Source organism: Plecotus auritus (genome assembly GCF_963455305.1).
Source record: "Plecotus auritus genome assembly, chromosome: X".
In the NCBI taxonomy this organism is placed as follows: Eukaryota; Metazoa; Chordata; class Mammalia; order Chiroptera; family Vespertilionidae; genus Plecotus; species Plecotus auritus.
In genome coordinates this window covers 83,038,963-83,183,141 of record NC_137784.1, presented here as the reverse complement: position 1 = coordinate 83,183,141, position 144,179 = coordinate 83,038,963, and the positions used below count along the sequence as shown (strand labels likewise).

At 40.5% G+C, this 144,179-nt stretch overlaps 1 protein-coding gene across 1 annotated transcript; it reads left to right on the top strand.

The window, feature by feature from the left end:
• Window positions 1-57,361: 57,361 nt before the first annotated feature.
• MORC4 (MORC family CW-type zinc finger 4) lies at window positions 57,362-135,217 on the top strand (the record flags this gene model as incomplete). Its single annotated transcript, XM_080652348.1, has 16 exons — window positions 57,362-57,728; window positions 57,847-57,919; window positions 64,431-64,563; window positions 71,004-71,221; window positions 71,925-72,072; window positions 77,111-77,243; window positions 77,563-77,691; window positions 87,758-87,877; window positions 89,257-89,357; window positions 105,446-105,544; window positions 122,307-122,435; window positions 124,494-124,562; window positions 124,972-125,023; window positions 126,397-126,572; window positions 133,927-134,617; window positions 134,915-135,217. The coding sequence occupies exons 1-16, from the start codon at window positions 57,627-57,629 to the stop codon at window positions 135,215-135,217; spliced, it is 2,676 nt and encodes an 891-aa protein (XP_080508474.1). The 5' UTR covers window positions 57,362-57,626.
• Between the last annotated feature and the right edge of the window lie 8,962 nt (window positions 135,218-144,179).

The window sequence follows — 144,179 nt, the reverse complement described above, 5'->3', positions numbered from 1 at the left end:
GGGGAAATGGTTTTAGTTTTTGTCCATTGAGTGTGATGCTGGCTGTGGGTTTATCATATATGGCTTTTATGATGTTGAGGTATGATCCTTCTATTCCCACCTTGCTGAGAGTTTTTATCAAGAAAGGGTATTGAATTTTGTCAAATGCTTTTTCTGCGTCAATTGATATGACTATGTGATTTTTCTCCCTCAATTTGTTTATGTGATGTATCACGTTTATTGATTTGCAGATATTGTACCATCCTTGCATCCTTGGTGTAAATCCTGCTTGGTCATGGTGTATGATCTTTCTGATGTACTGCTGGATCCGATTTCCTAGAATTTTGTTGAGGATTTTGGCATCTATGTTCATGAGGGATATTGGCCTGTAATTCTCTTTCATTGTGTTGTCTTTATCAGGTTTTGGTATTAGGGTGATGCTGGCTTCATAGAAGGAGCTTGGAAGTGTTCCTTCCTCTTGTATTTTTTGGAATAGTCTGAGGAGGATAGGTTTGTGTTCTTCCTTGAATCTTTGGTATAACTCTCCTGTGAAGCCATCTGGGCCTGGGCTTTTGTTTGCTGGAAGCTTTTTGATGACTGCTTCAATTTCTTCCATAGTTATTGGTCTATTGATATTTTTAGAATCTTCCTGATTGAGTTTTGTAAGGTTGTATTTTTCTAGGTAGGAATATGTCCATTTCCTCTAGGTTGTCTAGTTTGTTGGAATAGAGTTGTTCATAATATTTTTTAACAATCCTTTGTATTTCTGTGGGGTCTGTTGTTATTTCGCCTCTATCATTTATGATTTTATTTATTTGAGTCCTCTCTCTTTGCTTCTTGGTGAGCCTGGCTAGTGGTTCATCAATCTTGTTTATCCTTTCAAAGAACCAGCTCTTGGTTTCATTGATCTGTTGTATTTTTTTTTCTCTATGTCATTTATTTCTGCTCTAATCTTTATTATCTCCTTCCTTCTGCTCACTCTAAGCTTTTCTTGTTGCTCTCTTTCTAATTCTTTGAGTTGTAGCATTAGATGATTTACTACCATTTTTTCTTGTTTTTTGAGGTAGGCCTGTAGAGCTATAAACTTCCCTCTCGGGACTGCTTTCACTGTGTCCTATAGATTTGGATTGTTGTGTTTTCATTGTCATTCATGCTCAGTGTGTTTTTAATTTCTTCTTTGATCTCATTGGTAACCCAATCAATATTTAACAACATCCATTCAGCTTCCAAGTGTTTGAGTGTTTTGGATTGTTTTTATTGAAGTTTATTTCTAATATTATGCCATTGTGGTCTGAAAAGATGCTTGGTATGATTTCAATCTTCTTGAATTTGGGGAGACTTTGCTTGTGACCCAGTATGTGGTCTATTTTTGAAAATGTCCAATGTGCACTTGAGAAGAATGTATATTCTACAGCTTTGGGGTGAAATGTTCTGAAGATGTCAATTAAGTCCATCTGATCTAGTGAGTCATTTAGGATTGCTGTTTCTTTGCTGATTTTTTTGTCTAGAGGATTTATCCAGTGATTTCAGTGGTCTATTAAAGTCCCCTACTATGATTGTATTGTTGTATATATCTCTCTCTTGATATCATCCAGGAGATATTTTATGTATTTGGGTGCTCCTGTGTTGGGTGCATATATGTTTACCAGGGTTATATCTTCTTGTTGTATCTATCCCTTTAGTATTATGAAGTGGCCTTCCATATCTCCTGTTATGGCCTTCACCTTGAGGTCTATTTTGTCAGATATAAGTATTGGTACCCCAGCTTTTTTTTCATTTCCATTTGCCTGAAAGATATTTTTCCATCCCTTCACTTTCAGTCTTTGTGAGTCCCTTGTTCTGAGGTGGGTCTCTTATAGACAGCATATATATGGGTCATGTTTTCTTATCCATTCAGCCACTTGATGTCTTTTGATTGGAGCATTTAGTCTTTTTACATTTAAAGTTATTATTGAAAGGTACTTGTTTGTAGCCATTTTTATTTTTTGAGGCTGTGTTCCTTCTTACCTTTTTGTTTCTTCTTTTTACAGCATTCCCTTTAGCATTTCTTGCATTGCTGGTTTGGTAGTGATAAACTCCCTTAGCCTTTTTTGTCTGTGTAGCTCCTGATTTCCCCTTCAATTTTGATTGATAGTCTTGCTGGATAGGGTATTCTTGGATTGAGTCCCGTGCTTTGCATCACTTTGTATATCTCCTTCCATTCCCTTCTAGCTTGATGTGTTTCTGTTAAGAAATCATTTGATAATCTGATGGGGGATCCTTTGTAGGTAACTGTCTATCTCTTGCAGCCTTTAAGATTCTCTCTTTTCGATAACATTTGCCATTGTAATTATGGCGTGCCTTGGTGTGGGTCTTTTGGGATTCATCTTCGTTGGGACTCTTTGTACTTAAGTAACTTTTTTCTTCCCCATATCAGGGAAGTTTTCTGTCATTATTTCTTCAAATAAATTTTCTAATCCTTGCTGCTCTTCTTGTCCTTCTGGCAGCCTATTATACGTATGTTATTTCGTTTTGCATTGTCCCAAAGCTCCCTTAGGCTCTCCTCCTGCTTTTTAATATTTTTCTCTAGTTGCTGTTCAGATTGGGCTTGTTTCTTTACCTGATCTTCTAACTCACTGATTCAATCCTCAGCTTCTTCTAGTCTACTGTTGAAACCTTCCATGGTGTTTTTGATTGTAGCTATATCATTTTTCATTTCTTCCTGATTTTTGCATAGGTTGTTGATTTTCTTGTCCATCCGGTGTATGAACTGTATGACCATTACTCTGAATTCTTTTTCTGTCATGTTGCATGCTTCCGTTTCACTTATTTCCTTACTTGGTAATTCCTCCTTTTCTTTCCTCTGGGGATTGCTTCGTTGTCTCCCCATTCTGACTATCACCAGAAGGTTCAGATGTCGAGTTGTGGGGGCCTGGACTGTGTGCAGTGGGAGTTTTGCACCCTCCAAATGTCACTGAAGAGCTCTAATACCAAGACGTGCGGTTGCTGTGGGTTGGTGGGAGCCACGCTTGCCCTGGGTCAGAGTCACAGGCACTTAGTGTGGCCTCGTGTGTGCACCTAGAATCTGGGATCCTGCCTGCACCACACTGAAACAGAGAACCCACTGGCGTGTGCCAAAAATTAAAGTCCCCTATTGTGTGTCAGGAGTCAGAGGCTCCCTGTGTCCATGCCGAGAATCGAGTATCAGAGTCTCTGTTTCTTGGTGCTACCTCACACTGAGAATCAGGTCCCTGTGTGCACATGCACCAAGAATTGGAGTCCCTGGCTCTTAGTGTGAATGTACTGGGAATCAGGGATCTCAGGTGCACGTAATGAGGAACGGAGTGTAGTCACTGGTGGTCAATGCTGCCTCTTGTGGGGAGATTCAGGGTCCCTGGTCTGCCCGGGAGACCGGGTTGCTCAGTTGCACTGTGTTGGCAGGAGGTCCACTTCTGCCCTGCAGTAAATAGCCTTCTCTGTGTGTGCTTGCCCTGAATCAAAGTCAGGTGGCACTGCCACTTAGTGTGGGTGTGGGGTCTGGTCATGTGGGTGTGCACTGTGGAAAACAAACTCCCTGTGTGCATGTACCCGGCTCAAATTCAGCGCTGACTTCTTGTGTGGGCACAGGGTCTGGTCGTGGGGAACAAACTCCCCAAGACCGCACATCCAGGTTCAAATTCACTGCAGCTTCTCTGCTAAGGTGCAGGGTCTGGTCATGGGAAACAAACTCCCTGGGTTTGCACCCCCAGGCTCAAATTAAGTGCTGTCTCCCTGCGTGGGCATAGGATCTGGTCACAGAAAACAATCTCCCCAATGTCGTGCACCTATGCTCAAATTCAGGACTGCCTCCCTGCCTGGGCATGGAGACGAGTCATGGGAAACAAATTCCCCGAGTTCGCATGTCCAGGCTCCAGTTCAGCGCTGTCTCCCTGCCCTGCGTGGGCACAGGATCTGGTCGCAGAAGACCACCTCCCTTGGGGTGAGCAGCTAGGCTCGAATTCTGCTCAGTCTCCCTGCCTGGGCGCAGAGATGAGTCGCGGGAAACAAATTCCCCGAGTTCACAAGTCCGGGCTCAAGTTCAGCGCTGTCTCCCTGCCCTGCGTGAGCGTGGGATCTGGTCGCAGAAAACCACCTTCCTAAGGATGAGCAGCTAAGCTCGAATTCAGCTCAGTCTCCCTGCCTGGGCGTGGAGACTAGTCACAGGAAACAAACTTCCCATGTCCGACACCAAGGTTCAAAGTCAGGCAGAGTCGCCACTGCTTTGTGTGTGCAGAAAGCCTTGTGCGGCTGGGGTCTGGTAGTTTCTATGTCACTGCCACGGGGGCGGCAGGGGAGGGGGATTGGCTTTGTGACTCACAGAAATCTGCGGCCGGGTGCCTGGAGTCTTGGTGTCCCTGGGTCTGCAGCTGTGGTGGCAGGTCTTCTACCAGAGCAGCTGTAGGGTCCTGGTTTGCTTCTGAGACCAGACTGGGTGGTGGTGAGGCTAGGATCCTAGTCTCAAGCAGTTCTGTTCTTCAAGATGGCGTGGTCTCTGTGCCACCAGTGTCCTCCCCGGAGCATTTGCGGTGGCCACGGGGTTTTGCCGTCTAAGACTGCCCCGATTGGCAACCCCCTGGAAGAACTGCAGAGTCTAACTGTCCCTATTTCACTCATACACACACACACACATGTCCACACACACCTCTATCGCTCTCTCACTCTCTCACACACTCTCCCTCTCTACCTTCCTGCCGGTCGCCATCTTGCCTCCCCAGCCTTATTGGATTGTTTTATCTTCCTTTTGTTAAGTTGTATGAGTTCCCTGTAAATGTTGGAGATTAAACCTTTATCAGAGATAACATTGGCAAATATCTTTTAGTTTTTGTCTGCACCTTTTCAGGCTGGGTTGAGGCATATCCTACCCGCATAGAGAAGGAGTGATAAGTCACTAAGGCGTTACTGAAGGACATAATTCTGTGGTATGGAAGGCCATTAACCATAGGGTCAGATAATGAATGGCCCAGCCTTTATAGCTGAAGTAGTATAGCAGGTAGCTAAGGCCTTAGGAATTAAGGGGAACTTACATAAAGCCTACAGGCCCCAGAGTTCAGGGAAAGTAGAACGCAAGAACTGGACTCTCAAGCAGGCTATGGCTAAGCTATGCCAGGAGACAAACTTACCCTGGACAGATATCTTACCACTTGTGCTCCTGCAGATGTGCTGTGCCCCGAGAGCCAGGGTAGGGTTCTCTCCATTTGAAGTTCTATATGGCAGACCCCCTCCCTTAATTCGGCCAAAGGGAGATGTGAGGGAAATAGGTAACTTAGAAATTCAGAAACAGCTACAAGGACTTGGGAAAACTATCTTTGAAGTCCACAGATGGGTTACTGATTGATTGCCCATATCTCTAGGAACAGCTGTGCACCCTCACAAGCCTGGGGACCAGGTTTGAGTAAAAGATTGGAAAAAGGAATCCCTTCAGCCAACCTGGAAGGGACCTTATCCATTCGTACTAACCACCCCCTCAGCTCTCAAAGTTGCAGGACTGAATACCTGGATCCACCACTCCTGGGTAAAAGCAGCCCACCAGCTGGACAATCAGCATCCAGAGTGGAAGGTGACCTCTGACCTGAACAACCCCCTGCGGATCATCTTCAAGAAGATGGCGGATCCGGCTGACTGACCTGAATCTCCTTATCCCCTCCTATCTGGATAATTATTGTTTTTGTTTTTTTCTAAGTTTTATTCTGTCTTCATACAAGTGTCGCCGGATCCCCAGACTGGTAGCAGGAGGAGAACTTCTGCCCTTGCTACTTTGACGACCCCTTTGGGGAAAACGGTGAAGACTCGGGATACTGAACCCCCTTTTCGTCGCCCCCCCTACCCCCTTCATCAGGAAGTAGCTGGAGCTGTCGTCGACCTTATCCCCAATTCCTGAGTCTTTTGTAATCCCCAAGGCTAAGAATAGCTTGTGGAACAAGAGCGGGGAATGAAACGGAAAAGGGGGGATGGCTTGCAACCTAATTCAGTATCTGGTTAAAACTGTAGTCTTACTTCCCCACTCTGAATGACTTGGGCGGAGCTGCGGAGCATGCCCCCAAGGCCCTGCCAAGATTGGCTTGGGCGGGTGGAGCTGTGGGGACCCTCAGGGGCCCGCCACAGGAGGAGATATATAGGTCAGAGCTTTTCCAGGAGTTCAGTTCAGGCTTTGGATCCGGAATTCCCCTGGACTAGCAGATCTGCGAAATAAAGGTTAAACTTTCCTCCCTCAGAGTGGTGGCTGATTGTTCTCCCGTGAATTCTGCCACAACAAAATGACTTAATATGTATATCAAGCTTAGATAACTGACAAGGAACAAGCACTCAGTAATTGTTGGTTCTTACTATTGCTTAATTATGCTTTTGTATATAATTGTGTTATAATGGAGAGTGGTGAAAATTTAAATTCACTTTCTCTTTGATGACTGAACTTCTTTGTGTTTAAACTCTTTTTATGTTTATTTAATTTTTATTTATGTTATATACCATTTTCTCAGTAAGTGGGATTTAACTTATTCCCAGAATAACACTTTTTGAGGCAGAAAACTGCCCTTCTTGAAAATGACAGGTTATCTCTGTGAAAAATATGAAAATCACCTTTATTTCTTGGCTAGATGATCTGATATATGAAATTGTGACAACTTAAAATATTTTCTTGTCCTTTCTGCAAATGAGGGAATATAGAAGTAAAGGAGTTGGCTATGTGGATGAAAGGGGCCACATACTAACCTGACAAGCTCAGGGAAGGCCTGCATGGCAGTCTTGTAAACTCAAAGACCTAAAGTAACCACAAAGAATGGTCTGAAATTAAACTAACTAAAAGCAGTTATGGTGGGTAGTTACCTCCCAGCCGTGGGCAAACTACGGCCCGCGGGCCAGATCCGGCCAGTTCGGCTGTTCTATCTGGCCCGCGGAGCCGAAAGAGCGGAGGATTCTCTTGCTCTCCCCTCTGCTCCTTTACTTTGAATTTATATTAGTTCACACAAACACTCCATCCATGCTTTTGTTCCGGCCCTCCGGTCCAGTTTAAGAACCCATTGTGGCCCTCGAGTCAAAAAGTTTGCCCACCCCTGTGATATCTTCCCAGACAAGGTCAACCTTTACCTTAACTGAGCCTATCTGTCTTTTTGCATATATAATATATCCTTGAAATGTCAGGGTAACTTGTAACTTCCCTTTTTACTAGACCACTTGGGGTACAACCAAATGCGCCTGGGCACCAGGACAGAGACCATAAATTCCTTCATTGTTATTGTTATCATGTTAATTGTTGACTGTTAACTATCCTGCACCCACCTAAGTAAAAGAAGTATGTGTCTACCATTTTACTTTTTATCCAATCCCAGAGGTTTCCCCCGCTTTGCTTTCTCCTGCCTCTCTAATCTTTCATCAGTGGATTTCATGTAACCCACCTATGTCTCCTGTTTTGATTGCAATATATAAAAATAGATGAAAAAAACCCATTCTCCAGAGCATTATCCCAATCTGTTGAGATTCTGCTTCCTGGCAATTGTCAACAGTTTGGCTCAAATAAACTCACAAAAATTCTTTGCAGGTTTGAATATTTTTGTGTTAACAGCTAATAGCAAAGGAAAAATAATGCGTATTACTAGTAATTTTAATGGTTCTTATTTTCCTTGCTACTCATTTCTGTTTGAAAAATCTTTAAAGTAATTTTTCAATAAGAAAAACATCCCTTTATTGTGCTTTTCTCCCATTATTGAGCTGTAAAATGTATTGTGTATACAAACTTGTATAAAGAACATAATTTGCTGATTAAAAAGGAGAATGAAATGAGAAATAAAAAGAAACCTAAAGGCTGGAAAATATACTATGCAAAGACTAATAACGAAAGTCTCAGGGTTATATTAATGTCAGAAAAGTACTCTTTAAGTAAAGAAGCATTAATGGAGATAAGGAGACACATTTCATAATGATAAAAGGGTCAATTCAAAAAGAAGATAATATTCCTCATTCTGTAAAGTAGGTACTATATTTTTTATTCTAATTTTTACAGATGAGGAATCAAAGTTACAGAAACATTATGGGACCTATGCATATAGTAAATACTGTATCCAGAACAAGCTTATGCTTTTAAATAGTATACAGTATTTGGGGGAAATGGAACACAGATCATTTCTCTTTGGGATTGAGATTAAAGGATTATAGTACTCAAAAAACAATGCCACTCTTCTATATTCCTTTAGCAAAGCATGACAATTTTCCTACAAAGGCATTATTTAAATTTAAACTTCAACCAGAATGAGGCCTCGTTATGTCATTTCAGTTGTGAAGGTAACAGAAAAACATTCTATGATAGCATACCATAAGTGTAAAGGTGCATTTAGCACAGCTGTGGTCTACGATCCAAGAATCAAGTTAAAATCATCCCTTTTAAGATTGCTATAAAACAAAATAGAAACTTTCTTTTTCCATTACTCCTCAAACTGCTTCAACAAAGCAAGTACTATATTCCTGAGGGGAAGTATAGGAACAATATGAGTGAAATTTAATTTTGTCAGAAAAGTAAATAAAAAAGAAATTTCCAGTAAGTCATATTGCTTCGTTTTCTGGGAAATAATATTTCAGTGTCTGACACTCTTGGAAAAGGCTCTGGACAGGTTGGGAAACCACAAATCTGCAGGGATCCATTTGGTCCTTGGAATCATTTTCTCTACTTTGAAAAATATGTTATTAGTTATTTTATTATAAAACGAATACATACTGGAAAGGGGAAAAATAGTAAACTGACACACCATTTAACCAAGTGATCAAGTTTAACATCAGCATTGATATCATGTACTCCTGATATGATATGATGCAAAGAGGACACATCATTTCCATGGTATTTTCTTACAAAAACTCATAATTGTCATCCAATCACAATAAAAATATCAGATAAACACAAACTAAGGGACATTCTACAAAGTATCTGCTAAGTACTTCTCAAAACCGTCAAGGTCATTAAAAATGAGGAAAGAAACGGTCACAGAGCAGAGAAGACTAAGGAGCTATGATAACTAAATGTAACATGGTACCCTGGATTGGATTCTGGAAATGAAAAATGGAATTAATGGAAAAACTGGTAAAATATGATTAAAGTATGGAGCTGGTTGGTTTCTTAATTTTGACAAATATGCCACGTTAATGTAAGATGATAACATTAATATCAACTGAAACGATATAGTATTTTGACAACTTTTTTTGTAAATCTAAAATTATTCCAAAATAAAAAAGCTTATTTAAAAATGTAATATGTGATTGTGATAGAAAAAAATAAATAAAAGAAATAATCAAGAAAGGAAAGAAAGAAATGGAAGGAAGAGGAAGGAAGGAAGGAAGTAAATGTAAAAAATTGATAATTTTTAAAACTTCTTCAGAGGTAAAGTATTATTAAAACTTTTTTTTGTGGCCTAGCCAGTTTGGCTCAGTGAATAGAGCATAGGCCTGCAGCCTGAAGGGTCCTGGGTTTGATTCCAGTCAAGGGCACATGCCCGGTTGCCTGCTTAATCCCCAGTAGGGGGCGTGTAGGAGGCAGCTGATCAATGATTTGCTCTCATCATTGATGCTTCTATCTCTCCCTCTCCCTTCCTATCTGAAATCAATAAAAATATTTTTAAATTGTTTTTTTTGTATAATTCTAGACTTTTCTTCTATGCATCTGGGCATATTCAAATATATATGATATTTTTTTACAGAGAAAAGATACTATTATGCATGTCTTATAACTTGATTTTTCACTTAATATAAAACAGTTATATTTTCACTAATTCACACATTCATTTAGTCAGCAAATATATAGAAACTGATTTTTTCAGGAAGGAAGAGTATGTAAATGTGGACTTACTAACATTTCCTGAAGGTATTATTCTGCAAGTTATGGGAGGTATTAGAAAAGGAGTGGCGGGGGAGAGAAGGAAAGGGGAGAGAGGACTACGTGGCAAGAATATTTTAAGACTACTCTCTAATACTCTACATTTAAAAAAAGACTGAATCTTTGCCTAGAGAGGGAGAGACAGGTGTTATTTGATATGCCCAGATTCCTTGGGTATGAAGACACTTCTATAACCCAAAGTCTAGTCATTTCACATGAAACAAATTAGACCTGTTACTGGGACAGATAGTGTGGAAAACAATTTAGCCTCTTGTGGATCATGAGGGATAAAGAACTGAGGATGTTCTCAGAGAGTCCTGTACCAGAACCAAGGGTAGAAGCATATAAACTCTGACTGGGACATCCTACTGAGACATAGCAAGAGTGGCATGCACCGGATATAGAAATGAGGAGGAAAAAAAAGATAAAAAAACCTAGAGTAATTAATATTATCCAGGGAAAGTAAAGCTGCAGAAAGACTAAATATTTGAAAACTCATGAGTGTTGAGATTCACCGAGATGTGCAAAATATGCATCTTATCTGCAGTTTCCCTTTCCACGGTTTCAGTTAGTCATGGTTAACCATGGTCTGAAAATATTAAACAGAAATTTCAAAAAATGAGCAATTCATAAGTTTTAAATTGTGTGCTATTCTGAGTAGCATGATGAAAGCTTGTGCCATTCCGATGCGTCCCACCTGAGATGTGAATCATCCCTTTGTTCATCTCCACGCTGTATATGCTACCCGCCCGTTAATCACTTAGTAGACTTCTCTGTTATCAGATCGATTGTTGTGGTATCACAGTGCTTGAGTTCAAGTAACCATTATTTTACTTAATAATGACCCCAAAGCACAAGGGGAGTGATGCTGGCAATTCAGATGTGCCAAAGAGAAGCCATAAAGTGCTTCCTTTAAATGAAAAGGTAGGTGTGTGCAGTTTCAGGCATCCACTTGGGGTTGTATTGGCCTCGTATAAGTAGAGGATTACTGTACACTTCTTCCTAATTAGAGTGATGGTAAAAGGGTATATCTGCATAGGGCTTAAGGCTGGAGATACTGTTTAAAGACAGTCTAAAATTACAGGAGTTTTAGATTTTTTATAAAATAAAATTTATCATGTTTTCTTTATATTTATGGCTTTTGACTCATGATAAGAAAGACTACTGCTTTGCCTGGATAATAAAAATCTTCATCCCCCCCATTCCTTTTATAGTTCTAGTTTTTACATTTAAATTGTTGATCTCTCTGGAATTATCTCAGTATAAAGAATGAGGCTGGGATCCAGCTCTATTTATTCTTTCCAAATGGCTAGCTAGTTCTTTCAAGATCATTTATTTAATAATTTATCTTATTCCCATTGATATAAAATGCTACTTATATTATGTACTAGATGTCCACATATACTTTCTACCATGGTCATTGGATCACTCTACATTTCTGTGCCAGGACCACACATTTTAATATTTTATTACTGTTCATTTTTTAGAAAGTTCCTGGCTGCTCTTGAATATTTATTCTTCCAGATGGACTTCAGAATCATTTTTTTAAAGTTTCAAAGAAGATCTGAATCTAAAACCTCTGTAATTTTTAAAAAGGCAAATGACAAAAAATATTGGCAACAAATATGATTTTTAAAGAGTTTAACATCACCAATCTAAATGGAGTATATAAAATACTTTCTTCTTTATATCCTCCAACATTGTTTAATTTTTTACACTGTGAAAATACCATTTTTTCTACTGAGAAAAATAATAAAGATGTTTTTTTAAAAATAAAGACAATAAAAAAAGGGATCAATTGAAAAGGAAGATTGCACTCACTTCGAACTGATGAAGGCAGGGCTATCCTGAGAGGAACACAGCTAAAGCTCTAGTTTTTATATAGGGACAGATTTCTTGTTCCTTCTCATGGTGGATGAAGAAGCCAGCCTCCAGAAGTCATTTTGTTACTACATGGATAGCCAGTCACAAATGAAGTAGGCATCAGTGAAGGCAGAAAATAAAGATTAAAAGACAACGGTGATATCATTGAGCTGTTAAGTTAAACCTCACTTGAAACCTGACTTTTGGTTGCAAGAGACAATACGTTCTCTTTATTATTTAAGTTAATTTGTTTCAGTTTACATGCATTTGAAATAGTCTGAACTAGGTGCTTCACAGTTGGAGAACATCCAGTAAAGGTTGGAAAATGACAGTTTTTCTCCAATATCCAATTAACTAGACTGGGGACTATGTATTTTGTGCACAGAAGACTACACAAAAGGGGGTATAAATGGTGATGGCCGGAAACTTGACTTGGGGTGTACACATGATGTGTTGTAAAATTGTGCATCTGAAACCTGTATAATTTTTTTAACCAGTATCACCCCCAATAAATTCAATAGAAAGGAAAAAAATTAAAAAGAAGACTGCACAAATCTGTATTATATGAAGTGCAATTTCCTAAAAGATTAGTAGAAGCATTATCAGTCATATGCCTGACCCACATAACATGCAAAGGGTGGCTTGGCCAGTAATGTAGGCAACAAGCTAGCACCCAAATAGGTAGAATGCCTGGATTATATGATAAGGATATGTTTAACTTTATACTGAAAGAGTCCCAATTTCTTTTTTATTTCTTTTTATTTTATTTAATCCTCACTGGAGGATATTTTTCCATTGATTTTTAGAGAGAGTGGAAGAGAGGGAAATACAGAGAGAAATATCGATTGGTTGCCCCCTACACGACCACACCACCCCCTCGCCCCCACCAGGGCCTAGCAGGAGAGGAGCCTGCAACCAAGGTATGTGCCCTTGACCAGAATCAAACCGGGGAGGTCCCAATTTCTTTAGTCTATTTACAGTTGCATTTCAAACAACCCCCTTCTATTATCCTAGTTTTTGTGTATTTGTATCTACAACCCCACATAACTCTCATACCATTCTAAGAAAGATCAATTAAATTAAGAGACATCAAAAAGTTTACTATTATGAAATTACAATGGAAAATTTACATTGGTTCCAGCCAGTTTAATGAGCTCCCTGTATATCCTTCACCCTCCACAAAAAAGTATACATTTTCCTCCAACATACACTACAGTAAATGTTGTTTTTTAATTCTGCAGAGAGGAACCAAAAGAGATGAAGAAGAAAGATAAAGGTGATGATATAGGATGTGGCCCCAACCTTGTGGACTGAGTGACATCTTGTGGTTAGAGATGGGTGAGCAAGCTAGAAACTACAGGGAACATTCAAGAAAATCTCTGAAACAGTAGGCACAGAAAAATCAGGTTTAGAACCCAGGCAACACAATGTTACACAGAGTAGGGAGGCCCTTTTCTTTGTCTCTTCATGGGACCCAGTACAGGTCCAATACCCCAAAGATTGGGTATTTAATTTAGTTTATTTTTAATTGAAACAATTTTTAAAAAAAATGTTTTTATTGATTTGAGAGAGAGGAAGAGAGGGATAGAGAGATAGAAACATCCATGAGAGAGAAACATCATTTGGCTGCCTCTTGCATGCCCCCTGCTGGGGATTGAGCCTGTAACCCGGGCATGTGCCCTTACCAGGAATGGAATCGCTACCATCCTGGTTCATGGGTCGATGCTCAACCACTGAGCCACACCAGCCAGGAAAAGATTGGGCATTTTAGAAGTATCTAGAGACAGACCTACTTAATACTATAGGTGGTGTCAATGGTGATACTTTTCTGAGGAGCTTTACAGGCAGAAGATGTAGACATGTGAAATCCAGAAAAAGAGGAAAGATCAGAGTAGATATTGAGTGGACACCACAATTGCTAGATTAATTTGTAGTAACATATGAGGTATCCTATTGCTGCAATCGCCTAGCAAACTTTTGTATTACATACAGATACGCACACACACATATTCATGAAAAAATGTATTGCCTGTATGAATATGTATGTAAAAACACAAAATAATCTACAGATTAGTATTATAACTAATAAATTTTGCAAATTCATTGGGCAAAAAGTTAATGTGCAAAAATCAACTTAATTTCATTATACTATCAACAAACAATTTTAAATTAAGTTTAAATAAATAGCATTTACAATAACATAAAGCACTTAAGAATTAATCTAGGGCGGAAACCAAGATGGCGGCATAGGTAAACACCTAAACTGCTGCCTCGCACAACAATTTCAAAACTACAACTAAAAGACAGAACGGACACCATCCAGAACCACAGGAAAGCTGGCTGAGTGAAAATTCTACAACTAGAAGGAAAGAGAAAAGCTCACAGAGAATTGGAGGTACGGCAAAAGGGGCTTTGTGCGCGCAGAGAGGAAGGGTGGCTGAGAGCCTGGCTGACTTTCTCTGGCGGAAGGGGGAAGGAAGCCTCCGACCGCACTGAACCCCAGTTCTGACTGCACTGAACCCCAGTTCCGGGCGAACCCCTGGGGACACACGCTCTTACGGGGGGAGTCTGGACTCTCGGGCGGAGACTCGAGCTGGGAAAGGCAGAAGTCTGAAGGCGCACGCGGGCCAGTGCGCACAAAGGCTGCGGAGGTTGCCACAGGCTTTCCCTAGTGGAAGGGAGTCAGAGGATCCTGACGGCACTGAGCCCCAGTTCTGACTGCAGTGAACCCCAGTTTCAGGCAAGCCCCTGGGGACCCACGCTCTTGTGGGGGGAGTCTGGACTCTCAGGCGGAGACTCGAGCTGGGGAAGGCGGAGGACTGAAAGCGCACATGCGCGCAAGGGCGAGGCTGACAGGAAGCCAAAACTGAGACTCCACCCCATCCAAGCTGAGCACAGAGGCTATTGCAATTTGGCAAGTCTAATCCTATAAGGCTGTCTCCAGCACCGAACTTCTCCCAGCATAGACACAGCTGATCCTTACAGCCAACTGGCCCGGAGGTCAATTCTTCCCAGTGATACCAACAACAATAAAGACTTAATTACAACAAGGCTGTACACACAGTCCACAAAGGGGTGCACCAAGAGTGTCCACCTCAGGTTAACTGGGGAAGCAGACCCACTGGGCCATATTGGAAACCTAGCACAAATATCTACCTTACCAACTCAGGGAATCAGTGAAAATGCGGGGTCAAAGAATCAGATCACAAACGAAAGAAATGGAGGAAAACAAACGACTGGATATAGAATTCAAAACCACGGTTATAAGACTTTTTAAGAATATCCTAGAAAAGGCCGATAAATATAACGAGACCCTCGAAGATATGAAAAAGGACCAACTAGAAATTAAACATACACTGATTAAAATAAAAAATATTATACAGAGACCCAAAAACAGAATAGAGGAACACAAGAATCAAGTCAAAGAATTGAAATACAAAGAAGCAAAAAACACTCAACCGAAAAAGCAAAAAGCAAAAAAAAAAAAATCAAAAAAGTTGAAGATAATGTAAGAAGACTCTGGGACAACTTCAAGCGTACCAACATCAGAATTATGGGGGTGCCAGAAGAAGAGAGAGAGCAAGATACTGAAAACCTATTTGAAGAAATAATGACCGAAAACTTCCCCCACCTGGTGAAAGAAATAGACTTACAAGTCCAGGAAGCCCACAGAACCCCAAACAAAAGGAATCCAAAGAGGACCACACCAAGACACATCATAATTAAAATGCCAAGAGCAAAAGACAAAGAGAGAATATTAAAAGCAGCAAGAGAAAAACAGTTAATTACCTACAAGGGAGCACCCATACGACTGTCAGCTGACTTCTCAACAGAAACTATGCAGGCCAGATGGGAGTGGCAAGAAATTTTCAATGTGATGAATAGCAAGAACCTACAACCAAGATTACTCTACCCAGCAAAGCTATCATTCAGAATTGAAGGTCAGATAAAGAGCTTCACAGATAAGAAAAAGCTGAAGGAGTTCATCACCACCAAACCAGTATTATATGAAATGCTGAAAGGTATTCTTAAAGAAGAGGAAGAAGAAAAAAGTAAAGAGAAAAATTATGAACAACAAATACATATCTATCAACAAGCGAACCTAAAAATCAAGTGAATTAAAAACCTGAGGAACAGAATAATCTGGTGAATATAATAGAATCAGGGGCATAGAAAGGGAGTGGACTGATAATTCTCAGGGGGAAAGGGGTATGGGGGGTTCATGAAGAGAATGGACAAAAATCATACACCTATGGATGAGGACAGTGGGGGGGAGGTAAGGGCAGAAGGTGGGGTGGGAAATGGGTGGAGGGGAGCTATGGGGGGAAAAAGGAGAAATAATTGTAATAATCTGAATAAAGATTTATTTTTTTTTAAAAAAAGAATTAATCTAACAAGACCTCTATAGGAAACTACCTAATATTATTTTTTAAAGTTGAAGCAGATATAAACAAATAGTGGCATTTGCTAAGTTTATGAACTGGAAGACTCAATATTGTAAAAATATCAGTTCTCTCCAAATTGGTTTCTAGATGCAATCTAACCAATCAAAATATCCACACATTCTTCGTCTTTTTGTGTGTGTGTGGAAAATTACAAGCTGACTCTAAATTTTGTAAAGCAGCACAATGAGCTAACAGCCAAGACAATCCTAAAAAAGAGTTGGAGGATTGCCAGTATAATATAGCAAGACTTAAAACTACATGGATGAAGATGATTTGGTCTTTTCAAAAGGGTAGACAAACAGAGCTTTAGAATAGAGTCTAGAAATAAGACCACACATATATGGACATTTCATTTATGACAAAAGTGACATTACAGAGCAATGGGAAAAGGATTTTTTAAAGTTAATCATTATGGGTCAATGAAATATCTCTAAAGGAAGAAATTAATCTTTTTTAATTAATAAATCTTTATTGTTCAGATTATTACAATTGTTCCTCTTTCCCCCCCCATAGCTCCCCTCCACCCTGTTCCCACCCCACCCTCTGCCCTTACCTCCCCCCCGTCCTCATCCATAGGTGTACGATTTTTGTCCAGTCTCTTCCTGCACCCCCCACACCTCTTTCTCCCCGAGAATTGTCAGTCCACTCCCTTTCTACACCCCTGATTCTATTATATTCACCAGTTTATTCTGTTCATCAGATTTTTTATTCACTTGATTTTTAGATTCACTTGTTGATAGACATGTATTTGTTGTTCATAATTTTTATCTTTACTTTTTTCTTCTTCTTCTTCTTAAAGAATACATTTCAGCATTTCATATAATGCTGGTTTGGTGGTGATGAACTCCTTTAGAATTTTCTTATCTGTGAAGCTCTTTATCTGACCTTCAATTCTGAATGATAGCTTTGCTGGGTAGAGTAATCTTGGTTGTAGGTTCTTGCTATTCATCACTTTGAATATTTCTTGCCACTCCCCTCTGGCCTGCAAAGTTTCTGTTGAGAAATCAGCTGACAATCGTATGGGTGCTCCCTTGTAGGTTATTAACTGTTTTTCTCTTGCTGCTTTTAATATTTTCTGTCTTTTGCTCTTGGCATTTCAATTATGATGTGTCCTGGTGTGGTCCTCTTTGGATTCCTTTTGTTTGGGGTTCTCTGTGCTTCCTGGACTTGTAAGTCTATTTTTTTCACCAGGTGGGGAAAGTTTTCTGTCATTATTTCTTCAAATAGGTTTTCAGTATCTTGCTCTCTCTCTTCTTCTGGCACCCCCATAATTCGGATGTTGGTACACTTGAGGTTGTCCCAGAGACTCCTTACACTATCTTCATATTTTTGGATTCTTTTTTCTTTTTGCTTTTCTGGTTGAGTGTTTTTTGCTTCTTTGTATTTTAAATCTTTGACTTGATTCTTGCGGTCCTCTAGTCTGTGGTTAGGTCTCTGTATAATATTTTTTATTTTAATCAGTGTATGTTTAATTTCTATTTGGTCCTTTTTCATATCCTCGAGGGTCTCGCTAAATTTATCTGCCTTTTCTAGGAAATCCTTGAAAAACCTTATAACTGCGGTTTTGAACTCTATATCCAGTCATTTGCTTTCCTCTATTTCTTTCATTTATGATCTGTTTCTTTGTCTCTGCATTTTCACTGCTTCCCTGAGCTGGTAGAGTAGCTTTGTGTGGTAGGTGTCCTATAGGGCCCAGTGGCTCAGCCTCCCCAGTTACCTGAGGTGGACACTTTTGGTGCACCCCTTTGTTCACTATGTGCATAGCCTTGTTGTAGTTAAATCTTGATTGTTGTTGGTATCGCTGGGAGGAATTGACCTCCAGGCCAATTGACTGTGAGGATCAGCTGTGTCTACACTGGGAGAACTTCTGTGCTGGAGACACCCTTATGAGACAAGACTTGCAAAATTGCAAAAGCCTCTGTGCTCAGCTTGGATGGGGCGGAATCTCATGGCGGAGCAGTCAGCCTTGGCTTCCTGTCAGCCCTGCCCTATGAGGCCCCTGGGTCTCAGTGGCCCATGGTAATCGCTGCAAGCACCTCTGAGAGAAAGCCGTCCTCGAGTTTCGCCCGCTGCCAGACAGTCCAGTTTCTCCCCAAATGAGTCTGGGTTCCCAGGAACTCACCTGGAACTGGAATTAAGTGCAGTCAGGAGCTTCCATCTCCCTCCCACTTTAGAAAGCCAGCTGCGCACTCAGCCTCCCGTGCACTCAGCCGCCCATCCTCTCCGTGCGCGCGTGCGTCTCCGTGCCTCAGCCTTTTGCAGCTCCTCTGAGTCTCAATGTGCTTTCCTCTTTCCTTCTAGTTGTAGAATTTCCACTCAGCCAGCTTTCCTGTGGTTCTGGATGGTGTCCATTTTGTCTTTTAGTTGTAGTTTTGATATTGTTGTGCGAGGCAGCAGTTTAGGTGTTTACCTATGCCGCCATCTTGGTTTCTCTCTCGAAGAAATTAATCTTGACCTCAACCTTACACTTACATAAAAATAATTTCAAGGTGGATTGTAGATCTAAATGTGAAGGGTAAAACAATAAAGCTTCTAGAACATAACTTAGTAGAATATAGTCATGACTTTGGAGTAACAAAGATTCCATAAATAGTATACAAACATAACACCATTAAATGAAAAGATTGATAAATTGGAAATACATTAAAATTTAGAACTTATTATCACCATCAAATTATACCATCAAGAGAGTGAAAAAGCAAGCAGAAGAGTAGATATATGCAAAATACATAACTGACCAGGGACTCATATACAAAATACATAAAGAACTACTAATAGTCAGAAAGAGAGCAAATCCTATAGAAAAATGGACAAAGACCAGAATAGGCACTTAATTTAAGAAGATATACAAATGATGAATAAATATATTAATGGGTGTGCAAAAGCATTAGCATCAGGGAAGTTTAAAAATATTTTTATTGATTTCAGAGAAGTAGGGAGAGGAAGAAGAAGATAGAAATATTAATGATGAGCCGAAACCGGTTTGGCTCAGTGGATAGAGCGTCGGCCTGCGGACTGGAGGGTCCCAGGTTCGATTCCGGTCAAGGGCATGTACCTTGGTTGCGGGCACATCCCCAGTGGGAGGTGTGCAGGAGGCAGCTGATCGATGTTTCTCTCTCATCGATGTTTCTAGCTCTCTATCCCTCTCCCTTCCTCTCTGTAAAAAATCAATAAAATATATTAAAAAAAAAAGAAATATTAATGATGAGAATCATTGATCAGCTGCCTCCTGCATGCCCCTTACTGGGGATCGAGCCCTCAACCCGGGTATGTGCCCTGACCAGAAATTGAACCCTGATCTCCTGGTTCATAGGTTGGTGCTCAACCACTGAGCCACACTGAGCAGGCTGGCATCAGGGAAGTTTAAATAAAAACCACAGTGATGTTGAATAGTATATTCTCTCCACACAGGTTGGATAATTAAACTTTAACACATACAAAATTGTTAAATATTGTTGTTTCTAGACTTCCTAGTCTGCTCTACTGATCTGTTATATTTTGTTGCCAATATCACAATATTTTAATTATTGAAATTTATAATACATATTAATCTCAGATGGAGAGAATTACTTTACCTTTATTTTTTATTTATAGTTACTCTTATTTTTCAATTTTCCTAAATGTTTACTCTTCCAGATGAAGTTTAGAATTATTGGACAGATATTAAAAAAAATGCTATTTGCAAGACATGGGGTGGGGGGGATGAGGGCATGCGACAAGGGGTAGGGGAGGCTGGGGGAAGGTCAATGGGGAACAAAAGGAGATATGTGTAATACTTTAAACAATAAAAATAAATTTTGAAAAAAATGCTACTTGCTTTGTATTAGGACTACATTAAATTAATAGATTAATATGTAGAGAACTAGAATCTTTACAATATTGAGTATTTCTATCATGGAATGCAGTATATCTTCCTATTTAGTCAAATCTTTTTACTTTACTTTCCATCAATTATGTTTTGTCTATTAGATCCTTGGAATTGTCTATTAGATCCTTAGGGGACTCTTAGATTTAAAACAGAATCAGGAGAAAATCACTTGGGAGTCAAAACAATGTGTAGATGAAAGGTCTGTTTTTCTACATTACTTCAAGGGGGGATATTTTTCTGTTCTACACAGAAGGAAGGGGGAAATAGGCCTGCCTGGAACTTTTACAGTAATGAGGGACCATTCAAAACACTGCTGCTATACTAAAATAAATAGTTCTTCTGTTGCTATGGCTTTATAAATTATCCAACAAACATCTAGAAAGACAGCAGCATGTTCCCCAAAAGTTTAGAGATGTTAAGAAAAAAAATCAATTTATTTATAAGAAGATTTTGTTGCATTGCTTAGGCTATTGTTTGAAATTATATTTATGCCTTCAGAGACTATGCTTGGAGTTAGTAAGACCTTCCATTCACATTCTAATATGTCTTTTCCCTTTCTCTGTGATCATGACTAAAGCCACTGGAGAATGATGAATGAATACACACACATACACACACACACACAGTGTAAGGAATCAGGGAAACATGATTTGCCACCTTGATAGTATCTAGGAGTTCTGCCAATTTGAGATTTTCTATTTTGGCTCTTAAGGAAGTTTTCCAACCACCAGGGTATTCTTTTAAAGGCTCAGACATTAACATATATGTAAATAGGAGGGGCCTATTAAATAAGGTAGTTTGACAGCTCCTTCCAAGTGTAATTTCAGAAGGCATGTCAATCATTCATTAATTCATTCAAAGAAACCAAAGTATGTAAAACCCTATTAGGTGATGGAGACATAATGACCAATAAAATAGAGTTCCTGGCCTCAAAAGTCACTCAGACTAGGTGGAGAGATGAAGTAAACACTCAATTTTTTAAAAAAAAATGTATTTTTTTTATTTATTTCAGAGAGGAAGGGAGATGGAGAGAGATGGAAACATCAATGAGGGAGAATCATTGATCAGCTGCCTCCTGCACGCCCCCTACTGGGGACTGAGCTCACAACCTGGGCATGTGCCCCTGACAGGAATGGAACCTGGGACCATTCAAACTGCAGGCTGACGCTTTATCCACTGAGCCAATCGGCTAGGACATAAACACCTAATTTTAATTCAGTATGATAATTACTAAAATAGCACTGAAATGAATGACATCAGGAATCCACTCAGGATTGCCTGGAGATGAGCTAGATGAGATCCCTCTCCTCTCACTGAAAGTGGATGCACATGGCCTCAACTTTCCCCAAGGCTTTTAGCTACTGAGAAGCTGGCATTACCAGCAACTCAGGATAATTGATACCAAAGCTCAGGTGATTTGGTGAGAAAACTCGAGCTCTTTTTGTTCTTCGGACAAAGCTGCTATCTCACTTGTGCTATAAAAAGGAAGAGTAAAGGGGCATGGTTTCCTCTCCTGGAGCACAGACCAAATATGTCCAATTGCATCTGGCCCTTGCACAGTTCTCCCGGGATGTCAGTAGAACATGGAACTGTGCATCTATCTATTCCTGAGCATTGTGCATGACATTTGAGGATTCTATGGGAGTATATAGGAAAGGTTTCTACCCTGTATGGATCATGGATGCTTCTCAGAGGCAATGATGTCTAAAATAAAGCCATCAGGCTGAGAAGTTAATTAGGTGAGTAGGAAGAAAAGCAATGCGAGAGCATCCTAAATAGAAAGAACACCAGGCTCACACTTGAAGATGAGCAAGACTTAGTGTGTTAGGGAAAGTAAAACTATTTCAGCATGGCTGAGATATCCTGGAAGAAGAAAAATAAAGAAAGATGAAGCTTCATGAATTTGTAAAGAATAGACACGAGGGAAGCCATAGTAAAGACTTGGCATTATACCTTTAAGGCAATGGGGGAGCACTTTTGAGATTTTAAGGAGGGGATGATCTTGATCAAAATTGTGCTGTAATTTTTTATTTTGTTTTCCATTTTTTATTTTTAATAAAAATTGTGCTTTAGACAGACCACTCCGGCTCCAATGTGGAGAATGTATTAAGAGGAGCTATATAGATCTGATTGATCATAGAGTCATTCATTCAGTAAATGTTTATTGAGCATCTACTAGGTTCCAGGCTCTGAAATACAGAAGTGGGAAAGAGATAAGATCTTTGAATTCATAAGAGCTTCTTACATTCTAGTGGGGCTTGGCAGCAAACTATCAACAAATAAATGAAAAGAAAAACTTTGAAGTTATGATAAGTTATAAAAATTAAAATAGAGCAGTGTGGTTGAGACTTGGCTTAGAGCTGAGTGAGTGGCAGAAAGGAGCTAGCCATGTGAAGATGAGGTCAGAAGCATGCCAGGTAAAGAGAATGGTAAGAGAAAAGGATGGGTGCCAATGGGTATGTCTAGAAAGACTTGCATGAATTAATGAATATAGAATCACTTAGAACAGTGCCTGGTACATAGTAAGCACAATTTAAGTATTTGTTTTTATTCTTTTTATTATTATTATTAAGCTTTTATTGAAGTATAACATAAATACAAAACAATCATAATTATTGTGTGCCTAATCAACAATGTATCTGGTAACTTGACAATTAAATTATGAAACAGAACTTTCCATATATAGAATCCTTGTGCTCTCTTCCATCCCTACCTGCCCCCAAGGGTAACCACTATTCTGACTTCTAACAGTATAGATGGGTGTTGTTTGTTTTGGTATTTTATATAAGTGAAATAATACAAGTTGTGCTTTTTTGTCTCTGACTGCTTCTACTCAATATTGTTTCTGAGAGTCATCCATGTTTTGTATGTAGTTTTATATTATTCATTTTTTCAGAGAAGTGGGAGGGTTAAGCACACTTCCCAGAGGGAGTTTCCCAGGGAATTGGGGAAATTGACCATGGAAAAACTATAGACGGCTTAAATAAAAAAGCTTTGCTAGATTTAGCAATAAAACTCCATTCTGTTCTGAGACTCAGTAGCAATATTTGACCAGGTGAGCCATAGTCCTCGACCATAAAATCTAGCTGAAAACATGCTCAAAGTCACTAATCATCTGAGAGATGCAAATCAAAACGACAATGAAGTACCACCTCACACCTGCCAGAATGGATGTCATCAACAAATCAACAAACCACAAGTGCTGGTGAGGATGTGGAGATCAAGGAACCCTTGTGCACTGCTGGTGGGAATGCAGACTGGTGCAGCCACCGTGGAAAAAGTATGGAGTTTTCTCAAAAAATTAAAAATGGAACTCCCATTTGACCCAGTAATCCCACTTCTAGGAATATATCCCAAGAAACTAGAAACACCAATCAGAAAGGATAGATGCACCCCTATGTTCATAGCAGCGCAATTTACAATAGCTAAGATTTGGAAACACCTTAAGTGCCCATCAGCAGATGAGTGGATTAAAAAACTGTGGTACATCTACACAATGGAATACTTTGCTGCTTAAAAAAAGAAGGAATTCTTACCATTTGCAGCAGCATGGATGGAATTGGAGAGCATTAAGCTAAGTGAAATAAACCAGTCAGTGAAAGAAAAATAACACATGATCTCACTCATCTACCTAATAAAAGAGTAACATGCTAATTGACCATACCTTCGAAACACCCACCAGCCCATCAGGAGTGAGTATGCAAATTAACCCAACAAAGATGGTGGGTTAATTTGCATACCCAGGTGCTGAGCAGCCGGGGGTGGGGTGGACTCTTGCGTCATTGCCATGGCAACGACTCAGGCATTCTGCACCACCCCAGCCACTCAGGGCCTCTGGGCAGTGTGGAAAGGCAGAAAGGCAGCTCCAGCCAGAGTGAAGGTGGTGCCAGCAGCCAGGGAAAGGAAGGCCCATTCCTGCACGAATCTTCATGCATCAGGCTTCTAGTTTATGGATAATAAAAACATTATAACCTGATGAACAAAAAGGTAGAACCAGAGGCAGAGAAGCATTGAACAAACTGTCAAATTACAGCGGGAAGGTTGGGGGGAGGGGGAGATAAGTGATCAACCGAAGGACCTGTATGCATGCATATAAGCATAACCAATGGACGCAAGACTGGGGGGTGAGAATATGTATGGGAGTGGGGTGGAGGGGGCAATGGGAAGATATGGACACATGTAATACCTTAATCAATAAAAAAAATTGAAAAAAAATTTCTGAATGAAAAAATAAATATAAAAAATAAATCTCCTGAGTGAAGTTTAAGAATGTAATTATTCTTTAGTACTTTAAATAATATTTTGTGTTGTGATGTCAATGTGAATATATTTTCTCACATTTAAATAGTGACTTCTAGACAGGTAAAACAGAGTGGTAATAATATCTATAACTATTTAAATAAAAGAAAGCAATCTACATGATAAAAAATTTTGCCAGCCCATGCCTGAGTAGCTCAATTGGTCAGAGTGTTGTCCCATACACCAAAAGGTCACGGGTTTTATTATCAGTCAGGGCATATACCCAAGTGGCAGTGTGATCCCCAGTCAGGCCACATGTGGGAGGCAACTGAAAGATATTTCTCTCGCACATCAATGTTTCTCTCTCTCTGTCCTGATCCTTTCCTGTCTCTCTAAAATCATTGAAAGTGAGAGAAACCAAGATGGCGGCATAGGTAAACACTTAAACTGCTGTCTTGCACAACAATTTCAAAACTACAACTAAAAGACAAAACGGACATCATCCAGAACAACAGGAAGGCTGGCTGAGTGGAAATTCTACAACTAGAAGGAAAGAGAAAAGCACACTGAGACTCAGAGGAGCTGCAGGAGGCAGAGGTACAGAGACGCGCACGTGGAGAGGACTAGTAGCTGAGTACTCGGCTGGCTTTCTCAAGCGAGAGGGAGAAAAAAGCTCCCGAATGCTCTGAACTCCAGTTCCGGGCGAGACTCTGGGGACCCAGACTCATACAGGGAGAAAATGGACTGTTAGGAAAGAGAAAAGCACACTGAGACTCAGAGGAACTGCTGAAGGCAGAGGTACCAAGGCGCGCGTGCAGAGAAGGCAGGCAACTGAGTGTGCGGCTGGCTTTCTCAAGCAAGAGGGAGACAAAAGCTCCTGAATGCTCTGAACTCCACTTCCAGGTGGGACTCTGGGGACCCAGACTCATTCGGGGAGAAACAAGACTGTCTGGCAGTGGGTGGAACTTGAGGGCAGCTTTCTCTCAGAGGTGCTTGCAGTGATTACCATGGGCCACTGAGACCCAGGGGCCTCATAGGGCAGGGCTGACAGGAAACCAATGCTGTCTGCTCCGCCCTGAGACTCCACCCCATCCAAGCTGAGCACAGAGGCTTTTGAAAGTCTTGTCTCATAAGGGTGTCTCCAGCACAGAAGTTCTCCCAGTGTAGACACAGCTGATCCTCACAGCCAATTGGCCTGGAGGTCAATTCCTCCCAGTGATACCAACAGCAATCAAGGCTTAACTACAACAAGACTGTGCACACAGCCCACAAAGGGGTGCACCAAGTGTGTCCACCTCAGGTAACTGGGGAGGCTGAGCCACTGGGCCCTATAGGACACCTAGCACACAAAGCCACTCTATCAACTCAGGGAAGCAGCCAAAATGTGGAGACAAAGAAACAGGTCACAAATGAAAGAAATGGAGGAAAGCAAATGACTGGATATAGAGTTCAAAACCACAGTTATAAGGTTACTCAAGAATCTTCTAGAAAAGGCTGATAAATTTAGTGAGACCCTCAAGGATATGAAAAAGGACCAACTAGAAATTAAGCATACACTGACTGAAATAAAAAATAATAAACAGAGATCCAACAGCAGACAAGAGGATTGCAAGAATCAAGTCAAAGATTTGAAATACAAAGAAGCAAAAAACACTCAACCAGAAAAGCAAAAAGAAAAAAGAATCCAAAAATATGAAGATAGTGTAAGGAGCCTCTGGGACAACTTCAAGTGTACCAACATCAGAATTATGGGGGTGCCAGAAGAAGAGAGAGAGTGCAAGATACTGAAAACCTATTTGAAGAAGTAATGACAGAAAACTTCCCCCACCTGGTGAAAGAAATAGACTTACAAGTCCAGGAAGCACAGAGAACCCCAAACAAAAGGAATCCAAAGAGGACCACACCAGGACACATCATAATTAAAATGCCAAGAGCAAAAGACAAAGAGAGAATATTAAAAGCAGTAAGAGAAAAACAGTTAGTTACCTACAAGGGAACACCCATATGATTGTCAGCTGATTTCTCAACATAAACTATGCAGGCCAGAGGGGATTGGCAAGAAATATTCAAAGTGATGAATAGCAAGAATCTACAACCAAGATTACTCTACCCAGCAAAGCTATCATTCAGAATTGAAGGTCAGATAAAGAGCTTCACAGATAAGAAAAAGCTAAAGGAGTTCATCACCACCAAACCAGTATTATATGAAATGCTGAAAGGTATTCTTTAAGAAGAGGAAGAAGAAGAAAAAGGTAAAGATTGCCAGAAACCGATCATTGTCTCACTAATCAGAAAGGTGTGGACAAGGAACCTTGGAAGGCTGGTCAACCTTGAAGCTCTGAAAGGTCAGAGCCAACCACTCCCTATCTAATTGAGACAATGGTAATTGAGGCAACTTCCCCATCTTGTAATCATGTAAATCCTTACTGATATGATAATCCACTTATTACCTGCTTAAGGGCTATGGGTGTTTCCCAAAGCTGCTTAAGGGTAATGGGTGTATCCCATAGCCTCAATAAAAGGGATAGCAAGGCCAGAGCCTAGGGGTAGTCCTCCCACTAGAGGTGGGCTCCCTCCTGGCCCCCCATTTTCCCAAATTAATACTTTTCCAAGTCTCTTTTCATTTGTGTGCGGCCTTCTCCAGAACCCGAACCCTGAACCGGAACCCTGAACCACGCGGGACGTGAAAGGGGTTCCCACAAAAGATAAAATTATGAACAACAAATACATATCTATCAATAGGTGAATCTAAAAATCAAGTGAATTAAAAACCTGAGGAACAGAATAATCTGGTGAATATAATAGAATCAGGGGCATAGAAAGGGAGTGGACTGATAATTCTCAGGGGGAAAGGGAAGGGGGGCGTGCGGGAAGAGACTGGACAAAAATCGTACACCTATGGATGAGGACAGTGGGGGGGCGGGTAAGGGCAGAAGGTGGGGTGGGAACCGGGTGGAGGGGAGCTATGGGGAGAAAAAAGAGGAACAATTGTAATAATCTGAACAATAAAGATTTATTAAAAAAATAAAATAAAATCATTGAAAGCATATCCTGGGGTGAGGATTAAAAAAAAAACGAAAAAAAACCCAAAACTTGCCATTCTCTGCATGCCACAAAGAGATGCTCTGGCCTAAAAATAATTATTTCTTTTCTTTTGTTATAGCTCCCATGGCCCTCTCATCTCCCTATAAGAACCTTCCATTTTGTACAACCCCTCGGGGTGCCCTTCTAGTTGGTACATGGAATGCTGCCAGATTCATGAATGGCTTAATAAAGTTAATTAGATCTTCAAATTTACTCAGTTGAATTTTTTCTTTGACAGTATAAAATTTTGAAAGAAAAAGAATACAAGTCACCATACAACCCTTTATGAGCTCTATGTACTTTTATCTAAATATAAACATCAGTTTTTCTAAAGCTCAAAGTAAAATAATAAATAACTAATATATTATGACAATTATTTTAATTATATGTTTTAACAAGACTATGATGTTTGTAAAATTCATTTTTAGTCCAGCTGGTGTTGCTCAGTGGTTGATCATTGACCTATGAACCAGGAGGTCGGGGTTCGATTCCCAGTTAGGGCACATGCCTGGATTTCGGCTCAATCCCCAGTGTGGAGACTGCAGGAGGCAGTCAATCAATTATTCTCTCTCATCATTGATGTTTCTATCTCTCTCTCCCTCTCCCTTCCTCTCTGAAAGCAATAAAAAATATATTTAAAAAATTAACTTTTATACATTAGATAGCATTACAATTTAAGTGTTTGGTGATAACTACATATATGTAGTATACTAAAGTTCATAATACAACATATATATGTAGAGGTAAGAAACATCCAAACTTGTAGAGAATTTTTATGAACTTACTTGAGCCAAACTGACAACAGTTGCTGGAAAGCAAAATTGCAATATATTGAGACAATGCTCCAGAATGGCAGTTTTACAACTTATTTTATACATTAGTATCAAAAGAGGAGAATAAGGATGGTTACCTGAAATGCATTGGTGATAGATTAGGGAGGCAGTAGAAAGCAGAGTAGAGGCAACTCTGGGATTGGATAAAAAGTAAAATGGAAAGACTCGTTTTTTTTAGTTTGGTGGGTACAGTATAGTTAATAATTAACATTTACAGCACATAGAAATAGTATGCAAGAAAAAGGTAATAATGAGAGGTACAATGGTCTCTGCTTTGATGTGGAAATTGTGCCCTGAGGGGTCTTGCAAAGGAGATTACTCTGACATTTCGAAGGTATGTTATCTTAGATGCAAACTGACAATAATCAGGCTCACTTAAGGTAAAAACTGCCTTTGTTAAGGAAGCTACATCTGCTACCCTCCATAGTACCAGATATTAGTTAGGAATGTTTATGTTCAGACCATTCTCCATGGTTATTTTTGGTCTCTGAGTTTGTGAGGCTCACCATGCAGGCCTCCCCTGAGCTTGTCAGGGTTAGTATGTGGGCTCTTTTTCAATTACTTAGAGAAAAATCATAATACATCAGGAAAAATAGAAAAGCTTTATGTTATCACATAACCAGCTCAAAATATTCCTAAGCTGTTTAACAAGATATGATAGGGGCAGAAATAGAATATTGGGGACTAGCTATAGTTATAAGAAATATTTTGCCTTGATAAACCTGATTGTTTTGTTCTGATTAAAGAAAACACATTCCAACCTGGCTGGGGGTTTCACATCCCTAGGACCTGGGAGTTAACCTTGGACCTGGGAGTCAACTTTCGAATTTGGACCATTCTCATCGAGAGCTGCATATTACCATGGAAAGATTAACAACCTTGTTGCCCAAACAATGGAATCCCACCCCGGCCCCCATTGCCTGTAACCTGTAACCCTTATACCCATTCTTTATTTTTCTTTTAAATCTTTATTGTTGAAAATATTACATATGTCCCCCCCCTTTGACCCCTTCTAGCCCACTCCCACCCCCTGCCCTAGGCCTTCACAACCCTATTGTCTATGTCCATGGGTTATGCACACAAGTTCTTTGGTTGATCTCTTCCTACCCTCCCACCCAGTTTATTTTGTTCATTAAATTCCATATATGAATGAGATCATGTGATACTTGTCTTTCTCTGACTAGCTTATTTTGCTTAGCATAATACTCTCCAGGTCCATTCATGCTGTAGCAAAAGGTAAGATTTCCTTATTTTTTAAAGTCAAGTAGTATTCCATTGTGTAAATGTACCACAGCTTTTTTATCTATTCATCTACTGATGGGCACATAGGCTATTTCCAGATCTTAGCTATTATAAATAATACTGCAATGGACTTAATTTTGTCTACTTTTTTTTTTTCATTCAGCCACACTTTTTTTTGGAGTATTTTTAAAGGAACTAGGGTCCTATTTTTTGAGAAAGGTTTGAGGATGTGTGAAATTAGAATAAAAAATATGTCTTTTGAAATCTCACAGGCCTTTAGCCCTAATTAAATTGCCAGCATGATTTTGTAAAAATGATTCCAGTTTTACTACAATCTCTTTTATGGCATTAGCTCAAATAGCATATGCACAGTTCAAATGGACAAGGTGTCTTTTAGCCTTTCCCTCTTTGAAAGAGTTCTGCCAAAACAAACAGAATGGAAAAGTTTTTGACCTAACACTTCAGATAAAAACAAAGGACAATGAAGAAATAGATACATAGGAGCTTGGGCTGAATATAAAGGATACCAGTGTTGTTGCTTTTCTGCAAGTTTTGTATATTTAGGTTTTAGGTTAACCCACTGGTCCTTTCTATCATTGGAAGTACGATTTCATTTATTTCCTTGACCCTATTTTCAGGAGAGTGGTCTCTTAGTTGATAGGCTTAAGGTATTCTGGAATTTACTGTGATGAATACAAGTGAAAATTTCTAAGTACCTTACTAGAGTACAGAAATTAAGCAACACCATCATCAGTATTGGAAATGGGCAATGGTTTCAAATTCAGATGGTTTTATTCCTAAAGAAACATGATTCAATGTTATCTAAAATGGCAAAACAATCGAAACACCTTAAATGTTGAATAAAAGGGGAATAATAAAGTAAATCAGAGTGCATGGATATAAATTAAATCTTATAAAAAGCATGGTTTGTTGGAAATTGCTTATTTTATAATATTATACTAGAGGCCTGGTGCACGAAATTCATGCATGTGGGGGGGGCTGTCCCTCAGCCCAGCCTGCACCCTCTCCAATCTGGAACCCCTCAAGGCCTGGTCAGTTGGGAGGGACAAGGCCTGCAGGGGAGGGCAGTTGGGGGCAACCAGGCTGGCAGGGGAGGGCAGTTAGGGGCAATCGGGCCAGCAGGGGAGCAGTTAGGCGTTGATCAGGCTGGCAGGGGAGTGGTTAGGGGGCAATCAGGCAGGTAGGCAGGCAAGCGGTTGGGAGCCAGCAGTCCTGGATTATGAGAGGGATGTCCGACTTTCAAAATCATCCATTTGACTTTTCCCTCATAATGCCAAGATGTACAATATCCATTATTGTTGAACTAGAGGCCCGGTGCATGAAATTCATGCATGGGGGGGGTGTCCCTCAGCCCAGCCTGCACCCTCTCCAATCTGGGACCCCTTGAGGGATGTCCGACTGCCCGTTTAGGCCCGATCCTGGTGGGCAGTCAGACGTCCCTCTCACAATTCAGGAGTGCTGGCTCCCAAACACTCGCCTGCCTGCCTGCCTGCCTGCCTGATTGCCCCTAACCACTTCTGCCTGACAGCCCGATCACCCCCTAACCACTCCCGTGCCAGCCTGATTGATGCCTAACTGCTCCCCTGTTGGCCCGATTGCCCTTAACTGCCCTCCCCTGCAGGCCTGGTCCCCCCCCAACTGCCCTCCCCTGCAGGCCTGATAGGCCCCAACTGCCCTCCCTTGCAGGCCTGGTCCCTCCCAACTGCCCTCCCCTGCTGGCCATCTTTTGTCAGCCATCTTGTGTCCACATGGGGACAGCCATCTTTGACCACATGGGGTGGCCATCTTGTGTGTTGGAGTGATGGTCAATTTGCATATTACCTCTTTATTATATAGGATGATAAAAGTAGCATATAAAATTATATGCCCAGGATGAGCTCTACTATGTAAAAGGTACATGGAAACAGATTTGGAAGTTAATAATGCCAAAAGGTTAACAGTGGTTATTGTCTCTGAGTGGTAGAGTTATGAGTGATTCTCCTGTTTCTTTTTATACTTTTTCAAATTTCCTACAGTGAACATGTAATTACTTGTATAATCAGAGAAACGTTTTTTCTAAATAAAAGGGACAAGTAAGTCTCAAAATCCCAGTGCCTGAAGAAGCAGATCAGAAATGTGTTTTGAATGTTTCCAAGGCAGTGAACCAGGCAAAGTAAGAAGGATGATTTCAGAGTCCCCAGGGGAGACTTGTATAGTTAGTTCCTAGGAAACCAGACGTTTTAGCTACTCAAAACACATGTAAGTGTTTTGGTGTGAATCAAAACTTTCTATTAGACATAATTGCAATAGCAGCTGTTACACAACCTGTATAAACTATTTTTGGTGTGAACCAAAATTTAAAAAACATAGAAACTCTGTTAACTATTTCATGGTCACCTAGGTGTAAACCACATCTGCCACTGGCCAGGTTTAGATGCCCTGATAGAGGGGAAATTCCTGATGCTGTGGTGGAGCTTGCAGGGAAGGGTTAGCCAAGAATTACGACAACTCTTCTGAATGCTTCTCTTTCTTCTTCATCTTATTCCTTTAAAAGAAAAAAAAGTCAATTTGAAAATGCCTTTAAAATTTACGGGATTTCTTAAAATGTCAAAAGTGATTCATGCCCATTGTAATAAGAATAACAGAAGTATATAAAGAAATACATAATCTCCTAATTTCTTCTGGTTCCATTCACTTGGAAAAACCAATATTAATTTAATGTATCCTTACACACTTTTCTTTATGTTCATATAGTATGTACAGGCACATGCCCCCGCCCCCCCCCCCACACACACACAGACCTTTTTCCTTCCCTTATTTTCTTTTTAAAAATGGAGTGATATTCTATACCCAAAAGAATATGATCATAAAATCACCTTGAGTATTTGTTTTTAAAATACAGATTCTTTGTCCCCACACTAAGCTTATTGAATCTGCACTTCAAAAGTCCTAAATCTGAGTCCTAAATCAGAAAAGTTTGATAAGTGCTGCTCTATATATTATTCTGCAACTTGCTTATATCTCTTAACAATATACCATAATTACCCTTTCAGGTTAATACCTATACACCAAAGTCATTATCTTTTGGTAAATGTAGGGAAAGATGAGCAGATTCAATTACAAAAAAAAAAAAAAAACACAACAAATTATTTGTTTTGCAAACGACACTATAAGCAAAGTTAAGGCAAAGGACAGACTAGGACAAAATATCTGCAGCACATATAACAGAGGCTTAATATTACTAATATACAAAGATGTCTTACAAATGGAGAAATTAGAAAATAAAAAAGGTAAAGAAGTAAAGAAAGGAGGGACACTTTTCTGGTAAGATGCATTCTTGAGATGGTGTTAGTAAGCAGCATGTTAATTAATTAACCTTTGGATCACCACCTAGGGAAGGGAGAGGAAAGGAACAGCAGTGAGCAGAGGGAGAAGTAAAGCTGTGATGCAGGCTCAAAGATAGTCTCAATTAGAATGTCCCTTCAGAGTTATCCCTCATCAATTTCTTTCAAGGTCATCATGAGTAGGACTGTAATGCAGCTGCCATTCATTTTCAGCTTACAACCATGCACCATGGCAATCCACCCATGAAACAAGTTCAGACTTTTTCCTCCCTTGTCAGCTGGATGTTCCCATCCTATATAATAAAAGTGTAGTATACAAATTGTCCCCTCGACAGGGAGTTCATCTGGGAGTTCGACCAGGGGCCGGGGCTGGCCAGGGGAAGGGAGTGAGGCCCCAGCCAGTGGCGGTGGTGGCAGCAGGCAGCTGGGGGAAGGGAGGGAGTACCCAGCTGGCAGCTGGCAGTCGCTAGGGACCCTACCAGTGCACAAATTTCGTGCACTGGGCCTCTAGTATACCATAAGTGTAAGCATAGGAGGAGATGCTTGTGAAATAGTGGTGGATGACATGGGAGTCTGGGCAACCCACTTATATAGCTACTTATGTCCTCTGGTCCTACTTGTGCTGAAGTATCACTTCCTTCTGGAAGCTTATTACTATGCCAATGTGCCCTTAAGATTTGGTGGGCCTGACAGAACCCAGCTCATGATGAGCTGTTGTGGCCACATGCTCACCTGGTGTCCCACAAGCAGCTTGCTCCATTTATACCAGGACCAAGTAGCATGCTCAGAGTTATTTTTCAAAGACATGTAATTCTCCGCTGAAGATGGCATGGCCTGGCTCCAAACCTCCAGGGGTCTTCATTGTGTTTATCCCATGGAATTTGTAAAAAACTCCACAGAGCATCTTTTTCCATCATTACTACCATTAATACCATAGGGTAATCTGTTCATATAGCCCAAACAGCAGGGCTGCTTGCACTGTAGTAAAGATCTGCTGCAGAGTGCTCCCTGCTTTGACTTCCACTCAAAGTATTAGTCTTCACATCATCCAGCATATGGGTCAGAGCGGTATTCCAAGGTGAGGAATATACTGCTTATAGAACCAGCAGAAGCTTACCAGAAGTTGCATTTTCCTTCTTCGTGATGAGAGGTGCCAAGTGCAATAGTTTGTCTTTTATGTTTGAGGGGATTACTCAGTGTGCCCCTAACCAATAGACACTTAAGAAATGTATTGATGTGCCAAGCCCCTGAATGATTATAGAGCTCATCTCCCATGTTGTGAGTGATTGTATATCAACAAGGCCACCAATGTGCAAGCCATTTTTTTTTTTTCAAATTTTTATTAAGGTATTATATGTGTACATATCTTACCATTGCCCCCCACCCCCACCCCACTCCCATACATGCCCTCACCCCCCAATGTTTTGCATCCGTTGGTTACTCTTATATACATGCATATAAGTCCTTCAGTTGATCTCTTATTTCCCCCACCTCTCCCTAACCTTACCACTGTAATTTGACAGTCTGTTTGATGCTTTACTGCCTCTGTAACTATCTTTTTGTTCATCAGTTTATAATGTTTTTCATTATCCCCAAATGAGTGGGATCATGTGGTATTTTTCTTTCATTGACTGGCTTATTTCACTTAGCATAATGTTCTCTAATTCCATCCAAGTGCCTACAAATGGTAGTAATTCCTTCTTTTTTACGGCAGCATAGTATTCCATTGTGTAGATGTACCATAGTTTTCTGATCCAGTCATCTGCTGATGGGCACCTAGGCTGTTTCCAAATCTTAGCTATTGTAAATTGTGCTGCTATGAACATAGGGGTGCATATATCCTTTCTGATTGGTGTTTCTGGTTTCTTAGGATATATTCCTAGGAGTGGGATTACTGGGTCAAATGGGAGTTCCATTTTCAGTTTTTTGAGGAAACTCCATACTGTTCTCCACAGTGGCTGCACCAGTCTGCATTCCCACCAGCAGTGCACGAGGGTTCCTTTTTCTCCGCATCCTCGCCAACACTTGTCGTTTGTTGATTTGTTGATGATAGCCATTCTGACAGGTGTGAGATGGTATCGCATTGTTGTTTTGATTTGCATCTCTCGGATAATTAGTGACTTTGAGCATGTTTTCATGTGTCTCTTGGCCTTCCTTCTGTCTTCTTTCGAAAAGCTTCTATTTAGGTCCGTTGCCCATTTTTTTATTGGATCATTTATCTTCCTTTTATTAAGTTGTATAAGCTGCCTGTAGATGTTGGAAATTAAACCTTTATCAGTGATACCATTTGCAAATATGTTCTCCCATACAGTGGGGTTTCTTGTTGTTTTGTTGATGGTTTCTTTTGCTGTGCAAAAGCTTTTTATTTTGATGTAGTCCCATTTGTTTATTTTCTGTTTGGCTTCCATTGCCCTAGGGGCAGTATCACTGAAAAAGTTCTTTTGGCAAATGTCTGAGATTTTGCTGCCTGTGGATTCCTCTAGTATTTTTATGGTTTCCCGTCTTATATTTAAGTCCTGTACCCATTTTGAGTTTATTTTTGTGTATGGTGTAAGTTGGTGATCTAGTTTCATTTTTTTGCATGTATCTGTCCAATTTTCCCAACACCATTTATTAAAGAGACTGTCTTGACTCCATTGTATGCTCATGCCTCCTTTGTCAAATATTAAGTGCGCATATTGGTGTGGGTCGATATCTGGATTCTCTATTCTGTTCCATTGATCTATATGTCTGTTCTTGTGCCAGTACCAGGCTGTTTTGATGACAGTGGCTTTGTAATACAGCTTGAAATCTGGTATTGAGATCCCTCCTACTTTATTCTTCTTTCTCAGGATTGCTGTGGCTATTCGGGGTCTTTTTTTATTCCAGATGAATTTTTGGAGAGTTCTTTCTAGGTCTGTGAAATACGCCGTTGGTATTTTAATGGGGAGTGCATTGAATCTATAGATTGCTTTGGGTAGTATGGACATTTTAATGATGTTGATTCTCCCAATCCATGAACATGGTATGTTCTTCCATCTGTTTACATCTTCCTCTATCTCTTTTTTCAGTGTCCTGTAGTTTTCCGCATATAGGTCTTTTACCTCCTTGGTTAGGTTTATTCCTAAGTATCTTAATTTTTTTGGTGCGATGGAAAATGGGATTGCTTTTTTAGTCTCTCTTTCTGTAAGTTCATTGTTGGTGTATAGAAATGCCATAGATTTCTTGGTGTTAATTTTGTATCCTGCTACATTGCCGAATTCATTTATTAAGTCTGTTAGTTTTTTGATGGAGTCTTTCGGGTTTTTTATGTACAATATCATGTCATCTGCAAATAAGGACAGCTTTACTTCTTCTTTTCCAATTTGGATGCCTTTTATTTCTTCTTCTTGTCTAATTGCAGTGGCTAATACTTCCAGTACTATGTCAAACAGGAGTGGTGAGAGTGGGCATCCCTGTCTTGTTCCTGTTCTTAGGGGAAATGGTTTTAGTTTTTGCCCATTGAGTATGATGTTAGCTGTGGGTTTATCATATATAGCTTTTATGATGTTGAGGTATGATCCTTCTATTCCCACCTTGTTGAGAGTTTTTATCAAGAAAGGGTGTTGGATTTTGTCAAATGCTTTTTCTGCATCAATTGATATGACTATGTGATTTTTATCTCTCAATTTGTTTATGTGATGTATCACATTTATTGATTTGCGGATATTGAACCATCCTTGCATTCCTGGGATAAACCCTACTTGGTCATGGTGTATGATCTTTCTGATGTACTGCTGGATCCTATTTGCTAGAATTTTGTTGAGGATTTTGGCATCTACATTCATGAGGGATATTGGCCTGTAATTCTCTTTCATTGTGTTGTCTTTATCTGGTTTTGGTATTAGGGTGATGCTGGCTTCATAGAAGGAGCTTGGAAGTGTTCCTTCCTCTTGAATTTTTTGGAATAGTCTGGGGAGGATAGGTTTTAGTTCTTCCTTGAATGTTTGGTAGAACTCTCCTGTGAAGCCATCTGGCCCCGGGCTTTTGTTTGCCGGAAGCTCTTTGATGACTGCTTCAATTTCTTCCATAGTTACTGGCATGTTGAGCTGTTTAGATTCTTCCTGATTGAGTTTTGGAAGGTTATATTTTTCTAGGAATATGTCCATTTCCTCCAGGTTGTCCAGTTTGTTGGAATAGAGTTGTTCGTAGTATTTTTTAACAATCCTTTGTATTTCGGCGGGATCTGTTGTTATTTCACCTCTTTCATTTCTGATCTTGTTTATTTGGGTCCTCTCCCTTTGCTTCTTGGTGAGCCTGGCTAGAGGTTCATCAATCTTGTTTATCCTTTCAAAGAACCAGCTCTTGGTTTTGTTGATCTTTTGTATTGTTTCTTTGGTCTCTATGTCGTTTATCTGTGCTCTGATCTTTATTATTTCCTTCCTTCTGCTTACACTGGGCTTTTCTTGTTGCTCTTTTTCTAACTCTTTGAGTTGTTGGGTTAGGTAATTTATTACCCCTGTTTCTTGTTTTTTGCAGTAGGCTTGTAGAGCTATGAACTTCCCTCTCAAGACTGCTTTCGCTGTGTCCCATAGATTTTGGATTGTAGTGTTTTCATTGTCATTTGTTGTCATGATGTTTTTTATTTCTTCTTTGATCTCTCTGGTAACCCAGTCATGGTTTAATAGCATGCTGTTTAGTCTCCATGTGTTTGATTTCTTTGGGTTGTTTTTATTGTAGTTGATTTCCAGTTTTATGCCACTGTGGTCTGAGAAGATGCTTGATATGATTTCTATCTTCTTGAATTTGAAGAGACTTTGCCTATGTCCCAACATATGGTCTATCTTTGAAAATGACCCATGTGCGCTTGAGAAGAATGTATATTCTGTGGCTTTGGGGTGAAATGTTCTGAAGATGTCAATTAATTCCATCTGGTCTAGTGAGTCATTTAGGATTGATGTTTCTTTGCTGATGTTTTGTTTAGAGGATTTGTCCAATGGTGATAGTGGGGTATTAAAGTCTCCTACTATGATTGTATTGCTGTCAATGTCTCCCTTGATATCCTCCAGGAGTTTTTTTATGTATTTGGGTGCTCCTGTATTGGGTGCATATATGTTTACCAGAGTTATTTCTTCTTGTTGGATTGCTCCCTTTAGTATTATGAAATGGCCTTCCTTATCTCTTGTTATGTCCTTCAGTTTGAGATCTAATTTGTCAGAAATAAGTATTGCTACCCCAGCTTTTTTTTCAGTTCCATTTGCCTGGAAAACCTTTTTCCATCCCTTCACCCTCAGTCTGTGTGCGTCTTTTTTTCTGAGGTGGGTTTCTTGTAGACAGCAGATATATGGGTCGTGTTTTCTTATCCAATCTGTTACCCTATGTCTTTTGATTGGGGCATTTAATCCATTTACATTTAAAGTTATTATTGATAGGTACTTATTTGTCGCCATTCCTATTCTTTACCCCTGTGTTACTTCTTCGCTTCCTGTTTCTTTCTTTCTTTCTTTCTTTTTTTTTTTTTTTTTTTTTACAGTAGACCCTTTAGCATTTCTTGCATTGCTGGTTTGGTGGTAATAAATTCCCTTAGTCCTTTTTTGTCTGTGAAGCTCCTGATTTCACCTTCAATTTTGATTGACAGCCTTGCTGGGTACAGTATTCTTGGATTCAGCCCCTTCCTTTGCATGACTTTGTATATTTCATTCCATTCCCTTCTGGCCTGATGAGTTTCTGTTGAGAAATCAGTTGCTAGTCTGATGGGGGTTCCTTTGTATGTAACTTTCTGTCTCTCTCTTGCTGCTTTTAAGATTCTTACTTTGTCGTTGGTGTTTGCCAATTTAATTATAATGTGCCTTGGCGTCGGTCTTTTGGGGTTCATTTTGCTTGGGACTCTGTGAGCTTCTTGGATTTGTGTGGGTTTTTTCTTCCCTATATCTGGGAAATTTTCTGTCATTATTTCTTCAAAGAGGTTTTCTATTCCTTGCTCAGCTTCCTTTCCTTCTGGAACCCCTATTATGCGGATGTTGTTTTGTTTCGTGTTGTCCCAAAGTTCCCTTAGACTCTCCTCCTGCCTTTTAATTTTTTTTTCTAGAAGTTGCTTTTCTTGGGTATTTTTTTCCATCTTGTCTTCTAGCTCACTGATGCGGTCCTCTGCTTCTTCTAGTCTACTCTTGATGCTTTCTATTGAGTTCTTTACAGCAGCGATGTCATTTTTCATTTCTTCTTGGTTCTTCTTCATTTCCTCTTGGTTCTTGCTCATATTGTCGAATTTGTCTTCCATTCTTTTCAGCCACCTTATGACCATTTCTCTGAATTCTTTTTCTGGAAGGTTGCTTGCCTCCATTTCGTTTACTTCCTTTTCTGGTGATGCCTGCTTTTCTTTCATATGCGGGCTGCTTCTTTGTCTCCCCATGGTCTCTCTTCTCTGGGTGTCTGGTTATGTAGTTCTCTCTCTCCTGGGTTGATTTAAAGGCACAAAATACAGCACTACCAGGTACAACTCACAAGGCACTGAACAGGAATGTATTCACGATATTAATAACCTCCAATAAAGGTGACCACCAGAGAAAGGCAAATTAGGTCCTAGGAGAGAAAGAAGAAGAGGAAAAAAGAAAGAAAGAAAGAAAAAAAGAAAAAAGGAGTGTGAAAATGAAATTGGGAAAAGGGAAAGTAAAGAGAAAAAAAAAAGTAAGAGACAAGAAATTGACTAAGAGAGAAAGGGGAACAGACTATATATATTGGGGATAAAACTCCAATAGAACAATCACTAATCCCAGCAAATGCCAGCAACAAGTGCCTGGGGATTAGTACAAACTACAACACCAACTAATATGGAGTGAGGCAAGGTTAAGCTGAAGCACAAAACAAACAAAAGAATAAACAAAAGAAGAATAAACAAAACAATCTCACAAAAAAAGCATAAAAATTGGATATAATCTACATTCAAGCAAACAACAACAAAAGGACAGAGATAAGGACAAGTTTATGGATAACTCAGACAGCGAAGGGAGAGGTGTATGTGGACTTGGAGCAGGGGATTGGAGATTAGATATGTAAGTAGGGTGAAATTTTAACAAGGGGTAAACAGAAAGAATAGGGAAAATCTAAAGCAGTAAAAGGGTAAGACAAACAGGACACTGAAAAGGGGGAGGTTAGGAAGAGAGTGATGGCCTAAAGGTAGAGTTGAGATAGAGTAAAACGATGCTAAAGGAAAGATAAAAAATAGAATGTAGAACCCTAATCCCAAAATAAAATGAAGAGAAAATAAAATGACACTTTAAAAAAAAAAAAAAAGATAAAATAGCAGTAGTAATAATACGGATTGAAAATAAAAATGTAATCATTAAAAAGGCAAAATCAAGTGATGAAAAAAGAAAAAAAAGTTTCTTGATTAAAAGATGCAAAAAATGAAAATTAAAAAAAAATAAAAAAATAAAAAAAATAAAAGGTAAAAATAAAATGTGGAGTAGTGAAGGTCATTCACTTCCTCTGTTTTTCTGTTTGGCACGCCTGTTTCTCAGTCCAGACAGTATTGCAGTTCCCTGCGATCCACTGCTCTTCGGTGTTGTAAGCCAGTCCTGATTTTAAGCAGGCGGTGTGTCTTAATTTCTCGTATTCCTTTATTTTTGATTACACAAGAGTCAATTTGTGATTCAGCCCCTGGGTGGCAGTGTTTCTGGATTGACTTCCGGGTCTATCTATGGCCTCTCTAGGGAGTGTTAGAGCCTTCTTTCCCTGTGGCACTCGGGCCTGTGGGAGTGGTCTGCCTCAGAGCTGACTCTCTGATGGTCACTCCCCGCTCCGATCCCCAGGTTCCAGAAAAACAACCTTCCCCTGCAGTCTCCCAGGGTGTCCCCAACTGGGTGATCCTATGTATTGGGCTTAGTAATCAGAAGCAAGGATTTGAAGAGGAAAAAGCCCAAGTGTGCGAACTCCGGGACTGCGAGTGAGCCCAGGCACCCAGGGAGCGCACGGGCTGCGCGTAAGTCTGGACTGCCTGAAATTCTTAGGGTGTCCCTGCACTTCAGATCAAAATGGGTTGCTTTTTAGAGTGCCCTTCTCTTAGCAGCTCTGAGGACCCCTTTCCACAGTCACAGATCACGCCAGCCCCTACAGCCACGGATTTTTCTAGGCACAGACTTCCCTGGTCCTCCAGCTCCCGCAAAACGCGCGTTCCTCTCTCCCGCCGGGACCAGAGACCTCACCTTATCCCAGGCGAAATCTGACCTTTCCGTGGTGGAGTGTAGAGCTTCTCTGAACCCGTGTGCTTGCGCCAGTTGGGGAGCGTTGTTCTGGGGCTCGCAGCTGTTCCTGGGGTGCCGCAGTTGTGGATTCTCAGGCTTCAGATAAGCTCCACTTTCCGGATCAACATGGCGCAGACTCCGCGTCCAAGCCCGCAGCGTGCAAGCCATTTTTTACTTATTCAGTCTGATTAGAATGATTTCTTTCATAAAATGGATTAATGTGATGTCCTATCAAGATCTCTTCAGACTATACTGTTACAGAGGGTAAGAGTTAACATAGCCCGGTAATAAAATTACAAATATATATTGTTGTCTGTCCCATATAGATCTGAAGGTTTTCTTATCATCTTTTCTGAATAATATAGAAAATAACATATTCACCAAATTAATTGCAGTATTCCATATACCTGACGCTGTGTTAATATGCTCTAGGACAGTGGTTCTCAACCTTTCTAATGCCGCAACGGTTTAATACTTTTCCTCATGTTGTGGTGACCCTTAACCATAAAATTATTTTCGTTGCTACTTCATAACTGTAATTTTGCTTCTGTTAATGAATCGTAATGTAAATATCTGTGTTTTCCGATGGTCTTAGGCTCTACAGCAGCGGTTCTCAACCTGTGGGTCGTGACCCACCGGAAAACACAGATATTTACATTACGATTCACAACAGTAGCAAAATTACAGTTATGAAGTAGCAACGAAAATAATTTTATGGTTAAGGGTCACCACAACATGAGGAAATGTATTAAACCGTCGCGGCATTAGAAAGGTTGAGAACCACTGCTCTAGGAAATATACCACCTCTAGCACAGTGGCAGAAGTTTGGACCATGATCTATCATTTACCAAGATCTGTCTGCTTTTTTTCCCAGGGGTCATAATACTGACCCAAATATAGATATGCAGTGTCTAATCTCCTGCATACTTAGATCATTGAGAATGACACTACTTTCCACATTTCCCTGCCAAATACAATATTATTTTTTCCACTATTCCATTTTGGGAAAATTTTCTAATTTACAAAAAGTTGAAAGAATGATAGAGTTAACACTCATATATACACCAAGTAGTCCTAAATTTTACATTTTATTATGTTTGCTTTATCACATGTTTATCCATTCTTATATATGTGTATCACACCACATAATTTTTTAATGCATTTCAAAGTAAGTTGCAGGCATCAGGAGCTTCCCTTGAAATAATTCATCATGCATATTGTTAGAGATCAATGTTTCTTAACAGTTATTATTTTAGGTAAATTTTTCAAATAATGAAATGAACAAATTTTAAGAGTACCATTTGATGATTTTGACAAATGCATATAACCCATGTATCATGCTATTTAAGTAGCTCCATCCCCCAAACAAATATACACACCTGATCTAGCCCCACCTGTGTGAGCTAACAAGCTATGCATTCAGTACTTTGTGCATAGGTGCCTTCTTCCCTCTGAACCCCATGTACCCAGGGAACACACCTCCTTGATGCACAGCTGAAGACTGACCTGGTGTCCAGTTGGTACTAACAGCACTCCCAGGAGAGTCAGCTTTTGGTGAGCTAACAGCATACTCCTGCCTAGTCTGGATCTCATCCCCCACCCACAGGTTCCCCACTTCTCATCCCTCTAGGTAGCTGGAGCTTCCTGAGATGCTCTGGGATTCTTGTCAGGCAGCAACCAGGAGGAGGAGGGCTGCCCAGAGGCACAGTGGGAAGACGGAAATCATGGAGTGCACATGCTCTGTGCTGACCAAGGTGTCAGTCCCTGGCAGGTCCACTCAAGCCCCTAACAAGACTGTAGGAACAGAAAGAAGGAGGAAATCCATTTAGCCAATGAAGCCCAGAAGGGAGAGTGGCTTTCTCTAAGAAGGCATTTTATGTTTGGCATTGAGCTGGAGACAAGTTGGGTAAAAGTAGTGAGCTGGTTGCAGGCCAGTTTGAGGTGCTGGGAAGGAGACTAGGAGGCTTATTCAACACTGTTTTTTCCATCTCCTTCAGACTGGCAGGTACATGGGTGAGCACTGACTCTTCCCTCAGCAAGCATTTTATGGAGCCATCACTCTGGCTGGGAAGTCCTTTAGTTGTCCATGTGACCCTGGACCTTGGGCCAGAGCCCCTGATATACCCTCTGGGCTCCTCCCACAGAACTTCCTCCCATCCCTGGTCTCCTATCCAGCCTTAAGCCAGATCGCCTGTTCCCCAGTTTCCTACTTCCCCAGTGAGGTCTCCAATAGCTTAATTATGCTTCCTGCATTCCCGTTTCCCTTGCTGTAAAGCTGCCTGGCTAATTTAGCTATCTAGATCTATTTAGACCTATAATTGAGCTGCCAGTTGGAAAGTATATCTCCCCAACCTCTGCCCTTTATTTATTTATTTTCTGAAATATGTTTGCCTTCCCCAAGTCTTCACAACTGGAAGTAAAATCAGAGCTGTAGAACACACCATGTCAATGGCTGTAATGAAACTAAATCTCTGCTCAAATGCTTATTCATATTGTATTCCAAACATTCTGTTTTTTGTGTTGAAGCTTTTACCAGTAGCAACAAGCCATTGGAGAAATAAGTACCAAATATAAATCAAGTTAAACCAATCATGGGTCCTATTCAAAATGGCAGGTAGGAACAGATAATCCAAAGAGTAAAGTGGAATGGAGTTTCTTCAAATTAGGGAACAGGGCTTCATATATCTTCTCCATCAATATGTTTTTTTGTCTTCCTTTTTATCTTCTCCATGGTAAGGAAGAAGCAGCCAGAGAATGAGGAGGCTGGGAAAACAAATTAAGTTAAACTAGCTCGTAAAGTCTAGGCCAGTGGTTCTTAAACTTGAACTGGAATCAAAATCACCTACAGGTCTGGGTTGGGGCCTGAGAATTCTAATTTCTAACATGTGGTTCTGATGCTATTGGTCTGGGGGTCACACTTTGAAAACCACCGCTTTAGGGACTATGCTGAGAAGGCTTGAAGATCAGGAGTCTCTGGTCCTGGGAGGACTTGCCTAAAGGCAGGGAATGCACCATGTGACCTGGAGGAGGTTCTGGCTTCATGAGACTGGTCCTTGGGCAGAGCCCAGCAACCCACTCCTGGGGCTCTTACTTTGGCCAATGAGACAACTTACACCCTGGACCTCCTGTAAAAGACCCACTGTTTACTGGAGTCATCAAACCCCTGCTGTCATGCCTCCCTCTTTCTGGGTCATGGAGGGAATGAAGGCACCGATAAACACCAGGGCAGGTGGCCCAAGTTATAGCCCTGTGCTTTAGAGCAGACGTAGTTCTCAAACTGAGCTTTCATCAGAATCATCTGGGGCAGGGATGCTTCCAGATTGCTGGGCCCACCCCCAAAGCTTCTGGTCAGTAGGTCTGGGATGGTGGTGGCTGAGGCTGTATGTTTCCAACAAGTTCCCAGGTGATGCTGACTGATGCCTCTTGGTCAAGGGAATAAAAATGTTTCTGTGTTCTTAAGTTCTTAGGACTGAGGCAGAGATGCCTTGGCTGCTGAGAGAGACACAGACCAAGGAGCAGCCTGAACAAAGACTGGGAATTTATCTGGCACTAGTCTAAATTTTCTGAGTGACTTGATATATTTTTTTAGTTAAAGATTAGTAAGAAAAGTACCAAATTATGTACAGCACTTATTTATTCTAAATATTACTTAAATGGATCTATCATTGGGTGTTATTTAGGTTCAGTTATTTCAATAAAGGGAAGAGGGAAGAGAACCAACATTTATTAAGCTCTGTTAAGCTTCACACCCAGGGGTGGGCAAACTTTTTGACTCGAGGGCCACAATGGGTTCTTAAACTGGACCGGAGGGCCGGAACAAAAGCACGGATGGAGTGTTTGTGTAAACTAATATAAATTCAAAGTAAAGGAGCGGAGGGGAGAGCAAGAGAACCGGATAGAACAGCCGGATCCGGCCCGCGGGCCATAGTTTGCCCAAGGCTGCACTAGACCCTTGACATATGTTTCCCTATTTGCTTCCCACAACAACCATATACATATTTCGTAGCAGCCAGCACACTTTTAAAATTTTTAGGCTGTCCTTTTGCGTCCAGATCAAAATGGGTTGCTTTTTAGAGTTCCCTTCTGTTAGCAGCTCTGAGGACCCCCTTCCACATTCACGGATCACGCCAGCCCCAAAGGCCGCGGATTTTTCTAGGCGCAGGCTTCCCCAGGTTCTCCAGCTCCCTCGGTGCACGCGTTTGTCTCTCCTGCGGGGACCACAAACCTCACCTTATCCCAGGCGAAATCTGACCTTTCCGTGGTGGAGTGTAGAGCTCCTCTGAATCCGCGTGCTTGCGCCAATTGGGGAGCGGTGTTCTCGGGTTGGCAGCTGTTCGGTGGGTGCTGCAGTTGTAGATTCCCCGGGCTTTTCAGGCTTCTGATAACATCCACTTTCTCCTTCAAGATGGCACAGAACCCAGCAGCAGTGGGGGCTGCCGGATCAGGGGAGCCCCGTCCAGCAGTCCCCCACAGTCTCCTGGAGTATGGCTGTCCCTCAACTCACCAACAAACACTCCCCGTGGGTCCACACACTCTCCCTTTGTTTTCTCACTCACACACTATCTTGCAGACTGCCTTCCTGTCGGCAGCCACCTTCTCCCACCTCTCCATATACAAATTTCTTAAAAGACATCACCATTTTTTTCATATGGGGAAACTGAACCTCAGGAGCTTAAGTGACCTGCTTAAGGTAACAAAGTTGATAAGAGATGAACCTGGGATTTCATCCCAAATCTAGGTCCGAAGCCCTTTCCATAGTACCCTGCTCATAAATGCCTGAAGGACACATCCTTATTGACAGAACAGAGGAAAGGAGGGAGAGTATTTTAAGGGAAAACATGTCGACACCAAATGTTGGCCATAGAGAGTAAGTAATAAGGAAGGAAACTGAAGGGATAGGACAGAACTCCATTGTGCAGGGCCCTGTAAGTCACTTAAGGAATTTGTACTTTATCATAGTCAATGAGAAGTCACTACAAAACATTAAGAAGGGGTGGGAGGTCAAATTATGTGTAGCCTAAGAGAAAGAGAGGTGATAGTAAGAACAGAAGGGTGGGCTGGTGGAAGCTAGAAGGGATCCTAGAGCTCATCCTCACCACTCACCTGAAAGATGAGAAAACTGGGGCCAGGAGAGGGCAAGAAACTTGCTGAAAGGATGCTGTGGAGCACTGCCCAGATCTCCCTCCTCTTTAGTGCTGAAGCCCTGGTTTCCCCATTGTAGGGAGTATTGGTGATGGACAGTGTACTGAGTCCCTCGCCAGGAATGGCCTTTGGCTGAAGAAAGCCACCATGCCCAAGGTTGTGCATCCATCCCAGAGGACTGGTCAGTGCAGGGGCGTAAAGTCCTGGTCCCTTCACCACAATTTAAGACAACTCTGAGGGGCCACACTGGCTCCAGAGCTCCCTCTGGGAGCCTTTGTTGTGGCTGCATCACGGTTCAACTTCTTTCTCTGATGAGTCCTGCTTTCTTCACCACTCCTCCCCCATAGCAGGTGTTGATCTTAGGTGTGCTCCCCAAGAATCCTCCTGTTCACTGAGCTCTGTCTCACACTGTTTCCCTGGGAACATGGCTTGTGACACTTCCCTAAGGTCACAGGCCAATTCAATTGAGACAGGACCCTGTTTCTTATGACCCTCAATCTCTGTCACATCCATCTGAGAACTTGGAACAAGTGGCCTTTGAGACTGAATCACAAGGTGCTAGGAGAACCCCCCCCCCCCGGGGAGCACCCTGCATGGTAATGAGTATATGTGTGTTGAAAAATTCCAGCTCCCTGTTACAGGAGGAGATGTTAGGTGCCTCTGTGGCTCCTCCCAGCTCCTCCATTTGCCTGGGACAGTGGCTAGAGGAGCTCAGCCTGAACCAGCTGAAATGAAAAAGATCATACAATTGGCTCAAGGCTTGGGACCCAAGGACATGCTCCAAGACAGAGAGAGGATTCCTAGGGAGTCTAAGAGACACCCCTGCCCCAACACACACACACACACACACACACACACACACACACACACACACACACACACACACTGAAGCACCTCCCTACTCCTCTTGCAGTAAGACCCAGGGTTTCACAACTGGCATCCATGCTGTGCCCACTGACAGACTCTGTTCCCTGGAGTCCTCCCTCACAACATGCCAGCTGCTGCTGACCTGTTTGGTGGTGAAGTACAGGGAACCTTGTGTTGCCTTTTTACAGCCCTGTGGAGCCACTGCGATGGGATTTGTATGCAGTCATTTGCTGCTTTTGTTTATTGGTGCACAGCGGCTGCAAGGCCTGAAGGAGGCCAAACCCTAGACTTCGAGCAGCTCCCTCAGGATTGCCTCTCTGTCTTGGGGAGCTGGAGAGGTGCTGAGAGGAGGCCTCTGACCCTAGATTTCAATCAGGAGGCCAAATTCTTGGGATGAAACAAAGCTTTTGTTTATACACCAAGTCCCTCAAGTAGAAAACACGCCAATACTGAGTAAAGCATTCCAGTTCCCCAAAGTGCATGAGACAGATAGACCACACACCTTAGAAGAAGGCAGTAAATGGGAAGTTTTAGAACTTCCAAGTCTTGAGGCAAATAAGAGCAAAGCCAAACAAAGCTCTCAAAATATGTTGTACTGAGAGGAAGACATGGCTATGCATCACTCCGCAAGGAAGACTGTGAATGCTCATTTCAGACATAAGAGTTCTGGTTAAAACATCACCAGAATGGACATTTATTTTCCTTACACATCTATTTGTCCCCTATGAATGCCAGTTTCTACTTACCATGTCCATAATTGCAATTCTGGCTCCTCTGGCTTCTCCTTTAAGCTTATCACTCTTTATGGTAATTGCACCCACCTGACTTTTGATGATTATACTCAGCCATAGAATCTCTGTATTTTCAGAACCCTACAATCCCCACTGCTATCATGAGCCTAGTTCCATAATGGCCATTTTCACTGTCAGGCTAACCTACAGAGGAGAGCCACTGTTGTATTTCTTAGTGGTGCTGGTGTCCCTCTTACCAGCTTGTTTCTCATCCTTGGTAAATGGTGTATTCTGTGCTTTTCTGTTTTAGTTCTCCAGTTTTGTCAGTATATCAACTTTAGTATGCTCAGTTCAAAATCTTTTCATTCCTTTTTCCACTACTGCCACAGCAACGCTGGCATTTCCACCTCACTTAGCATGCAGCATCACTTTTTCTATACTTCTAGGAACTATCCGAGTAATGAGTTTGCGCCATCTCTTGTGGTCCTTGCCAGGGTGTTAAATCTTATATTTCAGGAGAGTGTTCTCACATTGATAAACACCCCTTTATCCAAGCTTTTAGTCCAGCTCTCTTGATTAAGCACTTTCAGAATCCAATTTCAAATGAATCCTTGAAGCTGCTGCCAATATATGCTGGCTCAGTCTTGCAACTCCTTGGGGTATAGTAATTTTCCTCTCTTATCAGGCCTAGAATGTTCATGCTGTGCCTTAACCCTTGTTATGGGCATAGTGACCAGGAGGGGAAGTGAGTACACATATTATCTTGTGGATAATGCAGATGATGCATTGCCTCACTCAAGGTCACTACGTTTCCTGGGGAAGCCCAACACAGGGTCTAAGCTCTGCATCGTCTCCAAGCAAGAAGTATGCATGGGGGGGGGGGTGGTGTTCTATCAATAAGGAAGTCAGGACAATTATTCAGGCTCAGAAGATTCAGAGAAATCTGAATAGTCAAGAGTTTGGTGGCATCAATCTAGATATCCCCAAACCATTTGTCAACATACTATTCTTTTCCAGGAAGCACCCTGGTTTTGGCATAGCAAACCTGTCTCCACTGGAAGTTTAATTTTCATTGGAGTTCAATAAACACCAAATTATATAGGCTTATAGCTAATCTCTTCCCCATATTTCTCAAACACTTGATACAACACACCAATTCCCTGTCCCCTACCAGTATATCATCCTAATTTACCACCTGGTGAACATCTTAACAATAATAGGACTGCCACTTTGTGGCAGGGGGCTATCCATGCTCCACCTACCCTCTGTGATATGGTCCTCGTTGCCAATTGTGCAGTGAGTGATCTAGTTCCCAAATCCCATCTAAGTGATGGGTTTCTTGACTAACTCTCAAGTTTCAAGTGTCATAATTTGAGTTCCCCAGAAAGCTGACTACAATATAGAATGTAGTGTTCAGGAAGCTTATTAAGAGGAGTCTTTCAGATTAACACTTGTGGAAGAAAGCAGGCATAGTCAGAGGGGGGAGTCAAGCTGTATTGCAGGTCCAACAGTAGCCTCTGCCAATCCCACTGAGAGATCTGGAGTGACCCTTCAGAATTATCCTAAGTTGGGCTGAGACAATAAGGCCTTTCTTTGCTAGTCCCTGTGTTGGTCTTCCCCAGGAAACTTTGTGACCTTGAGTGAGACAATGCCCTGCACCTGAAGCAATCCCTGAAGTGCTAAGAACTGAAGGCAGCTTGCCAATAGTTCTCACAGAAGCTCAGCCAAAAACTTCTTTATTGAAATGGGAGATGGGCTGGCACATCATAGTATTCACTACATGCACCAACTCTTTTAAAAATTTTAATTAAAAGTAAAGAATTAAGCATTATCCTATCATTCCTATATAAATTGTATTCAGAGTAATAAAATAGCCATGGTTGATAAGGTTAAGTTCTATACAGAAGGATCTAGTTAATAAATTACAAGAAATGATGGGGAGTAAAAACAAGATGGCAGTGTAGTTAAAACATGGTACTGGCTGCCTCCCACAACCGCATCCAAATTACAACTAAAATACAGGACAACCATCATTCAGAACCACCTGAAATCTGGCTGAATGAAAGACCTACAACTAGAGAAGTAAAGAAGAAAACACACTGAGACTGGTAGGAGGGGCAGAGGTGCAGAATGGGCTGGTCCAACACCCATGTGTGGCACCTTTTTTTAAATTGGGAGGGATGTCTAAGCTGTGGAAGTCTCCCCTGAGGAGCAAGGGGTCCTAGCCCACACCAGACCCCTCATCACAGGTTTTCAGTGCCGGGAAGAGAAGTCCCTGTAACTTCAAGCTGTTAAAACTAGTAGGGATTTTGCTGAGTGACAAAGAGGCTTTTGGAGTCCCAGGCAGTTCCTCTTAAAGGGCCGGCACATTGACTTACTTGGACTCGCTCCCTCTGAGCTACAGCACTGGAACAGCGGCATGGGGGGATACAGGGACATACCAGGAGGAACTGGATTGTCTGGCATTGGGGCAAGAACTCAGGGGCAACTTTCTCCCAGAGAAAAGTGCTGGCAGAGGTCATGTTCCTATGCTGAGACCTCCCCTGTCACAGAGCTAACTGGCAGAAGTCATATCTGAGTCTCCATCAACATGGCTCACACTGTTCACTCTGCCCTGGTGATTCCCTGCGACCTCACCCCATCCAAGTTGCCGCTCCACCCAAGATGTTTACAGCAGCTTTTCCATATGAATGGCCTGTCCTGGCTCAGGCTTCAGGCTTTCCTAAAATCTCTCAAACAAACAGCAGCTGGTGTCAGTATGACCCATTCCTCTCAATCAGTGGGCCCAGGCCTGGCACTAGCAGCAGCCTGCCTTGTTTCACAGATTTATCTCTTCTGGGCACTTCTAAGCCCAACACAAGTAGTAGACATCTGCAGATCATTCTGTAGCTCCTGGCAGGTGGCCCCCAGCAGGACTCAGGCAGTGGGTGACTTTGCACCTCCAGGGGGCCCCAGAGCCAGTGCACTCAGTGGACACCTTCAGACCACACCAGATTACAACTCTATACATCCATGAGCAACACACTCAAGAGACAGAATCAGTGAGCACCAAAGCCCCACTGAAGCAAGTCCTGCTCCATAGGGATGTTTCTTGCACAGCAGCTCTTTCACTGTCATTGCAGCTCATCCTCACAGCCAATTGGACTGATGGTCAATTCCTCCCAGTGATGCCAACTACAGCAATCAAGGCTCAACTACAACAAGATTGTGCACACAGTCCTCACAGTGGCGCACCTAGAATGCCCAGCTCAGGTGACTGGGAAGGCTGAGCCACTGGGCCCTATAGGACACCTAATACACAAGGCCACTCTACCAATTCCAGGAAACATAGAAACTCTATCTAATACATAGAAACAAACACAGGGGAGCAGCCAAAATGTGGAGACAAAGAAACATGTTACAAATGAAAGAAATTGAAGCCAGCAAGCTACTGGATACAGAGTTCAAAACCATGGTTATAAGGTTACTCAAGGATCTCAATGAGAGCTTCAAGGAACATAATGAGAGCTTAAAGGAACTTAGTGAGACTTTTAAGGATTTTAGTGAGAATGACAAATATATAATAAAAGACCAGTCAGAAATTAAGCATCTACTAACTAAAATAAAGAATAATTTACAGGGATTCAACAGTAGAGTAGAGGATTCTGAGAATCAAATAAAAGATTTGGAATATGAGGAAGCAAAAAACACCCAATTAGAAGAGCAAAAAGAAAAAAGAATCCAAGAATATGAAGATAGTTTTAGGAGCCTCTGGGACAACTTCAAGTGTACCAGTATTCACATTATGGGGGTACAGAAGGAGAAGAGAGAGCAAGACACTGAAACCCTATTTGAAGAAACAATAGAAAACTCTCCCTACCTGGTGAAATAGACTTACAAGTCCAGTAAGCACAAGGAGTCCCGAAAAAGAGGAACCCAAAGAGGACCACACCAAAACACATCATAATTAAAATGCCAAGGATTAAAGACAAAGAGAGAATCTTAAAAGCAAGAGAAAAGCCATTATCTACAAGGGAACACCATATGACTGTCAGCTGATTTCTCAACAGAAACTTTGCAGGCCAGAAGAGAGTGACAAGAAATATTCAAAGTGATGAAAAGCAAGAACCTACAACCAAGATTACCCACCAAAGCTGTCATTTAGAATTGAAGGTCAGATAAAGAGCTGCACAGACAAGAAAAAGCTAAAGGAGTTCATCACCACCAAACCAGTATTACATGAAATGTTGAAGGGTATTCTTTAAGACAAGGAAGAGGAAGAAGGGAAGAGAAGGAGGAGGAGGAGGAGGAGGAGGAGGAGGAGGAGGAGACAAAGAAGAGGAAGAAGAAAAATATGAACAATAAAATGGCAAATACATAGCTATCAACAATTGAATCTAAAAATCAAAATAAGCAAGAAATCTAATGAACAAAATAAACTGATAAAAGAAACTGAATAACGTAGAACCAGAGGCATGGAAACATGGAACAAACAGACGAATCTCAGAGGGAAGGGTGGAGGTAGGGGTCAGAAGAGATTAACCAAAGGACATATGCATATATGCATTACCTATGGACACAAACAATAGGGTGGTGAAGGCCTGGAGCGGGTTGGAAACTGGGTTGGGGGGGGTAATGAGGAGAAAAATGGGGGACATCTGTAATACTCTCAACAATAAAGATTTTAAAAATTAAATGAAATAAAAGTAAAAGAAATAAAAGAAAATATGGGTTTAGACTTTAGACTATCATCATATGCAATCCCAATAAATATTTTTCAGACAATGACCATCAATTGATGAAAACATAAAGTAAAAGGTTGATGGGGAACTTTATGCAGGTGCACCTTGTTTTATTGTGCTTCACTTTAACTATAGATATTGCATTTTTTTTACAGTTTGAAGACTGTGGTAACCCTGCCTCAAGCAAGTCTATTGCTGCCATTTTTCCAACAGTATTTGTTCACTTAATATCTCTGTGTCATATTTTGGTAATTCTCACAATATTTAAAACTTTAAAATTATAATTATACTTGTTATAGTGATCTGTGGTCAGTGATATTTAGTGTTACTATTGTAATACTTCTAAGGCACCACAAACCATACCCTTATAAAATGGAGAACTTAATTGAGAAATGTTGTGTGTGTTCTGACTGCTCCACCAAATGCCCATTCTCTTTCTCTTCACCAGCTTCACTATTGCCTGAGACACAACAATATTGAAATTAGGCCAATTAATACCCTACAGTGGCCACTAAGTATTCAAGGAAAGAATTACACATCCCTTACTCTAAATCAAAAGTTAGACATGATTAAGCTTAGTGAGGAAGGCATGTTGAAAGTCAAGATAGGTCAAAAGCTAGGCCTCTTGCACTAAACATTTAGCCAAGTTGTGAATGCAAAGAAAATTTTCTTGAAGGAAATTAAAAGTGCTATTCCTGTGAACACATGAATGATAAGTGAAACAGCCTTATCTTATATAATAAAAGGCTAATATGCAAATTGTCCTCTCAACTGGGAGTTCGACTGGGAGTTCAACTAGGAGTTTGGCCAGGGGGCGAGGCTGGCCGGCCAACTGCCCTTGCCCCTTCCCTGGCCATTCTGGCCCAGTCAGCCCTGATGGGGCGGCGAGCCATCCGGACCCCTCCTGTGCAAGAATTTGTGCACCAGGCCTCTAGTTACTGATATTCCTTTAAACCAAAGCTAAATTCAGAGCAAAGCCCTAACTCCCTTCAATTATACGAGGCCTAAGAAAGGTGAGGAAGCTGCAGAAGTTTGAAGGTAGCAGGTGTTGGTTCATGAAGTTTAAGGAAAGAAGCCTTGTCCATAACATAAAAGTGCAGGGTGAAGTAGCAAGTTCTGATATAGAAGCTTCAGCAAATTGTCTAGAAGATCTAGATAAGGTAATGAAGGTGGCTGCACTGAACAGATTTTCAATGTAGACCAAACAAACTTAGATTGAAAGAAGATGCCAACTAGGACTTTCCTAACTAGAGAGAGGTCAATCCCTGGCTTTAAAGTTTCAAAAGACAGCCTCTTTTAAAACTTTGTTGCCAAAACCGGTTTGGCTCAGTGGATAGAGCGTCAGCCTGCGGACTGAAAGGTCCCGGGTTCGATTCCGGTCAAGGGCATGTAACTTGGTTGCAGGCACATCCCCAGTAGGAGGTGTGCAAGAGGCAGCTGATTGATGTTTCTGACTATCTATCCCTCTTCCTTCCTCTCTGTAAAAAATCAATAAAATATATTAAAAAAAAAAAAAAAAAAAAACTTTGTTAAGGACTAGTGAAGTTGGTGACTTTAAGTTGAAGCCAGTGCTCATTTACCATTCCAAAAAATCCAAGGGCCCTTAAGAATGACGCTAAATCTACTCTGTCTAGACTCTATAAATGAAACAACTAAGCCTGAATGACAGCACGTTTGTTTACAACATGGTTTACTGAATATTTTAAGCTCACTGTTAAGACCTACTGTTCAGAAAAAAAAAGATGCCTTTCAAAATATTACTGCTCATTGACAATGCACCTCATCACCCAAGAGCTCTGATGGAGATGTACAATGAGAATAATGTTGTTTTCATGCCTGCTAACACAACATCCACCCTGAAGCCCATGAATCAAGGAGTAAATTCTACTTTCAAGTTTAATTGTTTAAGAAATACATTTTATAAGGTTATAGCTACCATAGATTATTATTCCTCTGATGGATCTGGGCAAAGTAAAATGAAAACCTTCTGTAGAGGATTCACCATTCTAGATGCCATTAAGAACATGGTGATGATTCATGGGAGAAGAATCAACATTAACAGGAGTTCACAGATTACTTTGAGGGGTTCAAGACTTCAGTGCACGAAGTAACTACAGATGTGGTAGAAAAAACAGGAGAACTAGAATTAGAAGTGGAGCCTGAAGATATGACTGAATTGCTACAACCTCAGGATAAACTTTTAACAAATGACAAGTTGCTTCTTATGGAAGAGCAAAGACAATATTGAGATGGAATCTACTCCTAGTGAAGATTCTGTGAAGATTGTAGAAATAAGGGTACAGGATTTAGAATATTACATAAACTTAGTTGACAAAGCAGTGGCAGGGTTTGAGAGGACTTACTCTAAATTTGAAAGAAGTTCTACTCTGGGTAGAATGCTATCAAAGAGTATCTCTAATGCTACAGAGAAATCATTCCTGAAAGGAAGAGTCAATTAATGCTGCAAAGTTCATTGTTGTTTTACTTTAAGAAATTGCCACAGCAATCCCAATCTTCAGCAACTACTACCCTAATCAGTCAGCAGCCATCAACGTTGAGGCAAGACCCTTCACCACAAAAAGATTATGATTTGAAGGCCTGAGATGCGGTGGTGTGGTGGTGGGGAGAGGTTAGAAGGAGTTAATGGGGGAAAAGAGGGGACATGTAATACTTTCAATAATAAGGATTTTTTGAAAAAAAAGATTATGACAGATTATTAAGGCTCAGATGATGGTTAGCATATTTTAGAAGTAAAGTATTTTTAAATTAAAGCATGTACATTGTGGTTTTGGACATAATGTTATTGCATACTTAATAGACTACAATATAGTGTAAATATAACTTTTATATACACTGGGAAACCAATAAATTTATGTGACTCATTTTATGGAAATATTCATTTTATTGAGGCTGTCTGGAGCTGAACCCACAATATTTCTGAGGTAACCCTGTGGTGGAACATTCAGACTACCTCCACCTGAATTGATGGATCAATCTGAACATCACTAAGTGTTGAACAGTATGTACCTCCCAATGTGATGCAATAGGAAGTATACAGCACCACCTCTGAGCATTCCTGCTTTTAAAAAATTGTACTGGAATCTAATAAAGCCTTCAGAGCCAACTTACGATTTATAGTTAATTTTCACTTATTCCTCTAACAAGAAGAGCAAGCTAAGTGACAACACAAAGATGCAAACAGAGAAATAAGAGTGTAGGCATTCAACAGTACAAGTGACTTGGTTTCTTCAACAACTCAATAGCATGAATAAAAAGAGACTGGCTTAGATTAAAGTAGATTGCAGACATAACCAAGTGCAATGTGTGCATCTTGTTTGGATGATGATATAAACAAACTAACTGTAAAAAATATTTTTGAGATACTTGAGGAAATCAGAATATGGACTGGATATTAGAGGACATCAAATAATTGGTATGAATTTTATTTAGTGTGAAAGTGGCCATGTGGTTATGTTTCTAAGAAAATTGCATATTTTCAGAGGACACTGAAGTGTATAGAGTAAAATGACACGATATTTGATATTTGCTCTAAAATGTTTACAGAAATAGAAAAGAACATATAAAAAGCAGGTAGGTAAACTCCTGCTAATATTTGAATCTCAGTAATAAGTTTTTGGGGATTTGCTATATCATTCTCTGTACTTCTGTGTATTTAAATTTTTTTTAAAGATATAAAAAAAAGACAAATGCAAAGGACCCAAGGTGGGGGGAGATGATGTTCAAAGGATATAAACAGGTACTTACAGAAGAGATACAAATATACAATAAACATCTGAGAAGATATTCAGCTTTATTGGTAGTTGGGGAAATGCAAATTAAAACAATATGGAGACACAATTTTTTATTCAAAACATTGGCCAAAAAAAGGTGGGGGGGGGAAGGTTGATCAGATCAGATTAGGACCATCTAGTTCTGACCATTTCTGGGAAGGCAAATCGCCTCCCAGTATAGTATTAAATATTCATTAAGAGTAAACATGATATTAGATACAGCGATATTCTGTAGAAATAACAGTGCCAGAAATTAATAATTTGTACATGAGGATGTCTGAAGCAGCACTTTTTGTATTATAAAAAAAAGTTGAAAACAACCTAAATTATCATAGAGGAATGATCAAATTATGATCATCCATACTAGGGAACTTTATATTGTTTTAAAAAGTAAAAAAACTTTTTTCTATAATTAAACAGTATACATTTAATAGTATAGAATTTAGAAAGTACAAATAAGAAAAAAGGAAAAAAATTCATAATTCCAGACGTGGAGAGATCATCTTGGAATATATCATTTCATGTGTTTCTCAGGGTGTGTGTGTACATGTGTTCGCATGCATATGTATGTATACTTGTTTTTCCAATACTTGTTTTTCAAATAAAAAGATACCACATTGCACAGTATGTTGTAACCTCTTGTTTCCTTCATTCCCTCATGAATATTTTCCACATCAATATTCACTCTGTAACTTAACCAATCGCTATGTTGGGGTATTTAAGTGCATTCCAATTTCTTTTTTTTATAAACAGCTTACCCCCAGGCCTGCAAAGATTTGAAGACCATTTGCCAATTGCCTTCTAGAAAGTTCTGGGTGCTTCGGGAGACATTTGAACCAGAGTAGTCAGAATGCTTTCCCATCTCCCAAGCCTGCTATCTCCCCAGATAGCACAACTGTGGTCTTTAGAACTTCTAAAACTTGTCTTATCCTGCCCCTTAGTCATGCTGCCTAACTGGCACTCGGTTCCAGAAAACCCTACACCCTCTCCCTTTCCTTGCCTCATTCCAGCCCCTCCCCACGCACCCGCCCCTCTCCCGCCCCCCGTGCTTTCCCGCTCAGCGGTCTGGCCTATGGCAAACGCCAAGAATTAATTAGGGGCGGGGATCAAGGAGAGGCTGTCAGGAGGTCGCCATATTTCTGTACGGCCAGGAGGACGCCCAGGCAGTCGGTGGGTCGCGAGAGGTGCTAACAGGGCGGGGCCACCGCTCAGCTCTGCTGGCCTCACCCCTCCCGCCCGGGACAGGTGGCTGGAGCGCGCCCCGCCCCCGCCAGCTGCGGGTGGGAGCGAGGGAGGGCCGGCCCAGGACAGCCGCCGCCAGCTGCAAGTGCGAGCGAGTGAGCTCCAGCCCGGGACAGCCGGGCGAGTAGTCTAGAAGCAGCAACCAAGTATCGTGGCGGCCAAAAAAATGCTCCTGTACCGAGGGGCCCCCGCGGGTCCTGGCGCGCCGGGCAGCGGGCTGGCCCGGCCAGGGGGCAGCCCGCAGGCATCTGGGATCCGCCTGAGCACGGTAGGTCGGGAACTCCAGGGGGCGGACTCGCGCGCGGGCCCCGGGGCTGCGGGGGGCGCGCGGGGAGGGCCCGGCGGGCCGAGGCCTCACGCGGGACGGGACCTTCTCTCGCCTCCAGATGAGCCCCCGCTATCTACAGAGCAACTCCAGCAGCCACACGCGACCCTTCAGTGCCATCGCTGAGCTGCTAGGTGAGTGGTGAGGGCGGGCCTGGCCGAGATCGCCCAAGGTAGTGGTGCCAACGTGGTGCCGCGGCCGCGAGAGGAATGTGTGGAGCCGCGCGCGGGGCGGGCTGGGGCTGGGGTGGGGGCGTCGGGACTGGCCCCCGCTCCGCAGGCGGAGAAGCAGGAGGATGGCTCTCTAGACAGGAATGGTGTTTCGCGAATAAAGCCGAGGAAACAAGGTGTTTCCGAAGAGTTAGGACTCCTATGTGTTTTTTTCTCTCTCGCTCGTGATGTTCCAGGCACTTTAGGATAGCTTAGTTAATAATCAAAGGGAGATGGGGCCCCAAGGCAGTTGGGCGTCACAGGGACTGTCTACAGAGGAAAGGCCCCAAGCTAGCATAAGGCCATTGTAGTGCACCCAGTAGGGTCATGAAGAAAGGTCTGGAAAACGGAGTTCTTTAACTTTGGGGACCAAAGAATCTGGGAATGATGGAACATTTCTTAAGAGATGACACGAGTGCATTTGGCTCCCTACGACGTCGGAGGGCTAGGTCCGTAGTCCAAGAGCGCCCTCACACCGCTGGAATGAATACTGAGCACTTAACCTCTTGTTCCACCGATGTTTGCTTTTATAGCGTTTTCAGTTGATTCCCTTGAAGCCAAGTACACCAGCTATTTGCAGTAGTGTGCTAAATACTGTGTGGAAAGCAAAGAAGAAAACCATTCCTGGACAAAATGCAGCAGCATACAGAGCACATTGTTTCAAAAACTTAAAGAGATGAGAGATATTTATGGGGGCAAGGTAGCACAAAAAATCTTGAAAATGTTTCAGAGCTCTCCAAATGAGCCCCAGTCCCTACTTAAGCAATCGCTGTGGCCATGCAGTGTGAATTGTCTTGGACAAGAAGTCAATGGGGAGCAGGAGAGTTATTTGGAAAGGTGACAGGGAACTTTGATGATTAGTTTGACAATAAAACAGAATGCTTACAATATGTATGAGAAAAAAGTGACATTGACATATTTTGAATCCTAGAGAACAGGGATTATATTTTTAAAGTCTTGCACCATGCCTTGAGTGAAACTTGGCCCAGTGGAATGAGATCTATGTGCATGTAACTTAGTAAAAGAAAAAAAAAAGAGAGGGAAAACTAACAATTTACTTTGTAGGGAATGGGAGATAAGTGTGATTTTTGCTCAGCTAGCTCATAGTGACACTGCAAAACCATGTGTATCTACTGTGTACTGAACTTTATGGGTGATTTGTAATTCTGTGTACATATGATTTTTGTCTTAAGCATTAACTTAACCTAAGCCTGGCCTAAGCTGTCCCATATGAGTACCAGTTTTTTTGAGTATTTTATCTATATACACACATGCACATGTATATATGCAGGCATAAATGTGTGTATACAGATAAAATGCTCATAAAAACTAACACATATTTTAAATCCAAATCACAACTATTTGTGGTCATATTAATAATAGGGAAAAGGGAGAGCAAAGTGTTAACTGGTAATCCAAAACTTTCATTGTAGGTTTTCCTTCAACAGTTTTCTTCTCCATTTGTGCATTACTTTTCTAGTGAATCATTCATTTGATAAATATTTATTGAGTACTCACTGTGGGCAAGGCCACCATGTCGCTACAAAAATTCACTCTTCTAGTAAGAGAGATAAAATATGTATAGAAGTTTTATGCTTTGTATAACAATAAAATAAAAAGTGATGTATCAGTAAAGATATACACATCAAGTGCTGTGGGAGTTCAGAGGAGAGAGGGGTGACTTCCAGCTTACCAGGAAGAGGAGTGTTAGGGGAAGCTTTGTAGACATGACATTTGAGCTGAGATTTGAAGGATTGGGACATGTGGATATGGGTGTGGGGCGGGGAGGGCATTCCAGGCAAAAGTAACAACTGCTTGAACAAAGGCATGAAGAATACTGAGTAGCTGAGTTTAATTAGAGCATGAAGTTCACAAATAGTCAAAACTCTAGGTCCTTAGAGAGTTTATAAAGAGCTTTCACAAATACATTTTTAACTTTATCCTTTGATATAAATGGTATTATTATTATCATCATCATCATCCTGCAGATAAGGATACAGAGGCTCAGAGCATTTAATTGACTTTTCCAAGGTTACATGTCTAGTAGGTGGCAAATCCAGGACTCAAACATAGGTTTTTTTTACTCCAAGTACCAAATAAAGAATGAAGTTAAAAAGGCCCACTGGGCCCTAGCTGGTGTGGCTCAGTGGACAGTGTGTCTGCCTGTGGACTAAAGAGTCCTGGGTTTGATTCAGTCAAGGGCACATGCCCGGGTTGTGGGCTAGATCCCTGGTGGGGGGTGTGTGTGCCGGAGGCAGCCAATTAATGATTCTCTCTCATCATTGATGTTTCTATCTCTCTCCCTCTCCTTTCCTCTCTACAATCAATAAAAAAATATTTTTTAAAAAAGGCCCACTGGAACTAGGATGTGACTGGGAGGCTTGATATTTTAGTCTGACGTTTTTTGTTTTTAAATAGGTTTTTATTGACTTTAGAGAGAGAGGGAAAGAGAGAAACATCAGTGAGAGAGAATCATGGATCAGCTTCCTCCTGCAAGCCCCTACTGGGGATTGAGCCAGCAACCTGGGCATATGCCCTGACTAGGAATCAAACCATGACCTCCTGGTTCATAGATCCATGCTCAACCACTGAGACACACAAGCTGGGCTAGTCTGAAGTTTACGGAGCAGGGCAATGTCAGGATCAGAGCTGTGCTTCAGGAAAGTTAATCTTGTAACAGTGTATAAAGACTTGGCTTTAAAAGTCTGGTGAGGAGGTTATCATAATAATCCAGATGAGAGGGAATAAAAATGACTTGAATATCAAACTTGTGGTCATTTGAATGCTGACACTGTGTGTGTGTGTGTGTGTGTGTGTGTGTGTATGAAACAGGAAGAAGAATAGCTTGTGTCAGAAGAAGGTAACCTTAATTTTAGACGCAAATACTTTTAGATACTTGCAGGATGTCTGTAGGGTAACTGCAAACTTGTAGGAATCCACATAGGCCATCCTTCTGGGACAGGAGAGGATGGGAGACTCATGAAGCACTACCTCAAAGACATCTCCCCAGGAGGGGTAAATGGTGATGAAAGAAGTCTTGACTTGGGGTGGTGAACACACAGTACAATCCTATCTAATGAAGAGGGAATATGCTAATTACTGCCACGCCCTCAAAGATGGCGGCACCCACAGCCAATAAGGAGGGAATATGCTAATTGACTGCCATGCCATCAAAGATGGCGGCACTCACAGCCACAAGATGGTGGCGCCCAGTCCCCTCAGCCCTGCCTGCCTCTGGAGTCCCCCAGTCCCCTTAGCCCCCCAGCCACCCAGGGCCAGCCCAATTTGCAGGCAAGCCTTGGATGTTGGCTACCCAGCCTCCCAGGGCCGGACCGAGGTGCAGGCAAGCCTTGGATGGTGGCTGCCCAGCCACTCAGGGCCACCTGAGGCTCAGGTAACCAGGGTCGGCTGAGGCTTGCACTGCCGGCAGTGGCAGCAACAGAGGTATGATGGGGGCATCGCCTTCCCCTGATCGCCGGGTTGCCTCCCGCCCCTGAGGGTTCCCAGACTGTGAGAGGGGGCAAGCCGGGCTGAGGGACCACCCCCCTCCAGTGCATGAATTTTCATGCACCAGGCCTCTAGTATGCAGATGATGTATTATAGAATTGTAAGCCTAAATCTATGTAATTTTATTAACCAATATCACCCCAATAAATTCAATTAAATATAAAAAGCCATCTCCCCACTCTCCAGCCTGTTTCTCCAGGGAGGCTGTCATGGGACAATTGCCTTCCAGGTTCCGATGAGGAATGAGGCTTTAGTGACAATGTGTGGTTTTTTTGTTTTTTGTTTTTTGTTTTTGTTTTGTTTTGCTTCTTTTTAGAAGATCAGGGATCAGATGGACCAGGTTAGGGGGTGAAATAGATTGCCTGCAATCTGGTTTTTTATGCCCTTGACTAAGTAGTAGGTGAGGAGAGGTAGAGTGCTACCCACTAAGGGTAGCACTGGCCAGGTTAGAAGAAATAAGACCACTTGGGATCTGGTAGTACATGTGATTGTGTGGGCCAGGTTAGGGGATAAAGACATCTCAGGATCTGCTAGTGTAATCCTTCCCTAAGTAGTGGGTAAGGGCAGAGGAGTAGAAATTCTCTCATTGTCCTACCTGTTCATAAGACTGGGTGGGTTGAGCCATGGGAGAAAGTGCATCTGGCAGCATATACTTTTGGAAGGTTAAGCAGCAAGAGGTAGGATTGAAATCAGCCACCATATTGGTGGTTTATTATTATAAGTTCATTTGTTGAGGCTGATCTTGTTATTATTATAATTTCATTTGTTAAGGCTAAATGAAAAGCCACTTAAAACCGAAAGTAAGTGCAAAGCTGAATTTATTGCTGTGACTGCCTCACTAATTTCTGCCCTGTGGCTCCAGCTGACCCTGGATCTTGCATGCCCCCTCCCCCCTGTACTCTACCAGCTTTCAGCCAAGGAGATAAAATATCTAGCTGTTCCTGGCAACTACCTTGTAACTCCTGAAGTGCCTGTATTAAAACTCTTTGGTGTGTTCCTGTAAAGAAGCACCTACTAAAGTTTGGGCAAAATTTGCACTAAAGAGGAAAAAAGTAAAAGTGATTTTATGAGAGGCTTGCAAGCTGATTTAGTGAATGCACTGCTATATGAACACAGAATTGGAATTGATATGTGTTACATCTTTGAACTGTGAATGTTTGTTTATGAAGAGTTAGAAAAAATTTCACCACGTGCAAAGTTTTCAAAGTAGACATGATGTCCTGTTGGTTGACACGTTAAAGGTATCATTCTCAATGGCCCTGGCTTTCTGACAGCAGGAGTGATGATAGGTCCTAAAACAATTCAAGGCCTGTTTGCCAAATAGTTTCTTGAAACAATGTAGGCAGCTTTAAAATGCTGGATCCTTCTGTCAGTTAAAGAAAAAAAATCAGTTCCCTCTGTTACATAGCAAAACTTGTATTTCTGATAAAGCCACTCTTGCATGTCAAACTTATAATTCCTGCCAAAAGTTGGCCCAATTGATCTGCAACATGACACAGAGTTTGGGGCCCACCTAGTCCTTAAAGATTGACTCCATCAGACCTACCCTTCTAGGACTATTGGTTATGACTTTTTCAGGTTACAATCAGTAACAGTTTTATCACTGGTTCTGGCAACATCATTGTGGCCCTTGAAATTAATCTGTGTCTTGTTTTATATGATGGACATTCCACACATCAAAGTGGTTATAACTGATACTGTTAATTGTATTGTAAAAATTAATATTTTTAATATGTGTAATACTTCTCTTGCTTTTAAGGGATTTTCACAGTGGAGAAATGCCACAATTTGAACAGTGGTAATGGGACTGCTATATAGACAGCCTCCCACTGGATCTCTCAGCCCAGCCATGTGCTATTAGAAAAGCAGTATAGGATGCCAGGGAAAGGGGAAATGGTGGAAGAGAAGGTCTCAGTCTTGATTAAAGAGCTAGTAGAGACAGGAGTGCTTAAGAAACCTATCCAACAGATTGCACAAACTGCCCTCCCACTCAGGCCAGTAAGTTTTGAGACAGTTAGTTGCACCACATGTGTCTGTGACTGACAATTATGTAAACTGGCATCTGTGGCAAAAAAGATGTGGCCACTAGACAAAGGCACCTCCTGGTGTTGTGAACATGATGCAGATGTAAGATTGTGGCTATAGTTGATGTCTTTGGACTTTTAAATAATTAACCTGTTATGAAGACCTAACTCAGGAGGAATTATGAAATGTTCTCTATTTTTTTCTACTTTAATTCTATGTTCTCTATTTAATGAGGATTGGGCAGTCTCACCTTTAAGACTATTACAGAGTATCTAATCAGAATCACTGTTTCTCCCCAAGCAAGCTTGTTTCTATCACTGGGATCTAGGCAGGCAATTAAATGTTTTCATTTTAACATCTAACTCTTTCAATGCCTCTTAGGCTATAAACATGGATGATGATTATATCTGTGTTCTTTAGCAGAGGAATTTATGTAAAAAAGTAGAAAATAAGATTTTCACAATAAACTGTAATGTGTATAATACACATCTATTAGTACCAAAATTGTGATTTAGCTCTTCTCTACAACCACCCTTTACTGTGTGTGTTCATGAACAGCAAAGTGGCTAAAAGACAAGAAATAATAAGATGAAAACAGAGCAAAATGCTTTGTATATAAGAAGAGTTATTTTTCCCACAGACCCTGAAGATTAAAGGGAGAAGAGCAGATCGCAGATCAGACATTATATGAAATAAAAATCAGCTTATAATTCCATCTGCTATCATATCTATTGTTTCTTATAGCCTAGTATGTGCACTACCATTACTACTTCCTGCTCACCTTCTGGGACATCCACATGTAGGGAATAAAGAACATGTTCTATGTCTTCGGGGCATTGAACTAGAGATTTTATTAGAATATTAGAAAAAGTGATCTAATATTACAGATTTCTACCTTTTACAGATAATGCTGTAGATCCAGATGTATCTGCCAGGACGGTCTTTATAGATGTTGAGGAGGTCAAGAATAAATCTTGTTTGACCTTTACTGATGATGGATGTGGAATGACACCTCATAAATTACACCGAATGCTCAGGTAAAAATGTCTCATTCTTTGCCTCTTGTCTTGTGCTCATGAACTATAGTTAAGGCTTAATAATTTTCTTTAATATTTTACTTTCCCTTTATTTATTCAATAAATATTTATTGAGCATTTATTATGTGCCAGGGCACTGGTTATGAAATAGATACTGTGTTTGCCCTCACAGAACATACAGTCTAACTGGCAATTCAAACAATTAAGCAATCCTATATAATAAAACCCTAATATGCAAATTGACCAAATGGCAGAACAACCAGTCACTATGACGTGCACTGACCACCAAGGGGCAGACGCTCAACGCAGGAGCTACCTCCTGGTGGTTAGTGCTTTCCCACAGTGGGAGTACTGCTCAGCCAGAAGCCAGACTCAAGGCTGGAGAGCGCAGCGGCAGTGGCGGGAGCCTCTCCCGCCTCTGCAGCAGTGCTTAAGGATCCCTCGGGGAATGTCCGCCTGCCCCCAAAGTGTCCTGGACTGCGAGAGGGCGCAGGCTGGGCTGTGGACACCCCCCCCCAACCCCCAGTTCACGAATGTCGTGCACCAGGCCTCTAGTAATCATAATAAAAATGATAAGTATAATGATAAGAAAGTATAGGATGCCATGGGACAAGTAATCAGGGGAATACAATCTGATCTAAGAGGTTAGGAAAAGCGCCATAGATGAAGTGTTAGTTAAGATCTAAGTGTGAGTAGTCAAGTTTAACAAGGTAAAGGATACAGGGTATGAAGGGACAGAATTCTGGTGAAGAGAAGAGCAAGTGCAAAGATGTGGAGGCAATCACTTGTCTGGGACCTTCTGTAATTTATATTAACATAAATTACTCTTAGATCAGAGTATTGGAATTGGGATGATCTTTGGATTAAAACTATGAATGTAGCTGGGTATAATCAAGCCCCATGAAAGATAAATACAAGGCATTTATATACATAATCTTTGAAGATTTTGCAGTAGAAATTCAAAGTTAGGAAATTCTCTTTTATAGCTGCTGAAGCTGGTGATACAGATTTCTATTGCCACTCTCAGTTCAGCTAATTACTTGAAAAGGTTTGTGGTTGAGAATGTACTTTGTGATATTCATATATCACTCAGTGAAAGATGAGTATTTTCTCAATTCCTTCCTTCTTTCTTCATTTTATTTAGTAGATAAGGTTGATTACTCTCCATCTCGCTGTCTGAACTAGTATGTGAAGCATGAGTAACAATGGAGGGATTCTATAGAGGGGAAAGGGTTTCAAACTATAGAATTGGAAAACATTCATTTTGTTGTAATTCTCTTTGAAGGTATTCAAATTCTGTAACCCTATTTGTAGGGAAATCCAGTTGATCCATCAAAGAAAAGAAATGAAATTTGGGCGCAACTAATTATAAATTTGGTTATGGTTTACCAGTCAGCAGTTTGTGTACCTTGTGTCTCAGACCCTCATAATTAGAAGAATGTTTGAGGAAAGCATCTAGAAGTGAGATAAAAAAGCGTTCAGTATGTTGGTGAAGTTATAGAGCTGGCCATCATTTTTATCTGCTAAAGTTAATATTTTTTATTAAAATAAATACAATTTTAGATGGGATGGAACAATAATATTTATATGTCTAATTCTGTATGTACTAGTTTATTTTCTAAATCACTTATCTTTTGCCCTAGCCAGTTTGTCTCAGTGGATAGAGCATCAAACAATTAAGTAATCCTGTGGACTGAAGGTTCCTGAGTTTGATTCTGGTCAAAGGTACATGCCCGGGTTGTGGGCTCCATCCCCAGTAGGGGACATGCAGGAGGCAGCCGATCAATGATTCTCTCTCATCATTGATGTTTCTATCTCTCTCTTCCTCTCTTCCTCTCTGAACTTAATAAAAATATATTTAACACGTTAAGCGCCCAGCCTGTTTTGTCTTCCGGACGGAAAGTATAGTGTCAGTCACCGGTGACTGACTGGGTGCTTAATGTATTAAGTAAATAAATCACTTTTTTTACAAACTCCTTCCCACCACACCTTATTCCAGTGATGTTGATGTCAAATAGTGGGCCCAGCAGATCTTACCGCTTTCCATTTCATCTGTGGAAACTATGTCTGTGAAAATTGGTGCTTACAAAGCAGGAGGAAAAGGGAGGATGGTTTTTAAAATAATTGCAACAATTTTTGTTCCAGATTCATTCAACGAATTTTTACTGGACATCTATGTGAAAGTCACTGGAGATAAAGTGATGAACTAGTCAGACATGATCTTTGCTCTCAAGGGACTGACGGTTTAAAGAGAAATATAGAAAAGGATTGATTAGAAGTAATACTACTAAATAGGCTATCCCACCTATTAATAACTGCTATGAAAAAAGTAGTTTCTATGAGAACGTATAATGGAGGGATCTGCTCTAATCTATGGAATACAAAAAAGGCTACCCTGAAGAAATGACATCTGAGTTGAAGTATGAAGAATGTGTATCATTCATTTAAAATTTAATTTCTCGGGGAACAAAACAGACCTAACAGGCAGAAACCTCTTTCACCATAGCGTTTTCTGGCATTATCATGCCAAATATATTTCCCACCAATTTGAGCTGGGAAATTGTTCCTCATATTTAAATATTAATTTAAAAGAATTTTTAATGAGTCCTGGATTATGTATGGTATATGTGCTGGATTTTATTTCTCATCGTAACTTAAAACAAACTTGAATCTGTTATGAGGTCCCATTTATTTAGAAGAGATCATTTAATCCAATCCTAACTTCTAGCCAAGGATTCCACTTACCACAATTTCTTTTTTAAATAATTGAACTTTAGAGGTAGCTTTGAAAATTATTATTAAGTATATTAATTTTTCTTATATGGGTTGGGGGAATATTACCTTTATATTTGGAAAAAATAATAAAGGTAGATGTGCAAAATTATTAAGCCTACAGAAATTCTATTTGATCTATAATGTTTCTTATAATCCTATCCACATTTTCCAGCTCTTCATGGTAACCTTCCAATTTTCAGGCAAATAAAATAGTTATGTAACTGCAGCAACAGTTTCTCCATAAATACAGAATCCCATGAAAATCAAATAAAAAAAGGAAAAGCCTATCATTAAATTTATTTAAGGCCCATAATTAATTATCTTTAGCTTCTGCGATTAGTGTGTGAACCAGCTGGTCTATATATTCAGCTGCCTTGTTCAACAAGGTGGAAAACCTCTTCTTTGAGAGGACAAGAATAAACAGCAGCCACAGATCCATGGATTGAAGGTATTTGCTTGCTAACTCTGCTCAGAAGTGCATTTCCTAGTAGGTCGTTTTTAAAAACAACAGCAAGAGAATAGCAATGTGCTTAGTCTTTCATTCTTTGATATTGCATATTATATCTCCAATGTATCTAGGAAACAGCAGTGCCCACCCTTGTATGTTCATGGATTTGCTAAGGTTTGTTTCATTGGTCAGAGTCCCAATCTAAATTCACCTCTCTAGATTCTAGAATATTGACATTTTAATAAAGTTAGGAACAAGCTGCTGTCTTCCTGAATTCCACTCAAAGAGCAGGTATCCAAGCCCCGTTGGTGTGTAAACACTGTTGTCTCTTACATGAAAGAATAGAACAGGACTTAGTGAAGTGAAACCACCTATCTAAGCCAAGCTATCTCTGTGGAAAATGAGTGAGCTATACCAAACTATACAAAATTCATTCCTACAATTCTATTATTTATTGTGAGGGCTTTTATATTAGGTAGTTATTTGATTGGTATCTGGCATCCATTCTGCAATTTTCAGTTAAATAGAATACCTAACATAGGACTGTGAAGTGGAATAAAAGAACACACGGGAAGAATTAAGTGGAACATAACAACAATATCCAGAGTTCCAGATTCTCTCTTCTCATTATTCATAACCTTTTCCATTTCTTGTTCTGGACCTACCCTACTACTTACTTTCTCAACCTTGTACAGTCATTTGGTCTTCTCAAACTAAGTAACACAATCAGGGTTTATACTCACAAAGGGGAAAAGAAATGATAGATTGCAGAAAGGACAGGAATGGCTAGGAAATTAAGAGAGTATTATAGAATTTTGTTTTCACTACTTTCTCTTGACCACCTAATTGAAGTTTTTGTAGCATTAGAGAACGTTTAAGTTAAGATAACCATATAAGTTCATTTCACATGGTAGGTTACTGCTTATGAAGAGCCTTGAGGTTTATGTATGATATTAGGTCTGAAGTGGAGCTAGAGGATAGCACACAACAATTCTCAGAGTAACTTCTAGAGTTGGTTTAAAATTCAAGTTTGAATATTATCTATATATATATATAAAACCCTAATATGCAAATAGACCAAACTGCGGAACAACTGAAGAACCGGTCACTATGACGTGCGCTGACCACCAGGGGGCGCACCCAGAACATGGCGGGCATCGACTGCAGTGGGATGGTGGAGCAGGTGAGCAGAAACACCAGAACAAGGTGGGGCGCTGGTGGTTACTGAAAACTCTTTGCTCCCGTGCGCCACAGTCCCACCTGGCGTTTGCACTTGCTGCTGGAGCTGGCCCCGCTCACACCTGCTGCTGGTGCTGGAGCCGCCACTCACACCTGCTGCCGGTGCCCAGTGCTGGTCCTGATCACTTGGCACCATCAGCGGGTGTGAGTGGCAGCTGCCAGCCCCAATCATCCTTGAGGGCTTCTCCACCTCCCCCTGCTCCTGAGGGATGATCAGGGCAGCAGCCTCTGCTCACACTCACTGCTGGCGCCAGCCTCAATAGCTCCGTGCCATCAGCGGGTGCAAGCAGGGCCAGCGCTGTTAGTGCATGGGAGCGTTGGCGGCAGAAGCAGGGCTGCGGGCAGAGAGGGGACTGGGGGCAGCAGTGGGAGGGGCTGGGTGGGGGCACAGAGGATGGGCCAAGACCCACCCCTGTGCCTACCACAGCCTTGCTTTCAAGGTGCACGAATTCGTGCACTGGGCCCCTAGTTTTATAATATATTGTGCATATAGTTTATAATTTATTCCTCATAATAACCAAATCTTTTATATCCGATTTTTTTTTCATTAGAGGAATAGGAATGCCTTAATCTTACCAACTTCTGTAAGTTTATTTCCTGGAATACTAAGGCCCATAGATAGTAGAAACACAACAGTCTTTGGGATTTTCAAAAGAACTACTGCCCTAGAAATTACTTTTCCTTGTGTTATATTTATTTGTAGGGTGCACAAAGCTCTTGTAAATTGTTTACTCTAGAAGGACGTAACACTTTGAAAAATAAAATTGAAAGATGGTACTTCTTAGGAAAAAAAACACACCACAGTTTTCAGGAAGTGGAAACCAGGCAACTCAATCCTGCTCAAAAGTATAACAACCAAGGCCATGCTGCTCAGACATAGCATATAGAGTATCTATTTTATTGCTATTGGAGAAGCATCTAATCTATAATATATGAAATCTTTCCTTAGACTGTAAATCACAAGGACAAGAATCTTGTCTCTTTTATTAACAGTTTTGTCTCCAGTATTTAGCACAATGCATGGCACATAATAGGTACTTAGTAAATATTTATTGAATGAATGGTAGTATATAACACTGTAAACATAATCAATCTGGAGAGAAATAACCCTTAAAATTAGTTTTATTTATGGTGAGGGAAGATATATGAGGAAGATAATAATCATTTTCTAGGTTTCATATCTGTTTTTTTGGTTCTACTATTTTGTTGCATGTTTGAATGGAGAATGTATGAAAGGGAAAAGATCTGACCACCAGATTAAACTGATCATAAGGAGATACAGAGATTGTTGAGGTGACTCAGTGAAATGCCCTTAATAGAACAAGAGAGACTTTATACTGCAGCTGTTTGCTGATATTCAGAGGCAGGACTACCTATTTTTATCCCTTGGCCACATTCCAACAAACTGTCCCAGCAGATGAAGCAGAGGGTAAGAATTGGAAGGGTTATCTTTTGGGTGGAGAGTTGAAATTGTTTAGATATATAACCTTTGACTTTCAGATGTCTAGAAGGTGATGTAACCAGGTTAGGGGATGCCTAGTCTGGCACCTCTGACCAGTGCCACTATCTGGTACTTTTGTTACCCTCCATACAGTGTACTCTGAGATAACCACCCTTTTTACCCTACCTTAACCTTACTATTAGCAATCAGAGCCATTTTCTCTAGACCCATGGCCTTCTCCAGTTATCTTTGTTAGTAAAAAGAGGCCGCCTTTACATTTATAGAATGTGACACTAATGTACTGGAAGTATTTATGTACGCACAAACCACACTGGAAAATCAGTCCCATTACCCCATAGTAATTTCCTATGTTTTTAACTTGATAGTTTTGCCCAGAATAGCAACAGAAAAAAAGGAATGACTTTTTACAAGTGTTATTCATTTGTAAGCTAAACATTCTGCTTGTCACCTATCATAAGATGCTTTTTATCTTTCTGCTTTCTTTTTTCTGATTTATTTTTTCTTGTGTAATTACAGCTTTGGCTTTACAGATAAAGTAATAAAGAAGAGCCAGTGTCCCATCGGGGTCTTTGGTAATGGTTTCAAGTCAGGCTCCATGCGGCTAGGAAAGGATGCTCTTGTCTTCACCAAGAATGGGGGTACTCTCACTGTTGGACTCCTATCACAGACCTACCTGGAATATGTCCAGGCCCAGGCAGTTATTGTACCAATTGTTCCATTCAACCAGCAAAACAATATCCTTTCTGGAAATGTTGGTTAAAAATTAGTCTGATTTGATATTTTGATAGAAACCTCTTTCTTCACAACGAATCCAGCTATCAATTCAACTGTCCTAAATTTAACTTGAATTCCCCCCTATTAAATGTTTTTTAAAAATAAGTGGACCATTGACAGAAGCCTAGAAATGTTTTTGTTGTATGGAAAATTTCACTGTTGTGTGATTTGATCTCTATCTCTCCCATACCACCACTCCCTTGGTAAAGTGCCCCCTCTCTTTATTTTTCCCCTAAGGGCAGCTATATTTGTATCATACTCCTAGAAACCTTCTATTAATCAGCTTATCTGATGGCAGAATCGCTCATTTCCCCATTTCTGGACAAGCTGTTATTTCTGTTAGATACCAGGTCGTCTTGACCCAAGAGCAGTAAAGTTTGAGCTCATTGCTTCCAAAGAGTCTGAAAATTCAGCCTTTGTTCTATTTTGTAAATATAGGACAGTCTTTACATTATATTTTTGAAGCTATATTCTGCAGGGGTAACTGATTTTTATGTTTGTCTCTACAACCTTTATTCATTTTACCTTTTCCTTTCTTCTGTAGCAGTGATGCCCATGCTTTATGTCTATATTTTATCTAAACATGCAACTCAAAAGGCAGATCTTCCTAATTATAGCATCTTCTTAAAATATTAATTTTTCTTTGACTGTATTTGGTTTTACAAAAAATGATTATTACTGAGGATTCCTTGCCCAGCCTAGAAGCCATCCTGAACTATTCAATTTTCAACAGTGAAAATGACCTGCTATCCCAGTTTGATGCCATCCCAGGCAAAAAAGGCACTCGTGTTCTCATTTGGAACATCCGCAGGTATAGTATACCAAGAGTGATAGATTTTAATAAGCAAAGGTAGTGTGATGAAGTACATTTTAATAAATTTCTAGAGAAGCAAAGTAGATAAATTTTGATAGATATTTGCATTTCATTGCATACTTTTTCTTTCGTACAACCACAGCTCTGTGAGAGATAGTGGTTCTTATTAGTAAAATGTGGAGCTTGATAATGAAGAGACGTGCATATCCTGAAGCTATTGCCACAAATAATCAAGACAGTTCAATGTTATTCTAAAATATTTAGAATCCATTATAAATATCTATTTTATATTCATCGTCACTGTTTTGAGATAGGTACATGATAGTTATTTAACTTATTTGACAATGAAAATAAAATATGAAAACTAGACATTAACAAGCATTTTCCTTAAGATTGGGAACAAGACAAGGATGTCTGCCTTCACCACTCTTATTCAAAATACTCCTGGAAGTCCTAGCCACAGCAATCAGACAAGAAGAAGCAATAAAAGGCATCCAAGTTGGAAAGGAAGAAGTAAAATTGTCATTATTTGCAGATGACATGATAGTGAATATAGAGAACCCTAATGATTCCACCAAAAAAACTAGAACTGATAAATGCAATAAAGTAGCAGGATACAAAATAAATATCCAGAAATCAGTTGCATTTTTGTACACCAATAATGAACTATCAGGGAAACTAAGAAAACAGTCCCACTCACAATTACTTCAAAAAGAATAAAAATACCCAGGAATAAATTTAAGCAAGGATGTAAAAGACGTGTACTAGAAAAGTATAAGATACTGAAGAAAGAAATTAAAGAAGATACAAATAAGTGTGTTCATGGATTGGAAGAATTAACATCATTAAAATGTCCATAATAATGCAATTTTTAGATTCAATGCAATTCATATTAAAATACCAATGACATATATCACAGATCCTGAATAGCCACAGCAATCTTGAGAAAGAAGAACAAATTTGGAAGAATCATACTACCTGATATCAAACTATATTACAAGGCCATAATAATAAAAACAGTATGGTACTGGCATAAAAACATAAATAGAAGTCAAGGGAACAGAATAGAGAGCCCAGAAACAAACCCATGCCGTTATAGTCAATTAATATTTGACAAAGGAAGCAAAACATACAATGGCATAAAGATAGTCTGTTCAGTAAATGGTGTTGGGAAAATTGGACAGATATAAAACTAGACCACCTTTTTACAACATACACAAGGATAAACTCAAAATGGATAAAAAGACTTAAATGTAAGTCATGAAACCATAAAACTCCTAGGGGAAAAAAAACATAGGCAGTAAAATCTCAGACATTTTTTGTAGCAATATTTTTTTCTGATATATCTCTTCAGGCAAGGGATACAAAAAAAAAATAAAAATAAACAAATGGGACTACATCAAACTGAAAAGTTTTGCACAGCAAAGGAAACTGTCAACAAAATGAAAAGAGAACCCACTGAATGGGAGAACATTCTTGCTGAATACATCTGATAAGGGGTTAATATCCAAAATTTATAAAGAACTCGTAAAACTCGACACCAAAAGAATTATCCAATTTAAAAATGGGCACCGGATGTGCTCTCCCTCTCCTTTCCCCAGCCACGCTCTTTGGAGCATGCCTTTCCCCCTCTTCCCTCAGGCATGTTTATTTTGCTTTCTTTCTCCTAAGCTCCAAGGGCCCTTCTTTTGCCTCTATAACGTGTTTTCTAAGTCATACAGCCCAGCTGGTTCACTTCTTCTACCTCTGTGACTTTCTAAATAAACTTTTGCTTGTATTTGAGTTCTTGGCTCTGAACTCTTTATTAGCCGAACTCAAGGGCTGGGGTGTAATTCTGCCATTAACATCGAAAGGGACTAGTATTCCTTCATTTGTGGGGTAGCAGTAGACTCCCTACAGAACAGAGACCTCTGATTTGTCTCCTGATGACTGTTTTGCTTCTTGATTGTGCTTGACCTCTCCAAGACAGGACTTCATCTTCCCTTTTCCAGTCTCAAAAAAAAAAAAAAAAAAAAAAAATGGGCACAGGACCTGAATAGACACTTTTTCCAAAGAGGACATTCAGATGATCAATAGGCATATGAAAAGATGCTCAAAATCACTAATCGTCAACAAATGCAAATTAAAACTACAAAGAGATATCACCACACACCTGTCAGAATGGTTATCATCAATAAATCAACAAACCACAAGTGTTGTGGAGGATGTGGAGAAAAGGGAACCCTCATGCCCTGTTGGTGGCAATGCAGATTGGTGCAGCCACAATGGAAAGCAGTATGGAATTACCTTGAAACATTAAAAATGGAACTGCCTCATGATGCAGCGATTCCACTTTGGGGAATTTATCTGAAGAAACCCAAAATACTAATTCAAAAGAAAATATGCACCCCTATGTTCATTGCAGCGTATTTACAATAGCCAACATTTGGAAGCAGCCTAAGTGTCCATCAGTAGATGAGTGGATAAAGCAGGTATGGTACATTTACTAGTACACAGTGGAATACTACTCAGCTGTTAAAAGGAGGAAATCTTACCCTTAGCAACAGCATAGATAGACCTGGAGAGCATTATGCTAAGTGAAATAAGCCAGTAAGATAAGTACCATGATTTCACTCATATGTGGAATCTAATGAACAAAATGAACTAGTAAGCAAAATAGAGACAGATTCATAAATAGAGAGCAGGCTGACAGCTGTCAGAAGGGAGGTTGGGGAGCTTGGTTAGGGTTGGAGGGATTGAGCAAAAAAGAAAAAAACTCATGGACATGGACAACAATGTGGTGACTATGGCGGGCGGGGGGTGGAGCTGGAGAAGGGTATATCGGGGATAAATGGTGATGGATGAAGACTTGACTTGAGGCAGTGAACACACAGTACAGGGTACAGATGATGTGAAGTGGAATTGTGTACCTGAAACCTGTATAATTTTGTTAACCAGTGTCACCCCAATAAATTCAGTAAAAAGGGAATAAAAGAAAAAGACATAAGGTTAAGAAAGCACAACACAATATTTAAAAATAAAGACCTCTGTATTAGTGGTTTAGAGCAGCTGAATTAGAAGTAGAAAAATCTTCGAAGCAGATAAATTTGAACTATAATGAGGATGGCTTCTGGTTATGTGTTGAGAGCTAATAAGACAATCTACAAATATGCTAGATTATGTCATTTGTTTAGTCATGTCAAATGGAATATAGTTAAGTGTCCACTAAAAACTAAAAAATTTTATTATAAAATAGAGGTGTTATTTTATGTTTAATAGAACAGGGTATCAGGTATATTTATTTTTCTCCTTAAGTCAAGTATTTCACCTCCTTTCTTAGCTGGGCTAAACTTATATAAAAAACATACTTGCCCTGGCCAGGTAGCTCAGTTGGTTAGGGTATCATCCTCATACACTAAGGTTGCGAGTTTTATCTCCGGTCAGGGCACATACAGGAAGCAATCAACTTAATAAGTGGAACAACAAATTGATGTTTTCCTCTCTCCAATTCCCTCCCCCCTCTTTAAAATCAATCAGTAAATTAAAAAACAACAACACTATGCTGGTTTGTATAGAGTACTTTCAACTAAAAAGAACAAAAAATAGAGGTTTTTCACACTGGTAATTTAGATTTTCTTTTGTCCTACTGGGAAAACATCAAATAATATAATTTGTATTATAAAGGATTATTTTCCTGAGGTATTTCCAGTGATTTAAATACATTAAGCAGACTTTTTTCTTGTACATTGTTTCTCAACTATATCGTAGTAGGTGTCATGTAAATACAGGATTCCATGGTCATATAACTTTAGGAAAAGCTGGCTTAAAGTTTACAATGCTGTTTTATTGCAGGACTTCTCAGAGGCTAATGTTATTGCAATATGCATTGGAAATATATAAGAGCAATATAGTATGCAGCATTACCCAATTTCAAAAAATGTTTCTCCAGACCTTTTTTCCTTGGATGGTGAATGGTGAGGGGCAAGGACAGGGAACCTCCTCAGAATATGTGTTAGAGTGGGATGGGATAGCAAGAATCAGGATTATCCAGGAAAATCCAGAATATACTATTATAATGACATGGGCTTTATAAAAGCTACATGCCATAATGTCTCTTGTCCAGCCTAGAATAAGGAACTACATTTTCACCACAGCAGTTCTGAGCTTGCAAAGCCTGAATGAAGTATGAAGGAGGTATCACTAGAACTTTGAGGTAGCTCTGAGAGTCAGGAATAGTTTTCAATTTTATTCGTTCAGTCATGCAACCAACCTACCTTTTCTTCCCATCCCTCTCCTTCACTCTCTCTCTATTTAAGAGTATTTGGGGATGCTACTGTTGCACAGAACAAATTTTGTTCTGATTTATATGTTTTCTCCATAACACATCAGGAATAAAATGGGTCTTAGCTTTTTTCCCTGGCAGTTGTTAGTAATATAACTCAGAGTCTTGGAATGAACCACAGCTAAGTGACCCAAAATGATTATGAGAAAAAGGAATCATGAAAGGAATATAAGTACTATTATATTTAAATGATAATTCTGTAAGTGATATTCTAGAGAACTAGCAAATAACCGTTTTCCCTTAGAAATAAGATAAGATCTGTGAAAATCTCAGTATCTCATTAGTCCTTACACAATTGTTAAAATGAGAAAAAGTAGGTTTTGATTCATCTATTTATTCAGTTAGGAAATATGATGTTGAATGACCTACACAACAATACCCAGAAGGTTGGGATCTATTATAAGGTCCTTCTTTGAGGATAACTGACATCCAATTGCTTGATCAGATCACATACATACACACTTTTCTTTTTTTCTTTCCTTCTGTACTTGGCATTACCACCTCTTAATGCATATTAGATTTGTTCGCAATGGAAATAGCCTAAATATTGTGTGGTCTTCAAACTGAGTAATGTGTAGTTCAGTACTGGTAGTCAGGGAAAGAAATAGGTATCTGAGTTTGGGCTCATATTGTTTCTTTTCTCTTGGGTTCCTAGTGCATTTTTGTCCTTTGGAACCAGATTTTGTTAGATTGGTACTTGTCTCTTTTACCCAGAAATAAAGATGGAAAGTCTGAGTTGGATTTTGATACAGATCAATATGACATCCTGGTATCAGACTTTGGCACAGAAGAAAAAGAGACTGGTGGTGTTACTTCTGAACTGCCAGAAACAGAGTATTCTTTACGGGTAAGTAAGAATGGTTTTTCTTCAACAATGAGAGGTAAGATTTCCTGTAACATGAAAATCTATATAACAATACCACTTTAGTTATAAAGATGACAGTATTTTAGCCCAGTGTTAGGATTCCTTTTCACTGGCTCCACCAAAAGAGTTTAGTGAATAGATTCAACACCACCTTAGTATGGTAGTTGACATAGTATAGCATGGTATGGAAACTGAGCCAAATCCTTGCCCAGAATAGACCTCAGTTGCTAGCAGTGTTTAAATGGGGATGTTAGTAGAATTGGTTATATCGTATAATAACTTTCCCTTCACTGTTCCATAGGCATTTTGTGGTATTCTGTATATGAAGCCAAGAATGAAAATTTTTCTGCGTCAAAAGAAGGTGACTACCCAGATGATTGCCAAGAGCCTGGCGAATGTAGCATATGATATATATAAACCTACCTTCACAGTATCCTTACAACTAGATGAAATTTATCTCTTCATTTCAGGATTAGATTTCAAAGTTGGCACAGAAAAACCAAAAACTTTACTTTTCTAATTAAAAAATATATATTATAATATAAATCCTATTATAATACACTCTGTTTATTTTTTTTTAAATCCTCACCGGAAGTTATTTTCCCATTGATTTTTTTTTTTTAGAGAGAGTGGATGGGAGGGAGGAGAGAGAGAGAAACATCTCACATTGATTAGTTGCTTCCCCCACATACCTGACCTGGGGGATGGAGCCTGCAAACAAGGTACGTGCCCTTGACTGGGAATCGAACCTGAGACCCTTTGGTTTCAGGACTAATATTCTAACCATTGAGAAAAACTGGCAAGGGCTACTCTGTTTCTTAGTTGCCAATCTATCTACTTTTTTGTTGTTATTGTTAGAAACCACTTGGAAATGGTTATAATACAGAATCCTGAGACTTTGGAACTTCTGATTAAGTAGATTCTGAAATCTCTTTTTTAAATAATAAATAGTTTTTATTTTAAAATTCTAAGCTGATTCTAGTGAATAGCCAGGTTTGATACTCTGCTTTAAGGTCCACGCCATTTGGTTTATATTGGGATTTTATTATAACACTAGAGGCCCGGTGCATGAAATTCATGCACGGGTAGGGTCCTTAGACCTGGCTGGTGATCAGGGCCTATTGGGGCCTTCTGGCTGCTGGCCAGGGCCTTCCTTTGTTCTGTGACTCCCCCTGGTGGTCAGCACATGTCATAGTGAGCAATCAGTCTCCTGGTCGAACTGCCATGGGGACAATTTGCATATTAGGCTTTTATATATATAGATTGATTGAAATAAGCAAAATATTGACTAGAACTTGTTCATGTTTTGGACAGCATAAACTTTTAAAAAATATTTTTATTGATTTCAGAGAGGAAGGGAGAGGGAGATAGAAATACCAATGATGAGAGAGAATCATTGATTGGCTGCCTCCTGCATGCCCCCTACTGGGGATCGAGCCTGCAACCTGGGCATGTGCCCTTGACTGGAATCAAACCTGGGACCCTTCAGTACACAGGCCAACGCTATATCCACAGAGCCAAAACCGGCTAGGACTCATAGTATGAACTTTTGTCATGACAAGTCCATACTTATGTAGATGGAAGTTAGGAGAGTGGGAATTTAAGGTTGATTTTCTGGGGTGAAATAAATCCTTAACAGGTTTAACTTGGATTTTCTTCTACTTCTCATAATGGCAGCCACTCAGAGAAATAATTACTCATTTTCACGTCTAACCCCCCCCCCCCCTCCCACTGCACTAGGAATGGATTTCAGACACTTGAGAAAATTAGGTCTAACTTTGTTGATGGCTTTTTGGGGAAAAAAGTATTTGAAAGGTTGAGAAATCATAAGAAATTATGAATAATTACTCTTGTAATTTATGATATTTTCTAGTAGCTACACACAGCTCTTGGACAAAGAAACACACTCTGTTTACTTTATCAAAGGTGTTATTTATCTTGTTTTGTCTTTCTTCCCCTGACCAAAAATTAGAAATTGTTGTTTCTTTTTAAAAAGCTATATAGTTGTTACTCTAAGCTGATTGATTTTCTCTTTTTTGGAAATGCATTGTATATTGGGAAGTTCTTTTTAAAGCCCTGAACAAACACAATTTAACAAAGCCAGAGGTAGCACTGTTAGCATCTATAGGTAAATTAGTTATATCCCTATATGTAGGCTAGCATATCGGTGTCATAAGCTTAACAGAGTCAGTCTAAAGAATTGTTTCCTAGCTACTCTTTAAAGATGTCACATTTCTGTACCAACTTCTGTCTTTTATGGGTTTTTATCAGGGTGACTCCTATGCATTCTATTTGTACCTTAACTCTTCTTACTTCTCATTAAACTAGTTACTCTCTCTAATAGAATGTGGGTTAAACAAATTCACTATAGAGCCTGGCTGGCATGGTTCAGTGGTTGAGCATCCACCTATGACAGGGGTCCTCAAACTATGGCCCGCGGGCCACATGCAGCCCGCCGAGGACATTTATCCAGCCTGCCGGGTGCCGCTGCCTGTCCTGCTTAGCAGCCGACTCGTCCCAGGCCCGCAGTGCGCATAGGAATTTGTTCATAGTTTTTTTTTTTAAACTATAGTCTGGCCCTCCAACGGTCTGAGGAACAGTGAACTGGCCCCCTGTTTAAAAAGTTTGAGGACCCCTGACCTATGAAATAGGAGGTATGGTTCGATTCTCGGTCAAGGCACATGTCCAGGTTTCAGGCTCAGTCTCAAGTGGGGCATGTGAAGGAAGCAGCTGATCAATGATTCTCTCTCATCATTGATGTTTCTATCTCTCTCTCCCTCTCTCTCTTCCTTCCTCTCTGAAATCAATAAAAATGTATTTTTAAAAAGATTCAAATAAAATTCACTATAGACATGAATAAAATTAAACTCCTAATAATATTTCCCCCAATGTCACTGAGAAACAAGATCACTGATGCTGGTTTATTTATTCCTCAGTTAATTCAGGCCTCTTTTCCCTTCTTGTCCTCTCCTTATACTAATTTGGAGAACCTCTTACCCCAGTATACTCCCTTCTCATAATTTAGAATTTTAAAAGTGTACTATAGAAAGAAAGTATTTGACAATCTTTGTTTTAAAAATGTTAATTTTATGGTGTAGAGTTTTAGTATGTTTGGGTGAGTTTTGTCCTGTTTTGTTTTTGCATTTGTATAGGGTCTTACTTGTGGTTTGATTTGAGCTTCTGGAGTCCAGAACTTTTTATGTTCTGAGCCAGACATTACTGTGTTTTCTCATACCTGGCTCATTTGTCACTTGGGTTTATGCAATAGCTTGTTATTTAGAGGGGGATATTGGTATCATTTTAAAAAATAGTAAGAAAGGATTTCAAAATGGCAGCCGAATAGGCAGAAATGTCTCACACCTTCTCCTGGGGCCAGGCTGGAAAAGCAACTAAATTGGAGAACATCCACCCAGAATTAACAAATTAGACACAGCTAAAGAGACAATTTTCAATAAAGAAGGGCAGAGGACACCTAGAGAACGCCACTTGCCAGCCATAACCCACATGGAACCACCACCAGTGCCCTGGCAGTGAGCAGCACAATACCTCCCAGCAGGCTCCCAGATGTCTGCAGTGAGTGCTTGCCAAAATGACCTCCCACACCAGGCCTCTTCACCAGCCTGCCAGGACCCAGCGACCCAGGATCTGGCTCCAGGACCCTGCAGTGAGTGCAAGCCAGGGGTACCCCTGTGCCCCGCCCTCACCCTGGGCCCCAGAACCATAATGCCAGTCTGACTGGAGCCACCTGGCACCCACTCCACCTTGAGCCCTGGGACCTGCTGCTGGGAGACCCGGAGCAACCCAGTGTGCACCCCATACTGGGCCACAGGAGAGCTCTGATTGTGAAACTCAGAGAAACCCACACCCACTCCACCCCAGCCCCAGGGACAGTCCCGCCAGGGCTAACCAGAGCAACCCAGCACGTGCCCCACTCAGGCCACAGGAGAGTGCTGCCAGGAGACATAGAGTAATTTGGTGTGCCCAGCCAGGGGCCACAGGATCGCACTGCTAGTGCACTGCTAGAGGGACCTAAGGTACCACCCTGCCACGGGTGCCAGGGCCACAAGGCGAATTGCATGCCAAAGGGCTCTGGGTCCTCACAGGAAGTCACACACCAAAGGAACTGTGCAAGTGCTCCCACAACCCCAAGCATCTGAAGCAGACAACTGAGGGACGAGATCCATGGGAGAAGGGGCTACAACTCAGAGCAGAGACCATAAAGGTGTGAGACTCAAGCCAGACCCAGCCTCTGGACTAATGATTTTCAAGATCATTGCCCTGATAGCATCTTCAACCTCTCAAACCCCAAGCAGGGAACCCAGGGCCAGAAAGAGACAGCAAAAATGGGGAGACAAAGAAGCAACCCCCCAAGGAAATGAAAGGAGGAACCACCAGAAATGGAACTAAATGAAATGGAGGCAAGCAATATGTCAGAGAATTCAGAGTAAGGCTCATAAAGTTCCTAAACAGACTGGATAAGAAAATCAACAACATATGTAAGAACCAAGAGGAAATGAACAATGATATGGCTACAATAAAAAAAAAAAACACAATGGGAGGTTTCAACAGTAGACTAGAAGAAGTGGAGGATTGAATATGTGAGTTAGAAGACAGGGTAGAAAAACACACCCAATCTGAACATCAATTGGAGAAAAAAATTAGATAGCAGGAGAAGAGCTTAAGGGAGCTTTGGGACAACATGAAACGAAGCAACATCTGTATAATAAAGGTGCCAGAAGGAAAGAGGAGGAGCAAGGATTAGAAAACCTATTTGAGGAAATAATGACAGAAAACATCCTGGACTTGGGGAAGAAAAAAGTTACACAAACACAGAGAGTCCCAAACAAGATGAACCCAAAAAGACCCACACCAAGACACACCATAATTACAATGGTAAATGTTAACAACAAAGAGAGAATCTTTTTTAAAAAATGTATTTTTATTGATTTCAGAGTGGAGGGGAGACGGAGCAAGATAGAAACATCCATGATGAGAGAGAACCATGGATCGGCTGCCTCCTGCACTACTTGTACTGGCGATTGAGCCCGTGCCCTGACAGGGAATTGAACCTGTGATCTCCTGGTTCATAGGTCGAAGCTCAACCACTGAGCCACACTGTCCAGGCAAGAGAGAATCTTAAGGGCTGCAAGAAAGAGACAAAGAGTTACTGCTGGCCCAGTCGCCCCTAACTGCCCTCCCGTGCAGGCCTGGTCACCCCCAACTGCCCTCCCCTGGAGGCCTGGCCCCCCAAACTGCCCTCCCCTGCAGGCCTGTTTTTCTCATCTGCCCTCCCCTACAGGCTGGGTCCCCCCAACTGCCCTCTTCTGCAGGCCTAGTCGCCCCCAACTGCCCTCCCCTGCAGGCCTGATCCCCCCAACTGCCCGCCAATGCCGGTCTGGTTGCCCCTAACTGCCCTCCCCTGCTGGCCTAATCATCCACAACTGCCCTCCCCTGCCAGCCATCTTGTGGCAGCCAATTTGTGACCACATGGGTTGGCCATCTTGTGACCACATTGGGGCAGCCATCTTGTGTGAGGACGTGATGGTCAATTTGTATATTACCTCTTTATTATATAGGATGATTGGGTTACCAAAGAGATAAAAGAAGAAATTAAAAACATCCTGGAAACAAATGACAATGAAAACACAACAATCCAAAATCTATGGGACACGGTGAAAGCAGTCTTGAGAGGAAAGTTCATAGCTCTACAGGCTACCTCAAAAAAAAAAACACAAGAAAAGCTGGTAATAAATTATCTAACCCTACAACTTACTGAATTAGAAAGAGAGCAATAAGAAAATCCCAGAGTAAGTAGAAGGAAGGAAATAATGAATATCAGAGCGGAAATAAATGACATAGAGACCAAAGGATCAATAAAACTAAGAGCTGGTTCTTTGAAGGATAAACAAGATTGATGAAACTCTAGCCAAGTTCACCAAGAAACAAAGAGGACCCAAATAAACAAAATCAGAAATGAAAGAGGTGAAGTAACAAACAAGCCCACGGACATACAAAGGATTGTAAAAAAAAATTACTGCGAACAACTCTACTCCAACAAACTGGACAACCTTGATGAAATGGACATATTCCTAGAAAAATACAAGCTTTCAAAACTCAATCAGGAAAAATAAAAAATCTGAATAGGCTGATAACTACCGATGAAATTGCAGCAGTAATGAAAAACTTCCAGCAAACAGAAGCCCTGGTCTGGACGGCTTCACCGGGGAGTTTTACCAAACATTCAAAGAAAAACTAAAACTTACCCTCCTCAGACTATTCCAAAAAATTCAAGAGGAAGGAACACTTCCAAGCTCTTTCTCTGAAGCCAGCATTACCCTAATCCCAAAACCAGATAAAGACACCACAAAAAAAGAGAATTATAGGCTAATATCCCTGATGAACATAGAGGCTAAAATCCTCAACAAAATTCTAGCAAATTGGACCCAGCATTACACTAGAAATATCTTACACCATGACCAAGTGGGATTTATTCTGGGGATGCAAGGATGGTACAATATCCAAAAATCAATAAACGTAATACATCACATAAACAAATTCGGAGACAAAAATCACATAATCATATCAATTGATGCAGAAAAAGCATTTGACAAAATCCAACACCCTTTCTTGATAAAAACTCTCAGCAAAGTGGAAATAGAGGGATCATACATCAACATAATAAAAGCCTTAAATGACAAACCTACAGCCAGCATCATGCTCAATGGGGAAAAACTAAAACCATTTCCCCTGAGAATGGGAACAAGTCAGGGATGCATACTTTCACCACTCTTGTTCAACATAATATTGGAAGTGTTAGCCATAGTGATCAGACAAGAAGAAGAAATAAAAGGCATCCAAATTGGAAAAGAAGAAGTAAAACTGCCATTATTCCCAGATGACATGATATTGTACATAGAAAGCCCTAAAGACTCCATCAAAAAACTACTAGACTTAATAAATGAATTTGGAAATGTAGCAGGACACAAAATGAACACCCAGAAATCTATGGCTTTTTTATACACCAATAATGAACTCACAGAAAGAGAAACTAATAAAACCATCCCATTTACCACTGCAACAGAAAAAAAATTAAGATACCTAGGAATAAACTTAACTAAGGAGGTAAAAGACCTGTACTCGGAAAACTATAGGATGTTGAAAAAAGAGATAGAGGAAGACATAAACAAATGGAAGAATATATCGTGTTAATGGATTGGTAAACTCAACATTATTAAAATGTCCATACTACCCAAAGCAATCTATAGATTCAATGCAATCCCCATTAAAATTCCAACAGCATATTTCACAGACCTAGAACAAACTCTCCAAAAATTCATATGGAATAAAAAATGACCCGAATAGCTGCAGCAATCCTAAGAAGAACAAAGTTGGAGGGATCACAATACTAGATATAAAGCTAAATTACAAAGCCACTGTTCTCAAAACTGCCTCGTCCTGACACAGGAACAGGCATATAGACCAATGGAACAGAACATAGAACCCAGAAATTCATCCAAGCCATTATGCTCAATTAATATTTGACAAAGAAGGCAAGAGCAGCCCTAGCCAGTTTGGTTCAGGGGCTAGAGCAGGGGTGGGCAAACTTTTTGACTCAAGGGCCACAATGGGTTCTTAAACTGGACCGGAGGGCCGGAACAAAAGCATGGATGGAGTGTTTGTGTGAACTAATATAAATTCAAAGTAAAGGAGCGGAGGGGAGAGCAAGAGAACCCTCCACTCTTTCGGCTCCGCGGGCCGGATAGAACAGCCGAACGGGCCGGATCCGGCCCGCGGGCCGTAGTTTGCCCACGGCTGGGCTAGAGCATCGGCCTGCGGACTGAAGGGTCACAGGTTCGATTCCAGTCAAGGGCACATGCCTGGGTTGTGGCTCGATCCCCAGTAGGGAATGTGCAGGAGGCAGCCAATCAATGATTCTCTCTTATCATTGATGTTTCTCTCTCCCTCTCCTTCCTCTCTGAGATCAATAAATATATATTTTTAAAAAGAAGGCAAGAGCATACAATGGAGTCAAGACAGTCTCTCTAATAAATTATGTTGGGAAAATTGGACAGATACATGCAAAAAATTAAACTAGACCACCAACTTATACCATACACAAATGTAAACTCAAAATGGATAAAAGACTTAAACATAAGATGGGAAACCATAAAAATCTTAGAAGAATCCATAGGCAGCAAAATATCTGACATACTAGTATATCCTATCAATATCTTTACTGATACAGCTCCTAGGACAATGGAAACTAAAGAGAAAATAAACAAATGGGACTATAATAAAATAAAAGGCTTCTGCACAGCAAAAGAAACCATCAACAAAACAACAATAGAGCCCACTGCATGGGAGAACATATTTGCCAATGTTATATCCAATAAGGGTTTAATCTCCAAAATTTATAGGGAATTCATACAACTTAACAAAAGGAAGATAAACAATCTGATCAAAAAATGGGCAAAGGATCTAAATAGACACTTTTTGAAAGTGGACATACAGAAGGCCAAGAGATATGAAAACATGCTCAGAGTCACTAATCATCTGAGAGATGCAAATCAAAATGACAATTAGGTATCATCTCTCACCTGTCAGAATGGCTATCATCAACAAATCAACAAAGGACAAGTGCTGGAGAGGTTGTGGAGAAAAAGGAACCCTCATACACTGTTGGTAGGAATACAGACTGTGGAAAACAGTATGGTGTTGCCTCAAAAAATTAAAAATGGAACTCTCATTTGACCCAGTAATCCCACTTCTAGGAATATATCCCAAGAAATCAGAAACACCAATCATAAAGGATATAAGCACCCCTATGTTCATAGCAGCACAATTTACAATAGCTAAGATTTGGAAACAGCCTGAATGCCCATCACCAGATTAGTGGATTAAAAAACAGTGATACAACTACACAATGGAATACTATGCTGCTGTAAAAAAGAAAGAACTCTTACCATTCGCAACAGCATGGATGAACCTGGAGAGCATTATGCTAAGTGAAATAAGCCACTCAGAGAAAGATGAATATCACAAGATCTCACTTATTTCTGGAATATAATGAACAACATAAACTGATGAACAAAAATAGATCCAGACCATCAAACCTCAGAGGGAAGGTAGGGGAGGGTGGGGGTAAGGGGGAGTGATCAACCAAAGGACTTATATGCATGCATATAAGCCTAACCAATGGACACAGATAACAGGGGGGTGAGGGCATGAGTGATGGGGGATGGGGGGATAATGGGGGAATTAGGACACATATGTAACACCTTAATCAATAAAGAAATTTAAAAAAATAGATCCAGAAACATATAAACATTTAACAGACTGCCAAACCTCAGAGGGTAGGTAGGGGAGGGTGGGGTAGGGGGGTAAGATATCAACCAATCAACCAAAGGACTTGTATGCATGCATATAAGCATAACCAATGGACAGAGACAGTAGGGGGATGAGGGCATGTGTTGGAGGCTGGGAGTGGCTGGGGATAGGTCAATGGGGGAAAAAGGAGACATATGTAATACTTTAAACAATAAAGAATTTAAATTAAAAGAATAAGTAACAAAAATAAATTTTATTTAACTAATTTGGATATGGAGATTTCTTGTTAGTATTTGTTTTAATGAAAATCTGTTACTTTTTCTCCCTTTTATCTTTTTCACTCTCTTACCTCTCTTTTTAAATCAAATCAGACTTGTTAAAAACTCATCATTGTTCATTTTTTTATAGATAATAATTAGTTCTCTTTATTTCATCTATGGAAGCTTGTTAACTTCGTCCCGTGATATATGTTACAACAGGACTATCCTTTACATTTAAAAGTTATTTGATTCTTCATGCTTTTGTTGTCATTGTTTCACATGATTAGCAGGACTTACATTCTTAATTTTAATTGTGTAGATTTGTGTTGTACTATTTACAACTCTTATGAGAACCTGGGAGAACTAGCAGAAAATGGAGCCACTAGCAAAGGTTAAGAATCATTTTGATTATTTATAATTTTTTTTAAATCACTGCTGGCATTTTGGTATACATTCTTACAGTCTTTTCTATGTATATGTTTGTATATAATTATTTTTAGGTAATGCTTGTTATTATATTCTGAACATTTCCTAATATTACAAAATATTTTTCAAGGACATAATTTTAAAGCTACATAATAGACCGTGTGGATATACCAACATTTATCTAATCATTCTCTTAATGTCAAACATTTAAATTAGTTATGTTTTTTTGCCATTATAACTAATTGATAAATCTCTGTAACATAAACCTTTATGGGCTTCCTTGACTTTTCTGTAGGATTCCTAGAAAGAGAACTACTTGGTCAAAGGTTAAGAATATTTGTAAAGTTACTACTACAGGTTTTTAAAATGCCCTCTAGAAATGTTGCACCAATTTATATCCAATGTTCTTTGCTGTAATAGAATGCAAGCTTTTTTTTCTGCCAAAGTTTCTGGTGTTTGTCTCCTTAATGATTTTCTTCTCAGAATAAGCAGGTGAAAATAACTTTTGGGTTCTCTTGCAAGAATAATAACCAGTTTGGAATAATGATGTATCACAACAACCGACTCATAAAGCCCTTTGAAAAGGTGGGATGCCAGGTGAAGGTGAGTGATTAATTTTTTTTTCACAGAAGACTGAAAAAAGTGGGAAGAGGATTTAAAATTTGCAAAGGGGATTAAGTCATTAATGGCTTTTACTCCCATCTTATGATGGTTATTAAATATTATCCTGGAATTCAATGTTACCAGTGAGCCATCTGGTGTTAAAAAATTCTATTTCTCATTCCTCATAGATATTAATCAACACGGAAACTTTGCTGAATACATTTTCTAGGTGAATGTTAATAAGAAATAGAATGAGAACACCAGAACTCTGCCATGTATATAAGTCTATTAGTGTTGAAGGTAGCTTTTTATATATTCTTGGGGAGACGATACGGCATAGTGGAAAATGCATAAAATTTAGTGGTTGATGGCCAGGATTTGAGACCTGGCTTTTCTACTTACAAGCTATGCAACTTAATTGCTTAATTTATCTGAGGCTCAATTTCTTACCTGTAGAATGGGAACCACAAGAATAATTTTACCTGCTCTGCCCACCTTATAGCTTACAAGGTTGAGAGATTTAAATGGGATAAATTATGTGAAAATACTTTATAAACCGAACTATACAAATATTACCATCGTCTTTAATGTTTTAATTACAATTTTAAGTAGAAATATCCACAATTCCATTCATTTCTATTTTATAGATAAGATTGCTAAAGTACAAAGAATGACAAACTGCTTTATATTTCACAGTACGACAAACTTATATTAGACCCAGGATAGATAGTTTTCAGTCTATGTTGAATTCTTTGTTATATCATCTTTATACAACTCATGTTTGTGTGCTTGTCTAACTACACCTTGACTCAATTCTTTCCATTAAAGAATAAAAAAAGATTTTTAATCCAAAAATATCTTGTATCAACTTGTAATTAATAACACTGCAAGTCTGACTCATGTTAGTAGTTGATTAGTGGCCTACTTGTTTATTTTAATAGAGCTTGATGATTACATAGCATCCTTAAATTGTTTTCAGAGGAAGTTTGGTTTCTGTTCCCTAGAACAGTAGTATATAAGTTTGATTTTTTTAGCAGTGTCATTTTTTGTTCAAATGAAATCTTATGGCAATTTCAGAATATAAAACAGATGAAAATGGAGGTAGTGTGGGAGAAGTAGAGATGGCTATTAATCCTTGGAAAATCCTAGATCTACGGATCATAGTTTGAAAATCTTGTCCTAGAACTTGCCAGAGATTGCAGTTAAATGTAATATTTGCAGTCTATTGAAATATATTCTGAGTGTTTCTGTAGATCTTGTTGGCCTTACCTTGCCCATAAAGGTTATATAACCTTTCCATTATTGTTTGGAATCAAAAGAAAATGCTTCCAGGCAGTCAACAGTAATGTGAGTGTTGAAATTAATATTTTTTTCCTAAGCCAACTCATGGAGAAGGTGTGGGAGTAATTGGAGTCATTGAGTGCAATTTCTTAAAACCTGCCTACAACAAACAAGACTTTGAGTACACCAAGGAGTACCGGTGAGTCACTCCCAACCTAAAGAGTTTCTGAGTTTCTTCAGATATGATTCTGTTCTATGAAACCTCTAAAAGCACCTCTAAAAATCAGGCAGGTAAATTAACTGATAATTCCTTCAAATCTATTTTCCAACATGAAAAAGAAAATGATTTGACTATTCAGAGAGGAAGGGAAGGGGAGAGAGAGATAGAAATACCAATGATGAGAGAGACACATCAATTGGTTGCCTTCTGGATGCACCCTGACAAGGGCTGGGATCCAGCCTGCAACTGAGGTACATGCCCTTGTCCTGAATTGAACCCAGGACCTTTCAATCTGCAGGCTGATGCTCTATCCACTGAGACAAACCAGCCATGGCAAAATGATTTACTTTTAAATAAAAGCTTACTGATACATGATATATGGAGCTCAGTTGAGATAAACCTTACCTCAACATTATGTAAAGAGCATAGAAGTCATTTAGTAAAATACTTCCGGTGAAACAAAGAGCCTTGGAATTATCGTTTTTAATACATCATCTGTATTAATACCACATCTTCTTTGATTCTAGCATACATGCTAGCAGCAGCTTTTTTTTTCTTTTTATTGAATTTATTGAGGTGATATTGGTTAATAAAATTATATAGGTTTCAGATGTACAGTTCTATAGTACATCATCTATGTATTGCATTGTGTGTTCACCACTCAAAGTCAAGTGTCCTTCCAACACCATTTATCCCCTCCATGCCCTCTTCTACCTTCCCCACCTCCCTTTCCCTCTGGTAATCACCATACTGTTGTCTGTGTTATGACGTTTTTGTTGTTGTTGTTGTTGTTGTTGTTGTTGTTTACTTAGTCCCAGCCCCACAACCCCCTTCCCTTCTGACAGCTGTCAATCTGCTTTTTGTATCTATGAATCTGTTTCTATTTTGTTTGTTAGTTTATTTTATTCAAGTGCAAGTGGTGTTCATAAAATTATTTTCGTTGCTACTTCATAACTGTAATTTTGCTACTGTTAATGAATCGTAATGTAAATATCTGTGTTTTCCGATGATCTTAGGCTCTACAGCAGCGGTTCTCAACCTGTGGGTCGAGAACCGCTAGCAGGATCGCCTAAGACCATCAGAAAACACAGATATTTACATTACGATTCATTAACAGTAGCAAAATTACAGTTATGAAGTAGTAATGAAAATAATTTTATGGTTGGGGGTCATCACAACATGAGGAACTGTATTAAAGGGTCGCGGCATTAGAAAGGTTGAGAACCACTGTTTTAAATCTTTATTGTTCATATTATTACAGATGTTCCTCTTTTTCCCCCTATAGCTCCCCCCCAGCCGGTTCCCATCCCACCCCATGCCCTCGACCCCCACTGTCCTTGTCCATAGGTGTAAGTTTTTGTCCAATCTCTTCCCACACCCCCACACCCTCTTCCCCCCGAAGAATTGTCAGTCCACTCCCTTTCCATGCCCCTGATTCTATTACATTCACCATTACATTTGTTCTGTTCATCAGATTTTTTATTCATTTGATTTTTAGATTCACTTGTTGATAGATATGTGTTTGTTGTCACTTTGTTATTCATAATTTATTATCTTTACCTTTTTCTTCTTCTTCCTCTTCTTAAGGAATACCCTTCAGCATTTCATATAATACTGGTTTGGTGGTGATGAACTCCTTTAGCTTTTTCTTGTCTGTGAAGCTCTTTATCTGACCTTCAATTCTAAATGATAGCTTTTCTGGGTAGAGTAATCTTGGTTGTAGGTTCTTGCTATTCATCACTTTGAATATTTCTTGCCACTCCCTTCTGGCCTGCATAGTTTCTGTTGAGAAATCAGCTGACAGTTGTATGGGTACTCCCTTGTAGGTAACTAACTGTATTTCTCTTGCTGCTTTTAATATTCTCTCTTTGTCTTTTGCCCTTGGCATTTTAATTATGATGTGTCTTGGTGTGGTCCTCTTTGGATTCCTCTTGTTTGGGGTTCTCTGCGCTTCCTGGACTTGTAAGTCTATTTCTTTCACCAGGTAGGGGAAGTTTTCTGTCATTATTTCTTCAAGTAGGTTTTCAATATCTTGTTCTCTCTCTTCTTCTGGCACCCCCATCATTCGGATGTTGGTACGCTTGAAGTTGTCCCAGAGGCTCCTTACACTATCTTCATATTTTTGGATTCTTTTTTCTTTTTGCTCTTCCGGTTGGGTGTTTTTTGCTTCTTCATTCTTGAAATCTTTGACTTGATTCTTGGGGTCCTCTAGTGTACTGTTGAATCTCTATATATTATTCTTTATTTCAGTCAGTGTATGCTTAATTTCTGACTGGTCCTTTTCTATTTTTTTGGCGTTCTCACTAAGATCCTTGAAGGTCTCACTAAGTTCCTCGGAGGTTTCTAGAAGATTCTTGAGTAACCTTATAACTATGGTTTTGAACTCTATATCCAGTATTTTGCTTTCATCCATTACTTTCATTTGTGACATGTTTCTTTGTCTCCACATTTTGGCTGCTTCCCTGTGTTTGTTTCTATGTATTGGGTAACTGCTAAGTCTCCTTGAGTTGATAGAGGGGCCTTGTGTGGTAGGTGTCCTATAGGGCCCAGTGGCTCAGCCACCCCAGTCACCTGAGGTGGACACTCTTGGTGTACCCCTTTGTGGGCTGTGTGCACAGTCTTGTTGTAGTTAAGCCTTGATTGCTATTGTATCACTGGGAGGAATTGACCTTCAGGCCAATTGGTTGTGAGGACCAGCTGTGTCTACAATGGAAGAGCTGCTGTGCATGAGACACCCTTATGGGGCAGGACTTGCTTCAGTGGGGCTTTGGTGCTCACTGAGTCTGCCCCTTGAGTGTGTTACTTATGGATGTGAAGAGTTGTAATCTGGTATGGTCTCACACTGATCACTGGGTACACTGTCTCTTGGATCTCCAAGGAGGTGCAAAGTCAGCCACTGTCTGGGGCCACCCAGCAGGAGCTACAGAGAGATCTGCAGATTCCTCCTCTTTGTATCAGGTTTGGAAGTGCCCAGACGAGGCCCAGCTGTGAAGCAACGCAGGCTGCTGCCTGTTTGATAGGTTTTAGGCTGAGAAAGGACAGGCCATTTGTATGCAACAGCCGCTGCGCACAGCTTGGGTAGGGTTGTAAATTGGGTGGGGCAGGGTCTCAGGGAATCTCCTGGGTGGAGCAAACAGCAATGGCTGCCAGTCAGCCCTGCCTCAGAGAGGTCCCAGCGCAGGAAAAATGACCGCTGCAAGCACCTCTGTCTGAACGAAAGCTGCCCTCCCATCCCTGTCCCAATCCCAGACAGTCCAGTTTCTCCCCGTATGTGTCTGGGTCCTCCAGAGTCTTGCCCAGAACTGGAGTTCAGAGCAAGCAGGAGCTTGTATTTCCCTCCCTATTAAAAAAGCAGCACACCCAGGTGCCAGCCCATTCCGTGCCACTGCACCTCCTACCAGTCTCAATGTGCTTTCTTCTTTACCTCTAGTTGTAGAACTTCCACTCAGCCAGCTTTCCCGTGGTTCTGGGTGATAGTTGTTCTGTCTTAGTTGTAATTTTTTTAAAATATATTTTTTATTGATTTCTTACAGAGAGGAAGGGAGAGGTATAGAGAGTTAGAAACATTGATGAGAGAGAAACATCAATCAGCTGCCTCCTGCACACCCCCTACTGGGGATGTGCACACAACCAAGGTACATGCCCTTGACTGGAATCGAACCTGGGATCCTTCACTCCGCAGGCCGACGCTCTATCCACTGAGCCAAACCCGTTAGGGCTTAGTTGTAATTTTGATGTGGTTGTGAGAGACAGCAAATACAGGTGTTTACCTATGTCGCCATCTTGGTTCCTCCCCATTTTCATTTTTCTTGACTTCTCAGTAGAAATTTCTTTTTAGAATGCAGGAAAAGTAATTCCCCAAATTTTGTTTTTGTGTGTGTGTGTGCCAAAACTGTAAAAAAATTAGATAAATGTTGTAAGTGTTAATTTATCTGGAACTGTAAGAAATTTAGGATTAGTGTCTGACAGAGACAATTTTTTGGATGGCAACCCCATGTTAATTTTAGGGTAATTGAGTCTTGGTCACTAGGGCTACTCAGTGGTTATAGTAGCTGCCTGCCCTCAGTTTTAAGTAAAATGCTCTTTTAAATATGAGTCTGGCTCATCATGGAGATCTTTGACTAGGACTTGACTCTTAAGAGTGAAAGTTTAGAAATGACATCAGTTTGATAGCAGTTTCAGAGCCAAGTCATCATGTTTCTCTTGAGTAAATGGAATAGTGACTTTCTGGTGATTAAGCAAGTAGTTATGATTTGTGAAATCCAAATGTTAAATATAAAAATTTATTTACCACCTTTCTTATATTATGTTTTCCAAACCCTCATCTACATTTTAAATTTTAGAGGTATTTGATCCTTAGTTTATGATTTTAGTTTCAATATGATGAGTTTGAGGTGATTGCAAGGACTCCAGATATATTCCATCACCTGTAGGTTTATTTAGGTAAACATATAGGATTTCTGGTTGAAGTTGCTTAATAATCTGCTACACATTTCATTAAAAATAGAAAACTAGTATATTATCCTGCATACAGCCTTTGAGGATAAATTTTGCATAACGCTTGTTCCAAATCTGGCATCATTTTCCTTTTTCACTCCATTTATTTTATATAAAAGGAAAAGGTGTTCAGTTAAAAAAATGGAATTAGGGAGGGGCATTAGAGAAGGTTGTCTGCTACCACAAACTCATGCTAAGAATATTATAGATATCAAAGCTGCAAATGATAAAATGATAACAGCCATCATACTGCTAGAATGTTTTCAAATAAATCATCTCTAATATTAGTTTTAATAGTTATCAGATTTCATCTGCAACTATCAGGGCTCAAACTTACAACATTTATTTTTATTTTTTTATTTTTTTAAATCTTTATTGTTGAAAGCTTTACGTATCTCCCCCTTTTTCCCCACCTTGATCTCCGGCCTGCCTCCACCCCCTGCCTCAGGCCTTTACCACCCTATTTTCTGTGTCCATGGGTTATGCATATTTGCTTACAAGTTCTTTGGTTGATTGCTTCCCACCCATCCACCCTCCCCTGTCTTCCCTCCGAGATTCCACACTCTGTTCCATACTTCCATGTCTCTGGATCCACTCCATTCATTATTTTGTTCATTAGATTCCACATATGAGTGAGATCATGTGATACTTGTCTCTCTGACTGACTTATTTCACTTAGCATGATACTCTCCAGATCCCTCCATGCTGTTTCAAAGGGTAAGATATTCTTCTTTTTTTTACTGCTGCGTAGTATTCCATGGTATAAATGTACCACGGCTTTTTTATCCACTTGTCTACTGATGGGCACTTGGGCTGTTTCCAGATCTTAGCTATTGTAAATTGTGCTGCTACACTAGGGATGTATACTTTCTTTCTGATTGGTGTTTTGGGTTTCTTAAGACATATTCCTAGAAGTAGGATTACTTGGTCAAATGACAGTTCCATATTTAATTTTTTTGAGGAAACTCCATACTGTTTTCCATAATGGCTGCACCAGTCTGCACTCCCACCAGCAGTATATTAGTGTTCTCTTTTTTTCCACATCCTCGCCAGCACTTGTCATTTGTTGATTTGTTGATGGTAGCCATTCTGACAGGTGTGAGGTGATACCTCATCATCATTTTAATTTGCATCTCTCTGATGATCAGTGACTTTGAACATTTTTTTCATAAAACTTATAACATTTTTAGAGTAAATTTCAGCTTAAGAAGTGTAATCAACACATACTAAATGAGCACCCCACCATTGCATGGTACAGTGGCTAGGCTTTGTGGAATTTTCTAGAGAAATTCAAGATATGGTTTCTGTCTTTGAGGAGCTTATAGTCTATTTGTAATACCAGATTGTCACATACATTAAACAATTTAAAGATTAATATAATGGCTATTTGAGCAATCAAAACCTAAGTGGTATGGTATAGGAAAAATTCCTTGAGAGAACAGATTTGGTAGAAAGTATGACTTAAGATTTTCCTTGAAGGATACAGGATTTAGAAAAGGGGGGAAGGGAATTCCGGGATGGAAATTATAGCATAAGCTAAGGTAGTGACAGGAACTCAAAATGGTAAAAATATGGTGAGTAAGAGTAGAGGGATGTAACTAGAGTGAGGAAAATAAAGTCAGATGGGTAGAGTAGGGCCATATTCTAGAGCATGCGTTGACAAACTTTTCCTGTGAAGGACCAGGAGGTAAATATTTTAGGTTTTTACCATATGGTCTCTGTCACAACTACTCAATTCTGCTGTAGCATGAACGCACCCATAGACAAAAACAGGCAGTGACCTAGATTGGGCCCACAGGCTATAGGTGGCCGACACCTGTCCTAGAGCCACAGTTCCAAACTATGTGCCTAGCTATACATAATGAACTCACAGGGAAACAATAAGATACTTTAAGTTTTTGAGGGAAATGCAGTGATACTTGACTTCAGTTTATAAACAATAGAAATTGTTTCCTATTGCTATCAAATTACCACAAGCTTAGTGTCTTAGGACAAAACTAATTATTTCAGAATTCTGTAGGTCAGAAGTAGAACATGGATCTCATTGGGCTAAAAATGAAGGTCTTGGCAAGGTGGCATTCCTCTCTGGAGGCTTTAGGAGAGAATGCATTTCCTTGCCTTTTTCAGCTTCTTTTTTTTTAATATATTTTATTGATTTTTACAGAGAGGGAGGAAGAGGGATAGATAGTCAGAAACATCGATGAGAGAGAAACATCGATCAGCTGCCTCCTGCACACCTCCCACCGGGGATGTGCCCGCAACCAAGGTACATGCCCTTGACCGGAATCGAACCTGGGACCCTTCAGTCTGCAGGCTGACGCTCTATCCACTGAGCCAAACCGGTTCTGGCAGATTTTTCAGCTTCTTGAGGCTGCCAGCATTCGTTGGCCCATGGCCCCCTTCCTCCATCTTCAAAGCCAGCAATGGTGGATTGATTCCTGCTTACATCACATCACTCCAGTGACCTTGCTTCTATCATCACATCTCTGATTCTCTTTTGCCACACACTTCCACTTTTAATTGGATAATTCAAGATAACCTATTTCGAGGTCAGCTGATGAAAACCTTAATTTCGTCAGCAACCTTAACCCTCCCTTTCTGTGTAACCTAATATATTCATAGGTATCAGGGATTAGGACATAGATGTCTTCAAAGGACCATTATTCTGCCTATTACATTACACCCTCTGGCCCCCTAATATCCACATACATCTCACATGCAAAATACACCCACCCCATATCAACAGTCCCCATTCTCAATTATTATAGCAACTCAAAGTCTAAACTCTCATCTTAATGTCATCAGCTCAAAATCCCAAATTCTCATCATCTAAATCAGGCATGGGTGATTTTCTGAGTCTGATGCATCTTGGGATAAAATTCTTCTCCATCTACTAGTATAGGCATGTCTATTTTATTTTCTTATTTTGCTCACAAAATACAATGGTGGGACAGGCATAGGATACCATTATAGATATTTCAGTTCAAATGGGGATAAACTTGAAGGAAAAGGGAGTATCTGGTCTCAAGCATTTCAAAATCTAGCCATTACATTTCAAGGCCTGGGAATAATCTTCAGGGGCTTGATGCTCCACCCCCTGTATGTAAGATTCTGCTTTCTGACCTAATGGCTCAGCATTATCTTTCATTTTTCATGAAGGGTAGTGTATATTTACAGTTGAAATGTTTCATCAGCCTGTTTCCAGACTATAGAATATTGGAGGTTTAACAGCCTTCTTTTATTTTATGCTCTCTTCTAGCAGGTTTTGTGGTAGTATACCATTCTCAAAAACCCCGTGGATCTCACATATATGTCATGGATATTCACTCCATCAGACAAGAGATTCCTGACAGGTCTTTCCTAGATAATCCTATTTCTATTCTTAGCTTCTACTGAGATGGCTGTGGAGATCTGAGTCACGTGTTTAATTTTTTTCAAAGAGCTTTGTGTGTGACTGAATACTCTGACCTTTTGATCTTTCTGAGATATTAGCAAAAGGTTGTCCAGTCACAACCTTGACTTTTTCTGTAGAGCATGCTTTCCTGGCAGGTGATCTCAAAATTTTAGCAACTTTTACAATCTGGATAGGCTGAGAATTTCCAAAATCATTAAGTTCTGTTTCCTTTCTGTTGAACAGTTCTTCCCTCAATTTATCTCTTTCCTCTCATATTTTATGTAAGCAGCAAGAAGACACCAGGCCACACTTTCAACACTTTTCTTGGAAATCTCAGCTAAATGTTCTATCACTTACAAGTTCTGATTTCCACATAACTGTAGGACACAATTCTGCTAAGCTTTCTGCATTGTATAACAAGCATCACCTTCCCTCAAGTTTTCCAATAACATGTTTATTTCCTTCCAGCAACACCTTTAACATAATAATTCTACTAACAGACAGTCTGTTCACAATAATTTTGGTATTATCTAAGGGAATTTATTTTTTTCCTCTACCATGGTCCTCACTTCCTTGAGAGCCCTCACCAGTGGGGTTTTTAACATCCATATTTGTACTGACAGTCTGTTCAAGGCAATCTAGGCTATTTCTGTTGTGCTCCTCTAATTCTTCCACCCTCTGCCCACTGTCCAATTCTAAAGTAACTTCTACATTTTTAAGTATTTTTATAGTAGCACCCCCACTTCCATGTACCAAAATCTGCTGCATACCTTTTGATTACAACATATCTTTGTGTATCTGGGCTTTCAGTGGTTGCTGTGATACAAAGCAAGTAAAACACAAAACTCAGTGTTGACTAAGAAATGAGGAAAGCTGTGTCCAATTTCATTCCAAGGTTCGAGTAGTACAGTACCCAATAGGCATACACATCCCGTTAGTAAATAATTGTGGTTATTTAAGAATGAAATAGAAATATTTTTTAATTTATATGTATTATTTTTTTTTTCAAATGGATTCTAAATTTTAGTTCATAAATACTTGCTAATTTGTTTACACCTAACTATTTAGTAAATGGAGCTGGTACTTATTTCTTTTGACTTAAGGGTGCCATGAAAAACTTGAGACACTAAGGGTGCCATAAACTGAGAAGGTCTGAGAACTTCTATGTTAGAGGGACATTGGGTAGAGTTGGTTGATGCCTTAGGCAAGTGGTCGTCAAACTGCGGCTCTGTTGACTAATGAGTTTGCTGACCACTGACCTAGACTCTCGATTCTAATCATTACAGGCTGTTGTTGTTCCTTGTGATTAAGCCCCTATCCCAGTGGTCGGCAAACTCATTAGTCAACAGAGCGGCAAACCGCGGCTCGCGAGCCACAGTTTGCCGACCCACTGCCTTAGGCAATGAGAATTAATTGTATGCTTGAATAGGGGAGTGAATTGAAGCACTATCTTAAGAATATAGTACAGGAAAAAAATAAAGAAGAAAAAGAATATAGTACAGTTGACTCTTGAACAATGAAGGGGTTAGAGGCCCAGACCACCCATGCAGTAAAAAACTTGCATACAATGCCCAGCTGGCATGGCTCAGTAGTTGAGCATCAACCTATAAACCAGGAGGTCACAGTTCCATATAAACCAGGAGGTCACAGTTCCATTCCCGTTCAGGGCACATGCCTGGGTTACAGGCCCAATCCCCATTGTGGGGGGCGTGCAAGAGGAAGCTGATCAATGATTCCCTCTTATCATTGATGTTTCTATCTCTCTCTCCCCTCTTCCTTCCTCTCTGAAATAAATAAAAAAATATTTTTAAAAAAACCTGCATACAACTTAAGTCAGCCCTCCGGACATACAAAATCCCCAAATGCACATAAAAATTACAGTTGACCCTCGAACAACACAGGTTTGAACTTTACAGATCCACTTATGTATGGATTTTGAATAATGTGTGTTTGAACTTATATGTGGATTTAAAATTAATTTTTTAATCCTCACCTGAGAATATGTTTTTATTGATTTTTTTTTTTTAGAGCGAGAGAAAAACATCAATGTGAGAAAGAAACATTGATACATCAATTGGTTGCTTCCATATGCACCCCCACCAGGGATCAAACCACAATCTAGGTATGTGCCCTGACTGGGAATCGAACCTGCAACCTTTTGATGTATGGACAGTACTCTAACCAACTGAGCAACCTGGCAGGGTAAAATTAAATTTTTTTACATCAACAGTAAAGCCATGGTTTTTGTCAGAAAGAATGGGGTTTCAAAATACATGAGAACAATAACTTAATTGAAGTGGTTGGTTACATGACTGCATGCAATTGTCAAAATTGATAGAACTGTACACTTAAAAAGATGAATTTTACTCTATGTAAATTTTATCTCAATAAATTTTAACTGAGTATATGAGAACAGATGTTTATTTTTAATTGAGATATAACTCACATACCTTAAGGTCCCCAGTTTAAAGTGTACATTTCAGTGGTTTTTAGTATATTCACAAAATTGTGAAAACGTCATTACTGACTCCAAAACATTTTCATAACTCCCAAAAGAAACTCCCTTGTTCATTAGCAGTCACTCCACAATTTCTCCTTCTCTTCATCCCTCTGGCAACCATATATCTACTTCCTTTTTTTCATAGTTTTTATTGTGGCAAAATACACATAATGACCATCTTAACTCTTAAGTGTACAGTTCATTGTATTAAGTACATTCATATTGTTAAGCAACCATCACCATCCATCCATCCCAGAACTCTTTTCATCTTGCAAAATGAAACTCTATACCCATTAAGCAATAATTCCCCATGCACCCCACCAGCCCCTGGCAACCACCACTCCACTTTCTGTTTCTTTGATTTTGATACTACTCTAAGTACTTCACAAAAGTTAAACCATACATTGTTTGTCTTTTTGTAACTAGCTTATTTCACTGAGCATAATGTCCTCGAGCTTTATCCAAGTTTTAGCATGTATCAGAATTCTTTCCCTTTTTAAGGTTGAATAGTATTCCAGTGTATGTATATACTACATTTTGCTTTTCCATTCAACCATTAATGGCATTTGTGTTGCTTCCACATATTAGCAATCGTGATTTATAGTCTAGAGTAGCTCCTCTTATCCACAGGGGATACATTTCAAGACACCCACAAAGGATGCCTAAAACCACAGATGGTTAGTGAACCCTATACAGTATACAGTATGTTTTTTTCTATCCTATCTAATAAAAGAGTAATATGCAAATTAACCATCACTCTGCTACACCCACAAGCCACGCACCAGCCAATCAGGAGCAAATATGCAAATAAACCCAACCAAGATGGCTACGGCCACAGAGAGCAGGAGGGAGGCTTGGGTTTCCCTGCAATGGAGGAAGCCAAGCTTTCCGCCTGCCCTTGCTGACCTAGGCCTCCACTCAAGGCTACAAAGTTTCAATAATAGAAGATACATAAATCCAAAAAGAAATGGCGGCAGCATGGAGCTGGAAAGAGCAGGAGGCTAGGGTTGCCCCCGGCGATGGAGGAAGCCAAGCTTTCTGCACACCCCCTGGCTGGCCCAGGCCTCCGCTTAAGGCTACAAAGTTTTCAATTATAGAAGATACATAAATCCCAACAGAAATGGCTGCCGCCATGAGTAAGCAGAAGGCTTGGCTCCACTCCAGGCTACAAAGTTTCAATTGTAGAAGATAAATAAACCCCAGATACCAGGGCCTCCGCTTGGGTCACTGGGGGGCGTGGCTGGCCTGCAAACCACCACAGGCCCCTCACCCAGGCCGCCCCATGCCCCAAGGGAACCCCCACCCTGATCCGGGACACCCTTCAGGGCAAACCAGCTGGCTCCCACCCGTGCACCAGACCTCTATCCTATCTAATAAAAGAGTAATATGCAGATTGACCATCACTCCAACACACAAGATGGCTGCCCCCATGTGGTCAAAGATCCTGCCCCCATGTGGACACAAGATGGCCACCACAAGATGGCCAGCAAGGGAGGGCTGTTGGGAGGGACCAGGCCTGCAAGGGAGGGCAGTTGGGGGCGATCAAGCTTGCAGGGGAGGCATTTAGGGGTGACCAAGCTGGCAGAGGAGGGAAGTTGGGGGCGACTGAGCCTACAGGGAAAGGCAGTTGGAGGGACCCCAGGCTGCAGGGAGAGCAGTTAGGGTGACCAGGCCTGCAGGGGAGGGTAGTTAGGGGTGACCAGGCCTGCAGGGGAGGGCAGTTAGGTGTGACCAGGCCTGCAGGGGAGGGCAGTTAGGGGTGACCAGGCCTGCAGGTGAGGGCAGTTAGGGGTGACCAGGCCTGCAGGGGAGGGCAGTTAGGGGTGACCAGGCCTGCAGGGAGGGCAGTTAGGGGTGACCAGGCCTGCAGGGGAGGGCAGTTAGGGGTGACCAGGCCTGCAGGGGAGGGCAATTAGGGGTGACCAGGCCTGCAGGGGAGGGCAGTTAGGGGTGACCAGGCCTGCAGGGGAGAGCAGTTAGGGGTGACCAGGCCTGCAGGGGAGGGCAGTTAGGGGTGACCAGGCCCTGCAGGGGAGGCAGTTAGGGGTGACCAGGCCTGCAGGGGAGGGCAATTAGGGGTGACAAGGCCTGCAGGGGAGGGCAATTAGGGGTGACCAGGCCTGCAGGGGAGGGCAGTTAGGGAGTGACCAGGCCTGCAGGGGAGGGCAATTAGGGGTGACCAGGCCTGCAGGGGAGGGCAGTTAGGGGTGACCAGGCCTGCAGGGGAGAGCAGTTAGGGGTGACCAGGCCTGCAGGGGAGGGCAGTTAGGGGCAAACAGGCTGGCAGGGGAGCAGTTTAGGCATCAATCAGGCTGGCAGGGGAGTGGTTAGGGGGTGATCAGGCTGGCAGGCAGAAGTGGGTTAGGGGCAATCAGGAAGGCAGGCAGGCGAGCAGTTGGGAGCCAGCAGTCCTGGAATTGTGAGGCCCAGTGGGATTGGGCCTAAACGGGCAGTCGGACATCCCTCAAGGGGTCCCAGATTGGAGAGGGTGCAGGCTGGGCTGAGGGACACCCCCCCCCCCCCGTGCACAGAATTTCGTGCACTAGGCCTCTAGTATCATACATAACTATGATAAAGTTTAATTTATAAATTAGGCACAGAAGAAGATTAACAACAATAATAAAATAGGACAATTATAACAATACATCTATAATGAAAGTTTTGTGGATGTGATCTCTCTCAGATATCTTATTATACTCTACACTAGAGGCCCGGTGCACAAATTTGTGCACCAATGGGGTCCCTCGGCCTGGCCTGTGGATCAGGCTGAAACAGGCTCTTGACATCCCCCAAAGGGTCCCAGATTGCGAGAGGGCGCAGGCCAGGCCGAGGGAACCCACCGGTGCATGATCAGGGCCAGGGAGAACGTGGAGGTTGGCCAGCCAGCGAGGGACTGTGGGAGGGCTCCAGGGCATGTCCGGCCCTTCTAGCTCAGTCCCAATTGGCCAGACCCCAGCAGCAAGCTAACCTACCAGTCGTAGGAATCTGCCCCCTGGTGGTCAGTGCATGTCATAGTGAGCGGTTGAGTGGCCTTAGCATATCATTAGCATATTACACTTTGATTGGTTGAACAGAGGACTGGACACTTAGCATATTAGCTTTTATTATATAGGATATGGTATGAATATGGTGTACAAAGGAATGATTCATGTTCTGAGTGGGTTGGAGCAGGCCAGTGTGAAATTTCATCCCATTACTCAGAACAGTATGCAATTTAAAACTTATGAATTGTTTATTTCTGGAATTTTTCCTTTAATATTTTTGGACCATATTTGAACTGCAGGTAACTAAAAACTGCAGATAAGGAAGGGGGACTACTTTATTTTGTCTACTATGCATTAGTATAGCCATCCTTGCTCTCTTTAGGTTACTATTTATATGGAATATCCTTTTTCATCCTTTTATTTTCTACCTACTCGTGTCTTTGTATCTAAATTTAGTTTCATGTAGACAGCATATATTTGGATCTTGTGTTTTTTTAGACATTTCATCACCTTTACTTATTTATTTTTTGTTTGTTTTTGTTAATCCTCACCCGAGGATATTTTCCCATTGACTTTTAGAGAGAATGGAAGAGAGAAGGAAAGACAGAGAGAAACACATCGATTGGTTGCCTTCTGCATGAGCCCTGACCAGGGCCTGGGGCCGGGGAGGAGCCTGCAACCAAGGTACATGCCCTTAATGGGAGTTGAACCCAGGACCCTTTGTTCCACAGGCTGATGCTCTATCCACTGAGCCAAATCGGCTAGGGCTGGATCATGTTTTTTGTGTGTTTTTTTTAACCCATTCTACCAATCTCTGTCTTTTGATTGGAGAGTTTAATCTATTTACATTTGAAGTAAGTACTGATATGGAGGGACTTCTGTCATTTTGCTATTTGTTTTCTTTATGCTTTATAGATTTTGTAACCCTCATTTCCTACATTATTGTCTTCTTTTATGTTCAGTTAATTTTTCATAGTAAAACATTTAAATCTTCTCATTTTCTTTTGTGCATATTTTATAGCTATTTTCTTTGTGTTTGCCATGGGGATTACACAATCCTATGATCAGGAGCAGCAAACAGCTATCAGAGCACAGATCCCTGATATTTGAAGGACAGAGTCCTTTTTTGCCCACCCTGGCTCCTACAATCTACACTTAGGATGTGTGCACAGCTGCCTGTCAATGGGCTATGGTGGGGGTGGTAGCTACTACTGTACTAAGAGCTGAAATTTTCCAATATACCATCTAAGCCTTCCCTTGGAAGTTGCAAGCTTTCAGTAGACCCAACAGTTCCAAATAGTTGCACCATACAGATTCTGCCAATGTAATTGTTGTCTAGCTGGGGGAGTAAGTTTCTTGGTGCCTTCTACTTCACCATCTTCCCAGAATCCTGTCTAATTTACTTCTTTTTAAAGTAGATTTAAAGTATAATTTTAAGAGAAAACAAGAAATATTTCTCCATCTGTGACTTGAGGGAAGGATATAAACATAGAGGTAGGAACATTAGTAGGTTGCAGGGAGGAACCTCATGTATGATTACTTTAATCTTTTCTGTGTATTCAGAATCTAATTTAATACAAGTAAGGTGCAAGTAAGGAAAATTTCCTCTTAAGGACAGAAGAGGTCTGTAAAAACCTTGGGAAACCATCCAGGGAGTCAAGGGATTTTAGACATACTAATTCTGTAGTATTGCAGGTGTGTACAGTTGTACATGAAGTTGTAATCCTGGGTTGTAGTATTAAATAGGGATCAATCATTAGCAATTGGCAGTTTTTAAAAGTAAAATTTCAGGTTTGACTTATACACATTACATATTTTGACCCTGGGTCTACTGTTGTTAATTTGGGAAGAAAGAAAAAAGAAAAAGAACAATAGCCAGAACTGGGGTATAGCTTCCACTAACAGCTGTGTAGTAGGAGGTCAAAGAGAACTTTGTTGCCCATGGATACTATAACTGCTCTGAGCAGCATTTGCATGAAGAGGAACATTTTAAATTTGGACATTTTAGATTTAATATTTGATTGACTTGTAATAGATAGGGTACAGTATTTGATCCTTTGGCTTTCAACTTGGACCTGAATTGTTTACCTGTACTCATCTGACAATCAAATAACTTATCATATTTGGCTCTGTCCTAGCTCTGAAATTTAGTCCTCTGTCACTTTTCTAATATCAACTCCCCATTCCCCGTGATTCTAAAAGCCCTGAAATTTTGGAGAACAGAACTTTTTAGGACATAACCCAGGGGTGGGCAAACTTTTTGACTCGAGGGCCACAATGGGTTCTTAAACTGGACCAGAGGGCCGGAACAAAAGCATGGATGGAGTGTTTGTGTGAACTAATATAAATTCAAAGTAAAGGAGCGGAGGGGAGAGCAAGAGAACCCTCTGCTCTTTCGGCTCCGCGGGCCAGATAGAACAGCTGAACAGGCCGGATCCGGCCCGTGGGCCGTAGTTTGCCCACGGCTGACATAACCATTTTACCATTTCAATCAATGTAACTATTCAGGATTCTGACTGTCATTTTGACATATAATTTACAAGGTGATGGATTCCCATCCTAGTTCCTGTAAGTGTAGATATTCAAACCTATGCTGAATATTCTAAATTGTTGGCTTCTGTTAGATGAGAGCATCTCATGGGTCACAAAGTTGTTCAACAAATTCTCAACATTGACATGCTTCTTCTTTCAGGTTGACAATAAATGCCCTTGCCCAGAAACTCAATGTTTATTGGAAGGAAAAGACTTCCCAAGAGAACTTTGAAACCTCAGCCATAGCCAGGATAATACCGTGAGTAATAAATATCTATATATATAAAAGGCTAATATGCAAAGTGTTCCCTTGGGAGTTCAACCGGGACACCGGGAGTTAGATCGCTTGCTATGACATGCGCTGACCACCAGGGATAGCGCGGAATGAAGGAAGGCCCTGGCTGGCAGCCAGCAGCTAGGGAAAGGAGGCCCTGCCCGGCAGCCAGAAGGAAGGCCCTGGCCGGCAGCCAGGAGGCCCCGATCAACCCTGATTGCTGGCCAGGCCTAGGGAACCTACCTGTACACGAATTTTGTGCACTGGGCCTCTAGTAGAATATAAAAGTATTGGGGGAACAAACAGAAGGAACAAGAAGAACATGGTGCTTTTCACATAAGGAAGTTTAATGCACTAAAACTGGGAAGTCACCAGTACTAATTTTATCATTATCTAGAGCTCTTCATTCTGGTTTAACACTTGTGTGGTTTGGATCATAAATATAAAGAGTTTAGTATGTTCAGTTTACCCTATAGGCAGTATAATATAGTGGAAGATAATGGACATTTAAATCAGATATTCCAGGGTTGAAAATCTGGATCTGCTTCTTAATAGTTGGATGAGCTTGGGTAAGTAAGTCACTTTACCTCTCTGAATATAATAAATTAGATGATATAACATTTTTTAGCACAGTGCCTGGCATATAGTAGATATTCAGAAACAAGCTTTTTATTCCTGGTGAACATTGTTGGAATTGTACCAAGGAATTTGACAATGGAAGTAGAGAACCCAGCATATCAGAGAAAAAAAGAACTATGGATGAGGATGAAATACCTCAGTATTCCAGGAAAGGAGCATAATACAGAGAATAGAATGTGTAACAACATATATACAGTCAGTCACACCACCATCAAGACAAATATTAGAGTATTAACAGTTCATTTTGAGGTAGGCAGCCCCCTGCGTTTTTTTTTTAATGGAAATCACTAGGAAAATATATGATATAAAATTTTGTTTCAAATGCAACCTGATTGCTATATAAATATCACTATCTTATTCTAAATATCTTGCTCATGCCCAACCTCCATGGTTTTCAAAGACATAAAAATTAAAATGAGATGCCATTTTTGGTCTTTCAAATAAGCAATGATTAATGCAATGAAAAAGTTGTTCATATATTGCTGGAGTATATATACTGTATATAAACTATATATATATATATATATATATATATACATATATATATATATATATATACACACACACACACACACACACACACACACTATATATATATATATAAAAGGCTAAGTGACCAACTGTACATCTGCCCATACATCCGACCATCTGACTGGCCGGTACATATCCGGTACATATGACATGCACTGGCAATTTAAAAATAAACATTGACTTGTGCACGCGTGAAACATATAAAACTCTCACTGGCGCCAATTGCACATGTGTGTTTCGATCTGTCATTGTCAATCGTGAATTTGGTTGACACTTCTATTATAGAGAAAGGGTGAATAGCAATATTAAAGTATTTCTTCTAATTAATTTCCTTTCAATGTGCACAAATCCATGCACCAAGCCACTATTATATATATTAAAGAATCTTTCTGGAAGCAGAATTGTAATAATGATGATCATTTATTGAGTATTTACTTATATTCCAGGTACTGGTCTAAATTTTTTACTTATATTTACATGTATTCATCATAACAATCCTATGAGATAGACAGATAATATTATTTCTTCTTTACAAATGTAGACACTGGTAACTGAGAGCTTAAGTAACTTGCTCAAGATTAGACAGGTACAAAATGGTAGATCAAAGGTTCAAATATAGGCAATTGGGTTCCAAAGCACAAGATCTTAACCATGACACTTCTGGAAGGATGCAATCCATGAGGATTATATGGTACTAGTGGCCTGGTGCACGAAATTTGTGCACATTAAAAGGGGATTAATTAGAGGAAATAATTTAATATTGCTATTTGCCCTTTCTCTATAATAGAAGTGTCAGAGATGAAAGAAAATTAGTAAAATGTATATGAAAACCTTCCTCCTGTCAGAGTCTGGGGCACACCATGGGACCCAGAGTCAAGTCCCCGCCCACCCACATGCACCTCAAAATCGCATGAGACCCAGACCTGGCCACGCCCCCCGCCATTGGGCTAGATCCTGACCCGGCCAGTCCCACCCTTGTCAAGCCCTGCCGGGCAGGGGGTGTAGCCTCAGGTCCCCTGGCCCAGTGCCAGGATGGGGGGTGTAGCCTGAGGTCCCCCAGCCCAGACCAGGGCAGGGGCGTGCCTTGAGGTCCCCTGTCAAGCCCCGCTGGGTGGGGGCATGGCCTGAGGTCCCCCATCAAGCCCTGCCAGGCAGGGGGGCGCAGCCTCAGGTCCCCTGGCCCAGCACCGGGAGGGGGGCGCATCCTCAGGCCCCCTATCAAGCCCCACCAGCAGGGGGGCGCATCCTCAGGTCCCCCATCAAGCCCCACTGGGCGGGGGGTGTGGCCTGAGTTCCCCCGACCCAGTACTGGGGGTGCACCTGGAGGTACCCTGTCAAGCCCCACCTGGTGGGGGTTGCGGCCTGAGGTCCCCTGGCCTGGCACTGGGGCGGGGGGAGCAGCCTGAGGTCCTCTAGCCCAGCAACAGGACGGAAAGCGCACCTTGAGTTCCCCCATCAAGTCCCACCAGTCGGGGGGCATGGCCTGAGGTCCCCCAGCCTGACGCCAGGGTGGGGGGCGTGGCCTGAGGTCCCCTGTCAAGCCCTGCTGGGTGGGGGGCATGGCCTGAGGTTCCCTGTCAAGTCCTGTGGGGTGGGGGATGCGACCTGAGGTCCCCTGTCAACCCCTACAGGGGCAGGGGAGGGCATAGCCTCAGGTCCCTGCTGATTGCCCGTTAAGGCTCCTTATGGGAACTTGGCCTCAGCTGTGGGTGCAGCCATCTTTGTGACAGAGTGATTGTCAATTAACATATTCCCTGTTTGTTAGATAGGATAGCCCCTTCAATTACCTATTTATTACAAGCACAAGCTGAAAAGCCTTTCCTACCATGTTCTGCATGTAACCTGATGCAAGGAGTTACTGTCTTTAATGTTTGTCCATAAGAGAGTAATATTGACGTGCATCTGCGAGAGACTTTTCTGTGCATGTGCATGACTTGTATGCATGCATATAAGCATAACCAACGGACACAAGACACTCGGCGGGGGGGGGATAAGGGCATGTGTCGGGGAAGAGGGGAGACCGGGGAGAGGTCAATTGGGGAAAAAGGAGACATATGTACTACTATTTGTAATACGTTAAACAATAAACACACACACACACACACACACACACACAAACAAACAAACAAACAAAAAACACCAAAACTAATATGACCTTTCCTCTCCCCTATCACTACTGCTGAAACTGCTTTTTGCTACTCTGGCTCTAAATAAAACAGTGGCTGAATGGAAAAATATAGACACCAGAGGTCAGGCCTGAGCTCAGAGTTTAGAAGTTGTAACGCTGAAGCAGCCTGGAGCTAGGAGATAGGAAGCTATATAGCCAAAAATCTGTATGAATTCTCTTTTTAAAAACAGAGCTTTAAACAAGAAGAGTACATTGTATTTGAGTGGTAGAATTATGAGTGTCTTTTATTTTCTTTTTATATCTTTCTGTATTTCCATTTTTTTATATAATGAGCTAATTATTATAACTAGAAATAAAGCACTATCTACAAAGATAAGGAAAATATTGAACTAAGATGTAAAAAAACACATCACTCTATTGAAATATCTAGTATAAGAGCAATATAAGTGTAACACAAAACCCACCCTAGGTTAAATTACATGTTTTTCAAATTGGTCCTACGTGCCTCTCTACCCTTTTTCTGTGTCTTTTCTCCAGCCTTCCTGGTTCCCACTCCTTTCATACCTTAGGTGCTATTTCTATTATACATGGACCACCTCCTTCCACAGAGAAACAGTGAAGGTGACTGGATATGCTTCCTCTGGTGGGAGGGTGGTGGAGAGAGGGTATGTGTATTAAGAGTAGAACTCTGGAAGAATTTACCTTAATAATTTAACTTAATTGTCAGACTGGAGCCACCATTTCTAGTTATAAAATTTAATCAGATCGAAAAAATGGCGGCGGAATAGACAGACGTGTCCCGAGCCTTGTCCCAGAGAAGATAGAAAGAACAGCTGAGGGTCACACGGGGAGTGTTTGTTGGTGAGGTGAGGGACAGCTATACTCTAGGAGACAGTGGGGGACTCCTGGACAGGGCTCCCCTGACCGGGCAAGCCCCACTACTACTGGGTTCCCTCCCGGAGCGACCAGCTCGGACGCGGAGACCATGCCATCGTGAAGGGGAAAGTAGATGTTATCAGACACCTGAAAATCTACAACTACCGAACAGCTGCGAACCCCAGAACACCGGTCCCCAATTGGTGCAAACATGCAGATTCAGAGGAGCTCTACACTCCACCACGGAAAGGTCAGATTTCACCTGGGATAAGGTGAGGTCTCTGGTCCCAGCAGGAGAGAGAAACATGCGCACTGCGGGAGCTGGAGGACCAGGGGAAGTCTGCACCTGGAAAAATCTGTGGCTGTTGGGGCTCACATGATCCATGAATGTGGAAGGGGGTGCTCAGAGCTATTAACAGAAGGGAACTCTAAAAAACAACCCATTTTGATCTGATGCAAAAGGACAGCCTAAAAATTTTAAAAGTGTGCCGGCTGCTTAGACCCAAGGGGGAAGAAAAAAGACTGCACAGACTTGCGTGCAGCCCCGAGTTCACACACTTACACTGGCTCTTTTTTTTCTTTCTTTTTCCTTTTTCCTCTTTAAATCCTTGCTTTGAATACTGAGACTACAGGGGAAAGTTTTTTTTCTGGAACCTGGGGATCAGAGCGGGGAATAACCATCAGAGAACCAGCTCTGCGGCAACCCACTCCCACAAACCGGTATTGAGTGCCACAGGAAAAGCAGGATCTAAGCCAGGGGTGGGCAAACTTTTTGACTCGAGGGCCACAATGGGTTCTTAAACTGGACCGGAGGGCCGGAACAAAAGCATGGATGGAGTGTTTGTGTGAACTAATATAAATTCAAAGTAAAGGAGCGGAGGGGAGAGCAAGAGAACCGGATAGAACAGCTGGATCTGGCCCGCGGGCTGTAGTTTGCCCACGGCTGATCTAAGCACTGGCTAGAGAGGACCTACAGACACGGTGGTCAATCCAGAAACACTGCCACCCAGGGGTTGAATCACAAATTGAATCTTGTGTAAACACAAATAAAGGAATACAAGAAATTAAGACACGCTGCCTGCTTAAAAATCAGGACTGGCTTACAACACTGAGGAGCAGTGGAAAACAGGGAACAGCAATATTGTCCTGACTAGGAAACAGGCGTACCAAACAGAACAGCAGAGTAAGTGAATGATCTTTACTACTGCACATTTTTATTTTTATTTTTTTTTTCATCTTTTACTTAAACTAATTTTTTTCTTTTTTCCTCACTTGATTTTACCTTTTTAATTATTACATTTTTATTTTCAATCAGTATTATTACTACTACTATTTTACCTTTTTTTTAAAAAAAGTGTCATTTTATTTTCTCTTTATTTTACTTTGGGATTAGTGTTCTACATTCTATTTTCATCTTTCCTTTAGCATCATTTTACTCTATCTCAACTTTACCTTTATGCCATCACTCCCTAACTTTTCCCCTTTTATTGTCCTGTTTCTCTTACCATTTTCCTGCTTTAGATTTTCCCTATTCTTTCTTTTTACACCCTGTTAAAATTTTACCCAGTTATATATCTAATTTCCAATCCCCTGCTCCAAGTCCATACACACCTCTCTCTTCTCTGTCTTCACTATCCAAAAAATTGTTTTTCTCTCTGTCCTTTTGTTGTTGTTTACTTGATTGTTGATTATATCGATTTTTTATGCTTGTATGTGAGATTGTTTTGCTTATTCTTTTTTTGTTTCTTTTGTTTTTGGTTTTTGCTTCTGTTTTCCCTTGCCTTGCTTGATATTAGTTGTTGTTTGTAGTTTGTATTCATCTCCAGGTACTTGTTGCTGGCATTTACTGGGATTAGTGGCTATTCTATTGGAGTTTTCTCCCCATATATATAGTTTGTTCCCCTCATCCTTCTTATTGTCTTTCTTTTCACTCTTATTTTTTTTCCTTTTCCAAATTTCATTTTTGCACTCCTTTCTTTTTTTATTCCCCTCTTCTTTCTCTCCTATCCTCTAATTTGCCTTTCTCTGGTGGTCACCTTTATTTGGGGTTATTAATATCGTGAATATATTTCTGTTCAGTGCCTTGTGCGTTTTACCTGGTTCTGTTGTATTTTGTGGCTTTAAATAAATGCAGGGGAGAGAGAGAACTACATAACCAGACACATGGAGAAGAGAGACCATGGGGAGACAAAGAAACAGCCCGCATATGAAAAAAAAGCAGGCATCACCAGAAAGGAAGTAAATGAAATGGAAGCAAGCAACCTGTCAGAGAAAGAATTCAGAGAAATGGTCATAAGGTGGCTAAAAAGAATGGAAGACAAATTCGACAATATGTGTAAGAACCAAGAGGAAATGAAGAACCAAGAAGAAATGAAAAATAACATCGCTGCTGTAAAGAACTCATTAGAAAGCATCAAGAGTAGACTAGAAGAAGCAGAGGACCACATCAATGAGCTAGAAGACAATGTTGGAAAAAATACCCAAGTAGAGCAGCTTCTAGGAAAAAAAAAAAGCAGAAGGAGAGCCTAAGGGAACTTTAGGACAACACAAAACAAAACAACATCCGCATAATAGGGGTTCCAGAAGGAGAGGAAACTGAACAAGGAATAGAAAACCTGTTTGAATAAATAATGACAGAAAACTTCCCTGATATAGGGAAGAAAAAATCCACACAAATCCAAGAAGCTCACAGAGTCCCAAGCAAAATGAACCCCAAAAGACTGATGCCAAGGCACATTATAATTAAATTGGGAAACAACAACGACAAAGTAAGAATCTTAAAAGCGACCAGAGAGAGACAGAAAGTTACCTACAAAGGACCCCCAACAGGCTACTGACTGATTTCTCAACAGAAACTCATCAGGCCAGAAGGGAATGGAATGAAATATACAAAGTCATGCAAAGGAAGGGTCTGAATCCAAGAATACTGTACCCAGCAAGGCTATCAATCAAAATTGAAGATGAAATCAGGAGCTTCACAGACAAAAAAGGACTAAGGGAATTTATTACCACCAAACCAGCAATGCAAGAAATGCTAAAGGGTCAGCTGTAAAAAAAAAAGAAAAAAGAAAAAAAAGAAATAGCAAGTGAAGAAGGAACACAGGGGTAAATAACAAAAATGGCGACAAATGAGTACCTATAAATAATAACTTTAAATGTAAATGGATTAAATGCCCCAATCAAAAGACATAGGGTAACGGATTGGGTAAGAAAATACAACCCATATATCTGCTGTCTATAAGAAACCCACCTCAGGAAAAAAGACGCACCCAGACTGTGGGTGAAGGGATGGAAAAAGGTTTTTCAGGCAAATGGAACTGAAAAAAAAAAAGCTGGGGTAGCAATACTTTTATCTGTCAAATTAGATCTCAAAGTGAAGGACATAACAAGAGATAAGGAAGGCCACTTCATAATACTAAAGGGAGCAATCCAACAAGAAGAAATAACTCTAGTAAACATATATGCACCAAATACAGGAGCACCCAAATACATAAAAAAAAACTCCTGGAGAATATCAAGGGAGAGATTGACAGCAATACAATCAAAGTAAGAGTCTTTAATACCCCACTATCACCATTGAACAAATCCTCTAAACAAAAAATCAGCAAAGAAACTTCAATCCTAAATGATTCACTAGACCAGATGGAATTAATTGACATCTTCAGAACATTTCACCCCAAAGCCACAGAATATACATTCTTCTCAAGTGCACATGGGTCATTTTCAAAGATATACCATATGTTGGGTCATAGGCAAAGTCTCTTCAAATTCAAGAAGATAGAAATCATATGAAGCATCTTCTCAGATCACAGTGGCATAAAACTGGAAATCAACTACAATAAAAACAATCCAAAAAAATCAAACACATGAAGACTAAACGGCATGCTATTAAACAATGACTGGGTTACCAGAGAGATCTAAGAAGAAATAAAAAACACCATGGCAACAAACGACAATGAAAACACAACAATCCAAAATCTATGGGACACAGCGAAAGCAGTCTCGAGAGGGAAGTTCATAGCTCTACAAGCCTACTGCAAAAAAAAAACAAGAAACAATGGTAATAAATTACCTAACCCTACAACTCAAAGAGTTAGAAAGAGAGCAACAAGAAAAGCCCAGTGTAAGCAGAAGGAAGGAAATAATAAAGATCAGAGTGGAGATAAACAACATTGAGAACAAAAAACAATACAAAAGATCAACAAAACCAAGAGCTGGTTCCTTGAAAGGATAAACAAGATTGATAAACCTCTAGCCAGGCTCACCAAGAAGCAAAGAGAGAGGACCCAAATAAACAAAATCAGAAATGAAAGAGGTGAAATAACAACAGAACCCACCAAAATACAAAGGATTGTTAAAAAAAAATACTATGGCCGAAACCGGTTTGGCTCAGTGGATAGAGCGTCGGCCTGCGGACTGAAGGGTCCCAGGTTCGATTCCGGTCGGGGGCATGTACCGTGGTTGCGGGCACATCCCCAGTGGGAGGTGTGCAGGAGGCAGCTGATCGATGTTTCTCTCTCATCGATGTTTCTGGCTCTCTATCCCTCTCCCTTCCTCTCTGTGAAATATCAATAAAATATATTAAAAAAAAATACTATGAACAGCTCTATTCCAACAAACTGGACAACCTGGAGGAAATGGACATATTCCTAGAAAAATATAACCTTCCAAAAATCAATAAGGAAGAATCTAAACATCTCAATAGGCCAATAACTATGGAAGAAATTGAAGCAGTCATCAAAAAGCTTCCAGCAAACAAAAGCCCGGGGCCAGACGGCTTCACAGTGGAGGTTTACCAAACATTCAAGGAAGAACACAAACCTATCCTCCTCATACTATTCCAAACAATTTAAGAGGTAGGAACACTTCCAAGCTCCTTCTATGAAGCCAGCATCACCCTAATACCAAAAACTGATAAAGACAATACAATGAAAGAGAATTACAGGCTAATATCCCTCATGAACATAGATGCCAAAATCCTCAACAAAATTCTAGCAAATCCAGCAGTACATCATAAAGATCATACACCATGACCAAGTAGGATTTATCCCAGGAATGCAAGGATGGTACATTTTCCGCAAAATCAATAAACGTGATACATCACAAAAACAAATTGAGAAATAAAAATCACATAGTCATATCAATTGATGCAGAAAAAGCATTTGACAAAACCCAACACCCTTTCTTGATAAAAACTCTCAACAAGGTGGGAATAGAAGGATCATACCTCATCATAATAAAAGCTATATATGAAAACCCACAGCTCACATCATACTCAATGGGCAAAAACTAAAACCATTTCCCCTAAGAACAGGAACAAGACAGGGATGCCCACTCTCACCACTCCTGTTTGACATAGTACTAGAAGTATTAGCCATTGCAATTAGACAAGAAGAAGAAATAAAAGGCATCCAAATTGGAAAAGAAGAAGTAAAGCTGTCCTTATTTGCAGATGACATGATATTGTACATAAAAAACCCGAAAGATTCCATCAAAAAACTAACAGACTTAATAAATGAATTCGGCAATGTAGCAGGATACAAAAGTAACGCCAAGAAATATATGGCATTTTTATACACCAATAGTGAACTTATAGAAAGAGAGATTAAAAAAGCAATCCCATTTACCATCGCACCAAAAAATTAAGATACCTAGGAATAAACTTAACTAAGGAGGTAAAAGACCTATACGTGGAAAACTACAGGACACTTAAAAAGAGATAGAGGAAGACGTAAACAGATGGAAGAACATACCATGTTCATGGATCGGGAGAATCAACATCATTAAAATGTCCATACTACCCAACGCAATCTATAGATTCAATGCACTCCCCATTAAAATACCAATGGCATATTTCACAGACCTTGAAAGAACTCTCCAAAAATTCATCTGGAATAAAAAAAGTCCCCGAATAGCCACAGCAATCCTGAGAAAGAAGAACAAAGTAGGTGGGATCTCAATACCAGATTTCAAAGTCACTGTTCTCAAAATTGCCTGGTACTGGCACAAGAACAGACATATAGATCAATGGAATAGAATAGACAACCCAGAAATCGACCCAAATCACTATGCTCAACTAATATTTGACAAAGGAGGCATGAACATACAATGGAGTCAAGACAGTTTCTTCAATAAATGATGTTGGTAAAATTGGACAGATACATGCAAAAAAATGAAACTAGACCACCAACTTACACCATACACAAAAATAAACTCAAAATGGATACAGGACTTAAACATAAGATGGGAAACCATATAAATACTACAGGAATCCACAGGCAGAGGAATCTCAGACATATGCCGAAGGAATTTATTCACTGATACTGCTCCTAGGGCAATGGAAGCTAAAGAGAAAATAAACAAATGGGACTACATCAAAATAAAAAGCTTTTGCACAGCAAAAGAAACCATCAACAAAACAACAAGAAAGCCCACTGTATGGGATAACATATTTGCAAATGTTATCACTGATAAAGGTTTAATCTCCAACATCTACAGGGAACTTATAGAACTGAATAAAAGGAAGATAAATGATCCAATAAAAAAATGGGCAATGGACCTAAATAGAATCTTTTCGAAAGAAGACAGAAGGAAGGTCAGGAGACACATGAAAACATGCTCAAAGTCACTAATTATCCGAGAGATGCAAATCAAAACGACAATGTGGTACCATCTCACACCTGTCAGAATGGCTATCATCAACAAATCAACAAACGACAAGTGCTGGTGAGGATGTGGAGAAAAAGGAACCCTCGTGCACTGCTGGTAGGAATGCAGACTGGTGCAGCCACTGTGGAGAACAGTATGGAGTTTCCTCAAAAAACTAAAAATGGAGCTCCCATTTGACCCAGTAATCCCACTTCTAGGAATATATCCCAAGAAACTAGAAACACCAATCAGAAAGGATATATGCACCCCTATGTTCATAGCAGCACAATTCACCATAGCTAAGATTTGGAAACAGCCTAAATGCCCATCAGCAGGTGAGTGGATTAGAAAACTATGGTACATCTACACATTGGAATACTATGCTGCTATAGAAAAGAAGGAATTCTTACCATTTGCAGCAACATGGATGGACCTGGAGAGCATTATGTTAAGTGAAATCAGCCAGGCAATGAAAGAAAAATACCACATGATCTCACTCATTTATGGAAAATAAAGAACATTATAACCTGATGAATAAAAAGATAGATACAGAGGCAGTAAAGCACCGAACAGACTGTCAAATTACAGCGGGAAGGCTGGGGAGTGTTGGGGAGGGAGGGAAATAGATCAACCAAAGGACTTGTATGCATGCATATAAGCACACCAATGGACACAAGACACTGGGGGGTGGGGGGTGGGATGAGGGCATGTGACAGGGGATAGGGGAGGCTGGGGGAAGGTCAATGGGGAAAAAAGGAGATATATGTACTAATATATGTAATACTTTAAACAATAAAAATATTTTTTAAAAAGAAATTTAATCAAATTTATATTACTTTTTAAGATTAACTTTGGGAATATCAACCTAATAAAATTTTGATTAAAGTATAAACAAAGACCAATTTTGAAAGGAAAAAAATAGGCGTAGGGAGTTTATAGGGAAATGGAGAGGTTTTGATGATGATTCTTCAGTGACTTCCACAAATGCATTTTTTTAAAATAAGAGAACATCCTATATAATAAAAGGCTAATATGCAAATAGACCAAACAGCAGAACAACTGAACAATGGGTCGCTATGATGTGTGCTGACCACCACGTAGTGTGCGTGGAACATGGCCGGCATCGGCTGCAGCCGGATGGTGGAGCAGGTGAGTGGGGGTGCCAGACCAAGGCGGGGCGCCGGTCGCTGTCATTGGGGCAAGCCTCTGGTGGTTATTGAAAGTTCTTTGCTCCGTCACGCTGCGGTCCCACCCAGCACTCTCACCTGCTGCCAGTGCTGGCCCCACTCGCACTCGCTGCTAGCACCGGAGTCACCACTTGCACTCACTACCAGTGCCCAGTGCCAGCCCTGATCGCTCAGTGCCATCAGCAGGTGCAAATGGTAGCTGCTGGCCCTAATTGCCCCGGAGGGCTTCTCCATCTCCCCCTGCTCCTGAGGGGCAATCAGGGCCGGCAGCCGCCTCTTGCACCCACTGCCAGCGACCACCCCACTCACACCCACTGCTGGCACTGGCCCCACTCACACCTGCAGCCGGCGCTGGAGCCACCGCTTGCTCGCACCTTCTGCCAGCGCCCAGCACCTGTCCTGGTCATTAGCGGGTGCAAATGGTGGCTGCCGGCCCTGATAGCCCCTGAGGGCTTCTCCACTTCCCCCTGCTCCTGAGGCGCAATCGGGGCAGCAGCTGCCGCTTGCACCCGCTGACAGTGCCAGCCCCAATCACTCTATGCCATCAGTGGGTGCGAGTGGGGCGGGTGCTGTGGGAGCAGGGCTTCTGGCAGACAGGGGACCAGGGGCCATGGCAGGAGGGGCCAGGCAGAGGCTCGGAGGATGGGCTGGGACCCACCCCTGTGCCCACCGCAGCCTTGCAGCCCACAGTTCCGTTCAAAGTGCACAAATTTGTGCATTGGGCCCCTAGTTTATTAATAAAATCATAGAGGTAGAAAAAGTAATTCCTAGAAGAAATGGGCTTAGGAAATATGTTACAGAGATAAAGGAAGGGCCCATGGAGCTTGGGAGTGAGGAAGCTGATGGCAATGCTCTTAGGGGACAGGGGAAGGTGAAGAGGGAGGGGGAAGGGAAAGGAAAAGGGAAAGGCATGGGCATGCTCCCAGGAAGAAGGGCCCACTGGGTCCTCTGTCCTAAGGATTTTAATGGTGGACATTTTAGGGGGTGGACATTTTAGGGGAAGATCTTAATGGAATATTCAGCAGCTTTTCAGGTATGCCCTTTCAGGGTCTAGGTCTCCACTGATTGATTGCCAGAACAGGGGGTCATTATTCAATGCAGTTCATCCTGAGGTCAGCTTTGGTATTACTGGTCTGGTTTTGCTGCTTTTCTGGGCCTGGAGCTGAAATACAACTAAGGCTTAGATGTTATCTCTAGGGAGGAAAGGTCAGGGAGTCCAGACCTCATGACCAGCAACCAGCATATGCTAGGGAAAGAAAGGCTACCCTGGGGGCAAGATCTGACCCTAAAATTGTCTTTTGCTAGGCATCTGGGGCTTTCTGCCCTGGTGACCTTCTCTACCTGGACCATCATTCTTACTCTGCTCATGTCTGCCTAACTGCCTATCACATCCCCCACCTCAAGGATCTTGGCTCTGAATTCTTTCAGAGAAAAGTGGTGCAGGATCTCTTGTTGAGGGTATTACAGATGTCCTCATTTCCCACTCACTTTTGCCCCCCTCCACCTGGCTCCCTCCCCACCCCAGGCCTTCACCACACTATTGTCTGTGTCCAGGGACTATGCATATATGCATATAAATTCGTTGGTTGATCTCTTACCTCCTCCCTTCTCCCATTTTAAACTTGTCACTGAATTGCATAAACCAAATAAAATTATTCTTTGGGTTTTATTTCTTGGTAATATTGTAATATATAAAATTTTTTCCTATTCATTAATTTTAGAATTAAAACTAACCTCTTGCTTGCTTAGAGCAAGAGATTCCAGGATAAATAATTTTGACCTACATAAATAATGGTACCTCACCATGTTAATATTTGTTACTATTTTTCATATCCATATCTGGCATAGTTCTATCATTATTTTTTCTGTGACTTTCTTTTTTTTTAAATAAGTCTTTATTGTTCAGATTATTACAGTTCCTGTTTTTTCTCCCCATAGCTCCCCTCCACCTGGTTCCCACCCCACCCCATGCCCTTACCCCCCCCCATTGTCCTCATCCATAGGTGTTCGATTTTTGTCCAGTCTCTTCCTGCACCCCCCACACCCCCTTCCCCCCGAGAATTGTCAGTCCACTCCCTTTCTGTGCCCCTGATTCTATTATATTCACCAGTTTATTCTGTTCATCATATTTTTCATTCACTTGATTTTTAGATTCACTTGTGGATAGATATGCATTTGTTGTCACCTTGTTGTTCATAATTTTTATCTTTATTTTTTCTTCTTCCTCCTCTTCTTAAAAAATACCCTTCAGCATGTCATATAATACTGGTTTGGCGGTGATGAATTCCTTTAGCTTTTTCTTATCTGTGAAGCTCTTTATCTGACCTTCATGATAGCTTTGCTGGGTAGAGTAATCTTGGTTGTAGGTTCTTGCTATTCATCACTTTAAATATTTCTTGCCACTCCCCTCTGGCCTGCATAATTTCTGTTGAGAAATCAGCTGACAGTTGTATGGGTACTCCCTTGTAAGTAACTAACTGTTTTTCTCTTGCTGCTTTTAAGATTCTCTCTTTGTCTTTTGCTCTTGGCATTTTAATTATGATGTGTCTTGGTGTGGTCCTCTTTGGATTCCTCTTGTTTGGGGTTCTCTGCGCTTCCTGGACTTGTAAGTCTATTTCTTTCACCAGGTAGGGGAAGTTTTCTGTCATTATTTCTTCAAATAGGTTTTCAGTACTTTGTTCTCTCTCTTCTTCTGGCACCCCCATAATTTGGATGTTGGTACACTTGAAGTTGTCCCAGAGGCTCCTTACACTATCTTCATATTTTTGGATTCTTTTTGCTTTTTACTTTTCCGGTTGGGTGTTTTTTGCTTCTTCGTATTTCAAATCTTTGACTTCATTCTTGGGATTCTCTAGTTTGCTGTTGGATCTCTGTATATTTTTCTTTATTTCAGTCAGTGTATGCTTAATTTCTAATTGGTCCTTTTTCATATCCTTGAGGGTCTCACTAAATTTCTTGGAGGTTTCTAGAAGATTTTTGAGTAACCTTATAACCGTGGTTTTGAACTCTATATCCAGTAGTTTGCTTTCCTCCATTTCTTTCATTTGTGACATGTATCTTTGTCTCCACATTTTGGCTGCTTCCCTGCATTGATTAGTGGCTTTGTGTGCTAGGTGTCCTATAGGGCCCAGTGGCTCAGCTTCCCCAGTCACCTGAGGTGGACACTCTTGGTGCACCCCTTTGTAGGCTGTGTGTACAGTCTTGTTGTAGTGAAGCCTTGATTGCTGTTGGTATCACTGGGGGGAATTGACCTCCAGACCAATTGGCTGTGAATACCAGTTGTGTCTACAATGGGAGAACTGCTATGCTGGAAACACCCTTATGGGGCAGGACTTGCTTCAGTGGGGCTTTGGTGCTCACTGAGTCTGCCCCCCGAGTATGTCTCTTATGGATCTGAAGAGTTGTAATTTGGTGTGGTCTCACTTTGACAACTGGGTGCACTGGCTCTAGGATCTCCAAGGAGGTGCAAAGTCAGCCACTGCCTGAGGCCACCCAGCAGGAGCTACAGAGAGATCCGCAGATTCCTCCTCTTAGTTTGGGGTTTGGAGGTGCCCAGATGAGGTGCAGCTGTGAAGTAATGCAGGCTGCTGACAAGCCTTAGGCCTTCTTTTGGAAGCTCTGGGGTTCTTTGACCCAGCTGCAGTTTGTTAGGTTAACTTGCAAAAGGCCAGGCCATTCATATGCAAACACCTCTGTGCACAGCTTGGGTGGGGTTGTAAATTGGGTGGGGCATGGTCTCAGGGAATCACCAGGGTGGAGCAAACAGCAATGGTTGCCTGTTGGCCCTTCCCTGATAGGTCCCTGGGTCTCTGTGTCCCACGGCCCCGTGCAGGAACAATGAATGCTGCGACCACCTCTGAGAGAAAGCCGCCCTCATGTTCCAGCCTGATGCCAGACAGTCCAGTTTCTCCCCGTATGAGTCTGGGTCCCCAGAGTCTCACCCAGAACTGGAGTTCAGATCAGTCAGGAGTTTGTATCTCCCTCCTGATTGAAAAAGACCACAGCATACCCAGTTGCCAGCCCATTTCCGCACGCACCTCTGTACCTTCGCTCTTCCGCACCTTTGCACCTCCTACCAGTCTAGATGCGCTTTTCTCTTTCTTCCTTGTTGTAGAACTTCCACTCAGCCAGCCTTTCCATGGTTCTGGATGATATCCGTATTTTCCTTTAGTTGTCGTTTTGATGTGGTTGTGCGAGACAGCAAGTTCAGGTGTTTACCTATGCCGCCATCTTGGTTCCTCTCTTTTCTGTGACTTTCAAGATATAAAGTTCTTAGGCTGATATTTTATAATTATCAAGAGAAATGTTTATTTATTTTTTAAATATATTTTTATTGATTTGAGAGAGGAAGGGAGAGGGGGAGAGAGAGAGAAACATCAATGATGGGAGAAAATCATTGACTGGCTGCCTCCTACAAGCCTCCCACTGGGGATCGAGCCTGCAGCCCAGGCATGTGCCCTTGACCAGAATTGAACCCAGGACCCTTCAGTCCGCAGGCCGACGCTCTATCCACTGAGCAAAACCAGCTAGGGATCTATATCTATATCTATATCTATATCTATATCTATATCTATATCTATATCTATATCTATATCTATTTTAGACACTTAGACTATAACAGTTATAACATTTCATATATAAAATTATGTTGTTTCACTTTTAGGTTATGCCTTTCTAATGTAAGACACAATACAGAGCTAAGATATACACAGTCATACTTCTGTTCTCCTTCATTTAGGAAGATTCCTGACCAGACGTGGGTACAGTGTGATGAGTGTCTTAAATGGAGGAAGCTTCCTGGCAAGGTTGATCCATCTACATTACCTGCAAGATGGTTTTGTTACTATAATTCTCATCCAAAGTACAGGTAAGCTTGGGACTCAATATTATGCCAAAGATAACTCCTGATTTGTCTCTATATTCTAAAACACTTTTCATCTCAAGTCCACACTCTTCATCCTGGCATTCCAGCCTCTGTGCCAACTGGTCCCCCCTTAACTATCCAGCCTTATTTTTCATCGTATCTTAACACAAACACTATGTTTTTGGTAGGTCTGTGGCTTCAGTATTCCCCACACATGCCATGCTTATTCCCTCCTCCATGACTTTCCACATACTTACAATGACTTTATGCATTCCATCTGCCTATCCAAATCATATCCATCTGGGTTGCTTAAGTGCTTAAGTGTTTTCTGTGATACTTACTTTTCCTATTGACAATATTTTATAGTGATTTTACTTTGACTTCCTATGATATTTAATTCTTGGCATTTATTCACATGTCATTTTGTATTTTTTTGGATATTTTTCATATGTATATACTTTGGCTCTTCAAGAGACTGTAAGCTATTTGAGAATAAGGGCTTTACATTTTGGTTCGAGTTGATGGTTTTCTTCATATGCCTCCTATACCTGAATCTGTTGTAGTACCTACTGTACATTCAGTGCTATTTGTTTACATGTTTGTCTTTTTCATACACTGTATGATCCTTGTAGCATCTAACATCTAGATAGTACCTGGCATTTCCATGGACATTAATTTCAATTTAACAAATATTTTTATTTGATTCAGTAATCACATAGGTTTATGATAATAACTCAGTTTGCTTCATTTAGGCTATGTTGTAATTTTTGCCCCCTCAGGATAAATGCTGATAGAAAAAAGGTACTAGGCGCTATGCCTCCCAAGAGAACATACACACCTTTCTTCCCTCTCAGGCATGAATCTCCTAAACTCTAAGGGTCCCTATGAAACTTGCAACCAGGGGAGCAATGGGCAGTGGCAGCTCGTTCTGGGTTAACCCCTGAACCTGTCTCCAAGGCCCCCTTTTCTCTGACTTTCCAGTCAGCCAAAGCAGACCTGCCTAGGCTCTTTCCTGTTGCTTCTTCTTGTTTCACTGTCCCAGCTTGAATAAACGTACTTTCAAAATAAAAATAAAATAAAAAGGGCACTAAAACAGAGTATGCCTTTTAGAAGAAAATGTTTAAAATGGAGGAAATCAAATAAATGGTGTCTAGGTCTGTAATGAGTAGGCATTCCTTCATAATCTCCAGCTGTGCCTAAGCACCTCTTCATGGAGAGTAACTGCGATTGTGATTAGAATATGGGGCTGAGTGCATAGAAGTCTCCTTTTTAACCCTGTATCTCCTATTGGTTTACACTTAGTCCAGGAGACATAGCCTTCCAGGATATTTTGTCCCCTTATATAGCATAGGATTTGTAATTATTATTAATTTATATTTATTTCTAGGATTACTTTTGACCACTGAATACTTTTTTAGTACTGTCTTCAGGTTTTTACTCCTCTAAAATTATCTTCCTTGTGCTTTACATATAGCAAATATATGTATATCTTTTCATTTATAGAATCCTCTTTTTTTCTCTTTGCTAGTCTCTGTTCTATTCTTTTTATGATGTAAGCTCCTAGTTCCTTGTTGTTGATTTCTATCATAGCCTTTCATTTTCTTCTTCAGGCATCACCTAGTTTAGGAATTCTCATGCTTCTATACTGCATCTTGGGAATTTCTTAGTAAATGATAGGCAACAGACCTAGGTTCTAGTTTCAGCACCATTCTCTTTGTATGGAACCTCAAGCAAGTCTCTTATGTGCTTGAACTTCACTGTGAAAGAATAGAGATTATGTTTTGTGCTGTCTACCATAATATGAATTTTGAAGCTGTCAAGTACTTTGAATGGATTGGGAGAAAGATGATATATGCACCAAAAATAATTAGATGATTGTATGCCTTGAAATAAGAATTGCTACACATTAACCTACACACGGGTTTTGCAATGTGGGTGGAATCTGAGCTTTATAAGGTTAGAAGATTGTTAAGCTGCCTTGTTATAATTGTGAGAAAAGTAAAGGGTAAAAGCGAAGGACATATTTTGTTTCCAAAAGATGATTTCTTCTCTATACTGCAGGAGATGCTCTGTCCCAGAAGAACAAGAACTCACTGATGAAGACATGTACTTGAGCAAAGCTAAGAAACAGTTGAGTATACCTAAAATAGTATTCTGTATTATACAGTAGAGGAGGCTGACTCTTCCTAATAGGGGAATTTTGAAAAGAAGGATGCTTTCCCCCCGCCCTTTTTATTTTTTAATTATTTCCCTCCTCACCTCTTTGTTCTCCCAGTTTTTATTCCTTCTAATCATCTCCTGAGTTTCTCAACTAGTGGTTTGTTTTTAGTCTCCCTTCCCTCCCCCTCTCTCTGTTTCAATGGGGCATCTGAAATTTATCTGCAGTAGCAGCGTTCAGGAAGGCATCCTTGGAAACTCAATGAAGCCCACACTATTTCTAATTTGGAAGGAACATTAAAAGCTAAATCTACAATTGGTAATCCATTTTAGACTGAGAAGTTTCATGGGTGAACTAAATAGCACTTTTATCTTCTCCTAGAGATCAAATTGTTGAGAAGAAGAAGGTGCCCTTGGAAAATGAGAACGACCAGGTGAGAGACAGTCCACCCTCTTCCTTTTCTGAACAAAATTTTCCCCAACAGAGGACATAGGTTGAAGGAAGCAGCAGTCTTGAAAGCTGCATAGAAATAATGAACCATTTCTTCTGGTGGTCTTTTTTTCATTGGATCTTTTTATTTTGCTTTGATCTGCTATTACTGATGGTCAGATCACCGAAAATAGAAGAGCCAAATCATTCATTTTCCAGATTTGGATTCAGTAGTGATCCTGGACAGTGTGAAGGTCACTTTCTGTGTCACAGAATTTTCAGGGTTATGTTCCATCCTCATACAGGCTGCTCCTGTTGAGTGTCTGGTTTTCCTCAGTCTCCTTTCTTCCAGGATTCAGGGGTGATTCTTCCTCCTTCCTTTTGGGAAGAAGGGTGATTCTTTGTGCCCCTCTCCCATCCCTGCTTTCAGGCTGGCTGGCTTTATAAAGACTCTGCTGTTTTGAATTTTCAGGAGCACTGTCTCTCGGACATGGTTGCCCAGCTCCGGACGCTGAAGGGTGCAATAAGGTTGGCCGTCCTTTCAGGGACACTCCTTTTCTGACAGCCACCATAGCACCCATCTATCTCCCCTCCCTCAACCCTGCCTTTCTGCATGATTTTCCTTTTGACCCTCTTTCCCAGAGATATCTACTAGTCGCATGTTAGATTCACCTTTCACCCACTCAATCAGGGTAGGTCAGACTGGTGAGGATAGAGGCAATTTAATACTAATTCTTCTTCTGACAGTCTACTAAGACCTAGTTATATGAATATTCAGGTTTCATGCCCTGCTTAATAGTCTGATGTAGAGATTGGGAGATTTCCTGGGACTGCCCTGTCCTCATTCAGTTTACCTCCCCTTTATATTCCTTCACCTTCATCATTCATACTATTTTCATAAGCTGGCTCTGCCACAAGATCCCAGATGCATGTCTGTGTGTGTGTGCACTATGAATACATGTTAATGTCTCGCATGCATTTCTCCAAAACCAGCACCGACACATGCTGCAATGCTTATTCCTTCCATCCCTACCCTCATCACAGATCTCAGAGGAGTGAAAATCCAGCTTTAAACTGGGTCAAAAGACAGAATTAGACACTGACTAGGGGGCCTGGGTTTATGTTGTGGGTGGGATGACTCTAGGAGCCAATAAGTGAGTTGGGGAGGTCTGTTGGCGTCCAGCTGATTAGGTTATAAGTGAACATGCCTGGGTTCAGTGTTCTAGTGTACATTACTGTGTGCTGTTTGTTCTGTTGTAGGAAACAGTTTCTTTTTATTTGGCTAAGTGTTCTTTCCTAGCATCAGAAGGATTGACTCATCCTTTGGTATTTAGTTTGAAATTGGGATTTTTTATGCATCATTTTTTTCTTTGCTAGGTATTCACTAATCCACTGAAGATCCCTACTATTCAAGACATGGATGAATTAAATAGTCAAACAATTGGATATGAAGAAATTGATAGCCCCAGCCGATTTCCATCTGTTGGAGAAGAAAGCAAAACACCTCCTCTTCAACTTAAGCCTCTGGATTCCAGTGTTTTCCAGTTTTCCAGGTGAGTAAAAAACATAGCTCTCTTCCTTAGTAAGCCTCAGGGTTTGTAATGTAAGTTTGTATGATTATCATATTTATGTTTTTCCTTAGGCCTAGCATAGAATTTAGAAGGATAAACACCATTTTGGGTTGATAGAATTGTGTGCTGCATGTACCCCAATTATTCAACATTACAACTGCTATGTCAAACCTGTCTATCCTTTTTATTTGCTTTTTGAGGTGATCATCTGACAAATGCTCTTTTATGTATTATATATTCATATTATTCTGGGAATTGTGTTTGTGGAATAATAGACATGCAAACTCTTTGAAAAGTACTATCTGCTATACAAATATAAGCTAAAACTACATAGATAAGCATTGTTTCTTTCCTTAAGTTTAGGAATATTAAAGTCCTGTGGGTCTCCATAGGCCTAGCACATGTTGGCCACATATAAAAATAACCATTAGAATTTTGTGCCATTAGGTAAGCCTTCTAGTTCATTGTTTCCTAGAGTAAGTTATTAGTATAAATTTAGTTTTTGGCTTTACTTGTTCATCATCAATATTATTTTGTTAGTCTTTATAACAGGAAGGAGAACACCTTTTCTTAAATATCAGAAGTATTTGAAATACTGAAAGTTATGACTGCCCCTATAATGCCATGAGACTGGAACTCAGGACTCTGATTAAAACTTGCTTTCTCCTCTCTGTTATGCTTCTCACTTCTGGTAGAGCCAAGCTATAGGGCAGGTAGAGTTGTTCTCTAACAGTAGAAACTTCTACAGTCATCAATAATGTGAACTTTCAACTTACCCTCTTCACTTTGGATATCTTCTTGACTTAGGATAGATGCAACGGAATACATGATACGGTAAAAATGACTCCTGTTCCCCCTCCTACCACAATGTTACTGATATTTTTCCTTGTTTCTTGCTTCTTAGGTGGGTCTTTTCAGCTTCTCATCTAGACAAACATCTCTACATGTGTGCAAGGCCCCTATTCAGTGATTCTATCACAATTAAGCCTTGTAGATATTGGAAGAACCCCATGACCCCCCTGAACATGAACAAAAAGTCTCAAGAGGAAGTAAGCTATTAGGAGCAAAACTAATAAAATTCTAAAAGGAATTAAATGAGAACTTATATGAAAGAATTTAGAGGTACTCACTAACTAATGATTGAATTTGAGTAATATGGAAAGAGCAGTTTCTAAGATTGAACTATATAGCAAGGGAGTGAGAAATATAGTCAGTATCAGGGGCTTGAGGGTAATTTTCCTCTGTATCCATCTGTAGTTTTCTAGCTCTCGTTGTAGGTTGGGAAGGTTGTACAATGAAGTGTTGTGTGTTTTTGAAGTACGTTGTTACCTCTCTCAGTCTCCTTGAAATGATCATGTATTAGAATTGCTACTGGAGTAGTAAGGTGTCATTGATCTTGAAGGCTCTACTTTCCCTGATTTGACCAATTTCCATTTTTTGTCAGTGTTTCTTTCATTACTCTGTGGTGACTTTTGGTAACCTAAAGGAGATTACAAATGCTAACCTATGTATGTGTGTATTTTATGAGTGCAGTATGTCAGTTCATCCATTAGGTGGCATACTTTATCAGTCTTTATTGATACTTTTGTATAAGTCTTTGTGGAACTGCTGTGCCCAGAGTTGGGTTTTGGTTATAGAGGACAGGTAAAATACTTTGATTCTTCATGTGTAGTTTTAATTTGAGAATAATATTCTTTCAAGAGAAAGAGATACGTGATAATTGATGTTGCTGCTAATGTCATATGTTTTATGTAAGGTCACTAAATGATTATTATGTCATTTCAAGCTACATGTATAGAGGGATTCAGGTTGATTGGGAGGAGTCTGCTTTTCTATAAGGGAAAATGATGGTGCTCTAGAGTTCAGTGAAATATACAAGGTTTTCTGATAAAACAGTGTTAATGGAATTATCAATTTAGTCAAGAGTTACAAAGGTATCCTTTGTTATTATCAAACCTGAAGGTGATAAGGATCCTTGGGCCATGGAGTACAACTCTCCAACTCTAGATAACATAAAGCCTTCTCTATAAAAGAAAGTTTTAAAAATTCCTAGTGGGATAGGTTATATGACCTAGTAAGGCCTCTCAAAGTGTCATTGGAAATAGTTTTATGAGTTTCACAAATCTAACAAGAGAGTGGAGCACCTGCAATAGATAATAGATTTAGCTAATATGAAACAGACATAACTTTTTAGGGAAAAACAGCTTATTTCTCTTCATGTACATCATCCCTTTCTGTTCACTCATTCTGCATATATTTGAGTGTTTACTGTATGAAAGATAGTGTTCTAAGGCAGTGATGGAGTCAAAGATGAAAGAGCTTATGATAGTCAAAGTTTTATATGTAGTTATCCCCAATACATTCTAGATTTCATACAAGTAGTACAAACTAAGGTCTAAAGTAGTCATAAGCATATGTACAAAGGAGAGAATTAGTGGCTGTAATATATTTATATATTTAGAAAGATTTTGAGTAAGTTATATGTCAAAAGCTAATTATTTCATGTTTAAGAGGATAACAAAAAAATCCAAATTATATTGTAATAGTGGAAGGAAAGAAGACACATTCTAGTATGTTTAAGGAATGTTTGAAACAACAAATATGAGATAGAAATAAAAGACCAATTTTTTTAATGAATAAGTTGATTCAGAGGCCAGTATTAACATTTTAAAATATGTTCTTTGAGAGAGACTTACAAAATGGAGAAATGAGGAGTGTAGTGGGCACTTTCATCAACCAATAACCATTTAACTGGAAGAAGTTATTAAAACAAAACAACCATTCTAAGTTCCTGGAAATTGCCTTAGGGGCATACAGAAAATGGAGAAACATTTATTCAGGAAATTTATTAAATCTCAGAAAGAACAGGAAGAGTCTTTGGCATTTAGCCTGTTCCCATCCTCCTCCAAGCTGTGTTTTATTAAAACTACTCTAGGAGCTCTAATACAGGTGGGTGTGGTCAAGAAGTTGGGGTCTTTATCTTCCCCTAGCTCCTGGTCTACAGCTATGGCTTTACTTGAGAGAGTCAGGCCTCTGACATTTCTCATCTCCCCCAGTTCTGTCTTGCAGAAGCTCTATTCTGGAAAGACCCTAACAGGGGTGGGCAAACTTTTTGACTCGAGGGCCACAATGGGTTCTTAAACTGGACCGGAGGGCCGGAACAAAAGCATGGATGGAATGTTTGTGTGAACTAATATAAATTCAAAGTAAAGGAGCGGAGGGGAGAGCAATAGAACCGGATAGAACAGCCGGATCCGGCCCGCGGGCCGTAGTTTGCCCACGGCTGCCCTAGAAGGACTGGGTCTCTCTTCTCCTAGCTAGCTTTCTCTTCCCCCATCCAGCCCCAACTCATAGTGAAAGTACTTACCTAGGGAAGTCATGGGGCTATTACTCCTGTCCCAGCTTGCTTATAGGGCAGAGGTTTATGCCAGAAGGAGCAAACAAAAAACCATCCCAGCACCTATTAATATAAAAAGGTTTCACTCCTGGAGATTTGGGTCACTTTCCCTATTCCCACCTCTTCCTTAGGGAAAGAGACAGGCCTTAAAGATGACGAATTCCTTAGCTCTACCTGCCAGAATGCACATTACCTATAACAGATCATGGAGAATCCATTCCTAAGGGCATTGTCAAAAACAAAGGGAATTATGGTGGAGAACAATTGAGAGGGTACTCATAGCTCCACAATACAAGTTACAACAAGGAAAAGAGTTGAGCAATTAGATGTTTAGTAACAGAGAGAACCAAGGAAAAAAGAGTAAATCACAAGAGGAATTTAAAAATACCTTGAGAAGTTAAAAATGAAAACAAAATATCCCAACACTTATGGGATGATATTTCTATCCCTCTCTCCCTTTCCCTCAGAGGGAAAATTATACAGGCTTATATTAAAATTGAAATAAGACCTCAAATTAATAACTTAAACTTCCACCTTAAGAAACTACACACAAAAAACTGAAAATGGAAATCCCATTTGACCCAGTAGTCCCACTCCTAGGAATATATCCTAAGAAACCAGAAACACCAATCAGAAAGGATATATGCACCCCTATGTTCATAGCAGCACAATTTACAATAGCTAAGATTTGGAAACAGCCTAGGTGCCCATCAGCAGATGACTGGATCAGAAAACTATGGTACATCTACACAATGGAATACTATGCTGCCATAAAAAAGAAGGAATTACTACCATTTGTAGGCACCTGGATGGAATTAGAGAACATTATGCTAAGTGAAATTAGCCAGTCAATGAAAGAAAAATACCACATGATCCCACTCATTTGGGGATAATGAAAAACATTATAAACTGATGAACAAAAAGATAGTTACAGAGGCAGTAAAGCATCAAACAGACTGTCAAATTACAGCGGTAAGGTTAGGGAGAGGTGGGGGAAATAAGAGATCAACTGAAGGACTTGTATGCATGCATATAAGAGTAACCAACGGATGCAAAACATTGGGGGGTGAGGGCATGTATGGCAGTGGGGTGGGGGTGGGGGGCAATGGTAAGATATGTACACATATAATACCTTAATAAAAATTTGAAAAAAAAAAAAGAAACTACACAAACAAGAGCACACTAAACCCAAATCAAGCAGAAAGAAGAAAATAACAAAATCAGAATGGAAATGAAATAGAGAATAGAAAAACAATAGAGAAAATCAGTGAAACCAAAAGTTGGCTCTTCAAAAGAACAACAGAAATTAAGAAAGCAATTGCATTTATAGTTGTTTGAAAAATAAAATATTTAAGAATATATTTAACAAAGTGCAAGCAAAACTTAGTATAATGAAAACTATAAAATATTGTTGAATGAGGTTAAATAAGACCTAAATAAATGGAAAGACATTTCATGTTTATAGATCAGATTTAATGCTGTTAAGATGACAATATTTCCCAAATTGAGCTACAGATTCAGTGCAGTCTCTTATCAAAATATCACCTAGCTTCTTTGCAGACAAGCACTGGAGGAAGGTGACAAAAAGAAGAAAGAAAATGCAAAGGAACTATGTAGTTGGAAAAGAATTCCTAGTATATAAACTCAAAATTAATCTTTACTAAATGAGTGAATACAGGTTTGGAATAACAATTGATTCCTAGAGGGAAGAACCTTTACTTATAAAACTAATAAGTATTTACAGAGCCAATAAGTAAAATCCATTTATTTTTATCTCCTTCAAACAATACTTTCTTTTTTATTGGCTCTTATGTGCAAAGTTTTTGTTCCCTCATTCCCATCTAGCACAGTTACTCAAGCTTCCTTCTGTCAAGGAGCTCATACTTTAGTAGGGAACCTGTGATACATACACACACACATGCACACATACTTGCACACACATGGTAAAAAGTGATACATGTAAGAGAGGGCTAAAGTGATATAGTAATTCAAAAGTACCATTTGAGCTGGACTTAGACATGCTCTAAGAATTCAGAAGTGGCATTTGAGCTGGACTTAGACATGGAAGCAATAATTAAAGATTTCAAATAGGGGAGTGACATAATTAGAGCAATACCTTACTTAGGAAGATTAATTTGGCAGTGGGTGATTTGGAGGTGAGAGAAGGGAGCCAGGTTTGAAGGTAAAAATGAAAGATCAATTTTATACATACTGAGTGAGATATCAGTAGGACTTCCATGAAAAAAAAAATGTATAATAGGCCATTGGAAATCCAGTACTGGAGATCAGGGCTTGTGGGATGACTTGGTAGTTACTGTTCAGAGATTATAACCAAGAGAATGTATGAGATTACCAAAGGAAAAAATTGTAGGTATAGAGGAGATTTAAGGACAGAACACTTAGAAATTGGAAAATTAAGAGAAGGAAGAAAAATTGACATTCATTGCCTTTCATAAAATTTTGTTTTCTAGTATCATTTACCCTTTTTTTGTACATGTAAACTGATTGTTTCACTATCTTCCTCAGTACTACAGCTAAATGGATCTACAGTGGCCCTAAAATGCATTTAAAGATGGATACATTTGTTCTTACATAGCCCCTAAATCCTTTTGCTTTCCCACTAAGGCTGACACAAGACCTATTAAAATGGCAGACCAGTTTTATTTCTGGTGAACACTAGTTTTGAAGAACATTCAGGGTATTACAAGAAGCTAAAGCTTGAGATGTCTTATAGATGTTCTCAGAAATTGCAGAGAAATACAAGCAGCCTTGAAATACTATGACTTGACTCTTTCTCATTGAAAATTTGAAAGTCGATCTTTACCTTGAAATTTCTTGGTTTTCTGCAGGGACAGCAGAAGAGTTATAAGGATAAAAATAGGGGTCCCATCCTGCCGCATGACATAAAATTGTCTATGGATTTCACTGGTGCCAGTTGTTTGTTCCTTCAACCTTTAGAACATATAGCAGCCAGAAATGGAAGGTGATTGAGGTCACCATCCTGGGAGTGCCTGTTTACCCCAATAGAGGGGATTCTTTTGCCATAGGGAGAAATGACTTGAATTGGCTGTTTCATTTTCTTTGTTTATGACCAGGGCCCTATGTTTCAATTAACTTTTACAAGTGAATAATAGGCAATAGCCACAATCGAGTTGGCTGGTAAAAGAATTGTATGGTGTTCGTTGCAATATAAAAAAAAATGTGGCCCTGACCAGTTTGACTCAGTGGATAGAGCGTCGGCCTGCGGACTGAAGGGTCCCGGGTTCGGTTCCGGTCAAGGACATGTACCTTGGTTGCGGGCACATCCCCACTGGGAGGTGTGCAGGAGGCAGCTGATTGATGTTTCTCTCCCATCGATGTTTCTTACTCTCTATCCTTCTCCCTTCCTCTCTGTAAAAAATCAATAAAATATATTTTTTAAAAAAATAAAAAATGTGCATAAGTCTTTGATACTGGAAGGTTTTTGTGACTCTAAAATTAACGAGCTGGCTCGGTTCTTCTCCACATATTCCCGAGGCTTTTTATGACCTTTTTTCTTTTCTTTCTTTCTGTTTTTTTATCCCCCATTCTCATATTAGAGGATTTTGCATCTGTATTTTTGTTTGTTTTCCTTCCTTGACCTGCATTTCTGAAACTTCTAAGTCAGGCTGGTTTTAATCCTATTTTCAGAATTCTTACCAAGGTCAACCTGGTCCTGTTATATCCAGATGCTGACTCTTCATATCTTTATTTCATCTCTCTCTTAAGACCAATTGCTGTCTCAGCTATCTGCATAAGTGAAGGGGTAGGGGTTTGGAGGTAAACTTGTATTGCTAACCTGAAATGAGCTGTGGATAACAGCTAGAGTCAGTTTTAATATGGGAAATTTGAAGAGGGGCTCTATAAGATAAGAATATATTTAGCCTATTTTGACAACTTAATTTCCTCTTCTTGTTACAGTAAGTACAAATGGATCCTAGGTGAGGAACCTGTGGAGAAACGAAGAAGGCTTCAGAATGAGATAACAACACCTCCTCTAGATTATTCCATGCCTGGCTCTTACAGGAGGGTAGAGGCAGCTGTTGCTTACCCAGAAGGAGAGAACAGCCATGATAAATCCAGTTCTGAGAGAAGCACACCACCGTATCTTTCCCCAGAATACCCAGAAGCAAGCAAAAGTACCAGTCAAAGTAGGGAGGCTTCAGTTCTGTATTCAGGAGCCCAAGAACATCAGGGGTCCCTGCTCCCTGAAGAATTAGAAGATCAGATGCCAAGATTGGTAGCAGAAGAATCTAACAGAAGCAGCACAAACATAAACAAGGAAGAAGTAAACAAGGGACCTTTTGTAGCTGTTGTTGGAGTTGCAAAAGGTGTTCGAGATTCAGGAGCTCCCATTCAGCTGATCCCTTTTAACCGAGAGGAGCTTGCTGAGAGAAGAAAAGCAGCTGAATCCTGGAACCCAATGCCTTATTCTTCCGTGGCTTCTGCTACAACTCCTGCTGCAGCCGCTGGGGAGAAAGGAAGAAGCTATGAGGAGAGTGGAGGTCATAATACACCAAAGATGAAGAACCAAAGAGAGCTGGAAGAACTGAAAAGAACCACAGAAAAATTGGAACGTGTTCTGGCGGAAAGGAATTTGTTCCAGCAAAAGGTTAGGATAGCACCTTACCACTAGGAATAAAAGATAATTGAAACCAAGGGACCTGAGAGCTGGAGCTCTGATGAATTCATGTTCTGAGGCCTTTAAGCAAAATAAGCCATTGAATTATTCTGTGGTATGTTTCAGATTGGGTGAACCCGAATGGGCTTCCCTCCTATATTTTGGGATTGAAAAGGTCCATCAGTAGAGGAATATGTACAGAGGAATCACTGAGTGAATATATTAGGGACAATTTTTGCCACTCTTGTAGCATGTGGAGTCATTGAATTTCTATTTCTTGGACTGCAGGTGGAGGAGCTGGAACAGGAGAGGAATCACTGGCATTCTGAATTCAAGAAAGTCCAACATGAATTGGTGACCTACAGTACCCAGGAAACAGAAGGCTTGTATTGGAGCAAGAAACACATGGGTTATCGCCAAGCTGAATTCCAGATTCTGAAAGCTGAGCTGGAAAGAACCAAAGAGGAAAAGCAAGAACTAAAAGAGAAACTGAAGGAGACAGAGACACACCTGGAAGTGCTGCAGAAGGCTCAGGTCTCCTACCGGACCCCAGAGGGAGATGACCTAGAAAGGTTAATTACTAGGGTTTAGTTATCAGCTTGTGAGTGCTAATGGGAAGCATCCCTTAGGACCCCAGTTACTGGTCATAAATAAGGGAGGAAGTCTGAATCAATTCATAGGCCACCAAGGACTGAGGAATTACTTCTTAGTGAGCTGCAGCCAGTCTCCCTGTGCTTGGTGGCATGTGCTTTCTTCTTTCTTTGTAGCTAATGGAAACATAATTGTTGAGAAATGTAGGCCCGTTTTTAAGGAGCTTCATTTTGTTCTGTTGGCTAATGACTTCATGTCATCTCTTCTCCTGCCCCCTCACTCCATCATACAGGGCTTTGGCAAAGCTTACGCGGCTGCGTATCCACGTCAGCTATCTCCTTACTTCTGTCCTCCCTCACTTGGAGCTTCGTGAGATCGGGTTTGACTCAGAACAAGTGGATGGGATCCTGTATACGGTGCTGGAGGCAAATCACATACTGGATTGAACACTAGACTATATACTCTATCTACCCCTCTCTCATCTCCCTCTTCTCTCCTCTCCTCTCCTCTCCTCTCCTCTCCTCTCCTCTCCTCTCCTCTCCTCTCCTCTCCTCTCCTCTCCTCTCCTCTCCTCTCCTCTCCTCTCCTCTCCCTTCTTCCCTCTCTCCCCCACTTCTCTCCCATTCTCTCTCTCATCTTTATGCCTTATTTAGATAATCTTTGAGCAAATCCTCGCTCTTAATCAGTCTGCTGCTTATTCAGTTTGGTATGAGGAAAGAGGCTATTTCAGTAGGCTTTCAAGAGTTTCAGGAACAGAAAAGCAATAGTCATCAAACAAGGTGACCTGAAAGCTTTAACTTTCATGGCTTAGATACTTGGCCTATTTTATATCCTTTCTGAAGTGGTTTGTATTCATTTAGGTCAAATCGGTCAACAAATATTGGGTTAATGTACTAGGTGTTTTGGGATAAATTAACAACTATAACTCATGGATTCAGTCTTCAAGGATCTAACAATCTAATTGGAAACACAAAACACACACCAAGTTAACTAACTGGTACAAGAGAGTAGTACATGCATTATAGGGAAGGTCTGGAGGAGGAAGTTCAAGGAAGGAGTCACATCAGAAATGGGACCTAAGGTTTGTTTAAAGAATGAGCATGACCACACTTAACAACTGTTGTTCTTTAGGTGGTAGGACTATGATTGTTAATTGTTTCTTCTTGCTATCTTCCTGCCTTTTTCAAATTTTCTATAATAAACCTGTTATTCTTCTTGCATTGGAAAAAAATAAATTCTTTTAAAAAGAATGAGTAGGTTTGGATTTAGATATCAAATGAGAGACTTGTGAAAGTATAAGTTCATTTTATAATTTATGTTGTATTTCACATTACCTCTGGAAGAATAGCATGAACAAAGGCATGGAAAAAGTTGGAATGTGAAAAATGTGTTTAGTAGGAATGATGGGTTAATGTAAAGGGATCTAAGGTTAAATCGTTACCCATCTACTCACCTCCCTTTGTATTGTTTGCATTTTAATAAGGAATTCTTGGAAAAGAAATCTTCAAGGCCCAAATTTAAAAAAAAAAATGTATCACCAACCTGGGATTTTAGGTAGTGAGAGAGCTATTTTAGGGCAGGGAGATCTATTTGATATTCCTCAGAATACACCACGCACATATTCTTCAGGCTAGTGCTTAGTGAGGGGTAGATCTCATATTACTAGAAATAGTAAAACTTACTCTTGTAAAACTAGACATATTGTTTATTCCTTGCTTTATTGTATTTATATAGCACATACTCTCCAAAGAGTTCAAGGTACTCTTCAAAATACGTTGAACATTGAACACATAAAAAGCATAGCAACAGTGAAAACTATAAAGGCGAAATAATAAAAGGGAGGTGGGATCAAGCAATCACAAAAGGATTAACTAGTCCAGAGGAATGTTTTGGATATTTTTTGTTTCTCTTCTGCAGAATTACTCCAGAAGATTCTCCCAAGCTTATTTTATCTCCTTTGAAAGAGGCCCATCGTAGATATTCCAATGAGACTGCAAGGACTAGGAGGAAGCCAGAGCCAAATGTCACCATTAGAATAAGTACTCAAAATATCCCTGTCACCTTACTTTCACCTCACTGCAGCTCTAGCCTGCCACGTGATTATTTCTCATGTCAGACATTTGGACTATGATGTTGAGGGCCCCAGTTATCTAAATGTTACTCAGAGGGCGGCAGGGAGCATATTCAGCCATTCTATCAGTGACACTTGTTTTTCAGATGGGAGCTGTGAGAACGTGGGGCTTTGCACAGATATGGACAACATGGGTGAGAAGGTGCTGTAGGAAAAAATTCAGATAATTGAAGGTTTAGTGTGTGTGTGTGTGTGTGTGTGTGTGTGTGTGTGTGTGTGTGTAAAAGAGAGAGATAGGCCATTGGGCTTTTTAAAAAGGTGGAAATTTTAAACTCATCTTTACTATTGCTTACTCTCAGCCCATTTCCTCATCCCAACCCCATATTGCTTCTTCCAGCAACAGTTAACTGTGTGAATCTATTTACAACAATACCAGAGCTACCTCTTTGTTACCTATTTAGAATTAAATCATACTATATAAAGTCCCTTTAACCAATGCTAAATGCCATGGTAGAGAGATTGAAAAAATGTCACTCAGGCTTACTAGAGCTTACGAAACAGTGTGGAGGCAAAAGACATTTAGAAGAAAAAGGTGGATGCTTCTTCCTGTCTATCTTGTTAGGTTAACATAATCATAATTCTTTCAAATGTCTCTCACATTTGCCCTTTAAATTTCCACTTCCACAGTCAACAGTTAGGTTCTTATTATCTTGTCTTGATCATTGAAATAGATTCTTAACTGGCCTCCCTTGCCTCTTGTTCTCACTTCTTAAATCCACTGTACTCACTATCTCAAAATTGCTTTTAATGATATCACCAGGTTATGCCTCTGCTCAAAGACTTGCTAGTGCTCCCAGTTGTTCACCAAGTGTAGTACAAATTCGCATATGGATTAAACCATGCTCTCTAGACTCATCTTCCAGCATTTCAAACAAACCATGTTCCATCCAAAATGAACTATTTTTAGGTTTCTGAACCTGCCTTAAGATTTTTGCTATTCCATTCCCTTTGCCTGGAATGTTTTCCCTTACATCTTCCCTTTGGCTCAGATGTCAACTTTTTTCCCCTGAAAATTCCTCTAATTACACAGTGATATGTGACATTTTCTTTGAACATGTAAGTTTTGGGTCACTTATAAGGTTCTTATCACAAACTTCCTTGTCCTGTTTTCCCTTTTAGAAAGCTCCAGAGTCAAATATTCACTGCCTACTTGACATTTACATGTCTCACAGGCACTTCAAATAAAACATGTTAAAAGTGAACAGTGACACACCCTCCCCCAGGACCGTTCCTTCCCTTAATTTTCCTCATTTGAAAAATGGCACCTCCACCCACCTAAGCACATAAGCTAGAAACCTGGAAATCATCCTAACTTTCCTCTTCTCTAGTCTTCCACATCCAGTCTGTCAGAAAGTGTGTCAACTCTAACTCCGAAGTATTAGCTTGATTTCAGTCACTTTTACCACAGCTACCTTAGTCCAAACTGCTATTGTCTCCCATAGATAATTGCAACTCCTAACTGGTGTCCTTGCTTTCATTTTTGTTCCCACAATTGTCTTACCCAGAGTGATTTTTTTAAAAAAACACAAGTCCAATCACATGACTCATTGCTTAAAGCCCTTAAATTATTTCACATTGCACTTAGAATAAAATCCATACTCATTACAATATCCTACAAGACCCCCGCCTACTTCTAGTTTTTCTCTTGCAGCTATTCATATCTCACTTTCCCCTTGCTCACTGTGGTCTTACTACTGAAATATGTCAAGCTCTGACTTAACCTCAGAGTCTTTATCCATACTGTTTCCTCTCCTACAATGCTTATATCTCCAGTCTTGGCATGCTAGCTATTCCTCATCCTTTAGGTCTTTGTGTGTCAACTTTCTCAGACAGGTCTACCTGGCAACCTTTTTTCTCTACCCTATTCTGTCACTATTTCCTATTGTGTTTAGTTCATAGCACTTTTCACAACTTGCAATTACATATTTGGCTGTTTACTTTGACTCATTCAACAAATATTTATTGGGTATCTACTATATGTTGTATGATATACAGTGATGAACACAACACATGTGGCCTCTGTCTGCCTCTTTCACTAATAAGTTCTATGAAGGGAAGGGTCATGCCCATTTTTGCCAATCACTGTATCCTTAAGGTTATCATACTACCTGGTATATAGTAGGTAATCAATAAATAATTGTAATGGTGGGGACTGTGTTTTGTTCATATCTCCATCTCCCTCAAGAGCCTAAAATAGTGCCTCATTCATAGAAGAGGTTGGATACATACTGTATGAGTGAGGTAGATAGCAATCCTGGACATTAAACTCTGAAAATTAAAAACTGAGACAATAAATGGCATAAGTTATGGGGGACGTTCAATGTGAGCTGGAGTGGCCTAGAGTTTCTCTTTAGCTGATCTTCCATTTGAATTAGAAAGGCTACTAAAGGAGAAAGGGACATTCTGAATATCATCAAAAGGAAGCTCCTAACATGCAATTTTGAAATACTGATAATTACAGAATATAATCAGGAGAAGTCTATAGAGACCAGGTCTTGAGAGTGAGAAGTAAAAGGAGAAAATTTTTTCTGAGTCTTTTGTTCACTTTTTCCAAGAGCAGTGACAGTCTTTTTTTTTTTTTTTTTTTTTTTTCAAGAGAAGAGGAACTTATCCATAAGCAAACAACCGACAGAGCAAGCTTCAAGGAAATAAATTCCTGGCACATGTGAGGAAGGCATTACATGCTTGTAGGATGAAAAAATCAGTACTAGCAGAGGACTAGATCAGAGACTTTGTGGATCCAGGAGATGGCCCTTGGACTAGAGAGTCTCAGGTTCGATTCTGGTCAAGGGCATGTATCTTGGTTGCAAACTCGATCCCTGGTGCAATTGGGGCACGTGTGGGCAGCAACCAATCAATGTGTCTCTCTCACATCGATGTTTCTCTCTGTTTCCCCCTCTTCCTTCCTCTCTCTCTAAAAATCAATGGAAAAAATATCCTTGGGTGAGGATTAACAACAATAACAAAAAAGAGTGAAGTATGGAGTTATGGTCAGGAAAGCTTCAGGGAGTGAGCTCAGGTTAAGTTAAATGTAATTTCCCCAAAAGAATAACTTATGCTTGGTGACAAGGACATTCCTAACTCAGGACTTACCTTAGACAGAGAGAAATTATACTTTCTGAATCAAAAGTTAGGGCATGCCCTGGCTGGGTAGCTCAGTTGATTAGAGCATCATCCTGATATGCCAAGGTTTCAGGTTTGATCCCCAGTCAGGGCACATACAAGAAGCAACCAATGAGTGCATAAATAAGTGGAACAACAAATCAATGTTTTTTCTCTCTCTCTCATTCTCTCTCTCTCATTCTCTCTCTCTCCCTCCCTCCCTCTCTTCCTCCCTCCCTCCCTCCCTCCCTCTCTCCTCTCTTCCTTCCTCCCTCCCTCCCTTTTCTCCTTCTTCTTCTTCTTCTTCTCCTTCTTCTTCTTCTTCTTCTTCTTCTTCTTCTTCTTCTTCTTCTTCTTCTTCTTCTTCTTCTTCTTCTTCTTCTTCTTCTTCTTCTCCTCCTCCTCCTCCTCCTCCTCCTCCTTCTTCTTCTTCCCCGCCCCCCTCTCATCAGTCAAAAAAAGTTAGGGCACATGATTAGTTAATAAATTAGATAATTTGAAAAAACTGACTTACATAGTTTGGGGTATATTAAACCTTAGTCATTAAGTGAAATATAAGTAGCGTTCATTTTCTAATGGAAAATAAAATCTGCAGAAGAAATGTGTTTTGTTACTTGCCTTCATCCACAAGCCCAAAGCTTTTGTGTGAATCACCAGAAATCCCAAACCCACTTATATATAAGAACAGTTCAAATGTTTTGGGTGCCTTCTATGTGCCAAACACATTCCATTCATCTGCCCGTTGAGTCCTTAGGGGTAGGCAAAATGACTTTAGGCAGAGGGTCAGAAAGTATTCCCAAAAGGCCTGATTTTCTAGTTGGGCTATGGAAGCTTGTAAGGATTGGAAAGGTAAAGGTGTGTGGGCAATAGTATAAGCAAAGTCACAAGACTAGTTGGAGGGGGTGTAAATAAAGGAACACCCAAGAAGGTGTGAGGAATCTCTATATATATATAAAAGCCTAGTATACAAATTGTCCCCTCGGGAGTTCAACCAGGAGACCAGGAGTTTGATCGCCGGCCAGGCCTAGGGACCCTACCCATGCATGAATTTCATACACCAGGCCTCTAGTAGTGTATAATTCACTTTGAAGTATAAGGAACAGAATGGACCAAGGGCTTGGGAATGTCAACAAGAGGAAAGCTATGATAAATCTGCTCAACAATGGAGCCTTATAGGCTATGATTTAGGAAGTGGCTGTTGAAATCTTCCCAGTTGTCCCTGAGTTTGGGAAATTAACTGCAGTTTGCAGTTCCCTTGGACTAAGCTTTTTTCTAGTACAGTAAAACCTCGCTATAAGAGACTAATTCGGGTACAGTGATGTCTGTTAAAGCCAAAAGTCTGTTATATAATAAAGGTTTTCCAAATACATGTTAAAAAATTGTCAAATTATTTAGTTTACCTGTTTTTATTTATGTAGACACGTTTGTGTAATTAAAATTAAATATGTATGAAAAGTTTAATTTCACAGAAAAGTTTTCTATATGTATTACTATAATTTTAAGTTTATACTAAAGAGGTCTAGTGAATGCATATATTCACCAGTCACCCCGAGTAAACAAATGCACATGGCTGGGGTACAGCTTAGCACACTTTGGCAGGCAGGCTTTAAAATTGCTACATGAAATCACACCATGAGACAACCGGCATGCAATGGGGTGTAATCATGTGAAATCATTCCCTGATCATTGTTTAATAGTGGTGACTCTTGGATTTAAGTATGTAGACTATAGTTGTATATATGTAATGTTTATGTCAGTTAAATTACTACAGTGTTTTTTCCAACATATGGCCTATTTGCTAAAATTTGTTAAAAAAATAACAGTGGAAAAAATAACAGCGAATTAGTCCTGGCTGGTGTTTCTCAGTGATTATAGTGTCAGCCCATGCACAGAAGGGTCTTGGGTTTGATTCTTAGTCAAGAGCATGTACCTTGGTTGCAGGTTCCATCCCCAGCCTGTTGGAGGCAGCCGATCAATGTGTTGCACATCGATGTTTCTCCCTCTCCCTCCCTCCTTCCCTTCCACGCTCTCTAAAAATCAATGGAAAAAATATCCTTGGATGAAGATTAACAACAAGAAGAACAAAAAAACAGTGAAATAATAACAAAAAAATAACCTGTTAATTATAAGCAAATCTTGGTTAAAAGCATTTTAAAGTTAACAGGGTGTTAATTTTCACATATGACATATAGACTGGAAATTTTGTCTGTTAAATCCAAAGTCCATTAAATCAAGGTCCGAAAAATTGAGGGTTTACTAAAGTGGGACCTGATTGATCATGGTTCTTTATCACCTCAGATTTTCACAGATCTGGATGAAGGTCAAAGAACCGTGACCATCCCTTTCCAACTTCTGGAGTCAGCTTCCCCCCTGGCTTCTGTTAATGGAATCTGATTAACAGAAGCCTATTTAAGGTCTTCAAAGTATTCAGACTTTTGGGAATAATATTGAGAAATTTTGGCCTGGGAAAGAATATCCCCTTGCTTATGTAGATTCAGATCTGTGCTATAATGTATACCTTGTCATCTGCTCCCATTCTCCAAAGACACACACATTTTGGTGTGACTTTGACACTACCTTTTAGGTCACCAATATGCTTAGAATACAGTTAACCATTTGTTGAGGACCTACTATCTGCCGTGACCACCCTGAGAAGCAGGTGTCATTCTCATTTTACAGATGAGGAAACTAAAGTGCAAAGAATTGAAGTGACTCTCCCAAGGTCACATAGTTAGAGGGTGCAGAGGCAAAGCCAAATCCTTGTCTGACTCCAAAGCCCCGTTTCTTTTTTTAAAATATGTTTTTATTTATTTTAGAGAGGAGAATGAAGAGGGAGAGATAGAAACATTGATGAGAGGGAAACATTGACTGGCTGCCACCTGCACACACACACTACTGGGGATCAAACCCACAACCCGGGCATGTGCCCTGACTGGGAATTGAACCAGTGACTTCCTGGAGCATGGGACAGTGCTCAACCACTGAGCCACACCAGCCTGGCCAAAGCCCAGTTTCTTTTCCTGCCACACCATACTGCCTATCTTGAAAATGATTAGTGTCGGTTTCTTCCTTTTGATAAGAAATGCTAAAGCCAGCCTATACTAATAACAATTTCCAGGGAGGAAAGTTCTACAATCCCACACAATGTTTAACTGCCCTCATGATCAGGAAATTGTTCACTTATGTAATGACTATTCCTCCAAACAACATAGCAATTCATTTCCTCTTGACTGGGTTTTTCACTCAGGGCTGTCACTTGGCAGCTTTCCTGACATCAAAACAACCATCAAGACCCTATTCTTACACTCCAGGAGGTCTTGGACTTGTTGGCCTCTGCCTTCTGGTGTTCTCACTGGCTCCTTTGTACCACCACCATTCCCCACCACCCCCACCCCAAGAGTGCTGAGTTGGGGAATGACACTTGAGAACATACTGGTTTATAATTACACACAGATGAGTAAAATTAACCACATGAGTTGCCTCTGAAATTACCTAGGGGAAGATGGAACCACTTTTCTCAACTTGTCTGCCTATTTCTTGGTTTTTACTTTGTTTCCATTCCTAAAGCTGTTGAATCATTTAGTTAAAGGGTACATGTGTTACTCAGGGAAGTCCCTGCTCCCCCAAATTGTAGTATCCATTGTCTCTGAATTAATGTTCTACATCTTAAACTCATTGGTCTCATCTTCTCATTCTGGATCCTTTTAGGGCTAAACCAAGAAACTAATA